A 144179-nucleotide genomic window follows, 5' to 3' on the forward strand; every position below is an offset into this window, starting at 1 on the left:
ATTTGTCAAGCTATTTTGTCAAAGCAACTGGAAAGGAAACTAAAACACCAGCTAAACCCAGGATTTCCTTGTTTCCAAGCCTCAGTCCTTGACTTAGCAGTCTATACAACTGCCTATGCTGTAGCAAGAATAATAAAAACCCAGAGACAGATATCACGGTTCAACCTGAAGATGGGAACAGCAAAGCAGCCAACCACTCGAGAGATCTTTTACGTCTACCAAATCTTCAGACTGAACGCACGAGATCCTGTCTCCATGAATCCTCAAACTTCACACTCTAGTGAGTTTCTATCTCTTCCCTTTTATATTCCTCTCCCTGCCCAGCCATATCGCTCCTGTCTCCACCTCCCTAATGCTGGGATTAAAGGCATAGGATCCTAAGTGCTAGGATCACCTTTGTGTGAGTTCTGTTTCTCTTTTAGAGTAATTCAGTCTTGTGTAGCCCAGGGTGGCCTTGAACTCACATGGATCTTCCTGCCTCTGTCTCCAGAATCTTGGCATTAAAGGTGTGTGCTACCACTCCCTTGGTCTATTTGGCTGACTAGTATGGCTGTTTTGCTCCCTGATCTTCAGGCAAGCTTTATTTATTAAAAACACAAATAATACACCACTATACTACCCTGCACAGGTATTGAAATGCTGCATTCCCTACTTTTCAACCTGCAATTCAAAACCAAATATGATTTTGTTTTATTTACCTCCTTGAATTATAAGTTTTCTTTCCCTTTCAAAATATCCATTTGCCTTGCTTCATTAAAAAAACCTCTAGTCCCTCTGAAATGCCTACCACCTGGAAGTCCCTCCATCATAGAACACCTTTTCTATATGCAACAATATAATTAAGGTACAATATCATTAAGGTCGGTAAGTTAATATGAATGCGCATGTCCCTTTGTTTTGTGAGACAGTGTCTTACATTATACTTCACATTAGCCTAGAAATGACTACGTAAGTCAAAATGGACTTGATTTTTGGAACACAAAGTGCTGTAAATGGAAATCAATTGAATGGCACAAAATATTTTGCCATAAAATCCAGTTTGTTTTAATATTTGTTTCTTAATAAACAATACTGGAATAATATCAAGTATCTTAAAACTTCAACTTAACATGGTTAATTTGTATTATATTTTTTACATTGTTACTTAGTTTTTATTCATAATCATAAACTTAACTCTGCAATCCAGCTAGGCTTGAAGGGGAATGAGGAAAATATGGAACCCAAAGAACTTCAGTGAGAGCAGAGATTACAGGGTACTGTGAGCAGATGTGGCTGGGGTGCTCTCCTGGGCTACAGAAGGAATGACCTGGCGGGTAAGAAGCCCTCAAGTCAAAAGAATTAGAGTTGTCCACAGTCGGAAATGGTGATCTTCTTGCTGGTCTTGCCATTCCTGGACCCAAAACGCTCCATGGCCTCCACAATGTTCATGCCTTCTTTCACCTTCCCTAAGACCACGTGTTTGCCATCCAGTCACTCAGTCTCGGTGGTGCAGATAAAAAACTGGGAACCGTTTGTGTTTGGTCCAGCATTTCCCATGGACAAGATGCCAGGACCTGTATGCTTCAGGATAAAGTTCTCATCCTCAAATTTTTCTCCATAGATGGATCTACCGCCAGTGCCATTATGGCATGTGAAGCCACCACCCTGGCACATGAATCCTGGAATAATCCTGTTAAAGGAAGAACCCATACATCCAAATCCTTTCTCTCCAGTGCTCAGAACATGAAAGTTTTCTGCTGTCTTTGGAACTTTGTCTGCAAAGAGCTCGAAGGAGACGCGGCCCAAGGGCTCGCCATCGGCCGCCATGTCGAAGAACACGGTGGGGCTAACTGACCATGGCTGCAGCAAGCGGCAAGAGGGGACAGCGGCATCTGCAAAGCCTTTATTATATGTTATAATTGGATTGCCTTCCTTTCATTTCCATGCCCTTCTCACCCTTGCATAGCACTGTTTTAGCAATAGTTTATTTTTATGCAATTAAAATGTAGAAATACTATAAATCTACGTGAATGTACATATGCCATTGTTAAAATGTGCACAGCTCAACTCTATATATATGAATCTAATTAGATACTTAAATATTAATTTAATCAGGAAGCAAGTTTGGGAATTCTTTTAAATGATTACATGAATAAAATCTAACTGGTAGGGTGGCATGAAGTGACCGATTGTAAAAACAGGTCAAGGGTACCACAAAATGTACAAAATAAGGGTGTTTTTTTTTTCCAATGTGGGGTCAAAGACTCAAGCAGCATCTTTCTGCTCTCTTGCAGACACTGAAGAAAATGCCAGGGCCACTCCACATAGCTAAGGCAGCATTGAAAGACACCAGGAAAGATCGAGACATAGAAAAGACAACAGGGACATACATGTATATGAAATGGCCTTGTTTAAGGGGGCTAGGAACAACTTGGGAGTCCCCTCTGTGTGTTGCTTGTATAGGTTAATGAATAAAGAAACTGCTTTGGCCTAATAGGATAGAACTTAGGTAGGCAGAGAAGACAGAACTGAATTCTGGGAGGAAGAAAGTAGAGTCAGGAGATGCCATGGACCCGCCATCAGAGACATGCTGAGACTTTGCTGGTAGGTCATGACCTTGTGGTGATATACGAATTAATAGAAATGGGTTAAATTAATATGTAAGAGTTAGCCAATAAGAAGTTAGAGCTAGCCGGGCGGTGGTGGCGCACGCCTTTAATCCCAGCACTCGGGAGGCAGAGGCAGGCGGATCTCTGTGAGTTCGAGGCCAGCCTGGTCTACAAGAGCTAGTTCCAGGACAGGAACCAAAAGCTACGGAGAAACCCTGTCTCGAAAAATAAAAAAAAAAAAGAAGTTAGAGCTAATGGGCCAAGAGTGATTTAATTAATACAATTTCTGTGTGTTTATTTTGGGGCTACTCTAGCCAGGCAGCTGGGAACAACAAGTGGCCCTCTTACATAGGAAGACTGCCCAGCTCAGCCACTGGGATAGTCTGCTCTTCCATAGAGAGCTCCTTTCCAAACCTTCAACAGAGGAGAGAAATGAGCCTACAAAAGTCCCTAAGTTTGTATCTCTTCAGGGTGTTGGCCAATACTTTTAGCTTGTTATTGTTTCTAAGAGAAACAACTTCAAATGCGTCAGAAGGGCACAGACACCAACTTGGAGGGATTTCCAGTGGTCACAGTTAAGACAATGTAAATAATAACAAGGAGAAAAGAGGATGAATCCTAACCCAAGGGCTAAAATAAAAGCCAGGACTTATAACAACTAAGCAAATGAACCTTCATTATAGTAGATCTCCAAGTATACATGTGGAATGAAGGAGGGATGGAAGTAGAGACTCGGTTTGTCAAATGGCACAAAATACCATCTTTTAGACAAGAAACTCTGTTAAAGCCTTAAATTTATAGATGAAAGTTTAATGAGAGACAAGATAATGTCAGAGTCCCCAAAGTATCTCTCTACAAGCTTCATAATAATCATAGGAGAGAAAAGAGTAAATATCAGAAATCTCCTTAACAAGTGACTGGGGTTAACACCAAGAGTAATGGAATAAATTTAACCATGGGCCTGTCAGCATGATGCATGGATTTTCATTTTTGTGGTATTTTTGCCAAAAACACTATATAACCTGAATTGAACTATGAGCAAAGATCAGAGCACAAACTGAGTGCTGTTCTTTATGAGAATTGATCAATTCTCTTCAAACATGCCAAAGTCAATGAAACCGAAAGAGTAAAATACAAACCAAGAACCAGCCTCTGTTCAAAGATTCCAGGACATATTATTAAAACACGATGTGGAAACCCGGATTGGATTCAGACTGGAAAGGGAGCAGTAAAATGGTTTATGAAGTCCTATGACTTAATAGTACTATCTTAATATCAACTTCCTAATTTTAATCGTTGTGTTACTTTGTGTTACTTTGTGTTAAGGTATAAACTGTTGCGACCTGGAAGAAGGACTTGCAGATACACTTCATATTTGTAAAACTTTTTAAGTGAGTGTGTAGTTGTGTTTAAATGAAAAGTTTTAAAGTATAAAATTATTGCTATATCCTAGAAAATTCAGAATTAATTTTAGTAGCTAAATATACCCTTTCTCCTTAGAAATTAGAAAAATATCAGTTATCACCACTGTCCATTGACCTTCATATAACTATAGTTCTTAAGTATCTCCTTTTCTCATATATTAGAAAAAAATGCCAGTTTTTATTTTCATGCAATAATAAGGTTATTTAATTTTACTGTCCAAACAATTCTAAATTTAAAATAAGGAAATGTAGAAAACACAGAAAGTACTGTCCAGAGCCCTTCATCATTAAACGTTCATGATAACAGCCAGCAGGGCAGCAGGCAGCCCGTCAGGCTCATAAATGCTCACGTATCTGTCTTGGTTAGTTTCTATTGCTACAACAAAACACCATGACCAAAAAGCAAGTTGGGGAATAAAGTTCATTGGGCGTACACTTTAGCATTGCTGTTCATCACTGAAGAAAGTTAGGACAGGAGCTCAACAGGGCAGGATCCAGGAGGCAGGAGCTGATGCAGCAGCACCCATGCAGGGTGCTGCTTACTGCAGGATCAAGGAGGCAGGAGCTGATGCAGCAGCACCCATGCAGGGTGCTGCTTACTGCAGGATCAAGGAGGCAGGAGCTGATGCAGCAGCACCCAGGGTGCTGCTTACTGACTTGCTTCCCCTGACTTGCTCAGCCTGCATTCTTATAGAACCCAGGACCTGCAGCCCAGGGATGGCACCACCTACCATGTGCTCCCTCTCCACCATTGATTATTAAGTGAGAAAATGTCTTACAGCTGGATTTCACAGAGGCGTTTCCTGGTGACTCTAGTTTCTGTCAAGTTGACACGCAAAACCTTCCAGTATAACTGGCCCCTTGTCCACTTGACACACAAATACATCACTATCAAGCCACAAAACTTCCTTTCTTATTCATCCTCAAGATCCTAAACAACTTTAAAAGCCCCACGGCCTTTATAAATTCGAACACATTAAAATTTCAATTCCTCGTTAAAAATCCAAAGTCATTTAAAGTTCAAGTCTCTCAAATGTGAGCTCCAGTAAAATACTTTCTTACTTCAAGAGAGAAAAATCAGGGCCCAGTCACAATCAAATCAAGGCAAACCAAAATTCCAACCACCCAATGCCTGAGAGCCACTCACGGTCTTCAGAACTCCTCCAAGGGGCTCGGGTCACTTCTCTGACACTGTCCTCTGCAGCACACACCGCTTGTGTTGTGGGCATCGCTGGCTCCGCTCTACTGTCGCTGCTGTTCTCGGTGGTCTTCCCATGGTACGAGCATCTCCAAAATGTGGAGCCCCTTGCTGCAACTGGGCTGCACTTTCACCAATAGCCTCTCATAGGCTCTCTTCGCAGTGCCAAGCTTCAACTTCTTCTCATGACCCCTTCAGCCCTAGGCCTTCAACTGCCATTGGGGCTGCACCTTCACCAATGACCTCTCACAGTGTCAAGCCTCAGATGTCCTCCGTGACCCCTTCATGCCTTCAGAACCAGTACCGCCTGGGTGGTGACTCTTACCCATTACCAAGTCCTTCTGCCAGCACGAGCTACAACCTTGGCTGCCTCTTGAACACGGGTTCTCTGTGCTCTCAGGAAGCACTTCCCAGATTTCACCAGTAATGCTGGTCTCTTCTTAACCACTGCTAATTTCGTAGCTCCAGATAACCAGCATCAATTGTCCTGGTAGCATAAAGGTTTCACTTCAGCTGTTCTGATATCCTGTTAATGACAGTTGATTCTTCAGCCCCAGCTAACCAGAATCGCAGCATTTTAATTCAAAATAACAAATGGCCCAAATAGAGTCTTTAAACTTCTCTCTGAAACTTTGCAAGCCAGGCCTCTGTCCTTTGCACTTCTCTCAATATTCTTATCTTCCAAATTCCCACAGAACATCCCACTGGGGTCTCAACACTCAATGACTTTCCAGCCCAAAGTTCCAAAGTCCTTTCACAATCCTTCCAAAAATGTGACCAGGTCTGTCACAGCAATACCCCACTTTTGGTATCAATTTCTGTCTTAGTTAGGGTTTCTGTTGCTTCAATGAAACACCATACCAAAAAGCAAATTGGGGAGAAAAGGGTTCATTGGGCTTACACTTTACCAGATCCTGAAGGCAGGAGCTGATGCAGGGGCCATGGAGGAGTTTTGCTTAGTGACTTGCTTCCCCTGGCTTGCTTAGCCTGCTATGTTATAAAACCAGCAGCCCAGGGATGGCACCACTTACTGTGGGCTGAGAGCTCCCATATTGATCACTAAATGAGAGAATGCCTTACAGCTAGATCTCAAGGGTATTTCCTCAGCTGAGGCTCCTTCCTCGGATGACTCTGGCTGTGTCAAGTTGACACACAAACCACCCAGTATAATATTACCGCTCTTATACTTCATAAGGTCTCTTTTCTTCAGGACTTGAAATATAATTTATATTCTCATCCTGCTGACCCCACTAGTCTAGAAAATCCTTTCTGAAATGTGATCGTGATCCCTAGCTACTCAACCCACGAGTTCTTTCTTAGACATAGCTCTCCTCACATATTGCATCTTGTAACAAGAGAGGTGGGCATCTGCTTTTATCAAAAATGAGTCAACAACTCGTGGATACTCCTTTCCACCATCCCATCCTTGTTGTGTTATTTTGAGACTAATTCAAGTCCTCATGCCATGTGTTCATAACTATTTCCTTATCTATATCTAAAGATAACATTATTATGATGCCTCTATCATTTCAATGTAAAAGGTATTACCCACTACCAAATATTCCCCCATTTGTTTAATTTTACAAAGGTGATATTTTAACCAAATAAATCCACAGATGTCACTCCACTGATACCGTCTTTAGTAAATGCCTAGCACCCAGCAAAATCCTAACCAAGTTAAGCTAAGATAGTTGCCCCCAAGTGGTCCTCTGAGCAGCACTGCAGGGCACTCAAATGCCCTCATTTTCATGTGACAGCTGCAGAGGAAATCTCTTGCTTGTCAAATAAAGTCTCTGGACCTTGAGTTCCACATCTTGGTAAGTACATGACTACCAAGTGTCCTTACAGCTTTATTATTATTATTATTATTATTATTATTATTATTATTATTATTATTGGTTTTTCGAGACAGGGTTTCTCTGAGGCTTTGGAGCCTGTCCTGGAACTAGCTCTGTAGACCAGGCTGGTTTCGAACTCACAGAGATCCGCCTGCCTCTGCCTCCCGAGTGCTGGGATTAAAGGCGTGCGCCACCATCGCCTGGCCCTTACAGCTTTACATTTCTGATATTACAACATCTTGAATAAGTCAGCAATCTTTGGGAACATCTTTTACAGTAAACCATACACAACTTGGAACTAGAATGTCTACCTGTAGTATAACATTCGACTGAAGTTTTCTTCAAACCAGAATTCTTCCAGTAGTTGCACATCTCTCCTGCCCCCCAGACTGTGACCCTGTAACAGACGAGGGTCACTGTTCACTTCTCATCGTTCTCGGTCTGTGACACCCTCTAGACTCTAGATAAATCTCATGGCATTAGAATGAAGTACATGACCTGGCGGCCTTATAATCTTAAAGCACTCATTCATTGAATGAATCTCCTGGATTGCCCAGATACAACTGGAGGTAAACTCTGACAAACAAATATAAGAAGTGGCTTACTTGTTAGTATAGAGGGGGAAATAGCAGAGCACGGTGATGTCATCTCAAACTAACCCTTTAAAGTGCTTTACAAGTTCTCAGAGAGGTTTTCAAACAATTTCAATAATCCTCTGACTTTGATTTTCTTGAGGAGGAGAAAGAATGAGACAGAGAGACAAAGATGTAAGGGGACAAATGGTATTTCCGGCCAAAATGTTGCAAGTTCAGAACCTATAGCTTCCATGGATCTACATCCTTGTATATTGATGATGGGTTCTGTTTAAGTCCTTGTTTCCAAATTCTGGCAGACATAAATGGAGGCTTTGGTAGAGCCCACTGTGGCGCAGTGTGGAAAAGTGAGATATGTATGCATGGGACTGTGCTCTGCTCATAGTCCACTCCAAAAGTGGCATTCCCTTCCTTCTGTTATGGGAAAACAATGCAGGAATAACAGAGTTAAAATTAGTTACCATCAGTGTGTTCAAGACCGGCTAGGGCCATATGTTGGTTATTTAATCAAGTAGAAGGCAGTATAAGAATCTAGCATTTGTGCTAATGAAATGGTTTATTATGTTATCCCACCAGTTTTTGCAAAGCTGCGTGGGCCTTCCTATCATAAAATAGGGTTTTTGCTTCCTGACACAAGGCTTAAGAAGGATGTTGGTCAATTAATATGTTAAACATGTACTACTTTTCTTTTTAAAATTAAAAGATTCTGCTTCTGGGAATATGGAATGGTCAAACTTTCCCCATTCCTTTAAAAAGAACTGTGAAAAATCCAGACATTATTTATGGAATGAACACAGGGGACCTCTAAAAGGTGAGGAGGCAAAGCAGACTTCTGCAGAGGATTTTTTTTTATTTATTTAAATTTATTTATTTATTAAGGATTTCTGCCTCGTCCCCGCAACCGCTTCCCATTTCCCTCCCCCTCCCCCGATCAAGTCCCCCTCCCTCATCTGCTCGAAGAGCAATCAGGGTTCCCTGACCTGTGGGAAGCCCAAGGACTGCCCACCTCTATCCTGGTCTCGTAAGGTGAGCATCCAAACTGCCTCGGCTCCCACAAAACCAGTACGTGCAGTAGGATCAAAAACCCACTGCAATTGTTCTTGAATTCTCAGTATTCCTCATTGTCCGCTATGTTCAGCGAGTCTGGATTTATCCCATGCTTTTTCAGACCTAGGCCAGCTGGCCTTGGTGAGATCCCAATAGAACATCCCCATTGTCTTAGTGTGTGGGTGCACCCCTCGTGGTCCTGAGTTCCTTGCTCGTGCTCGGTCTCCTTCTGCTCCTGATTTGGACCTTGAGATTTCTGTCTGGTGCTCCCATGTGGGTCTCTGTCTCTGTCTCCTTTCATCGCCTGATGAAGGTTAATATTCAGGAGGATGCCTATGTGTTTGTCTTTAGATTCACCTTCTTATTTAGTTTCTCTAGGAACATGAATTATAAGCTCAATGTCCTTTATTTATGGCTAGAAAGCAAATATGAGTGAGTACATCCCATGTTCCTCTTTTTGGGTCTGGCTTACCTCACTCAGGATAGTGTTTTCTATTTCCATCCATTTGTATGCAAAATTCAAGAAGTCCTTGTTTTTTACTGCTGAGTAATACTCTAATATGTATATATTCCATACTTTCTTCATCCATTCTTTTATTGAAGGGCATCTAGGTTGTTTCCAGGTTCTGGCTATTACAAACAATGCTGCCATGAACATAGTTGAGCATATACTTTTGTTGTATGATAGGGCCTCTCTTGGGTATATTCCCAAGAGTGGTATTGCTGGATCCAGGGGTAGGTTGATCCCGAATTTCCTGAGAAACCGAAACACTCTGCAGAGGATTTTGAAGTCACATTCTGTTACAAGATTCTCCTGGCAGTATCTGCCCTTACATGGTAGTTTGATGCTTCTTAGTTGTGCCTAGATAATAGACTTGGGAAATTGTTTCATGTCAGATAGCTCGGCAGGAAGGTTATTCACCCTCACAAATCCCATTTTTTGCCTCTCCTCTACTGTCTTGAACAAAATCAAAACAACTTCAAAAGTACCCAAGTGGTAGTGTTGTCATCGTCCAAATTAGCTATGAACCCCCTATGTGGCTTGATCACTGCTCTATTCTGGGGTGAGAGCTTTTGAAAACAGTCTCGAAACAATGAAAGTCCTTGCTTCTTCACGAAAATTTAGATGTTTGCAGTATATGGAAAATATGTTAAAGATTCATTACACAATTGACATTCCTACATGCAAGGAAAGGTTAATGTTGATCTAACTCTCTCTCTCTCTCTCTCTCTCTCTCTCTCTCTCTCTCTCTGTGTGTGTGTGTGTGTGTGTGTGTGTGTGTGTGTGTGTATGTGTGTTCAGAGAGAGAGAGAGAGAGAGAGAGAGAGATAAGCCATTATACATAAGTGGTTTTATTCCATAGATTAACAGAAATAAAACTTGTGGAAATCCTATTTAAAATATCGTAGGCTTTCTGCTATTTTGTTCTTAATCTTCATCTTTTTAGAAAGACTGTTATGGACACACAGCAGGCCTTGGTTGTGTCCCAGTAGGATTTCTTGTAGTTCTCTGGAATTATAGGAAATAATGAGGCTCCTGGCTGGTGTGGAGGTGGCATGCCCAGGGCATGCAGCTTAGCAGTGTGAGTTGGTGGAGGGGTAGGGAGACTGAACCAAGGGGAGGAAACACAGAGAGGAGGGAAGCAGAACAAGCTTTCCACAGACCGGAGCTGACAGCGAGGCAACTTTGAAGCATTGGTCCTTCTGCAAGAATGTGGTAGAAAGGCTATTAGGCCTCACTGTCCTCCTTTCTAAGGAACAGTGGGCAGTGTGGCTTCCAAGAAGGAAGAATGAATTCAAAGGTCCCAAGTAACCTGCTGCCTGTGCAGTCCTGTCCATATTCTTAATGTGTGCTTTGTGAATCCTGGAAACTCTCATAAACCCAGCCTGTTTCTGTCGATGCCTGTTCCTCCATGAACCTCACACTGCTTCTCCCTGTGAGTAAAGACAACCTGTTTCTTCTAGCCATATCTGTCCTTACAGGGCTGTTTCTTTCTTTCTTTTTTTTTCTTTTGGTTTCTAAAGACAGGGTTTCTCTGTAGTTTTAGAGTCTGTCCTAGAACTAGCTTTTGTAGACAGGCTGGCCTCAAACTCAGGGATTCACCTGCTTCTGCCTCCCAAGTGCTGGGATTAAAGGCATGTGGTCTTGCTGTTTCTTATAAGCCAATGCTCACACTGTAGGACTTGATGAACTTAATTAGAAAATGTGTATTTGGGAGATCATCGTGGTACTTCTCAAGTCCTTGTGCAAATCTATCCCTCTTTGACTGAGCTCTGGTGAGCTATAGTTAGCAAATAAAGACACCAGGACAATAAACATACAAATCAGTGATGTCTGTGATTTAAGTAGTGAATTCCCTCTCAGATGTGACACATTATTATGCAGTGGGCCTTGGGGGACACACTCTGCTTCCTGACTGTCCCCATGGGTAAAAGGTGTAGAGAGAAAGGAGATGAAGTTCTTCAGGAGGTTGGAGATCCAGGGGAAGTGGGAAACTGGGTCTTGGTGGCCATCACAGGCATCTGTAAGGAGTCTACCTTCATATTTCCCCACCATCATAGAAAACAATAGCATATAAGTTAGTAACCGACCCGCCAAACAGAGCTAGGTCAGAAATAGGTCCAAAATTTCAAGTCTTGATATCTCTGTGTGGTGGTTTTTAAAGAATAAGATCCCCAAAGGGAGTGGCACTATCAGGAAATGTGGCCTTGTTGGAATAGGTGTCGTTTTGTTGGAGGAAGTGTGTCACTGTGGAGGCAGGCTTTGGGGTCTCCCTTCTCAAGCTTTCCTCAGTGGAATAGTCACTTGACTTCCTGTTGCCTACCTATGAAGATGTAAGGACTCTTAGTTCCAGCATCACCTCTGCCTGCTTGCCGCCATGCTCCCAGCCATGATGATAATGAACTGAACCTCTGAAGCTGTGAGCTGCCACCACAATTAAATGTTTTCCTTTATAAGAGTTGCTGTGGTCATGCTGTCTCTTCACAGCAATAGAAACCCTAACGAAGACACTCTCAATCTAGGAAGGCATTGAAATCAGCTGAACCATGAAAATCAGCAAAGACACTGTGGTTCCAGGTAAGTTGACTAATCTGCTAGAGTCAGTAAGACATTTGACTACTGTAAGAATGCTTCCTCTGCGCTGGGCCTGGTGGTGTGCACCATTAACCCCAGCGCTCGAAAGGGAGAGGTAGGCAGATTGCCATGAGTCTAAGACAAGCCTGGTCTACATATTGAGTTTCAGGTAAGACAAAAAAAAAAAAAATGCTTCCTCCAACTGATTGTCAGGGATGTTCTGCGGTTTCTCCTATCAGGGATCCCTTTCAAAATAGAGCCATCATCACTTGAGTGCTTGGGTAAGCCATGGAAATTAGGACCATAAAAAAAGGTGACTGGAATGGACTCGCCCAGCTTCCCTTCCTCGGTTGCTATACCCCACCCCCAGCTCACTGACTTATTGATGGTCTTCACCTATTGATGAGAATTTGCCACAAGTGTATTAATAGTAGCATTATCAGGGACCATTCTCAACTGCTGGAGCATGGAACTGAGTTGCAGTCAGGGGTTTATCAGTTCAGTTCCAGCTGCTGCTCCTTAAGCTACCATTGTTGTCTCCACCCACTTCCATGTTTCTTTTATGTCTAGCTGGGTACAGCATGGTGTACTGGAGAGATCCTGGGGTCTGAGCATCCCCCAAGTTAAAACACAACTACACTTCCAGACAAGGAACGTGAATGCCTAACGAAGGAGATCTTAGGAATGGCCTTGGAGCTTGAGACCTTTCCATCCAGACATGGTGGTATGCATTTGGATTTCCACCACTTGGGAGGCTGAGGCAAAGGGATCATGAGTACACACCCAGTCTGGGTTATGAAGTCAGACCCTTTGTCCTTGGTTGTAGGTTCTTTGGTTGTGCGGTTCTTTCTTTGCCATTGGTTGTAGGACTTGAGACTTGGAAAGGAAAAGCTACTTAAAGGATGTAGCTACTGTAGTCTGCTGTGCTCTGCACTTCACAGCTGCTTCTTGTGACAGTCAGGGTCCTCCCCTCAGCTTTTATAACAGGGCAGGAGCCTAGGTTTCACATGTGTTCATATGTACACCTCTGCTGGTGCGGGAGAATTGTCTGTATTCTGTCAATCATGTTTTAAATAAACGCTGATTGGCTAGGCAGGAAGTATAGGTGGGTCAACCAGACAGGAAGTAGGAGTGGGGTGATGAGAACAGGAGTATTCTGGGAAGCCGGAAGCTCCCTCAGCAGTTCTGCCCAGATCACTGAAGAGGCAAGATGTGAGCTCCCCTGATGAGAAAGGTACCAAACCATGTGGCTAACATAGATAAGAATAATGGATTAATATAAGTGATAAGCGCTAATAAGAAGCCTAAACTAATGAGCCAATCAGTTTATAATCTTATGGAGACTTCTGTGTGATTTTCTTTGGGGCTTGCTGGCTGTGGGGAACTGGGCAGGATATAAACCCCAAAAAGCAGCCCCGTTCATGTTACACTCTGCCTTTTGTACCTGTATTTCCATGAGTTCCTTGACACACTGGCAGGCTGTTTCAACACAATCTTTGCACATTTTAGTGACTTCTGATCAAATACTATACTATTTCAACTTAAGGTTCTCAAGCCCAAGCATTCTGTAAATTTGCCATTATTATATTATAAACATAATTGCATATTTGGGATGAAAGTTGTATTTTCTGGCCTTTAAATTTTTTAATTGAATGCTTCTAATTAGTATAGACAGCTGAGTAACTTAAAATATTCAATATTATGCTAAAATTATGCTTTAAGTGCACTGTGTTTATCTAGTTTGGTTAATATTCCTAGTGGTTGTGCTATAGGCTTCAAGAGAACAGTAAGAGGCTAAGATCCCTGGAACTGAGGCTGATGAGAATGTGCCTACATTTCCACAGATTGGTCCAGATGGGGATAGATACATTTATCATCCACAGCCCGAGGTGATGGTTTAGTTTTTAGTAGGCATCTAACGGCATCTCCAATGGTTCCATTGATCTTCTGCTCACACTATCCTTAGACTATTCTTTACTTCTTAATAACAGTCCTTTTCTCCTTTCTCAGGAAGAATTGATTTTTCAGTTTAGCCCTTATGATTCACAGAAAAAAAGAATATGAAGATTGTTGCCTTTAGAAGATGAAAGATCATGAGGTGTATGTGGAATTAAAATGGATCCTTACTTTTAATATGATATTATTTCTGAAAAAAATCAATATGGGTTAAAAAGTAAAACACTCCCCCTTACAGTAGCTGCAAATGCATCTAACAATTCTAAGTCATGGAGAAATAGATCTAAGTTAACTTTATTTAAATTGAAAAAGAATAATAATAAAGGTCTTTCCAAGAGAAGGAAAGAAACATGAAACCCTTGGGGGACGCTTGCTGCTAAATATACTCATGATGGCTTGGCAGCTTATCCCCATGCCGGAGGGACAGCGATGGATACATCATAACAAAATAACAAGGGTGGTGACAGTGGCAGCAGCTAACATCCAGTGCTTTCTCAACATATACCAAGAAATGGCTTCCTTAAAGAAGCTAAGTGATAAATACCATGCTTCTCCACTTGAGATGGGACTACATAGCCAACTGAAAACAGCCTAGGTTGGAAAGGCACTAAATAAACCTCCCTACCCTACCAAACACCTGGCCTAGGCAACACAGGACATTGCACAGGAACAGTTGTTTGTCTTTGCAGCTGACTGGAAACAGCAGCTTGCTATCACTGCCTGGGACCACCAGAGCATATTACGACACATACTGCTAGCTCAGAGACAGATCAAACTTCAAAGTTAGGTTGTATACCTTCATAAGGCTGAAAACTTGTAATTTAAACCAAGGTCAATTCTGTTATCATGGCTAAATGGCCCAAGGGACAGCCAAGAAGCTGAGAGTAAAGGCGTCTAGAACTTGAAAGTACTGCAGAGTACATTAAGTGTCCAGAAGTCCAATGCCACAAGCAAAACCCAAAATTCTTTTCTGCGGGGATTGTTTTATGCCACATAGTGTTTAGAGATTGATCCATGTTTTGTGGGTGCTATTCCTGAGTTCTATTCCTTTCTACTGTCAAGTAGTATACCACAGTTGGCCATTCTCCTCTTGAATAATACCTGAGCTGTTTCCACTAGTTACCTAATATGGGTAAAGATGGTGTGAATATACTTGGTTAAGTCTTTAAGTTGACAAATGCTTTGATTTGTAATTACCTGGAAATATTTTTTTTTTGTTTTTTGAGACAGGGTTTCACTGTGGTTTTGGAGCCTGTCCTGGAACTAGCTCTTGTAGACCAGGCAGGTCTAGAACTCAGAGATCTGCCTGCCTCTGTCTCCCGAGTGCTGGGATTAAAGGCATGCGCCACCACCACTTGGCCCAGAAGTAAAAATTTTAAGACATCAGATATATTTATGTTTAATTTTATAAGGAACTTCTAAAATGTTTCAAAATTACAACTATACTTTTGCAGAGAGCATAGCCAGTGGGCTACAAGGCGCTGGGCAATGAGGATGTCCACCCATGATTTGCCTTTTGAAGATACAGTTTGTAAAAAATAAATAAATAAATAAAATAAAAAATAAAAATAAAACATTCCTTATAATATCATGCTGTTCTAAAGGTTGTGGTGATCTCATGTGAACAGATATCCCAGCAAGTAGGAATGACTGACCAGGCAGGGACTGCTGAAGAGTTTCACCAAGGAATCTTCTCCAAGCTCAACCTGCATTCTCTATTAGGTCCTTCTACTGAGGCAGGCCTGGAGGATGCCACTGTTGGAGATCCCAGAAGGTACTTGAGAACATAGGCCATATGCTAGGGATGACAGGAGGCATATGGAAACTCAGCAACAGTGTCAGATACTCAAGGACAGCTGAAGCCAGATCCACACAGTGGCCAGTCTCAAAGTCCCTGTCTCAATAGGTTTCAGCACAGACATCTTGGGAACACAGCAGGGCATCATTAAGCACCATCTCTGAAGTTCCAGGTTTCCTGTTACTCCATTGGGCATAGTTTTGTGCTTTGCTCTTAGTTCACAGTTTAGGACTGGTTCACTGGCATAGCAATGCCACCTGGGGATGTTTTCACTAGCATATCCAAGACTGCCTTAGGCTTGGCTCATATCAGACTGTCTTGTGGCTGGCCCCTATCTTGCTAGCCTTACATTATTCCAAGCCACACCAAAAAAAAAATGGCTTTCAAGTTACACAAAATGGCTTCACTCATGTTCCTAACTACTTTACATTCCCATTGACAACAAATGCAAACACTTCTGATTATGCCATATGTTCATCAATATTTGATATTTCTAGTTTGGATGGTTTTTATTTTTATTTATGTGTATCCATGTGTACATGTTATGTGTGTGCAAGTGCCCAGAGAGGCCAAAGATAACAGTCATCAGTTCCTCCAGAGCTCGAGTTACAGGCAGTTGTGAGCTGTCTGATATGAGGGCTAATAACTGAATGACCAAAGTCCTCTGGAAGAGCAGCGTGCTAGCTAGTTTTATGTCATCCAGAGAGGAGGGACCCTCAACTGAGGAAATGCCTTCATAAAATCAAGCTGTAGGCAAGACCATTGGTTATTTTCTTAATAGTGATTAACGAGGGAGAGCCCAGCCCATTGTGGGTGGTGTCATCCCTGGGCTGGTGGTCCTGTGTTCTGTAATAAAGCAAGCTGAGCAAGCCATGAGGATCAAGCAAGTAAGCAGCATCCCTCCATTGCCTTTGCATCAGCTCACGCCTCCATGTCCTGCCCTGTCAGAGTTCCTGTTCTGACTTCCCTCAGTGATGGACTATCACCTGAATCTGTTAGCAGAATTAAGTCCTTCCTGATCTCTTTTGGTCAAGATATTTCATCACAGCAAAATTTACTCTAACTAAACCAAGAAATTCCTTGTGCTTTTAACTACTGAGGCATCTCTCCATCCCCAGATATTCTAGTCTTTATAGTTTTAATCAACCTGACTACTAAAACCCATCACAATAACTCCCTATCTGCTTTCCTCCCTCAGCACTGGGAGAGGAAAAACAATGTCTCAGGTTATCTTTGGAGCTAATGGCAACATTCACCAGAACCCATTGGGTACTAGATACTGTGTTGAGCACACAATGCCTTGACTAAGAACTGTTTTATTAATGTTATTTTACAAATGAAGCTACTGAGACTTAGGTAGTAACGTCATTGAGGTCATATAAGTCTGCGAGACCACGTGTCCTTGAAGGACTCCTTCGAAATCCCCAGTCTTAGTCTCTTGCTATACCATCTCCTGAGGCTTCTTCCTGTGTTAGGTGGCTGGACAAGACAGTAGTAGGCTTGGAAGTATTGGGGATAAATTGGGTTAGGGTTAGAGTTAGGGTTAGGTTAGAATTCTAAAACATGTGCTTCAGTCAGAAAAAATATCAGTTGTTTTAGGATGGATTTTCTCAAGTTACATAGCCCCAGTTCCTTATCAGGTTCTTTGATTTTTATGCCTATGGTATAGTGCTGATACAGCCAACTACAGGAGACAGTGGCATCCAAGAGGATGCTCATCCGATTACTTCTAGATGTTCCTGGGGCAATTAGTGAAGAGAAATGATTTCTGATATTCTACTGAATCAGGTGCACTGTCATTCTTTTAAAGAGTCAGAAAACACCTACATTGTAAAGTATCATATTCATAGGTAATAGCAAAAGTGCATTCAGAAGATCAGTATTAGATCATCATGTTTGGTTTCTCATAACAGTGATACATTAATCATAGACCCCTGGTGTAGCAGGCAAGTAAAACACTACCAAAGTTTTGATGTTATTTCATCTCAAACTTGGGTGTGAACATATTATCTTTGGACCCCTGCTAACACAACTACCCATAAGCCTGTGTGCAGCATCCATCATATTAATTGCCTAAAATATAATTTCTACACAGAGAAAATCATGAAAGCCATCATAGGTGTCCAATTTCTAACTGTTTATCCTTTTGGTTTGAACAATTGATGTTCAGGCATGGTATCAAAGTAAAACTACAAATTTAAGGTTCCTAGTCTGAGGAATCCTTGTAATTCAACTCAAAATGAGGAAGCTGGGCATTAAGCACTGACTTAATTTTTTTCCCTCACTTATAAACAATGAAGCTGCTTAAAGAGGAAGCAAGCGCCACATTGAATAAAAACTGAAATCTGACTTTGTGTCCCTTAAAGAGGCCACTCGGAGTAACTGTGATTGTTTGGGGCTTCCAGTCTGGGGTTGCAGGGTTTGGGGTTGACTTTTGCTTGCATTTGTTTCCTGCTACTGCTGCTATAACTAATTACCACAAAGTCAGTGACTCAAAACAACACAAATTCTAATAGTACACTCAGGAAGTCTGAAGTTTCATTAGGTGAAAATCAAGGTGTGAGCAAGCCTGTTCCTCCGGGAGTCTCCCAAGAGGCTTCCTTCCTTTCCCATTTCCACGGGCTCTTGTCACCAAAGAGGGTACTTCTCGAACCTCTGGCTCTGTTGTAACGTCTCCTATTCTGATTCTCCTGCCTCCTCTTTCACTTACAAGTAACCGTAAGCCTACACTGGGTCCACCTTAGTTATCCAGTATAGCCTCCCATTCTAAGAACCTTTTTGACTCTTAATGGAATTCTCTATACCTTGATCAGCCATCAGAGAAGCTTCCTCCTGCAGCAGATGGGGGAAGTTACAGAGATTCATAGCCAGACATTATCAGAGAAGAATAAACCTTGAAATACTCAGCCCTAAACAACATGTCTCCATCAAATCCTTCCCCTCGGGGCTCAGGGAACCCAATGGAAGAGGAGGTGGAAAGAGTGGACTTTGCATGTATAGCATGACTTGCAGTTTGGTGGTTTTTATGGGATGCCTGAGTGAGTAAAAGAATGGGTCTCCCTTTCTTGTCCCTTTTTTTTTTAGTTCTTTTCCTTCTGTTTGTTTTGTCCAGTTCTGATGTGTTAATTTTTGTTTCAAACATCATTATTGTGTTATACTATGTCATAATACACTATAGTATATTATATTATATTATTGGAGAAAGAAGAACCTGAATAAGTGGAATCTGGTGCACAGACCTCTGTTCCAGGATCATGGGTGAGAGGGATTAAATAGACATCTGGAACATCTTTGGAGAAGTGGTTCTGCTGACCCCTGAAGAACACCTTGCAGTTGGGAAGGGAGCCAGAGATGAACCTCATTGGGCAGTCCCTGTGCCAAGAGTATGCCAAGGCAAGGGATGCCTTACTTGTCATGGAGAGGAAAGGACAAAAGTTAGGGAAAAGGGAATGTGGAGAGGGAGATTAAGTCACTGTCAGAGCAAAGCCAGTTTTGGAGGAAAAAGGTTCAATATTACTGTTCCCGGGGAAGGAACAAGCAAAATGCTACTAGACGCTTGCTCCGCATGTGGGGTCTGAAGGAGGATGGTGCTGATTCTAAATTTCTACTTGTCTAGAATGGAAAAGTCCCTCACATTTCAGAAAGTTTTGATTCTGTTTGTTGGATTAATTTTTGTCTATAAAAGTAAAAATAAACAAAATAGAGGTTAAAATAAAGCGCACAAAGATGGAAAATACACAGAGAATCTTGATACTGTATGCTATTATGCTCTCTTTGAATTATTTGAATGCTGAGAAAATAGCAACAGCTGCTAAAAGATATTTATTTATAAATGCTGCTGAACTAATCCAACATAGATATTTTGAAAACGCCTTGACTTTGAAATTTGGATCTAAGGACATGATGCTTTGGAAAGGAGTTTCTTATTTTGTTTTCACAGAGGATGAGACCCTGTTCATTTCTTCTATTCCGATTTGGTATGATGGACCACGTCCTCCTGAAGGGTTGCTGTGAACATCTTCAGAAAATTGCTTCGCTCAGATGACAACTGAGATGAAACTAGCACACAGGTTATACCATGAAAGACCTAATTAACAACGCCCCCATTCAGCAGGAAGCAGTTTGGAGAGAAAAAACTGTGCCCATGTTCCCAAATATGGTTTATAGACATTCTTTTACATTTAAAGGGGGATATGATATAGATATGAATAATTTGCATTAGTATAGATTTTGCTTTATTGATGGAGATTTAAGGTCAATTTTGTTATATGTATATGTATTTCTGATATTGATTAAGGTATTGTGATTGTGTAGTTCACTTAAAAATGTAATGTATATAGGTTGTTAATAGATAATCATAACAGTCAAGTTTATAGTCATGTTAGTTAGATTTTCTAGATATATAGATATATATTTCAGTTAGATCGGCATTCCTCATATCTTTCAAAGACTACGGAATATGCTATTAAATGTTTTAATAACTTAGGGGTTTTCATGACAATGAGACATGTCTGCTCCTGGCAGCACCAATCTACTTCAAGAAGAAGATGGGCATTGAAGAGGATCCTTATGGAGTTTGATAGCCATTTGGGCAAGAAACTGCTCTTGCCTGGACTATTGCATAAACTGGACACAGAGAACCCACAGAGACTACTGAACTTGCCTAAAGGTGAGGTGACATTTCGGGGTTCCTGATTCATGAAAGAGTCTGCAAGACATTCTTCAGGACAAGCAGATAGTGACTGCCTTTGAAATTTCCTGCTTTGTGGAAATGTCTGCTGGAAACTATGGGCCTGTAGGCCGAAGATGGATGCCCCAATGGTACAGAGGAACTTTGGGAGACTGTACAGACAGCGAGATGTCTCTGTCATTTCTAGAGTTTTAAAAGTTGCTTTTTTCTTGTTTGCTTAGGTAATATTGTATCTTTCTGGAGTCTTTGATGGAGTTAAGAATAGTTAGTTATAGTTATAGTTTTCCTTAGTTATGATAAAGATTATTGTAATTTTTACTTGGTAACTGTTTTGCTATATGTAATTTTGCTATGTTAAAGTTAAAGCCTTCCTTTTTGTTTAAACAGAAAAAGGGGAAGTGATGGAGGAAGGTCATTGGTTAAAAAAATAAACTGCTTGGCTGGCCCTCATAGGTTAGAACATAGGTGGGTGGAGTAAACAGAACAGAATGCTGGGAGGAAGAGGAAGTGAGCTCAGACTCCACAGCTCTCCTCTTGGGGGCAGACGCCTCAGAGAGACGCCATGCTCCTGGCTCCTGGGCAGACAGACGCGATTCAGCTCTGACCCAGGATGGACGTAGGCTAGAATCTTCCCGGTAAGCGCACCTTGGGGTGCAACACAGATGATTAGAGATGGGCTAAATTAATATGTGAGAATTAGCCTAGAAGAGGCTAGATAGAAATGGGCCAAGTAGTGTTTAAAAGAATACAGTGTCCGTGTAATTATTTCGAGTAAAGCTAGTCGGGCGGGCGGCCGGGTGCCGGGGACACAGCCTGCCGCTCCTATTACAACAGTTAACATTTCAAATGTGGGCTTCTATTTATTTCTTTTCCTTTCACTTTGTCTTCCAAATAATCCTTTTTTGAACGTGTGTTTTCAAGCATGTTAGTTTATGGCATCTTGGAAATTAAAACAAAACAAAAATATTGTGGTTTCTCAGCTGATTGTTTTATTTGTTTTCAGGAAGCCCTGGGCTACAGGAGAGAATGTGACTCCAAAAAGGAACATTTAGTGGAAGATCTAAGGAAAATAAAGAAGAGAAAATCAGCTATAAATACCTTCCATGCCAGTGACCCCTAAGCCAATTCACTATACTGCCTGGTCAATAAGAACCATCATGGTCCCTTTTTCTTCATGCTCCATCCCACAGCTTTGGGAGGAGAAACCTGCACACCTTCTTTCTGCAGCTCAAAGGAGACTCAATTTAAATGTGAGGTTGGAATTTTCATTATGTCAAAGAACAAGACATTTACTTGGTAATGTGCATGGTAGTTTAACATGAATAAAGAGCCTTTTTTTCATTATATAACAATAAGCAATAATTCATGGGATCGGCCCAGGTTTTCATACAAGGACAGGGAAGGAATAAGCCTCTACAGAGCCATTTAAAAAGAATAGTTGAATATTACAATAGAAATTACTTATGGTTTCATACCTCAAGCTATGATCACATGATGTAACTTGCAGAGATCAGGCAAGCCTTCTTAGAAAAGACACCAACATGATTTGAGACAGGCCTTCCCAACCTCAGGGCTATTGGTGCACTGGACTAGATAGGTCTGCTCGGTGTGGGACTTTGGTTTCCTGTCCTGTAATTAAAGGATGTTAAACAGCATCCCTCACCTCCAACCCACCCCACTCCTACCCCATCAGAATAATCAGTCCAAAAGATCTCTAGACACTGCTAACATTAATGCCTCCACTTCTTCCTGATGCCACTCACCTAATATTATACTTCCCTATCAAGATCCAAAGCCTCAGAAACCCCACCTTTTAGCACATTCATTATTTATCTTATGTTCCTTAAATTAAAAGTCCTTTGAGGAAAAATAAATTAGGCCATCACTAGTCATTGATACATTAGCATCAACAAGAATAGTTCATAGGTTTACCAGATATCTGTCTCCTACAGCCTTTCAGTTATTAATTCACTGGTCATCAAGGGCCAAAGGTCATCAGAGGAACAAAGATCTTGGGAAATCCTGGTGGTTCCTTTAGTACCAAAACATTCTTTGAGTCCATCTTCTCTCCATCCCCCAACACCAGTTCTCTTCCAGTGATCCCAATCCTCACCCATATAGGGCACTAAACTTTTCCAGTGTCATCTTGCACCTGTTTATATATATCCCACAAGCTCATCCTCCGCATTACTTTAGAACGATCTTTTCCTCAAGTCCTGAAAGATTCACCATCATGAAAAATAAAATAACCAAAGTTGTTCTCTAGACATACACCTGACACTCTATCCATTCTGAGTTATTTCTGCACCAAGACCTTGTCCTGACTGCCTCTTTCCCTTAGTCTCATCCTTTCATCTGCTGGTACACCCCATTTAACTCGCAGTCAAAACTTAGACATGACAGTCCTTGAAAACCCCTCTGTGGGTCACTAAGCAATATTGCTATTGACATTCTATTTCTATACTGAAGGCAGTAGGGCATACCCTTACAGTAGCACTTGCCTCTAGTTGTTCTGATAGTGGTTTCCTATGGTGTTTTTGTATCCATGAGCCCACAGGAGCTAAAGATGATCTTGTTTTCCTAAAAAGCTTAGGACTCATATATAGGGCCAGTTGCACTTGGGTTGGCATTCCTCCCTATCTTATCCAGCAACTCTCCAGTTTGCTTTCAGTCACTGGCCCATGAAATTCTAATTCACCCTGTTATCTTCCACTTCCAGCCTCCTTGTAGTCTCTGCGCAATGGGGAAGTGCAGGGTTTGTCTCAAGTCCTGGCAAGAGTAGTCTGTAAGGTTGGATTATATCAGCTAGCCACCTTGAATTGTTCTGAGCAGTTTGAAGTCCACAGTCAATCTTTAGGTGGTGTTCATCAGTGTGGTGGTGTTATCATAGTCCTTTTGGAATCATCACTGAGGTGCCCCATCCTCCTTTTGAAGGTTGGGAACGTCATTGTTAGGCATGGTCATGGTTCACTGCAGAAAACTGGTAGAGTCTCACCCAAAACCATGTACAGGAAGATAGATGAAGCCTTTTTCTAGAATTAGTTAATACTCTGTATGGCCATTAATATTATGACAAAAATTTATATATATATATATATATATATATATATATATATAAATTTTATAAATGTTGAAATAACCTTTATTCCTTTAAAAAGCTATTAAAAAGTCAAAATAAAACCAAAATATATGAGATTAGTGGCAATATAATTGTCCTTTAATTTTGTTTTTCTTCTGTTCTATATTAGGTAGCTCTTCTGACATGAAACAGAGATTTTGGATTTGCTTTAACAAGCATGCTTAGATTTAGAGAAGAAGAGAGCCACACTCCAACTACAAAGTCAACTTTAATTTTTAATTGGACTGAGACTACAAAAAGACCATTTGCATTATGTGTCTGTAGAGAAAAACAAAAACAAACATTTGGGAAGATTTGAAAATTTTTATCCTGTTGGAAGTGTGATATACCAATAGGCCAATTTACTCTTTTTCTTGAGACATTTTGTCTAGATGCTTTGTTCTTTTCCTTCAGATGTCTCACTTGTCCAGTGGTCTTCTGATACCTTAGCTGGATGCATTTATTCTCTTGATAAGACAAAAAGAAAACCCTTCCACAACCCTAATTTTGGGGAGGGTATGGCAAGTTATATCTGATCTGATGAAAAGCATTTCTTAGGTTTGAAGTTAGTTTAGATTGAACAGTCATGTTGTTTGATTAAATATTACTTTTTCTAACCAAGAGGTGTCTTTTGTTCAAATCTAATCTTTATCAATTTTGGTGGTATTCATACTTTTCTTCTGCTGTGGGAAAAAAGTAAAACACTTTCCCAATGTAACACATGTCCTGGTTTCCATTCTGAGATCCATACATCTGTAAAGTATGCCAGCTTTAGTTCCACAGTTTTTTCTACTATTCAATGTCTCTCCACAGCTGTTATACTTTTCTCATTAGCATTTAGTAAATTCAGAGTTAATAAAGTATTATGCAATCTATTTCTGGGGCTATTTATCATCCCTTTCTGTTGATTTAACATATCCTTTAGAGTTCAATTTGATCTATGTATAACTGCCTGCCCCGGATTGTGTGGTATACCAATAATATGCTTTATATGATAATAAGCAAAAATCTGTTTCATTTTCTTAGTCATATGCTGGATCGTTGTCTGTCTTTATTTGTACAGGTAGACCCACGATGGCCATAACTTCTAGCAAATGTGTGATTACTGAATCAGCCTTTTCTGAACACAAAGCAGTTGCCCATTGATAACTGAATATGTATCAACAGTGTGGTGTACATATTTTAGTTTTCCAAATTCTACAAAAATGAAATACATCCATCTGCCAGACGTCATTTGATTTCATTCCTTTAGGCAATAGGGAAGGCATTCTCTTTGGGTTATCTCCTGCAGGTACTGGTATTTAGTTGTATAAAGAACAAGTAGGACATTTTCTTGGCTTGTTTCCATGTGATAAAAAATGTTTTTTAAAACCTTTGCTATTGATATGATGTATTTTATAAAATTCTGAGGCTTTCAGCATATTTCAAATCAATAATTGATTGATTTCTGCGTTACCTTTTGCTAGAGGACCTGGCAAACCTGTTATGTATACAGAATTATTCCTATTCCTGATTGTATCTTGTAACTGAATAAATAATAAAGTCAATTCTGTATCATCTGGTATATATTCAGTGGTTTCAATATGCAAAACAACTCTTGCTGCATATTATGAATCAGTAACTATATTGAGAGGTTCTTAAAATCCCTTAGTACCATGAGAATAGTATATAATTCTGACTTTTGGACAATTTTTCTGATTTGTAACCTGACTTTCCCGATTTATTTGTATCAGTGCAGGCAGGAAGGTCTCCAGGAATTGGTGTTTCCTGCACAATGTGAGGAAAGATACAGCTAGTTCTCTTTATAAGTTGAATTCTCTTGCTTTTAGGATATTTTTACTTAATCTCTCCCAAAAAAATAGTGCAAGCTCTTTGTCAGGGTTTACTTTCTATTCATAATTTGCCAATTTCATCATTATTAAAAGGTACTATGATTTCTTCTTCATCTATTCCTGTTAATTGATAAAGTCTCCATTTTCCTTTTTATAATTAACTCAGAGACATTTTCCATACAAGTTTTTAATTTTTTACTCAGTTGATGTGGTAAAAATATCTATTCTAAGTAATATCTTCCCTCCACATTAAAATTCCTGTAGGAGAATGGTTGGAGGGTAATATGGCCAGAATGCAGTTAAGATTCAGATCCACACAATCCACATGTGCCTTCTCTAATTTCACCAAAACCAATTCTCTCTCAGCTTCAGCTGATAATTTCCTGGGACTATGGAAGCCCTTGTTACCATCTAAGATTTTGTTTAAAATAATAGTTCATCAGATTATATCCCAATAGTGGGTCATATATGGGAAATGTTTCCTAGTAACCTTTGAAAATCATTTAAAGTCTGGAATCAACCATTCCTAATTTTTACCTTTTGAGGTCTAATTTTTTGTAAACCTATTTTATAACCCAAATAATTAATAGAATCTCCTTTTCATATACCTTCAAGAGCAATTTGAAATCTCCAACAAATTTTTCTTTACCTCTTCAAACATTCTTTCTAAAGTATCTACGCTTGAATCCGATAGTAAAATGTCATCCATGTAGTTGTAAAATATTGATTGAGGAAATCAATTGCTTAGTGTTTCCAAAGGCAGATTAACAAAATATTGGCACAGGGGAGGGATATTTTACACTCCCTGTGGGAGAACCTTCCATTGATATCTCTTAGCGGGATTAGGATGGTTATAAGAAGGCACTGTGAAGGTCATTTTTTCTCTGTATTTTTGGTTAAATCCAGGGTGTGGTCATCATATAAAGATTGCCTTTCTATAGTTGTATAATCTCCTTTTCCAAGAAGTTGCACTTGGGAAATTTCCAAACCTCTAGCTTTTCTCCATTGTTTAATAGTTTTAGCCTCACCTAAATCAGGTACTCCATTATAATTGTGGACCAGGATCTAAAACAGCTTTAATCAAGTCTATCCAATCTTTGGGGATAATTCTACCATAAATTGAATCTGAGTTTAACATATGTTTCACAGATGGTGAATATATATCATATGAGACTATCATTTCCTTGAATTTTTTTAAATCTAACATTGCCACAGGAATCCATCCTCTATCATTGGACAATTCCTGTGAGTTTGCTGAATATATTAAGGTTGGTTGTTTGAAAACCTTAAGCTTTTTCTCTCTATTCTTATAATGCAACACTGAAATTGGTTCTCCATAGTGATATTCAAATCCAGACAGAGGAATTTAATGGAGCCCATTGGCTCAATCACCTTATTAACAGTTCTTAAAATCTGCTACTATTCTCTATTTTCCAGATTTCTTTTTAATAACAAATATAGGAGAATTCCAAGGATTGGTTGATTCTTCAATATGCTGAGCATTTAGTTGCTCCTATACCAGCTGTTCTAAGGTCTGTAGTTTCTCTGTTGTTAAAGGCCATTGCACAACCCATACAGGTTTGTATGTCAACCACTTTAAAGATAGGGCTATTGGTGACTTTGAAAAATCAGCAGTTGCTGTACCCTGTTCTTGTACAACCAGAATGATTAGTGACTGTTCTTTATAATATCTTGTAATATTTTTCCCAGAAACTATGTAAATTTATGATTTGTTTCTAAGATTGGGGGAATGTTAATCTGAGTATTCCATTGCTGTAACAAATCACATCCCCACAAATTCATTGCTATGTTAGCTCATATGGCTTTAATATTCCTCTTTGTCTTTCTAGCCTATACATCTGACCCATCTCACATTCTGTTTTACTTGAAATAAAGTTCCAATACCTAAAAGATGAATGTTTACCTCCTAAAGAAGCCAACTTGGAAGAGAAGATTCTGGTGAAATTATTGTTACATACACACCTATGTCTATCAGACCTTCGATGACAATGTCATTTATTGTATTTTTAATTTTGGCCTTTGTTCATTTATAGAAGTTTGCCAAAAATACGCCTTTTATGAATTCTCCTGAAAGTTTTGCTCTCTCTTTTATGGCTGTTCTATTCTCTACAGCAGTATGCTTTCTTAAAGTGGGCATTAGGTTCTTTAATTGCTGTAAGAAGAAATTTCCTCTTATGGTTACACGAAACAACTGAATCAGAACTGGCATAAGGGGCCTGTGAAAGGTGTTTCCCAATGACAAAAGGTTAGCTTGACTATCCTTTGTTGACCTACATTTATTAGTCCAATGCCTTCTTTTTGCCATACCTTCTGCATAATCCAGAAAGAAGGAGCATTTTGTTTGAACTTTGCTTAGAAAAAATGGTTGTTTCTAGAAACACCCTGTTTACAATCCCTTTTAACACGACGTTTTTTGACACAATTGAAACACTTGATATTTTGATTTTTCTTCAAACATCTGGAAATCACCTCTCCTATCCATACATCATCATTGTCATGAGAATCAACATTGATTGTATCTCAGATCCATTCCTCCAATGGTGCTGGCCTAGACTTTAACTACCTAATTTTCTTTTGCATTGAGAATTAGTATTTTCAAAAGTCAGAGATTCAATTATTATTTGTCTAGCTTCTAAATTTGGTATATTCTATTATATCAGTGAAAGTTTCTTTCAGGCCCTGTATGACTTTAGCAAATGACTCAATTTTCTTTACTACTTTTTCATATCTGTCCCAAGCATTCAAAGCTGCTGTATGGTGTAAAGCTATGATGTGACCATCATATAGGGATTGCCTTTCTATAGACACATAATCTCCTTCTCCAAGAAGTTGATCTTGAGAGATTTTTATACCTCTAGTCTACTCCATTGTTCAATTGTTAGACTCTTCTCTGAACCAGGCCATCCATTGTAATTGTGGATCAGACTCCAAGACTGCTGTAATCAAGTCTTTCCAATATTTAAGGATAAATCTATTGCAAGTTGATCTTGAGTTTCACATCTGCTTCATAAATCATGAATGCATACCATATGAGACTATTGCTTCCTCGAATCTCCTTAAATCTAACATTGCCACTGAAATTCAATCAGCTCTTACAGATTCTCTATCATTTGGCAATTCCTGTAAGGTTAGTGGACATAAGTTTAGTTGTCTGAAAACCTAAGGCTGATCTGGCAGTGATGGTGCATGCCTTTAACCCCAGCACTCAGGATGCAGAGATAGGCAGATCTCTGTGATGTTGGAGCTAGCCTGGGCCATGGAGCAAGTTCGGGACAAGTTCCAAAGCTACACGGAGAAACCCTGTCTCAAAAAACAAACAAATAAATAAATAAAAATTAAAAGAATAAAAACCTGAGCCTGTTCCTCTCTTACCTTATAGTGCAATGCTAAAATTGGTTCTCTATTAAATTCCTCTGTCTGGATTTTAATATCTCTGTGATCTGTTTTATTATGTTTTTCTAAGGCCTGTATCTTGGCATTCATACCAAACAACCTTTTAAGAGATAAACCAAGAATTATCAAAATGGCAACAAGGATTATCCAAATGATAATTAACAGTGTGTCAATCCTGGTTGATTATCCCTTTATTTAATTACTCCATTTTAAAATTTTCTATTAAATATTTATACAGTGACTTAACTTTCTTTATCATAATTGTATTTCCCATTTTTTAATATGGGCAAAACTCTCCCTTTTAACAAATTCCTCCCTTTAATAATTCCCCATTTTCTCACCAAATCTGCCACAAATGATAATAAAGATGTGAGGCTTACTACTGCTACGTAGAACAGTAAAAGCCTGACAGGATTTCAAGGCACCTACCTAGTTTGGCAGCAGCCAAGAAGGGAGTTCATGGAAAGTCCACCAGGAGAGAAGAAAGTAAACCTATCCAGCAGGACAGTGACTCCTACCACATGTAGCTCTGGCCTATGTTGGTAGCTGAAAAGCCACAGACAAGCGGCTTTTTGTGAATCCGTACCCCAAAAGTTGGGCACCAGATGTAGCACAGATTCTAGTTGGTCTTAATAATAAAAACCCATAGTCAGATATAGAAGTTAATGGTCAAAATTAGAGAAGCAGAGCAGCCTGTCACTAGAGACACCTTTTACCTTTACCAATACTCAGACTGAAGGGGCAATCCTGTCTTCAGACTGCAACTGTCTCCACCAAACCTCAAACTGCATTTAGCTTCTGTCTCCTCCTGCCTCATAGTCCTCTCTCCACCCAGCCATATCACTCCTGTCTCCACCTTCCAAGTGCTGGGAACAGAAGCGTGTGACTCCCAAATACTGGAAATAAGGTATGTACCACCACTTCCTGGCCTCTAGTGGCTTACCTCTACACTCTGATCTTCAGGCAAGCTTTATTTGTTAAAACATAAAGAAAATATCACTACACTTCCCTGTCATATATATCTTGCAGCAGACTTCCTGGTCCCCTGAGTCTTACAGTCTTCCACCCCCTCTTCTATAATGTTCCCTGGGCCTTCATTGTAGGGGTTGTATTGTTGATTTATCAACTGGGGTTGGGCACACCACAATTGATTGTTCTCTGCATTTTGACCAGTTGTGTTTTTCTGTAATGGTGTCCCATCTGTTGCAAAAAGAAGTTTCTTTGATGAGGTGTGAGAGCTACATTTATCTGTGGGTATAAAAGTATAGAAAAGTATAAGTGGTGTGTTGCATGGGAGAGGGGTCCCTTTGTTTGATGCAGCAGCCCTGCTAGCTTATACCCAAAATAATCACACAGAAACTGTATTCATTTAAACGCTGCCTGGCTCATTAGCTCTAACTTCTTATTGACTAACTCTTACATATTAGTTTAAACCATCTTCATTAATCTGTGTATCTCCACGTAACTGTGGCTTACCGGCAAGACTCTAACCACCGTTCATCTCAGGCAGGAAATCCATGGCATCTCTCACTCGGCCCTTCTTCCCAGCATTCAGTTCTGTTTTTCCATGCCTACCTAAGTTCTGCCCTATTAAAAGGCCAAGGCAGTTTCTTTATTCAACCAATGAAAGCAACACATAAACAGAAGGATCTCCTACACCAGTGGTATAAATTGTATCTGTGGCTATAAGCATTTAGAGTGCAATTACAAATTATGATTTTTAAGAAAGTGGCAGTATCATATTCTCTAGGATTCATAAGTTCACCAATCATAGGTAGCTGAATGGATTTACATATCAATAATGAATTCTTTCCTACTGAGCTAGCCTTAAGTCCAATTAGAAGACTGTGAGTTAGCCCCAAGATAAAAGTGCTATTGTTGCACCCTTGGGGGTATCTTGCCCTACCGAATTGTTGTGGTCCATCGAATTTACACATGGATAGGACCATTGTTTTTCTACCTGGGAAGCTTGCAAAGCACCTTCAGATACTATGAGAGTTGGTCTTCAGGAAGGAACCGTCCAGGTCAGTTGCAGCTCAATTCCTCCACCTCCTAAGTCTGGAATATGTATTGTCTTCAGCAATCAAGTTCTGGGAGACAACCAAGGGCAATGACAATTACCTGCTTTGTTTTGAGAGTGTCTTGGATACCTCTGATCAACAACTTAAAGGAGTTAATACTAGTGGTTTCATTAGATAGTGTCTGGTTCATGGGGGAATACCATCACCCCAAGTGGTATAACTCATTTAAACTCATTTAGTGTATACACATACACTAAAGTATATTATATAAGTATTTTAGGTAAACATAAGATATGTTTTCCTGAACATTCCCTGAACTTGCAGACACACAGAGGTCCCTCCCTCTGTCTTACTTTTTCTTTTTTTTTTTTTTTTTTTTTTGATTTTTCGAGACAGGGTTTCTCCGAAGCTTTTGGTTCCTGTCCTGGAACTAGCTCTTGTAGACCAGGCTGGCCTCGAACTCACAGAGATCCGCCTGCCTCTGCCTCCCGAGTGCTGGGATTAAAGGCGTGCGCCACCACCGCCCGGCTCTGTCTTACTTTTTCAAGACATCATGTACTTCTTTTTGTGCCATTGTGGATGTTTTACAGTTTTGTTACTGAAAGCCTTATACTGCTCTCCATGGTGTATAAAAGGTGAATTGTTAGCTTAATTTTCAAAACAAAACATAATTCTGATCTTTCCACTTACTGGTATGATTTAAAAAAAAAAAAAGAAGAAGAAGAAGAATCAAAACCAAAGTCAGTCATATTCTGAGAAGCCTGTTAGAATACAGAACTATTCTGGAAGCTTCTGCAGTCCAGTAATTGGGAGTAGGGATCTCTGATCCTCAATCCACTATGGCTTAGAGTCCCTGAAAAAGAACTCATTGTCCAATTTATAGGCTATCCCAAGACCAAAGGCTCAGGTGCTTCATTCTAAGCTTTTGGGCCCATCAGGCAGCGTCATGATACACAGAATTCTCTCTCAAGTTAACACCAGATGGCAACCTTCCTCTGAAACTTCCAGACTTCCCAATATTATTTAAGAGTACACAGTTTGCTTCTAGCCTTCAAACATCAATCTCTGCAAACATATAGAGTCTGGCGCTAAAGTGCACACTGATATGCCACATGTCCAAATGCTTTCACGTTACAAACCAGCCAGTGGTAGAGCATAAAATGGGTATGCTCAAAACACATTATTATTTATGACATTTTCAAATAAATTATTGACATACACATACGTATGTAAGAAAAGAGGTTGAGAAAAACATCCTTACCTCAACCCTTGGCCTCCAAATATACAGGCATGGGCAGCTGCATACATCACAGATACACAGGCATAAACACTATATAAACACTATATAAACACATAAAATATGTACTAATAGCCAGGTGTGGTGGTGCATGCCCTTATTCCCAGCAGAGATAGGCAGATCTGTGGGAGTTCAAAGCAAGCGTGGTCTACATGGTGAGTTTCATGACAGCCAAGACTACACTGTCTCAAGAAAAAAAATGTCCTATTGATTTATGTCAACAAATACACCTCCATAATTTACTAAAAAGCCACATTTAAATTTAGAATTCTTGAATTTCTCAGAGTCTTGTGCTGGAATGCAGTGGCCTGGTCCTCTCATAGTGTCATATGCACAACTGCAAAACCAAAGTGTGACCAAGCTCAGTAGATAGCTCACATTGCACCACATGTATGCCTGGGATCTGGTGCCTGCAGATACCACAAGGCCTGAGTTAGTTCTAAGACCATGCGGGTGCCGAGAACGCACCAAGCTCCTCTGGAGGAGCAGCCAGTGCTCTTAACCACTGAGATACCTCTTCAACCCCGACAGAGAGAGCTCTCTTTAGACTCACTTTGGGCTGGTGAGTTCCTCAGGATAGAGTGAAAGGTGCTGGTTAGGCAAGGCATCCCTGGATGCCAGGAGTCCAACATGTACTAGAGAGAGCTCCCGTTCCAGGTAGACAAATTCCTCCAATCAACTGTGTCTTCACACTTGTCACTTGTTAACAAAAGGCCTGAATAAGGCCCATTGAGCATGGGGTCTAAAGCAGGGGCCTCCCTTGTTTTAGCCTGGAGGCAATTCAGAAAGTAACTCCTCAGTGCACAAGAGGCACCCCAAATAAACATTCCCTACCTAAACTTTAAACCATTGAGAGTTAACAACCTTAAGAGTCACTTAGCTGATAAAGTAAACCGTTTTTGTTTTTCTAAAAGCCATAAAAAAAACTACATATGTGGCTAGAGAGATAATGGCTCAGTGGCTGGGAGTGCTTCATTCATCCAGAGGACCCGAGTTCGGTTCCCAGCACATACATCAGGCAACTCATAGCCGCCTGCAGTTTCACCTCCAGGGGACCCAATGCCCTCTTCCTCCCTTTTCAGGCACCTATACACACATGGCATGCTCACAGATACACACACATACTCACAAATAAAAACAGAATTTTAAAAAACTACCAGCACGTCTTAAAAGAAAGTGCTCCGTAAGGAAAAGTTTGAATATATTTAAAACAAACTTTTCTCTTGTAACAGAACTTCTAAAAGACTTGTTTATTTATTTTTTTTAAAGTAGTCTGTAAACCTCCAGATCGGCAAATAAGTAAAAAATATTCCAAATCTGAGTAGTATGTGTGCATATCCATATATTTATTGGTACTATAAATATATATAAATTAGAAATGAAATCAAACAAAATCACTGTTCTCAATGAGAGTAGTTCTGAAATATAACAGAAAGTACTTCTGAGAAGTTGAATAGCAGAGGAATTAAAAGGAGTAGAAGGAAGAATCTTCAAGGGCCACGCCTGGAAACCAGGCAGCACAGGGCCACACATGGGGACCTGGAAGCAGAGGGCCACACACCTGGGGATTGGGTAATGTGGGGCCCTGCCTAGAGACCCTGCGGCCCAGGGCCACGCCTGAGGATCCAGAGGACCGGGCAACACAGACACCAGAACCCAGAGCAGAGAGCCCCTACTTCCTCTACTGCCATTGAGATGAATACTTGCCCACCATCTCCACTTCCTTACACTTTAACGTCGCTGGAGAAGACTCTGAGCCTAGTTCTGTCCCCGAGAAAGAGACAAGATGTGCACTAAATTGTTTTAGAGGGAGATAAAACAAAATTTTAACAGTGCTTTCCTTTAGATAACAGCATCATGGGCAACTTTTATTTACTTTATGTACATGAAACATAATCTTTTTTAAAAAATAAACATTTTAAAACTACTTTTTCTAAATCTAAAAGAAATCTTTTCTAATAACAAAATTTGAGACATCCATATTAAAAAATATGCAAGCCTTTCTGATTTCATAAATTTGAATGGAAATTTTCTAATTATTAGATGGCCTTTTAAATTTGATATTATTTGATGGTTACTGACACCATAAACTTTTTCGAGATCTTTCTTGACTTTGACATGAGTAACTAGAGCAGTGAAGAATTGCTGTTTCAGTAAGCTACTAGCATGGGTGATGTTTCAAAGTTCTGCTGTCTGTAATTAGTTGACACTAGCCAGCACTGTTAGCAGCATCTTCCCAAGGAAAACTCTACGGTGGTGCCTGTATGCTACTTCAGATAAAAAATCATTTCACAGTTAATCTCACTTCGTGCAAACAAAATTGGCTCTTTATTAAAATAGCAACATAAATATCAATAAGCTTATTTTTATTAAAGAAAGCAGAATTAACAGGGAAAAACTCAGAACACTACTGCAAATTACACCAGTTAAAAAACAAAATAGAAACAGTTACTATAACAGTAAGGGGCCATAGAATAAAGCTGTGCCCAGAGGTAAGTTTATAATCTTATGTCCTATTATTAAATAAGAAATTAAAAAATTATCTAAGTCATCAATTACAAAGAAACACTCATAAAACAACAACTAAACTTTTAATAAGAAGAAGAAATTAGAGATAAATAATTACACTGCTATAAACAGAAAAACTAAGAGTTAATAAAATATTTAAATATTGGTTCCTTAAAAAGACTGGCAAGTCCAATAAAAGGAAAAAAATACAACTAAAGACTAAAGAGTTGGGAAATAAGAAAAACACTACAACCACAGAGACAGAGAAAAATATTTTTAATTATAAGATAAATATATGCAGAAATCTAACATATTTTTAAATTCTGTGAAAATGCATGATTTTCTTTTAAAAATATAATTTTAAAGTTGCTATTCAAGAAGTATGGTTGCCTTTAGAGGACAAAACCATAGAAATTTTCAAACTTTTCAGAGAATTATCTTTTATCTTATAAACAGTGTTATGAGGGAGTTCTTCCAAGACATCAAGGAATAGACAGTTCTATAGTATTACTAATATACCTAACACAATAGAGAAATTCACCTCCGAAGCTAAGAAAGAAGAATATAAAAATATAAGATTGCAATCTAATACTTTTCATGAATATAAATGTTTTAACCCCAATTAAAATGTAAGGAATTGAATTTAACATTGTTATACTTAAAATGGGGGAAAGTTCGCCATGATTACAGACTCTATCATATGCAGAAATAGCCCAGTGTTAAGAAATCGGTTAATAACAGTGTATTGTGGTAACAGACCACAAAATAAAACGATACGATAACCTCTGTTTGCCGAGAGTGTTTAATATAATTCAACAAGAACTTCCAAAATATGTTTGGTATATTTGAACCAAAAAAAAAAATTTCCTTTGACTGAAGGCCTGCATTTTGAGTAGAGTAGTTAACATTAAAACCTGGTAAAATACTGATGGCATTCCTAAAATGTCAGGACAAGAGCACGGCTATTACCATCGTTTATCTGATGAGGTATAAGCATAGCAAAAGAAACACAAAATTATCATTAATGATGCTTTAAATGACCAGCTATGCAGAAAGGAATCAATAAGGATTAGCGAGAGATCTGGAAAGTTATCAAACACAAAATCAATTGACCTTACAAGGAACAGCTTTCATAAAAAGCTCTTAAAAATGGGGGAGGGGGGTGATCACAGTAAAATAGCAACAAAATATAAAATAGCTAAAATGTAACAAATAAGTTTACAGCACATTAAAAAAAGAACTGAAGGACATACAGATGTCTTCAGTAACCTTGACACATGACCAGTTCCTCAGTAGATCTCTGAGTACAAGCTTTACAGCTCTTTCTCAAATAACCCACCATCTTAAAGCGATAATCCTAAAGGAAATGACAGTAGACTTTCTTTTGGACTTTACCAAAATATAACTAAAGCTAATTGAGGAGAATAAATGAAAAACCATAGCCAAAAACCAAAAATATTTTTAAAAATAAAAGTAACATTACTTCATTGTAAACACAGAATAAAGCAACTGATACCATGGCAACAGCCAAGGGACTTCAGGAACAACAAACACGTGACGTGATAAGCACAGAAACTACTCAGGTATAAGAATTTAATGTTCCAAAAATGTGAACTATTCAAAACAATAAAAAAGAATTTTCAATAAATGATGTAACAACTAAATAAATATGTAGGCCCTTACTCACACCTATACCAAAAATAAATTCCATTTAGAGAAAATATTTAAATCTAAAAAAAAATAAAAATAAAAGGAAACAAACAAATAGGCATGGAACACTGACACAGAGACAATATTTTTAAACATATCACCAAATGCAAGACTCATAAAACGTATTTATTGTCGTGAGAAACACAATGTTTCTGTATCTCATAGACATCAAGAATTAAACTGGCACATAGTGGAGAAGGGCAGAATGTCTGCAGCAAACAGAATACGCAAATGATTGGTGGTCTTAATATATAAATACCTCTTCCTAAGTCAATAGAAAGTGAATTCCCAACAGAAAAATTAGCATATGTATCCATTTATCCCTTCAACAGATAGTTACTGTGCGTCTAATATGTACCAAATGGCTATGGGCAGAGAATGCAGTGTTGAAGAATCCAGACAGCCACAGTCGCTTCCTTCATACATTCTAGTGTGGGGAGAAGGAAATCAAATAAAATAAGCAAATAAATAAGATGACAAACACAGAACTGGGAGGAAATGATTGGGAGGTCACTTTCAGTATGGTGCTCCAGACAGGTCTCTCTCTAAACTCTTGCACCCATCCTGAGGCTACGCTGTGGTGACGGAGAGGGAGGCCATGAAGGGCAGCTTAGAGAGAGTGGTATTTACCAACCCCCTGAGGTACGGAAAAGATCTCGCTTGGCCAGTTGGCCGAGCTAGCATGGCCACACATGGTAAACAGTAGGAGAACAGAAGATGTTGAAGAAATAAGAGAGGGTCGGATGGTGTAGGCTTTGTAAGCTATGGTACGGAGTTTCCATTTTATCCTATAACCAACAATTTATTCAATTGATGAAAAGCTCACTACCACCAGGCTCAAAAAGGTAGTGCGGTAGGGCAAGAAGGCTAGCTGAGAGGCCATGCAGGACTAGCCGACATAGAGGTCATGAGAAGAAAGTGCTGGCCAGGACGAAGTGATGATGGTACTGAATCCGGGAGGGGGCAGATTAAAGATGACTTTGAGTCAGGAAGGATTGTGCCACCTATAATTCCGGGCCTTCGAAGACAGAAGCAGGGAGATCATTACAAATTCAAAGCTGACCTGCTCTACACAGTGAGTTCCGGGCAAACTATGTAGAGGGATTCTTTCTCCGAAAAAAAGAAAAGGCATATTTGGGTGATAAAACTGGTGGATGAGATAGATGGTCTGCTTTGTAAGGAGCTGGTCAAAGAGAAGCAGAGGGGCCCTCCGGGTTTCTGACTAGAGAAACTGGATGAGATGTGCCATTTACTGCAACCAAACAACTGACTGAGGGGAGATGATGGTAACAAGAGAGAGGAAGAGGAGAACCTCAAGTTCCTCAGAAGCCAAGAGAGCCAGATCCACAGCGCTAAGACTTCGAAGGGACTGGCCTGCGAGCTTTTTCAGTCATAAAAGGGGAGGCCATTTCCGGCACTGTAGCAGGAAGATGCGGGTGCCTGTGTGCAACTCTTACTTCTCAGGGAAATAGGAACCAAAAGGGGCACTCTGAGGAGACACATGCACAGAAACGGTCGGTCTAGATGTGGGGGACTGAGATGATCATAGGAAAAACCACCAATTTCAGATCTGCAATAAAGTATTGAAAGGAGAACAGGTCAGTTGTTTCTTGAGATTTTCTTGCAGGAAATGATCAGTTGCACCAGTCAGGCCCGTGCAAGACAGAGGTTATCTTATGTACGGTTGCATTTTGTTTTTCTAGGAAATAACTCGGAAGAAAATGAGGTTTGAGAGTGCTGAGAGAATCGCATTTCAAGGCATGATTATAATGGACTATGGAGTCTGGGCTAGTCAAGGAAATATATCCAAGGCATGGCCTGCCCAACAGTAGAAAAAAATGAGATCAATGGACAAAAAGCTCCGGATAGGAAGAAGGTGATCAGAGAATGGAATGTCTGGTGTGTCAGTTCAGGTCCTAGCAGCAGACACCAAGACAAAGGTCACTGTGCAGCAGTTGTGTTAAGGGGACACCTGAGAAAGAAAGGAAAAGGAGGGGAAAGAGCCTTAGTGCCTTAAGGCAGAGGTCTGACTCACCTATGAAAGGCAGGGGCAAGAGGGCTATAGACTGAAGCCAGCGCTCCTAAGAAAGTTCAACCAAGAGTTGAGGGGCCCCCACCCCAAAATAGTTCACTGAGGGACCATGTATGTCCCATGAATGTCACAGCTACCTTGGCTGTGACCACTGGGAATAGCCCAGGAGAAGCATGACCTCCATGAGGGGCTCAGCCAACAAGCTTTCCCAGAGCACCTTTCCTGTGATCACCACGGGACAATATTCTAGAGAGGACCCAGTTTCTAAAGATGACAAGTAGATCCTTGGAAACACGGACAGATTCCAAAGAGAGGAAGGGTAATTGGAGCTGGAGTTACAGGGAGGGGAAAGCCTAATGTTCGAGTTCAACTAGAGTTTGTGCCTGATACAACTCTGGTTTGTTAGCCACCCCAGAGCCACGAGAATTTGGACAAACAGGAATCCTCTTGGAGATGGGAGTGGGAGGTGGAGCTTAATGAGGCCTGAAGGTGAAGAAAACGAGGCTGGCTTCGACGAGCTAATAATGAGAAGAATCTGTGTGGGAACAGGGAGTCCGTACAAGAAATACGGGAAAGGAATTGTGTGCAGCGAGAGTTTCAAAGAAGCCGGGATTTCGCAGGCGGCCTGGAGGAACGCGTGTCACGCAGCAGTCAGCGGCCCGGCGTCCCGAGGGGCAGGCAGGGGAGGCGGGCGCAGGAGCTCGGGCTGGCAACGACGCCGCCGCCGCCGGGGCGGCCGTGGACGCGGCGTCTGCAGAGGCGACCCGGGCCCTGGCCGGAGGTCCGGCGGGGCGCGCGGCCGCGGGAGCGGGAGCGCGCGGCGGCGTCACGGGGCGGCCGACTTGCCGAGGGCGCGCGCCGGGTGCTGGCGCTCCCTGGCGGCGCCGCGGAGCTTGGCGCGGCAGCTGGAGGCGGCCTGGCGCGTGGTGACGGCGCCCGCGGGCGGACGCAGGATGGCGGCGCTGCGGGGCGACGGCTTCGCCAGGCTTCGGCCCCCACGGGCGCAGCGGACCCCAGGGAGGAAAGACAAAGACACGCCGGTTAGCAACGAGCGGGAACCGCGCGGCCCGGGGCCGAGGCGCCGCGTCCCCCGCACCCACCAGGTAAAGCTGCGTGCAGGAGCCCGGCACCCACCGCACCCCGCGACGGGCAAAGGGATGCAGTCACCAAACCCTGGTGTGAGCTTGACCCAGAAATTCTTTTTTAAATGGACCCCTCAAAGAATAGCTATGAATGCAAATACAATTTCAAAGAGTGTTCAGTGCAACATCCGTAATAGAAAATGGAGAAAAGGGAGGAAGGAAAATCGGAAATTTTTCATATCCAACAATAAAGTATTATAATCTTATACTGCGAACTAACTTGCTAATAAAATAATGCTGTGAGACAATACTTAACAATACGAGAAAGTGATCAATGAAGAAATCTATTTCATTGGCATTTGTAGAGCTGGTCATATGTACCTGTGTATTCAGACAACACAAATTCATAAAATGATGAAGAAAAGCCACAATCGTGTGTTGTTGTCTTCAAGTAGTAGACTGCAGGTAGTTTTTATTTTCATTTTATTTGTAACTTCCAAAATTATACAATAAGTATATTTCACTTTTAAAATAAAAGTTAATGATTTTTAAATTTTATCCCACTTACGATTATAGAGGATAGCAAAGTGGTAGGCATAAAGAGATTTTTAAACGCTGGGTTCACGGAGATGGTTTCTCTTCTCCCTAAGCTCTGTCTTAATCACAGTACTACAGGGTAGTTTATCCTTTAAACTTTCCGCAGTTAATCAAAACCACGGTCTCTTACAGACTTACTAGACTTTTATTCTAGTCATTTCTACTTGGGAAAAAAAAAAGTTTCCTGGGCTTTTCACGGGCTAATTTCAACTTGTAATTTCCTCAGACTTCAGAACATGGTATGCCGAAAACAGAAAAACGTGTCATACTTTTGAAACAAGCATTTTAGATACTACCAGTGTTTCAGTCTCAGTAACGTTCCCGGTATCTGAAAGCATTCAATCGGAGAAAGAGTAAAATATTACATGAACTACTGGCTATCGTCCCTCGGGGAACTGTCTTGCTACGACAGGAATAATAGACGCGTGCCAGGGCTTTGCTATTAGACAATCCATTGTAACATGAGCGTCAGAACGACTTCAGACTAAAGCGGCCTCAGCGTTGTCAGATGGGTTTTATGTGGTTTTAAGCAAATCAAAGGTTGGGTGTTTATGGGAATGCGCTTTGTTGCTTAAGTTGATGACATAATTAATCATACTCCCCTGCAAGTTTCCATGCGACTTCTCTGGGACTGGTGAACCTGCCCAGGAGCCACGCCCAATAAACCTGCATATATCAGTTTTTAATCTAGTCTGATCTAGCCTTTTGCATTGGCAGAAACATATCAAAGATATATAAGATAAAATAGAATAGCTATCTAACAAGGCGAGGTAGACCCCAAAGCACTTGTGCTTGCTAGTAGTTACCATTCACCTGCTGCGTGCCAGACACTAAACTAAGCTAATAGACATTATCTCAAACTGTTTTTTATTGAAGTCAGTTTTATGAAGCTATAGTTTGAGAAATGTGCTCAGGGAGATAATCTATACCTCCTTAAGTAAAGAAATCAGGAAAGCAAAAATTGTCCGTGTGCATGACCCAATATGAGAGGACACTACAAAATCAAACTGCCTGGTCTGAGTAGCAACTGTGTTCCTAAGAGAAAGATGTCACACTAAGCTGACTCAGAGCTTATCAAGAAACTAAGCTTACACTCGCAAAGGAGAAACATAAACACCCACCCAGCCTCAAACGTTTTGACCTACAACAGTGTCCTGCCTGCAAGATGCGCTACGTGCAATGGTGGCACAAAGGTTCTGGGAAGGAGTTAACGAACCAATACCTGATTTGACATAAAGCCCACTCCATGAGATGGAACCCATACCCCAACTTGCTTCTGTGATTAAGAACCTGAGACTAGATAGCCGAGGGACGTAGGGTAAAAGAAAATACTTCTGTACTAAAACAACAAAAATGTGTAGTACTAAAATGACTCCTAATGACATTCTGCCGTACTCATAGATCAGTGTCTTGCTCATCCGTCATCAGAGAAGCTTCCTCCTGAAGCAGGAGGGAGCAAATACAGAGATACACAGCCAAACATTGTGCAGAGAATAAAACTCTGCAGCACTCAGCCCTAACTGACACGTCCCCTTCAAAACCTTCCCCTTGGGCTCAGGGAACCCTGTGCAAGAAGAGCTGGAAAGAGCCAGAGGAGATGGAGGACACCAAGGAACCAGGTTCTCTAATCAACAGGATGGATGCACATGTGCGTTCACAGAGACAGAGGCAGCGTGCACAGGGCCTGCATGGGTCAGGATGAACGCACATGTGAGTTCACAGAGACAGAGGCAGCGTGCACAGGGTCTGCAGGGGTCAGGATGGATGCACATGTGAGTTCACAGAGACAGAGGCAGCGTGCACAGGGCCTGCAGGGGTCAGGATGGACGCACATGTGAGTTCACAGAGACAGAGGCAGCGTGCACAGGGCCTGCATGGGTCAGGATGGACGCACATGTGAGTTCACAGAGGCAGCGTGCACAGGGCCTGCAGGGGTCTACACCAGATGGGGTCCTAGAACTGAAAGAAGTGGGCACATACACCATCCATAACCCAGAAGCAAACTTCAACTGATAACCAGTTGCATATGAAAACTTAGTTTTTTCCAAGAAGTCTCACTGGGGAAACAAATCACAAGGGTAGGCTGCATGCCCAGCAGTAGATGGCCAACAAATTCAGTATCTTTGGAGGGTCCCTCAATGTCATGGCAGAGCTTTCTCTTTTCAGTTTTATCTTTTTGTTTTGTTTTTTGTTTTTTTTTGATCAATAGGTCATAATATATATATATATATATATATATATATATATATATATATTAGCTTCCAGATTTGTGTTTTCTTGGGACTGAGTACATAAATAAGAGGGTCTCTGTGTCTGAGTCTATTTCTTGTGCCTTTTCTTGAGCTCTTTTCCTTCTGTCTCTTTCTTCTGACCTTATTTATTCATTTGTTTTGGTTTGTCAAGACAGGGTTCCTCTGTAGCTTTGGAGTCTGTCCTGGAACTAGCACTTGTAGGCCAGGCTGGCCTCAAACTCACAGAGATCCACCTGCCTCTGCCTCCTGAGTGCTAGAATTCACTGCCTGGCTCATGTTTGTTTTATCTTATTTTATTATATCTTGTTTTGTTATTATCCCTTATAAGCCTATTTGTTTTTCAGTAAGAAACAGAGAGGGGGTGGATCTGGATGGGGGAGGAGTTGGGCGGCGGGGGCGGGGAGGACTGGTAGGAATAGAGAAACCATAATCACAATATATTATATGAAATATCTGTTTCCAGTAAAATAAAAATATAAAAAGAAAAAAAAGAAACCGATTATAATTTGCTTTCCCGATACTTCCTAGTGTAAACTGAAGAACTGGCACGGTGGCATCCGCACACCAGGACCGGTGAGGCTGGGAGCAGTAATCTGGTACTAAGTCCTCTAGCATCAGTCACTCTGTAGATGAGCCAGAAAACAGTGGCTCGTGGAGACTGAGTATGGATGCCCAGAACCCATGCAAAAGTCAGGGCATCTAGAATGCCAGCCATGGGGGGTTGGAAACAGAACAGTCCCGGGAGCTCACCAGCCAGCCAGCCCAGTCAATGATGAACTCAGGGCGTTCATTCACGGAGGAAGCAATGGAAAAACAGGCAGTGCCAACCTGCAGCCTGCACATACGCACCCACATGAACGTGTCCACACAAGTGCATACATGTGCCGTCCACACACAGACAGCTTGGTGGTGACAGCAGTGTTGCTTCTCACTGGCCCTAAGATTAACTATTTGCACATTACCATACATATTTTTATATAAATTTAAAAGCAAATTAATTTTCTGAAAACTTCCCACCATTTCCTTCTTAGATTTTGGCTTTGTTGTTACTTTGTTTTATACTGGGGACTGAACCAAGAGCTTCACTTACATTAAGCAAGTGCTCTATCACTAAGCTACATCCTCAGCCTTCTGCCTTTTTTTTTTCCTTTTTTAAACAGAAAAGTAAATATTCAAATTTCTATTTTTGGTAACGAGCAGTAATAACTGCTGTATGAATTTCTCTAAATATTTTAACATCAGCATGATTCATTATAAAATAAATCAACAACCATGATTTCTTTCTCTCTAAAAGAAATGTGAACAGTACATTATATTAAAACAAAGATGATTCAATAGAATAGAAATAACTCATTAAAGTCTATTCACTTGGGTTAGCAAAAACCAGTTGCCTAAGTGATACGTAAGTGGAAAGTTCATGGACCAAAAAATAAAAATACCTGGATTCTACAATTTCCAGATATACTTTTGAACACGCCTTTAAAAAAGATACCACAACTGTGAATGATATGTACCATTTGCATTAGGATGATATATACATGTGTATGGTAGCACATGCATGAGACAGTTCGTAAAAGCCCAAGACCCTGGTAACTGCCTACCTCTGGGGAAGGAAAAATACGAGAATGGCTGTGGTAGAGAGAAAACTTATCTTCTCGGCACCCTTTCTGCGGTGTGCTCTTTCAGATATACACAGGACCTAACAAACCAAGCCTTACAAGACGGCTCCTTTCTGTTCTTCAGTAACTACACACGGCCTGGGCAATCAATTTTCTCCATTTTAAAATGAAGTTACACTAAGTCTTTACATCTCCATCTACATTTAACAGAATTATGGTTAAACAAGTGCATATAAAATGCCAGCTGGCAAAAGCAAACCGTAAGCCTTACTTTGTGGCAGCTTACATCATGTAATTATTTACACTCTGCCCGCAGTCTCCATGAAGGCTGTACAAACAGCAGAGTACTCAAGAGTCTGGAAGAAAATTCAGATTTGCAAACTTGACAGTGTTTCCCTTCTTTCTACTCTCTACCAAGTGCACATCTAAACTATAGCCTCCAATATACACATCTCAATAATGAAGAAATAATAGATGCACATACTTGGTAGACTTTTATGATACTTTAAAAATAAACCTTAAAATAAGAAGATGCTGAAGCTCACCCTTTTATTTTCATACCCCAAGAATCTCCCAAAACCATTTATAATCTTCTTAAACCAAGATATGACAGAAGAGATAGCAAGCATAGACGGGTGTAAAGACAGAAGCAGGAAGAGCAGTGCATAGGAAGGCACTATGAAGAGACCAACACGCAGCGGCTTCCTTGCAAAGCAAAGAGAATGAGAACAGGTCTGGTGGTTGTTCATTTATAACCATGTATACCATGGCCTTAACTGATGGATAGTCTCGGCCTCCAAGGGCTGCATGAATATGAATGCAATAGCACAAAGAGGAGAAGTGAAGCTAGGAAGGCAGATGATTTACAGAAGACAAGCTTTGGAGTGTGTGTGGCCAGCAAAGGGCTGGTGGCACCACAGGCAGTGTGAGGAAGTCACCAGCAGGAAGCTCTTCTATTGTGATGCTGGTGACTGAAGCAGTAGGAAGGTGACGATTCAGCTTCTCATGGCCTGCTTCTAAGAAGTAAGTTCATTAAAAATGTCCAAAATTATTTCTTCAAATTTTCTTTAGATAATGAATAGCCCCAACTAGGGGCTGAAGAAACGGCTCGGTGAGTAAGAGCACTTGCTGCTCTTCCCAGAGGATGAGTTCGGGTCCCAGTGCTGCACACAATTGCTCACAGCCACCTGTATCCCCGGCTTGAGGCGACTCAACACCCATTAAGCAGCCTCTGCAGGTATATACACGTCTGTTTACATATAAACATATACACATAAATACAAATAAGATCATCTTTTTAAAGAAACTGACTGAGTAGTCTCAACTATAAGTCAGCATGCACCTAGATCCAACTCGTTAGTAGGGCAGAACCCAAGACATGAGGAAACTGAACTTACGCAGAATGCCTGGCAGCCCTTCCCAGGGTTTTCTTGTAGGTACCTCATATTATTTCCTCTCATAACCTTCATACTCAGAAATCAGCTCCACCCAAACAACACAAAACCAGGAAACCGAGAGGTGCCAGTTTTCCATTAAAATTACGCACTGGACCTGCTGAATGAAATAACTCTGGGTTTTTACTACATGAGAAAAGAAAGTCATCTAAATTAAAACAACTACAACAAATAAACCTTCTATTTTTGTAACCTACTAATCTTAAAAAAGTAAAGAAAGAAACAAAGTATAGGCAAAATACACAGTACACATGGATGGTGCTCACTGTTGGAGGGACCAAGAGTGCGTGTGTTGTTACCGATTACACACTGAAGTGTGCTGTTACTGATACACACTGAAGTGTGCTGTTACTGATACACACTTAAGTGTGCTATTCCCAATTACACACTGAAGTGTGCTGTTACCGATTACACACTGAAGTGTGCTGTTACTGATACACACTGAAGTGTGCTGTTCCCAATTACACACTGAAGTGTGCTGTTACTGATACACACTGAAGTGTGCTGTTAGTGATTACACACTGATAAACCTTGCAAAAAATTTCCAAACAAAATTTCTCTCTAGAATATTGGCATATAGGCAAGAAACAAACAACACATATAAAAATGCCGTGAAACAAGCGAGGTCAGGAAATGTGCTCTGAGCTTCCTCTCTATGGTTTTCGTTACTCTTTGAACACCTGAGCATACTATTATATTTATAATCGTCTCATCATCATACTCCAGTGCTTTGCTGGAGCAGGGGATGGTATAGGGAAGCCTGCTTTAAGGGACAGGGTCAGTGTTCACAAAATTAAAATTAAATGTGTAAAACTCTAGTAAAAGGTTATAGCTATAATACAGATCAGTGCTACAGCAGTCTGCTTTGTGCTATTGATGGGGTATCAGGCCTTTATGCTAATATTCAGTGATTAATTCAAAGTTAAAACATAAAAGAAACCATTTTCAAGGCATAAGAACAGAAAATTATAAGCCCCTACCCGCATTTTTTTTGTAGATCTTATAGCTTTACTCTGTCTTTTTAAAATTTATATCTGTTAGCATTCTATTGTTAAGCCTAAGTTTTAGGGTCACAACTCACCCATAAAACTTACTCTACTGAAACTTCATACACACAGTCTCCTGGGAATCCTTCCCTTTAAAATCGGATGTTTAAAGTGAGTCCCCAAAAGCGGATAGCCCAGTAGGTGTCCTGTGTTAGATGAGTGGAGTTCGGGACAGGGGCTGTGACTTCTGAAAAGCCATCCACTGTCCCTTCCTGAGGACCTGAGCCGAGGGTAAACAAGTTCCTTCACGTCTTGGGACAAAACTACCCATCTGAACTGTTGTACTGTTCAGATCCAAGACCAAGGCAAGTTTTATTGCTAGGTCCTCCCTTGAGAAAGGTGAAGCAAGGAAAGCATAGTGAAGTCCAAAGGAATGGATACGACAATGCATGCCCTGTGTTCTAACATCTGAGAACTCATCAGCCCAAAAGGTGCAGCTCTGGAAATAAAACTTGCATATTTCAATGTTCAGTCTTTAAATATATAGCATCTTTTTTCGCTTATACTCTGGCTATGGATACTAATTAGTTAATCATATGGATTTTACCCTACTTTAAAGTATGTACATATGGTGCGTGTTGAACATGAGAGTGTAGGAGCATGTGCCCAGGTCTCTTCCTCTGCTTCTGTCCAGAAGCCTGCAATTTCAGCGAGGCTGGCTAGCAGCTACTAGAACCGATCCAGCCATCTCCACCTCACAATACTGGGGTTACAGGTACATCCAGCTACTCCTGGCTTGTTCAGCATGGGTACGTGGGATCCAGATTTAGGTCCCTGTGCCATGCCCATACTTTATGTTGCCTAAACTGAATCGCAGGCCATTTCTGTCTGGTGAGAGACATAGAGACTGTTCATGGAAAACACCTACAGTGCAAAATTGTGGGATTCAACAACAGCAACAAAAATCTATTCATTCCAAGAACTTTAACATACTGTTTTATTTTAAAAATAAAATATTTCTCTTTAAATTTTAAAAATAAAATTTTCTCTTTAAAGGGGTGGTCTTTTAAAGTAAGTATCAGAGATTTACTTCAAAAGCTCTCTGAATAAGACACATCAATTAACCTACATTTCCTCACACTACTACAACTTATGTACCAATTCTGAGGTAATATCAATGCACTGTTATATAAAGCAGACATAGAGATACCTGGTTCTCATCAGACACCATTTCTCAAATGAACCACTAAAATAGAAACATAGAAGCTAGGTGTCGTCTAATTACCAAATAAACCAAAAGAATGTAAGAGGTAGCAGATACACTGACTCTATTATTCTATCTGGTAATTTCTTCAAAGCCTACGGCTTCCACATCTTCATGAACATTAACAGACCCTAAATGTCTACCTTGGACAGTCTCTCCTGACCACTAACCCAGATGTTCTGGGGAAGAACCTCAAACTCAACACATCAAAAAGTTAACCCATTCTCTCTCCACCTCCTGAATTCCCTACTTTAGAGAATTCTGCCCAACCAGAATGCCTGAAACTGGAAACCATCAGGGTTCATTTCTTATCTCCATTGTCTAGCAAATTCCACCCCTGAAATTGTGCTGGCTGCCATCTATCTAAATTCTGCCATTTACATGAATTTAAGTTCCATCACGTTTACGGGGCTGAAGCTGGTTCATGATTGATTTTCTCACCACCCACATCTTTTCGCTCCACTCCCCATCTCTCCTGAGTGCTATGAGAAGACCCAATTTAAAATCTTTCAATGGCTACTCCTAATCTTGAAAACATAATTCCAAGTACTTACTGGGTCTATAACATCTTAATTTGGCCACTGTCTCGTCTCACATTCCTCCACTAATCTAAGTGTAGCTTCTAGTCTCTTCATCTAAATCTGGCTGAATTCAGGAATTAGGAGTGACTTTGCCAACCCCAGTGTGCCTTGAGATTACACCTCTGTGTCCTCACAGTTCACTCCTCTCTCACAGTACCTGGAAGGAGCCCTAGCAAAGCTCTGTGTCCCAAGCACAAAAAGCTGAGCTCGCGATGTTTTCAGAATGGATGATACAGAACAGCGAAAGCTGTAGAATACAGTCCATGAAATTCTTTGGCTTTGATAACAACTGCTAAGGAGGAGAGGCCATATTAAGCAAGGCACATACCTATACCAGCATGTGAAAGACTCAGGCAGGAGGATCTGAGTTCAAGTCCTGCCTAGGCTACATAGTATGGTCGACACCAGTCTGAGCTATAACAAGATCCTGTCTAAAAATCAAAACAAAAAAATGTAATTCACTTATTACTGTAATACTACCTTCACTTGATATTTTAAAGTTTCTTTCATCTTTTACTCATTAAGGTTTAAACAAATTTTTAAGCTCTAAAAGGGAAATAAATACCAAACTCCAGACACAACTTGTCTGACAAGTAATCAGCCCTTCCATTGCCGTGAAGCCAGCGTGCTCATCAGTCAGGAATCTGGGTTACCTGGGCCTAGCAAACAACTGCTCCACTGCGTGCCTGCAATCAGCAGCAGGGAAACAACTTCCTGCACCCCACCCACTACATGCAGTCATAGTGGTGACCTTCTGGTCCTTTATCATAGCCCCCAAACGAAACTAATTTTCTTTTTGTGCTTCCAAGTTCTTCTCATGTGTTCTATATGTGTTCTAAATTATCTTTGTTGATGAGAATTTAAAAGATCCCAGCCAGGCCTTGTAGTGGTGTACACCTGGATTCTTAGCACTCCCCAGTTTCCCAGCACTCAGGTGGAGGCTCGCAAAGTTTTGTGAGTTCAAGGCTAACCTGGGTTACAGAATGAGTTCCAGGACAGCCAGGACTACACAGAGAAACCCTGTCTCAAAACAAAAAACAAAAGAGGAATTTAAAAGAACCCAATTTCATAGGAGTTGATGTTGGGAAGCTAAAAGGGTCTGGGCTGATGATTAATAACAGAAGGTTTACAAGCAACATCTTTTTTTCTTCTCTTTTGGTTTTGTTTGTTTATTTGTTTGTTTGTTTTTTGTTTTTCAACAGGGTTTCTCTGTGTAGCTCTGGCTGTGCTGGAACTTGCTCTATAGACCAGGCTGGCCTCTTAACTCACAGAGATCCACCTGCCTCTGCCTCCTGGGATTAAATCTCTGCTGGGATTAAAGGTGTGCGTCACCACCACCCAGCTTCAACATTTTTAAAAACACAACAGGCATATTAATCCAAAAATTAAAGTCAGAGTGCCAATGACAACACAAATAGAAAATTTCAAACCTGGCCTCGTATGATGGATCACAATCAAACTGTAACTACATTAAAAATACTAAGCAAATAACTTCAGGTTATATGTACAGTGTCTATAAAACCCAAATAAATTTCATTTTTGATGTCAGATCCCATTGTTAAGGCATCCTATTGTTTAATATGCAATCATCCAAAATCCAGAAGCATCCCAAATCTGAGATACTTCTGGTCCCATGCATTTGAGACAAGACTTGTGCATACCATCAGCTGTCACCACCAGAAACTACGGTATATAAACAAGGAGAAAGGCCAGGGTATATGTTATTTTCAGTTTCAGTTTTTCATAGGAAATTCAGATTCATATCCTGGTTAAACAACCACCCACTAACATAACCCAAGAAACTGGCTTTACAGAATTCCTTGAAATACCAAACTCCTCTTGTACTTTGAAAATAAGATATGTATTCACAGTATTATAAGCATTCTATAGTGTAAGATAGGGCAAATGGTGATTTGTGTTTTTATATAAACTCCTTTACACGAGATGAATAACCTCCCTCTACAGAGGTTGAGGTCAACCAAGAAGGATGCCAGTCTCTAAAGCAGCAGTTCTCACGACCCTTTCAGAAGGATCACCTAAGACCATTGGAAAACGCAAATATTACATAACAACTCATAAGAGTACCAAATTAAGAAGTTATGAAACAATTTTATGGTTGGGGTCACCACAACATAAGGAACTGTATTAAAGGGTTGCAGCATTAGGAAGGTTGAAAACCCCTGGTCTAAAGAGTTCCATCCACAATGACTCTTTGTTGGAAAAAATACATTCTAAATCACAAGGTCCCACTAGCACAAATTTGTGAGATTTTTTTTAACAACATGGCAAGAATCATCCAATAGTGAAATATTATTCATACTACTCAACCAAAATATGAGAAAACAGTTTCACAGACTGTTAATGGTGTCGTGCAATCTGAGTATGAAAATGTATGTAGAATCTAAATTAAGTCATAAAGATACAACTTAGCAATGCCTCTCTCAATAATAAATGGTCATGGGATATTTCTGGAGCAGTTTTGCAGATCACTAAACTGACTGTCTCCATCCAAAACTTACTTCCTGCACAAATACTACCTGTTGGTCACATATTGTGTAGCAGATGCTGTACTGGGCACCTAAGACATGGGACAAATGGATGTGGCCCCCTTATTAAATGGCCTTTTCAGTAGTTAGGGAGACCTCACCACACACGTAAGTATAAAGCACTACAGTAATTGCTATAAAGGAAAAATTAGAAAATGGGATTGATACACTGAAGGGACATCTACTATGACAGGGACGGCAAGTCCTCAAAGAGGAGATGGGGAGGTAATACAAGGCCGCAGTGTCTTGTAGAAAGCGTGTGGCTCAGAGCTTCCTACTTTAGAAAACCTCTGGCTCCAGGCTGAGGTGGCCACCATGTAAGCACAAAACAGTCCGTTAAAGCAGTTCCGTCACCTTAGTCATTATGCTAGTGCATGAAGGTGACCCAGATCAGGAAAGGACAGAGGTCAGGAAAGGAAGGGCAGAACCGGATGGTAAGGGGGTAGAGCAGGTGGAGAACTGAAATGCTAGTCTGCAGGTAGGAAGAGGTCAGGCAACTCATTTCTAAGGTGAATAATCAGGAAGGATATCTTTGTAACAAAGGATATAAAAGTAATAAAGCTTTAAAGGGACGATAATTCAAACTTTATATGATTAAGAAATATAATATGAAAATATCCTTTAGAATGCACAGCCCAAATCAAAGCCATGAAAAAGTCTACATTTAAACTTGTGAATAACAAGATGGTGTCATTTTTTGGCCCCTAAAATGCTTGGCACAAAGTGCCACTCAAGTGTACCGAGAAGAATAGAGGAGGAACTGGAGAGATGGCTCTGTGGTTAAGAGCACTGATTGCTCTTCCAGGGGGCCCGGGTCTGATTCCCAGCTAACAATTGTTAGCTTTAGTTTCAAGGGATCCAAGACCCTCTTCTGACCTCTGGAGCTACCAGGCATGGACATGGTACACAAACATACTTACAGAAAAAACACCCATATACATTTTATAAAAATAAATAAATCTAGGAAACTAATTTTTAGTAAAAGTCCACATAGATTTAATCATTGAAGTGAACGCATGCATTCACTGACACTGATTTACTCTGTATGTTCTAAGCTTCACCTACTCGCAATGATCCTGGAGGAACACAGCTTATAAAGAAGTGCACCTCTGAAAAGGCCACCATTCAGTCCTTTTCACCGTTAGTCCTAGAACCTGAGGGAGAGCTGCTGTCATCAGAAATAACAAACTAAATGGATTATCTCCTAAGATGCTAAATAAATTGAAGGTACACCTGTGTGCCCTGTGTGAGTTCTTTGACCTTAGGGAGTACAGAATTCCTATACAGACACGAGTATTCCAAGCCCCATCTTCAAAAGTGCCTATCCCAGAAAGAGTTCTGGAGAAAATGCACAGGAAGCGTATCTAATGACCTGCTACCTTCCTGGGTTTCCTCAGAAACGAGAATTACCTGAATGAAACAAAGGTGACTCTAGAGCTGCCTTGGCTGGGTCATGACCTATGGTTAGGAAAGGGTCCATATTATATCAGAAAGGGCAGCATTAAGCCAAGCTCTACAAGACAGTAAAGAGTTTAGGATCCTGTAATACTCTTGTCCTAACTTACCACAGGGCAGGGAACCCTGACTGCTCTTTGGACTGGAGAGGGAGGGGGAGAGGAGTGGGGGGAGGGGGAAAAGGTTGGGAGGAGGGGGAAAAGGGTGGGAGGAGGGGGAGGGAAATGGGAGGCTGGGAGGAGGTGGAAACTTGTTTTTTTTTTTTCTCCTTTTCTCAATAAAAAAAAAATGGAAAAAAAATACTCTTGTCCTAAGTTCTCATCCACCCACTTTTTAAAGCACTGCCATGTCCCAACTACTGTGTTAAACATGGAAGTGTACATCTAACTTACATCAGTCTTTTCAGTGGATAGACAATAAACAAATCAATCCATAATATAAGCTGATTACAAACTCTATATTAGAGGACACTAGGAAAAGAAGAGGATACTGGACTTCAGGGAGAGACATTTTATTGAGAAGCGACATTTAAGCTGATACTTAAAGGATAAGTAAGTTAGTCAAGCAGTGGACAGACATACAGCACAGAGGAACCTTTGCTTTAGAAAATCAGCTCTGGCAACAGCACAGAAGTGAGACAAGAGGTTGGCTAAAAGACTATTACTAAAGAGAATGTAAGAGACAAGGTCTGCACTACACTAATGGGAGAGCTAGCAGGAGTCAAATGGGTTCTTTTTGTTTTTTCGAGACAGGGTTTCTCCGTGGTTTTGGAGCCTGTCCTGGAACTAGCTCTTGTACACCAGGCTGGCCTCGAACTCACAGAGATCCAACTGCCTCTGCCTCCCGAGTGCTGGGATTAAAGGCGTGCGCCAGGAGTCAAATGTGAAGCTTTCGGGAATAGGAGAAAGAGACACGGATCAGTGATGGCATCAAGAGTGTAAGGAAGAAATGTCCAAATACTTTCCAGGATTCTGATTAGCCAGGTAACAGGAAGAGCAGATATAAAAACTATTCAACAGAGACGGTAAGTTTCATTTATTGCAAGAGTGAGCTGTATTTTATAAAACTCAATAGGTATAAATTATCAAAAAAAATTATTAAAAGCATCCTCACAGTTTGCAATTAATTACAAGATCAGCAGTCAATGTGGCCCTTCTCTATGTTTGTACTTGTGATCATTACTTAATAGCAATGGCATAAACTGGGAGATGCACACAAAGAATGTAGGTGGAAGTCCAGTAGCAGACCTGACAGCAACTCAAGGTTAGAAGATTGTGAATTAGATGGTGGCGTGAAAGCCAAGATAGACTGTGGACTACCGGTAAACCAGAAGTTAATGATGTCCTGTTCCTCTCTTCCTTCAACCATCTCAACACCTGTTATGTGCCAGGTACAGCACAAAACATTGGCCACACAAAGACAAGGCAATATTGTCTGTAAATATATTCATACACCCACAGCCTGATGTTTATCAAGAAAAAGGAGTGGGAATGTCGAGTGGAGAAAGGAAGGGACAAAGAAAGGAAAGGCGGGACCAAGGGACGAAGTGAGATCATAACTTAGAAAGATATATTGTTGAATAAGATAACAGTCAAGAACCAAACTAACTCCTGAGTAAATTGGAAGCATGAAGACTTTAGGGGAGGGTTGAAGGGGGAGGGGAGATGCAGGGAGGGGAGCAGAGAGAAATGTAGAGCTCAATAAAAGTCAATAAAAAAAGAACCAAATTAACAAATGGTTCTGCCAAATATGTCATCAAATTCCAGCACTCCACCACACTCCACCCCGTAAAATAATGGTTTGCTCTAACCTAACAAACTGCTTTGTATCTTAGCTTTACCACAGATATTACCTCTGACTTTTCACAGTTAAGAGTAATGCCCCCTCAAAAGGCAACGAACAACAAACGGCCAGGGAAGATAACACAGAAACTGGTGCTAGAGAGCACTTCAGCAGATAGCAACTTCAGGGGCACGACAAGAGTCACAACTGTTCCTGCCGATTAAATGAGGCAAAGAAAACCAAGTATACTAAATGCAATATAATGTCAAGTCTTTAGATATACTGTATCATTAATTTATAAAATTCCTACATCAGACCTATGTAGAAGATAGTTTCTAATATTTTTGTTTTATAAATAACATAAATGCTGCTATAGGAAACACAAGTGCTCTTTTTCCATAAAAATACCAGGATTTCCGTGACACTACAAAGTCAAAGATGGAAATGCATCAAACACTTTAGAAGGAACTGCCAGTGTTGATCAAAGGACCATCTTCTACATTTTCTTAGTATGGCTAGGACTATTAATGTAACAGTCAAGGACATGGGCTGCCCTTAAACTAATTAGTCTTTACAAACATTACAATTCTTATTATAGTCTAGCACAATGCCCTCAGCAAAAGCTTCCTTCTGTTGGGCTCAGGACCATGCTCCTGACTTGTCCAAAATGATCACATGGCAAGACCAGCAGAGAAAAATCTGTCCAAAGAATACTACATTATAGACTAGCTAGCAGCCTATGAAGAACCCTAACATTACAACAATTTGCTAACTATACCCAATTTAACTAATCACACTTTCCCTTAAAAGCCTGACAAGCTACAAGCTAAAAGGTGCAGAAGGGGCAGTAAGCAGACATAATAGGTAGCTACAACTATATTGAGGAGACAGAGAGTGAGATAAGTGTTTTAAGTGAGGCTTAGAAGGGCTACAAGAGGAGAAGCAACACCCAGTCGCTAGGTTGCACTCATTTTCCCCATTCTCGTCTCACCTACCTAATGGAGATCTACTGGAGGCAATTTGACTGGATTTCCACCAGGTCCGGTCACTTCCTTCTCCCTTATACTCCCCACATAAAACTTTCAGAAGAACCTCCTCTCCTTACTAGATGCAAGTCAAACAAAATTATGTGCTTGCAACTAAAAAGGAAGGAAAGAGCCTGACTTTAACGAGTGCACACGCACTTGCACACCAGCCCTTAGACAATGGCATGCTGGACGGTAGCTGGCCATCCACGCCTTCTGATTCCCACACCTACTTGCAGCATCTGTAGTTGAGATACTGTTACTGACCCCTATTACTAGTCTCAGATCTCAAAAAGAATGCTAAACCTTAAAAACTAACAACAGAGAGCTGAGGAAAAGGTAAAGCGTCTGCTGTGCAAGCATGAAGACCTGACTTCAGATCCCAGCACGCACCTCCATAAAGTCAGGCAGGACAGCCCGTGTTTGGAACAGGGCAGGAATGTGGGGAAACAGGTAGAATCCCCTAAGCTTGCCAGATTCAGTGAGAGGCCCTGTCTAAAAACAGTCATGGAAGACACCTGCTATCAACCTCAGGCCTGCATATGTACGTGCACAAACAGACACACCAGCACGCACACGTGCACACACACAAAAGATAAAACCTCTTCGTTATAAATTCTACACTTCAATATTAACAAGAAAGAAACCATCTCCTTTAAAAGCTCCCTGCTGTGTGCACAGTGCATGTGTGAAGACTGTGCTAAGTGAACTGGCTTTCTTAGAATCCCACTGAATAAGCACAGGTTAGTCAAGGCAGTCGAGCACAGAAACGATAACTGGAAGATATGAAGATATCCTGTGGAAAGTGAGACCTACTGGCCTACCTCATACCCTGGACCCTGTCACGCAATGGATCATGCTCAGGTATTCTCATGTCCACAGATACCCAGTAGGCAGCATGCCATGGAACTCAATATATTTAATAAACAAAAACTATGAAAATAACTCTCCTACAGAAACTTCTATTTCCCTAACTACCTCTATGTAAAAAAATTAGAGGACGCTCCTTTCCCTAACCATCCCCACCTCACCCTGCAATCCAGTTACCTGTGCACATCGTGCCTACTGCTTCAGTTCTTTTTCCCTTAGAGATACTCCTTCCTTTCTTATTCCCATTCATAATCGAAGTTACCAGTCACAACTAGCACACACTTTGAGTTCAAGACTAAGGCACCTTAATACTGAACAAGAATCTCAATTATTTCTAAAAGACATTTGCAGAGCTGAGAATGTCTGGCTAAATGATACAGTTCTATTGCTCAGAGCTAATTTATTTTCAGTATATTTCCAGATAGAAAGTAACCAAGTTCCATATTCAAAACCCCAATTATAATGAAAACTACATGCACTTTAAAGTTCATTCTTACATAATATCTCATCTGAACATAACATTATTAGATACTCTGAAAGCATTGACAGATTATATGAACACTCAAGGTAGAAGGCTGGTTATTAGTGCTAAGCATCCAAAACAGGGCTTTTGTATTTTGAGAGGTGGCTAATTTAACCATATCATTCTGTACTTAAACATTATTTCATTTGCCATAAATATTCCTCACATACTAGACACAAGTTTTGATACCAGCATTTGAGTACCAGAATCGTCCATGAAGGGCTGTAATCTCAGCACTCAGGAGGCTGAGGAGGAGAAGATTCAGGCCAGCCTAAGATACAGAGTGAGACCCTATCTCAAAACAGAAAGGGCTAAAAAGAAAGTTCAGTGGCAGAACACCTATGTCACATTAAGGCCCTGGGCTCAATTCCCAGCACCACTACAAAAATAACAAAAACAGCCATATTTCTTAAGTTTAAGATCAAAGATCACCCAGGTCCACAGAGGTGCAAATTGTAACAAGGAAAGCTCCAATGTCAGAAACAAGATCAAGCTGGTCAGGTTTGTGAGTAAGTTCTTTGAGCAGGTCACTTTAACGGCAGAGCCTTAACTGAAGTTTGCAGGGCTGCCATCAATGACTGCCACTGGGTGGGCTTGTTCCTTATCTCCTCATAGCCGTAACCAGGCATTGCTGACTCAGACAGTGTGCCCTGAAAACTATTCCTTCAGTAAGTGAATGACTTCTTTCAAACAGTACAAAACATCTATAAGGCTTTGTTTTTTAAAATCCAACAATTTAGCTAATATTTGTTCCCAGTCAGTATTTTGCACATGATCAGAAATACGTGTGACAGAACGGATGGCAATGAGATGTTTGAAACAGATGGATGGCTACAGGGTAAGGCCAGAAAAACAAAGCTTGGTTTATAATGAACATGCTTTTTTAATACTCCCTAACATCTTTTCAAGAGACATGAAAAAAACTGTAAGAAAGATAAGCTCCTAATATCTGATTATTCAGTACAAACGCAACAGATGTGGTGTGTAACAAAGTTCTCTTCCAATGCATAAGTTCCCATCTAAACTTAATTTAGTAGTAATGATAAAGTTCCAAGCTGACTCTGCCTTTCAAGCCTTTTCTAGAAATAACATCTAACACCTATAGTAACATGCCAGGCACCGTTCTCAGAATTTTGCATGTAGTTTCCATCTCCTCTGAAAAACTCATCCAGTAAAGCACACCAGTGCTGTTTTATAGGTGAAATGACAAAGGCAGAGGACATCAGAGTAGATCTAAAAAGGCCACAAGGGAAAGAATTTGTGGATCCAAAATGCTACCAACTAGTCTAGCTCCGGTTTATTGCCATAAGCTACCAGAAGATAACCATGTATTGAATCGCTCTGTATTTGGTAAGATGTACAGATATTAAGGTTGTGTTGACTAATGGTGTACACTATTTCCTAGTGGCTATGGGGCATAAATATGTTACTGAACTTCTCCAAGCTTCAGTTTTCTTTCTGTATAATGGGGAATAATGAAGAAACAGGTCTTATGTCATAGGTCTATTAGTAGTTTAGAGACATTACACATGTAAAGTGTCAGCCAAGTGTGTGGTACACAAGTATGACATAAATATTAGTTATCAGTAAGACTTATCTTCATTCTCAGAAACTCTTCATAGAGGTAGTATTTTCTAAAGCAAAACTCACCAATATTGAGATAATGAAGAGAGCTAGATGCAGACATGGTAACACACACCTCAACTCCCAGCACTAGGAGGCTAAGGTAGAGAGTTGTGAATGTGAGGCCAGCACCAGTTACAAGGTAAAAACCAAAAATGTGTTAGGTATTGCAGGAACTTGAACAAATCAGGCCTGTGACATCAAAAATATACAGTCAAACCAACTATTTGCAGAACAGACACAAATACCAAATACTCTCTCTGGGCTTTTTCCTTAACCAGATGCACCTATGATTTGAAGTTCTCCTTTGCTTCTGAAGGTCTGGTATCAAAAACAGGTAGAGAAGGCTGAAGACACTCCTCCTCCCAAATTCAGTGTGAAACACTGACGCTTCAGAAGAAAATGAACTGCATGCTCTTATCCTTACCTCCCCCAAAATGGTTTAGCTATCTGGGACTAATGATCTCCTTTAATCAAACCCAAGGGGAAAAGCAAGGTAAAAGCTAAAAGTTCAGAGAAAGAGATAAAGACGCAAATTAGAGAGGAAAGATGAATCAGGATGGGAAAATATTGATTAGTCAGTTTAAGAAGACGTGTTTTCATTGTGCATCTTAGCATGCGCTTCAGAAACCAATCAACTGCCTGCTTCTAAGATTGCCTATCCTACATATTTAGCGCACAAAACCAGAGTGCAGAGAAAAGCACAGAGCACAAGAGGGCTTTTGTCTAAGAGCAGAGACAACATTATACTATGTATCCTACAGCTTAGCTTAGGATCAACTCTCAGAACCAAGGCTAAATCATAAACCTGATAAACTATGGATTCCATTAGAGAAATAACTTCCACAACTCCAAAAGAAAAGGATCTGAAGTACTCCTGCGGGCCACAGTAAGAAACCTAGGGACCTAATTTCTAACTCCTAGGGACATTTCAATGTCGTTGTCAGTAGTGATGCTATCTGAAGATCATTTGCAGTGTCACAACAGGGAATGATACTGTCCGTTTCCATACATATCTGCCATAGACCTAGAGGATAGCTCCGTGTTCTCACAACATAGTCACAGCAAACTGCACAGCCCTCCACGGCTGCATCCTGCCTACAAAGCAATATAATAAATAATTTTTTAAAAAATGTGGAAGTACTTTCAGCAGTAAAAAGTAGCCTGTGCAAACCAAAAGCTCAGTTCATACAAACAAAACTATATTAAAAATTAATAATTTATGTTTTCCAGGGGGTTCTTCTTGAAGAACAACAAATCCACCTGTCAGTCTGTCCATTCCGATGAACGCCTGCCTATTGTCAGCCAGACCTCATCCAGTTCTCACTGCACTGTCCAATCCAAACAAGGTGAAGTATAACTGTGTGACTGTTTCTGTTCTTGCCCACCCTCAAGGAGAGAAGGTGTCTTTAGGAAGGAAGATAAACTCTTGAGAAAAATTCCTTTAAATTATCATAAAAAGAGATCTGGTTTTTTCCTAAAATCTTGATCACAAAAAATGGACAAGAATTCATCATTTTCAATTTTACAGTAAGAATCAAATGTTATCTAAAGCGGTCATTTAAATTTCCCCTGCCTCTGTTTCCTAACTGCTGGGTTATAGACATGCGCCATCTGGTTTAGAAAAAACTCTTGATCAAATAGCAGCTAAAGTAAATATAATTTTATAACCAGAGACAGGTCTAAATATAAATGACCAGTTTTGGATGACTACTAACTCACTTCAAAGTGCACTAACAAAGTCATATCAACATTTGTTCGTCCAGACTATGCAGAAAGGCTTTGGACACGATAAATCCAAAAGGTAGATGCACAGGTCAAAAAGGAACAGGAAAAACAAATACTTCCAAATACCTTATTTGATCTAAACTGGCCCCAGTTTAGCCTGTTGTCTACAATTACAAAACGCCCCCACCGAGGTCCTCCCACTTTAGGCAAGGTTTTTCCATAATGGCCTGAGGAATTCTGTGGAAGGCACATGTGTTTTCTTCTTCTAAGGTCTTCTTCTGTGGCACAAGAACTATTAAGGGGGAAACATACTTTGAACAGGGGGTCATAAGTAAAGAACTTCCAGTGTGTCTTCCCTCCTCCAACATCAAGCTATTTTTCTTTCCTTCCTACAATAATTACAAGTAAAACAGGCTAGAAAAGGTCAACAGAGTATGTATTGTGTGTAGGAATGCACAAAAAATAACACCTTGCAAATGTCAAAAATACAGGTTTAATAATGTGCAACTAATGAAGATGGTTTATAAATTAAATGCCACCTACTACACATTTGGTCCCTAAATATATTATGCTATTAGTCATTAAAGTTAGACCTCTAAGTACAAATTTTCCATCTGTGAAAAAGTTATCCGCTTTTAAATTAAAGAGAAATCATTACGTCTTAAAATAAAACTATCAGGATATAATTCAAGTGTAGCTGCTCATCGTCTCTGAGTAGGTTTGATAATCAAACATTTAAGTTTCAACCAATGTACCCATGTCGAAGCACATTTAGCTGAAATAACTTTTCGTCTGGTTTATTTTCATCACATATAGTACATTTTCCAACAAAAACATGTACATTCAATATAGAACATTTCCAGCAACAATTACAGTCTTTCTAGTTTCCTTTCACAGTATATTTTAGTGCAGAGCACTGAGAAGGGTAATGTTCTGCTAACTATAGAAGCATTTTATTATGACCTTCTAGATCTTTGACATTTAAAAATTTATACAAAAAGTATACAGATGGACAGGGTCCATTCTAAGTACAGCTGTGAACCTACATAAAAACACGGTATATTTTCTGCAGTACCTTTTAAAATAATTTGACACAAATTACTAAAAAATAAAATATTCCCTAAAATTACAAAATATTGATACACAAAAACCTGCCCAAAATTTCCTAAAGATAGATGTGTTTCTTTTTTCCTAAAATCTTGATTACAAAAGATGGACAAGAATTCATTATTTTCAATTTTACAGTAGGAATCAAATATTACCTAAAGTGGTCATTTAAAATTTTTCCTTGGGAGAAAAAAATTAGGAAGGACACCCCTATCTTCCTTTTACAGCAACATTTAAAGAACTAAACTAGAAACATAAGAAGTGGTTGCACATGGATTGTCTGCATCTATAAAATATCAGTAAGCTATTTATTACCTTCATATAAACATTAGTAAATGTGTTCTTTAAAAAAATAGGAACTGAGAAATAAGATAGCATCTACCATTAAAGTGCTTTATATAAAATTTAAGGAAAAATAGGGGAATGTTTCATTTTCATAAAAACTTCTGATGTTTTTACAAATGATAAATGTAATAATGATCTATGCATAAAATGAACTGGAACTTTCTTTGTAGTATATATTTTAGAATAAAACTTTCAAACATTTAAGTGCTAAAGAAAAACTCAAATATAAATGATGCAAAATAATTATAAATATTCAGTAGGCTACTAAATATTCATAATATATTGATACTAATTTGTCTTTTGATCCCAACATACTTTCTACAAAAATCATATTTACCTATATAATCTAGATAAAATTTGCATGTAAAGTGAAATAAACCACTAGAAATACAAAGTTTCAATTAAAAACTATTATTTTCTTCAGGTTGTTGATCACTTTAATCAACAAATTTGGAAAGCAAAATTCCCAACATTTTTGTAGAAATTGTAGACCATATGTACAAGGTCTATGAAGACAAAATATAATATCACAGCTACTCAAAAGTGCTGGAATGGGCATTGCCTTTAGAAACTGGTTAGATGGTTATTGTTTTAGTCAGAAATCAGCAGTTACAGTTGAAAATTTATGAAAATGTTCTTTTTTCGTCATAGTACCATGTGAAGACGTTTAGTGGTTCTAACAACTTAAAGTCTTTCCACAAAAATGAACTCCAAACCTTTTCGTACATCACTTGAAGTTATCTGAGGAGAAATAGGAATAAATGAACACTTTTGAGTTTACCAATAAAACCTTGGTCTTAAAATTGCACAACAGTAAAATGACTTCTAAAGGATGGTTTTACCTCAAGTTTCCACACAAAGACAATGTGACAATCAAACCACATAGCATGCTAATCAGCACTCAACTAAGGCCTTTGCATTAGAGCCCGTATCTCAAGCTTATTTAATACTAAGTGCATAGACGTCTAATTGCGAGGGCAAAGGCTGCTAGCAAACTTTAAAAATACTGACTTACGAAAACAAGTACTGGGAGTCTACTTCTTATCTTACACTGCATCTTAAAATATTTAATTGTTCCAATACTTTCTTTAAAAAGTAGAATTGTTCTTTCTTCCAAATAGGGATTTTGCTTTCCTTTTGGTCACAACCTCTCTTTCTCTCTCTCTCTCTCTCTCTCTCTCTTTCTCTCTCTCTCTCTCATACACACACACACACACCACACACATCACTTCTGAATAATACTAACTACGTTGAAATGGTCACTTACAAGTTTATTAAACAGAAAGGGAAACAAGAGTATACGTATCTAAGGAAAAAAATCTATCCCCTATAGATCAAACCTTCCAAACTCCCTAACATATACTCCCAAGGAGAAGAAACAATTCACTGTGTTTACTAACTTTCCCCGTCCCCGGGAAGCGGTGGGCTAAAAGTAAATAGCCAGTATTAATCCTTCTATATTCCAACTGGGGGTTTCTTCTCTAAGTGCTACACTTTATTTAACCTACAAATTTTTACAATAATTACAGTGCCTTAAAATGTTTTTTCTATAATTATCTCCTTCATAAACTCATTCTGATCTATTTAACTTTCCTGCAATGCATTAGGATTAGTAGATTGAATAAAATTAATAGACTGAGTCAAATTAAACCTGTGCAAGTTAGTTAAACACCAGATTTCTATGTAAACATAGACCAAAATAAATGTATGTATTTTACAACATTAAAACAAAAGCACTGGCCCATGTCATCTACCTGCAGCTACAGTGCATTGTCCTGTGGGAGGCATGTCCTGAAATTAGCTTTTGTTCCCATGCTACTGGAATAAAGGTCACTGGGAGAGAAAAGCAATAACCATCCATCCCTCTTGCAGTTCCTACTGCTCTATGATTTATGAAAGAAAATATGTTAAAATGGAACCAGCTATAAATTATGGCCAAATGATTTTTTTTTTAGTTCGATGAGGGGGAGGGGGGAACAAAACTCTGTAACTGTTCCTCACCAGACAAGAGCCTTAGATCTTGTACTTCGGCCTTTGGTTTTGTTTCCTTCAGGTGAATTGGTAGCATTTGCCTTATGAGTTTTCTTATGATGTTCAAGATAAGTCTTTTTGGCAAATGCCTTTCCACATTTATTGCATCTGTGAAGAGAAAAGTTTTTTGTGACTTTCACTTCAATACCGACGTCAGCTACTTCATACTTTTTACTAGGAGAATTGGAAGTGCCATCATGTTTGGAATCATTATGTCTCGCTTCATCCCTTGAAGGGCCTCTTTTTGCCACTTTGTTTAGAACAAAATCAATAGGCTTTTTTATAGCTCTGATCTCTAAGCTGGCTGTTATCTTCCCAAGGTAGCGAGATGACTTTTTATGAACCACAGTTATATGTCTTATCACATCACGTTTCCGACGAGTTTCGTAAGTGCAGAGAGGACACTTGTAGAATTTAACATAAATGTTATTCCCATCTGTGTGCAGCTCAATGTGTTTAGTCAAGTTCTGCTTGGAAGTAAACTGGCGTTTACAGAGTTTACAGTAAAGTTGCTTAAAGTCAAAGCCAGCTGAAAGTTTTGGCTTCCTGGCTTTTGGCTGACCACCTGCAGCCGAAGGACTAGCTGGTTTAGGGCTTTCAGAGTCCTGTTTAACTTTATTTTTCTGTGTTGTTGGTGTGTTCTTCTTCTCATTTGAATGATTTGTTCCCTTTAATCCATTCTGTGGAGAATGGCTAATAGAAGAAGGTGAAGATCCTGCAGTGTCTGCTGGTTCAACTTTAACTTTTATTTCTGAACTGCTGGCAGTATTATTCGACCCTTTGTCTCTTTTAGAATTTGCTCCAGAAAGAGTTATCTTGTGGACAATTTGCATATGTCTCTTCAGCATTATCTGTGAACTGTATTTCCTCTTGCAAAGGAGGCATTTGCATGTAGTTAAATTGTACTCAGCCTTTGAAGACTTTTGTTTTCGAGTTTTAAAAGATTTTTTAGGAGAAGCGGAATCCAAGAACAAAGGTTGCCCAGGCTTTGTTGCTATATCAGGAGTAATTGAGTCCCTCCTCAGTCCTCTATGAACTTCATCAAAATGCCTCCTTACGTTCGCTTTTGTAGCAAAGGATTTACAACAAACTGGACAACTCCTACTTAAGGAGACCAGAACACTCTTACTGCGTCCTTTCAAAGACTGGTTTGGAGTCTTCCGCGTCTCAATGTACTTTTTTAGTTCTTCCATCTTTTTCTTGTGTACTTTTCGAATGTGACGACGGACACCTCGTCTAGAATTGAATTCTTTCCTACAAAGACAACATATCAACTGGTGACCAAGGTCAGAACTATCAGACATTTCCAAGTCAGCCTGTGATTCCTGGGGCTGCTCCTCAGAGGGAGGCACAGCTTCATCTACAACAGTCTCTTCAGGAGGAGGCTCCATGACTTCCAGCACGTCAGCATCTGTGTCCGGGACAGCTTTCGGCTGTTCTGTGCTTGTCTCCTGTATCTGGACTTCAGTCTGCTCAGGTGTACTGCTTGATTCTGTGACTTCAGCAGGATTATCAGTTCTTGAAATATATTGAAACACTGCATTCTGATTGGTTTCTATGGGTTCTAGCTTAATAATATACTCTCTCTTGTCCACTCTTGGATATATGGCTTCTAGGAGATCATTTATGGCTTGGCTTTGCTTATCATTTACATCAGGAAGGTCTGTAAAAGGAAAAAAACAACTGTTTTTAAGCTGAAATAATTAACTTGTTCTAACCCTTGAATATTTTAAAATATATAACGAAGTTTATGTTTTAGTAGTGCATGTATCTTTTTACAGCACTTTTTTTCAGCATTTTATGAATATAAAATCTAGTTATTAACTAAATTAAAACTTTGCTTTAATTTACCATCAGATGAGGAAAGTAAATCTGAAGAGCTCCTTCTAAGTTCCCTTATTATAAAATACATAAGCATATGATGGTAAGTCCTAAACGATAAAAATACTATTATTTATTTTTAGTCTGAAAATTTTAGAGTACCAAAGACAACTCAAGTTCTTACAACCCAGGATGGATATAATATCAGGAAGGATATGATATATATAAATGATTTTTAATGTGATATAATAGTATTTTAGCTAATATAAGTCTAATAAACAATGTAACTTAATTCTACTGAGACACTTGGAACATCTCATAGAAATAAAAAAATGTCTGCAAGTCAACATAAATGGTGTAAGGCTAAAGAGAAAAAAAAGCAGTCTTAAGCAATTTTCTCAACATGACAAAACTTTACTGAAAAAACTGGTTAAAAACTATTAGTTTACAAATAAATCTAGTTTTACTTATTTGTACAATAACTACCCCCTCTACAGGCAACCAAAAGGTCTGCTGCAACAAAGCAGGCTGGCATCAGTTATATTTCCACATATAATTCTAAAATCTAGTTACAAATACTGAATCTAATAACTATTTAGAAATCACAACACAATCCATTATAGTTCTAATCCTCTTTCCCTTCTCCCTCATTTTTCATGGGTGGAGTATGTTTACATATGTGGGTGCTTGTGTGGGGATGTATGTGTATACGTATGCTATGGAGGCCCGAGGCTAATGCTGGGAGTCAGCCTCCATCACTCTCACCTTTTCCATTCAGGCAGCTTCTCTGAAGCAAACCTAGAACTCCCTAATGTGTCTTGCTAGTCTGCTTGCTTTAGGGATTCCCGTTTCCACTTTCTGAGGCTGGAGTTATAGACAGGCTACCATGCCCACCCTGTATGCATGTGGGTTCTGGAGACATGAACTCTGATCCTCAAGTGTGACAAGAGCCATTTTCCCAGCCTTTTTTCCTTTTGTAAATAGTAAAGCTTTACTATTATTATGTACCTTCATAAAAGTACATGCAGAACTGCCAAGAAGAATGCACAATAATCTGGCAGATCCATCTATCACTTGCACTACATAAAAACCTCTACAATCTAAATACAATGAAGAACACGAAGAATAAAATACTACTTTAATTAAAATGTTAGATTTTTAACTGATGCCTCTAAACTACTTTTTAATTTATAGCTCAATAATAAAAAGTCCAATAAGCTCAAATACAAGCACATAAATTGTCTGAAACAATAAAACATGACCAGGCGGTGGTGGCCTATACCATTAATCCCAGCACTTGAGAGGCAGAGGCTGGTGGATATCTGTGCTTGAGGCCAGCCTGGTCTACAGAGCAAATTCCAAGAAAGTCAGGACTACACAAAGTAATCCTGTCTTGAAACACCAAAAAAGAAAAAAGAAGAAAGAAAAACATTTAAACATGAAAGTGTTATTATTTTTAGTCTCAAAGTTTTAGACTGGCAAAACCAATCCAAGTTCCCATAACCCAGAATGAATAAAACATCATTAAGAATTATCTTATGAATGTCCATAAGTATAACTATATTCTTCATGTAAAAAATTCTAGACAAATATGAAATATTTATTTTATCTATCCCCTATAATATACTTAACATAATTTGATAATAATTAAAGAAATATTTTGCTCTTCAGTTTTTGCATTCTATCTCCCTACCAAAAACTTTTTTAAAAATTGAGTTTGAAAATGCAAAAAGATCTACAAAATATCTATGGTATCAGGGTACTAAAATAAGTGTCTCATTTTTTAAGTCCCCAAGTTTAAATCCCTGAACAAGAAATAATGAAGTTACCTTGTATTATTATGTTTTAAAGAACTTATATTAATTCTTTAAAGCAAGAAAATAATAATACTATATATGTTTATTATTTACTCATACAAAAAAGTACATAAATTCAGACATTTAGTGTCACAAAGACTATTAGCATGCTACTTGCCTTAATCACAAGCAGTACTGATGCTGTTAGTCTACACTCTAACACTATGTGACATCTAAACACATTCTGCTAAGAACAAATCTGATCTTCAAATTAAGATCCAGAAAACACTAGAAAAATTGATAAATATTTTAATTGTTCTCTGCCATTCCCAAAATATCAAGTAATTTACTTATTCTTTGCTAATTATTGGATGCATTCTCATTTACTTAAAGAGAATCTAAGTAAGTGATCAATCATATTTAGCAATAAGTGGTCAAATTGAAAGAAATATACTATGAAATTGCTTCCTTAAAGACAGCATTAATATTGTAACTTTCAAATACTAACTAAACTATATGAACTGCGTAAATATTCAAAACCAATCCTCATTACTTCAATACAAATAAATACATTCACAGATTAAAACTCATAAATTAGGAAAATCCAAGTGGAAAGCACTGATATCAAAGTACTATCCAGGAAACTGAATATAACAATGTCAAGTGTTTCATTTTATTCTCCATCACTAAATTATCTATAACTGATATCAATACCACTTTAAAATAACATAGAAGCAGTAAAAAAAAACACTTAACTCTAAAATGTATAACAATAATTGACTAGAACTTACTGTCATCCATTTGGAGACTTGGTGGGCAGTAAAATTTCTTATGGGTAATTAAATTTGGTAATCCTCTAAAGAGACTACGGCATAATTTACATTCAAAAATAGTATCCACATCTTTTAACAAAATATGTTTAAGCTGTTTGGTTCCTGGAAGGAAAAGAAATATATAAAAGTTAACTCTGACCTGCACTTTTCAATCAAATGCCAACTGTTGATAATCCAAAAACAGTTACTCTGAAAACAAAATACAGAGACAATGTCAATTTCTACCACAGAGTGTTTATTAACTAAGTAAACTAAGCAAATATTTTATGATTTGGCAAGTTAAGACAGACAAAAATGATGTCCTTTTTCTATCAGTAGCCAATCAATTCACAGACAAACTCTAAGGCAGTGGTTTTGACATCCGAGAAAGCATTCAAGTGAGTTGAGAATAAAGGTATACATGACTCTTCCCTAGAGAGCCTGAGTTGGTAGGTCTAGGATAGGAGGGGGAATGCTTCCCATCACTCCTGCAAACTTTCTGCTGGTTCTGCCAGCTCTTTTCTAAATATGGAAGTGAAAAATAAGAGGTTTGGATTTTCGTTTTGAACATATTTCCCAATCCATTAAAGGTCTAAATTCTTTTTTTAAAAAAAAACAACTTTATTTAACTTCATTTCATGCACAATGGTACAACGATGTCAGATTCTCTTGAACTGGAGCTACAGACAGCTGTGAGCTGCCATGTGGGTGCTGGGAATTGAACCCGGGTCCTCTGGAGGAGCAGTCAGTGCTCTTAACCACTGAGCCATCTCTCCAGCCCCCCAAGGTCTAAATTCTTATCCCAGGATTATTTATGAACAGCCTTTTAAAATTCAGTTTATATTACTTCAGGCTCTGGGCCAACTTGGAGTTATGCTATTTTGTGATAAAGCAAAATTTTGCTCAGGCTTTTGATAGCACCATCAATTTAAATATCTCAAGCCTTTATTCATGAGAACTTGCTGAAGGATGATCCTTCTGTAAGTGCTGTGAATATGTATTATGTTAATTGGTTAGCAAAAAAGCTGTTTGGCCTATAGCAAGGCAGGATAAAGTTAGGTGGGACAATCAAACTGAGGACTGGGATGAAGAAGGGCAGAGTTGACAGAAACTTGAGTTAGCTGCCCAAGAAGCAAGATAGCAGAGGACGGGTAAAGCCATAGGTCACATGGCAATACACAGAAATGGATTAATTGAAAAGTAAGAGCTAGTTAATAATAAGTCTGAGCTATTATATTGGCTGAGCGTTTTGTAATTATTATAAACTTTGGTGTGTTTGTTTGGGACCAAGTGGTCAGGACAGAAAAATTACACCTCCATTTACAAGAACTCTTACCCCAATTCCAATTACTTATCAATATAATTACTATAATCCAGTATCTGTCTTATCCATTGATTAAAAATCCTTAAAGTAGCCAAAACCAAGCTTACCATATTTATAATCACAAGGTGTTCAATTCTAGTCATAAAGAAATGCTACTGATCTAGGACTACTAAGCATTTTGGTGGGAGATAAAAAGGCAGAATAATTGGCAAAAATCATCAAATCTTTAAAGCATCCACAAGGAACAAAGCACAAACAAGACTTTTTGTTGTTACCTCCTACAGGTCTTTGCTATAGTAACTTACTAATTAATATAAATACCTTAATTATGTTACTTTCATTGACAAGGTATCCTAAATAATACCGTTAAGAAAACATAAGTACTGAATATTCTGTCATTTAACATGCATTTTTTACTGTCTATAAAGCTCTGGTACTACAGATACAAACAGAGTGAAATTAAAACTGTAGGGTCTACCACACCCAAACATTAGATGGAGCTGAGAGAACCCCTCGAAAGAGGAGGAAGCATTGTAGGAACCAGAGGTGTGGAGACACCAGGAGAACATGGCCTACAGAATCAACTAAGCAGGGTTCACGGACTCACAGAGACTGAAATGACAATCACAGATCCTGTATGGGTTTACAATAGGTCTTCTGCATACACGCTGTGGTTGTTTAATTTCTAACAATTGGAGTGGGATGTCTCGGACTCTTTTGCCTGGGACCCTTTCCATCCTCCTGGGTTGCCTCACCCAATCTTGATGTAGGGGTTTGTGCCTAGTCTGACTGCATTTTGCTATACCATGTTAAGTTGATATCACTGGGAAGCCTGCTCTTTTCTGAAGGGAAACAGAGGACCCAGGCAGTGGATCTGGATGAGAGGGAAGTGAGGGGGGAGAAATAGGAGGAGAGGAGGAAGGGGAGGCTACGGTCTAGATGTATTGTATGAAGGAAGAATAAATAAAAAAAAAAAACTGTAGCGGCTATAAAAGGTCATTGTTTCTAACCCAATCTTTAATAATATATTTTTAATTTACTATTAACTTTTGAGAGTATATTTTATCATCATTTTAAAAGTAGGCCATCCCTCAAAATTCTATTGCAAAATATTGCTTGACAGTTTATTAGAACATTACTAAGTGTTTAGAGATAACAAATCTTATCTTATCTAGTTATATTATCTTAAAGAACTATATAATATCTGCATTTTTTTGTTTAACCACCTTGTATCATACTGAAGCAAACCAAAACTAGTCATTTCACATTACAAAAGAATTTCATGACAGACAGCTCTCTTTGATTCCTAGCTAGCCCCAGAGTGATTAACAAACTAAGTGAGGTGAAACAGGTATTGAAATACGTGGGTTAAGCCTCTATAACAGGTACATATTTAGTTTCACAAAATGTAGCTGAATATAAGCGTAGTGGGAAGAAAAAAGTGAAAATTTTACACACTGATTCTAAATTAAAAGATGCACTATACCCAAAACGGAAATTGAATCTTGCCTTTAAAAATGGCCAACAGAGCTGAGCAGTGGGGGCCATGCCTTTAATCCCAGCACTTGGGAGACAGGGACAGGAGATCTCTGTCAGTTCAAAGATAGTCTGGTCTACAGCTAGGACTGTTACACAGAGAATCCCTGTCTAAATCAATCAATCAATAAAAATAAATAAATCAAAAAAGAGTCACCAGAGCCCACTGTGGTGAATACACCAGCAGAGGGATATACTGTGGAGGCAGAAGCAAGAGGATTATGACCAAGGCCAGTGTAAGCTGTACCTTTGAGGCTCGAGAGATGGCTCAGCAGTTAAAAGAACCTACTGCACTTGCAGACCTGGGTTCGATTCCCACCACCCATGTAGAAGCTCACAACCACCCACATATTTGGTTCCAAGGGATCCAACAACCTCTTTGGCTTCTATGGGTGCCAGGCATGCACATGGTACACAAACATTCGTGCACACAAAACACCTGTACACAAAAAATACAAATAAATAAATCTTCCTAAAAAGTAGTCAGAACACTGAGGGAAAACAGCTGAAGAAAAACAAGAAATCTATTTAACTAAAATTCAACTAAAGGGGTTAGAAAGATGGTTCAGTGGCTAAGAGCATGTTGTGCTCTTGCAGAGGACCCAAGTTTGGTTCTTAGCACCCTCATCTCAGCTCATAGCTGCTTACAACTCCAGTTCCAGAAGGTTCCAACATCTCTGACCTATGCAGGTACCTACACTCATTTGTATACTCCCTCACACATACACACACATATATACATACAGACGTGATTTAAAAAATAAAAAATTAAGAATTTTTTAAAATTCAACTTTAAATTTAAATAAGCAAATAGCAACAATTTAAAGTATTACCAATCTTATATAAACATGGTTATAATTAATAAAAACAGTGAAGTGTAAAAGTAAAAACTTAAACTAGGTAACCAGTTTGTTCACTGGGATCTTTCCATCATATCAATCAAAGAAAAAGAAAGATATCATTTCTTAATTAACTCTAGTTACACAGTTATATTCAATAGCAAGTATATTACTTATACCCAAAAGGCATCAAAAAAGGTATCTCCTCTAACCTATCATTTATATAAAAACACTTTCCTCAAAATGCAAATGCAAACACAAACACACACACACACACACACACACCAGTTACTGTTGACTCAGGCACACCAATTTCTTTTGGGTCAGAAATACAACAAATGTTCTCTTGCTCCTCTGTCCTTTGTATGCCATCGCCCATGTTATTCTTACTATAACATATCCTTCCCTAGCTGACTCACTTTGATCCAGGGAAGAGGTCTCTTCTGCCAGGATGCCTTCTCTGACATTCCTATTAAGACGCTACCATGTGCAGTCAGTGCCCCAGCTTCCCCCGCTATTTCACACTCAGTTACTGTTCTATGTATCTATTATGCTAAGATACCTAAGAGAAAAGTTATCTGTGATGCTCACCACGGTACTCCTATTCTCAGGACAATGCCTAATGACTTTCATTAACAACTTTCTATATATTTATGAATATCATTGTTTTTAATCTATGTGTACTTGACTTGATAATCAAAAATGGTTTCTAATTCCACATACAAGACATTTTACAAACATGAAAAGTAAGATGTGTCTTGTTGCATAAACAGATATTAAAAGATTTCCTCTAGTTTTCGCCATCATTTAGGGTGTTATATGTGTTATACTTTTCCAAGAACAGAAAGAATTTATTCAAAATGAGCTACCATTTTTCTGATTGCTTTGTCACAATAAACACAGCCTCTGTCATACTACAGCTCCTCCTCACCTGAGACAAAGGCGTGGTCATCTAGACAGAACATAAAATTTGTCTCACTCTGAATTCTGAGAAACAATCATGCTGATTTTCTCCAAACCATTCCTTTAACAAAAAATTGCTCTCTTTTTACTTAGGTTCTTAAATCACCTGAGAAGTCACTGCTAATTGCTTAATAGATCATCAACCAGGATCTTAAAAAAAAAAACAACAACAACAAACAAAACAAAACACCATAGGGTAAGATTTTTGTTAATGGAATAATGGCACATACAATAATAAATTTATAAGAAGGATAAAATTGCTTTAAGACTATGCCTACTTGATGAATCTTTCACTTTACCCTAATAAACACTTAATGGAGCTTTTATTAAATATCATACAATATTATTCAATTCATAGAAACATATAAGAGAAGGATGTGGTTCCAAGATATTGACAGCTTCAGACTAGAAGAACTTTCTGCTTTCTAGAAACATAATCCTAGAGGACGTACTTGGAAGAGGCATGCTAAAAATAATAAACCCAAAAGATATCTAGTCCCGTTTAAATTTCCTATAATTGCTAACAATCAGAAAAATTCCCTCAGAGGCTGCAGAGATAGTTTCAGGCTTGAGAGCACTTGCAGCTCTTCAAATGACTACTTCCAGTGCCTAGAATCCATGTCAGGTGGCTCACAACAGCCTCTAATTCCAGCTCCAGGGGATCTAATGCCCTCTTCTGACTGCCTCAGACACTGCACACTGCATTCATATACATGTATATCCATGTATGTATACACACAGAGACACAAAATAATTAAAGAAAGATTCCCCTCAAAGAACAGAGCAGTCTCTGTTATATCTCTCACAGACCTTACTTCCATGCCAAGCTTATCTAGAATTAAAAGTAAGAATCATAATTCAGTCATGGTTTACACTAACTACAATGAAAGTTACTTCAATCAGAAAAAAAGTAACTTCAAGATGGTAAAATCTAGGAAGACAACCACAAGAGTCATTACACAAAATAGTTATTATTTTTCACCAGCATACTTCAAATTAACAATTTATTCTTTCCTGGGAAGGAGAGGATGAAGTTCCTTGTGTATAGTTGTATAGCATATTACATATGTATAGAACCTTTTCTCTAAAATTATATATATTATAATTTAACATTTGAATTTTAATATGTCAATTTCATATTAAAGATTAGTTTTAAATGATGGACGCCTTCCCTCATTTTCCTGTTTTAGCTTTAGGGCATTCTAAAGTTTCTTTGCCTCTGTAAAATGACTAAGAGACTCATATTCTCAAATAAATCAATGTAATAAATACCTAACAGATATTTAGTAAACCTCTAAAGTTATTGTGTGGTTTTTCTTCTAAATTGTGTTTTGAAGAAAGTGAGAAAGGAGGAAGATCAACTAAAAGTGTTAAGGAAAGGGAGGAAAGCCTGAGGACATCACATCCCAGGTGTGATCCTGCAGGAATCTACTTGGGCATGAAGGAAGACTCCAGGGAAGCACAGGGCATGGCGGAGGTAATACCAGAAGCCGGTACTGGGAGCAAACATCAGGTTTCAAGTCATCCATCAGGGCTCAGTGCAGAAAATCTATAGCCACATCTAACTCTACAGTAATTTCAACAAACAAATCTACCCACAAAGCAAAACTACACAAGAATGTATGTCCACTACCATTTCTACTGGGAGGAAACAAAGAATATATTTATGCATGGATAAAAGGAAGAGGACACACTATGCAGCAGTTGTCACTTGTGCAAAGAGTTAGGAGAAGCTTACTTTTTGCTCTATAAACTGTTATATCCACAATGTCATTTCTCCCCCGCCCAAAAAAAATCTACTTAAATTGTTTTACAAATCAAGCAATTAGAAATAAATAACAGAGGTAAGAAAGAATTTTTAACTTAAAGCCAGGAAAATAGTGCAAAGCCAACACAAACACTTAACTCTAAGACAGTAAGAATGGGTTAAAACTGTCCTGCAGTCAATGTAGCACACTTGAGCTGGTGAAATGAGTCAACTTCTCCTCCAGACACAGAGGCCTTTATGGGTTTCCAGCTTGGGTAGGAATTAGTATCGGCTTGCAGACAGTCCAGTGTAGGAGGAAGAAAGTAAGAAACTCAAAGATGGCACAGCAGTTGAAGACAAGTATCTGACTTGAAGTTGAAGGCAGATCCTACAGAACTGCAATCCATCTGACTGCCTCCGTCATTTACTAAGCAGACCCACGGACTTCACAGTTGTACTGTCAAGCACCAATCAGATACACAGCGCTACCAGGATAGTTTGCTCAATGCAAAGTGTGTGACCCAGATACAGTGGAAAGAGGCTGGAAAGGGATGAGTCACTGAGGGTGTGCTTATAGAAGACTGGGTCAGGGAGGAACTCAATCTCACGTTAGAATGGACGTTAAACCCCAAGTCATGTGGCCCATTTTACCTTACCCTTTACCACCTTTGGACTACAAAGAGCTACTTCAGTAGACTTTAGATTGGCTATATATGTAAGAGATTATTGTCTTGAGGAAATTCAAATTTCTGATTCATGGGACACAATAACCAAAAATTAATTTCTATGAACAAATACACATTTCTAAATCATCTCTAATTTAAATTATAGTATTTTCATAATTTTTCTATATTAAAAAATAACAAGGCTGGTGTGTTGGGGATATTTTTTAAAAGAGACTTCTGGATAGTTTTATGTTAACTTTATGTTTATATCAAGTTAGAGTCATTTGGAAAAAGAAAACTTCAACTGAAAAAAATACCCCCACTGGATTGGTCTGTAGGCCTGTCTGTGGGGCACTGTCTTGATTGGTGATTGATGCAAAAGGGCTCAGCCTGCTGTAGGTAGTGCCATCCCTCAGCAGAGGTGGGCCTGGGTGCTGTAAGAAAGAAGCTGAGTAAGCCATGAGGAGCAAGCCAGTAAGCAGCACCCCTCCATGACCTCTGAATCGGCTTCTGTCCCCAGGTTCCTGCTCTGACTCCTTTCAATGAAGGACTGTGATGTGAAAGTATAAGATGAAATAAACCCTTTTCTGACCAAGTTGCTTTTGGTCATGGTATTTTATCACAGCTATAAAATCCCTAACTAAAACAAGCACATTTCAACAGATAAACAGCTGTGGGATGACACCAATTCAGATTACCTATCTCCCTGCCCCATTCTTTAGCCAAGAACTAGCAAACACAGAGACTCAATGACTACAGTGCAGTAAGAAAACTCTCACTTCATATTTAAATATTTTCCTTGTGTAGTGGTTTAGATGAGAATGGCTCAAGTAGGTTCATATACTTGGATGCTTAGTCACTAACTGAAAGGATTAGAAGGATTAGGAGGTGTCCTCTTGGAGAAAATGTGGCCATGTTGAAAAAACGTTGTTGCTGGGGGTAGACTTTGAAGTTTCAAAAGCCCAACTCAGGTCCAGTGTATGTGTCTCTCTTTGTCTTTCTGTCTGTCGGTATGTCTGTCTCTCTGCCTGTGGACCAGGGTGTGCCTCTCAGCTACTGCTCCAGTGCCATGCATAGTTCAATGCTCTCTGCCACGATGACAATGAACCAAACCTCTGAAACTGTAAGTGAGCCCTGATAAAGTCTTTCTTTTCTAAGAGTTGCCATGGTCATGATGTCTCTTTATAGCAACAGAATGCCTTCCAAAATTTAAACACACACACACACTATATATATCTCCTTCTAAAAAGAATTTTATAAGATAAATCATTTATGAAGCACTCAATTTCAACTTAATAAAATAATATGGTAATAAACTATGGTAGTAAAAGATAACCTTAACTCTAAATTATGGATTTTTAAAAAAAAAAACAAGTTATACTACTTAATGGAAAAAACCATTATTCTCATTTTCATTACAAAGAGCAAAAGAATATTTATCTTTGTTGCTAAAACAAACAAAAATGAATTGTTATTCTCTTATGTAAGAAATATAAACCACTCCTAACAAGTTAAAGTTGTATATTCATCATAGGCAACTTTGATTTACAGATAATCCTGTTAATCAAGGTTGGGTATCAAAAGTAAAAACAATAAATATTCAAAATCAGGTAGACACTAGCATAAAGATAGGCATATAACAGCCATTATAATACTTAAGACAACAGACATAAAAGCCATGTCTGAGTCTACAAATGGGTCTCAGAGATAGAGAAAAAAATTAATCTGAGGATACTCTACTTCTTTGAATCATAAAGTAAAGCAATCACCTGTGAACATTAGAAGAGGGTGTTGGGTCGCCTGGAGCTGGAATTACAGGCAGCTGTAATCTGCTATGTGGATGCAGAGAACTGACCTCGGGTTAGAAGCACTCTGCATCACTGAAACAACTCTCCCACCCCTCACCTGTACTACTTTAAAACAAGGAATTCAAAAACCTTCATTCACACAGTTACACCATAATCATGCTTTCCTTTGAACCTCAAAAAAAATTTTCCATTAAGACAGTAGCTTTAAAATAATGATGAGATTCAAATATCCATAGATTGGGTGCCAATTCATTGTATTCATCTGCTTATTGATATTTGACTGAACAGAGATGTCAGAACATAAATTTACGAAAAAATTATAATGGAGCTGTAAGAATCATAGCAGCCTATGACCTCAATGATAATACAGAAGTCCTCACTTCTCAATGGCTTATATGTAATGAGTAACAGCTATTTTAAAGCATTGACCTATAACTGCACAAATATAACATGGCCAATTCCTATAATACTCTACAATAAACAAGCTTGGGTTTGGACAAGTAAGTGATCAGCTCAGAGGTTTACATCACCCACTGCTCTTCCAGAGAATCCAGGTTTAAATCCCAAGCACCCACATGGCAGCTCATAACTGTTTATAACTACACTCCAAGGAATCCAATGCCCTCTTCTGGCTTCTATGGGCATCAGGCACACATGTGGTACACAGACATACAGGCAGTCAAAACATTCATACATGTAAAGTAAAATTTAAAAAAAAAGAAACAAAAGCTTATTAAATGTATCTGAAGATATCAGGGATAGAATATGTCTTTTTTTCTTTTCTATCCTGTGCTCAACTAAAGATACTGAAAACTTCAGAGTTTAGCAGGAGGTAAGCCCCACAAACCAGAAATAATAAGAAATTACTCTAGAATGATATTCCACATATCTTAATATAATTTACACCCAACCTTATAAGAACCAGAATAACTGACTGCCTTAAGAAGTAACAGCATTTTTCTTAAAATATACCAGATTCCTCTAAACTATAGTAAAAAATTTTAATTACTATTTAGTAGGTAGTATTGAAAAATAATTTCCAGACCAGGCCAATGTTTATTCATTCATCTGAAAAATATGACAACTCAAAGTATACTATAAAGAAAATCAATAGGCAGGCCTTCTAGATAGTTTTTAATTACTGTGTGATGTCTGAAAAAAAATAACTAAAATGTTCATACCTGATCGAAAGCACTCAATTATTTGCTGAATACCAGATTTGGATGTCTGTAGTGGTTGCTGTAATAAAGGTGGATCTCCAGGCTCCAGGATATAAACTACATGGAAGACAAACACACACCCAATCCACAAAAAAAAAAAAAAAAAAAAAATTAAAAAGGTTATTTAAATCACTTCCTAATGAATCAAACAATAGTTTGTCACAATCATGTTAATATCGAAAATACATCATATATATTCATATATATAAAATTTACCATCATCTTTATAAGACAAATGAAGCAATGGAAGGAAAACCTCAATCATTCTCAATATTGAAGACTCAATCAAGACTATTTATTAGGTCTAACAGCAAATGCTTACTGCTTTGGCATCATTCAGTATCTATTGTTTGCCTTTTTATTCCCCTTAGAAAAGACCTTCATTTAACAAAAACCCTTAAGGCTATGGTGGCTTACCATATCCAGTAAATCCTTCCAAAAGCCTTAAAAAATCACCTGATTAAGCAACCTGGACAATATTGAAACCCACCTGCCTAAGAAAGCAATAGACAAGTATACAATTAGAGGCATATAAGACTTTCATTGAAGTACTCTGTAGCACTGTATTCAACTGAGAAATGTAGTACAAATTCTAATTGTTATTAATAAAAACCCAGAGTCAGATATTAAGGGGTGAAAGCTGAGAGATCAGAGAAGCAGTGCAGCCAATCACTAGAGACTGTACCTCTACCGAATCCTCAGACCAAAAGGGCAATCCTGTCCTCAGACTGCATCCTCAGACTACAACTGTCTCCACCAAACCTCAGACTGCACTGAGCTCCTGTCTCCTCCTGCCTCATATTCCTCCTCCGCCCAGCCATTTCACTCCTGTCTCCACCTCTATAGTGCTGGGATTAAAGGCGCGAGATCCCAAGTGCTGGGATCCAATCTCGTGTAGCCCAGGGTGGCCTTGAACTCACAGAGATCTGTCAGCCTCTGTCTCCTGAATGATGGAATTAAATGTGTGTGCCACCACTGCCTGGCCTCTAGTGGCTTAACTCTACACTCTAGTCTTCAGGCAACCTTTATTTGTTAAAACACAAACAAAATATTACTACAGAGAGACTTCAAATTTCAAAGTCTCTTTACAGGGACCAAACTAAAAGCTATGAAGATGCCACATAACAGCTGAAAAGCACCAGCCAGTCCACTGTACTGACAACGCAGGATGTCAGTATTGTTAAATAATAAAAACAGGGTATAGACTATGACCTATTTACATTAGTACATATTTATGCAGATGCAGAAATACATAAATGTAGTTGCTATAGGTATGAGTCTAGATAAGAGAAAGCTACCTTGGAAAGACACCCGAGTTTAGCAAAGGCTCTGTCGGGGTGGGTCAGAGGATGATGCTCACTTTCCGCCTCATAGTCCTATTACTTCAGAGCACACAAGTCAGGCGTTTACAAGTGAAGTAAGTAACTTTCCCATCTGAAAACTAAAAATTTTCACTTCCGTATCTAGTAGTCATTATTGCCTACTCCCCTTTGCAAAATTCTCTGATGAGTAGAAAACTGAGATCATGTGACACAGTAGCTGACAAGGACACCTGTTTCTATCGCTGTCAGACAGCAGGCTGTAGTGAAGAAAAACTGGCCATTCAGTTTTCATAATGTCCTACCCACTAATAACAAAATGTCCACCATAACCCAAGGACCATTCCCTCAGTGTGAGTGGGATCCAAGTTCCCTTCAGCTGGATGTGTGCTGCTACTGCTTTGCACCTTAGACCTGGAGAGCAACCCCATTTTTAATACAGAGTAGCTGAGGTTACAGGGTTATGCTTACAGATGCAGCCTTAGACTCTCTTTCATATTTCAAGTACACAAGTAAGAGGAACCCCGTCTCAGGACTACATCATTTCACCAACTTTAGGTACATAAAAAGAATAGACACAGACAACTAACTCAGTTTGAGAACACTGACAATAACTGCAGTGATAAAGAATTTAAGACTCCAGAAGATACTCCTGCATATTAATTGTGTATAACTGAGGTATAATTAAAACAACTAAATACTCTGGTCTCTTCTCCTCTTCTCTAACATGGTGCTAACAAAATTATCAGAAAAAGGAACTTTGTAATTATTAAATAAGATATAGCAAAGTAATTAGAACCCACCCTGGGATATAGCAGCACCCGCATTATCACATACAAACAACTGCTTTCCTTGCATCAGAAACAATCTTCTCACAAAACCTAAGTCAAACCAGTCTTTAAGAGAACCAACAGCAGAGGTTCGTTAGCAGTCCGTTAGTGCTGAGTTAGGTAGAGGGATCTCTTTCCAGTAGTTGTGGATGGCAGCAATTGATAACTAGAAGACATAATGAGCTACAAAGAGAAAATCTACCAACTGTAGAGAACTAAGGTCTGGCTTTATAAGGGGCAAGAAGCAGAGAATTAAAGAATAGAAAAAAAATAAATAACAGAAACAGTAAAAGAGCTCTGGGGAGAAACAGACTTTGTCAGTTCCTCATTTGGGAGTATGCTCCAGAAGCTCTCTGTAATACACCACTTCCACTGCCATGTGACAATACTTAGCTTCAGAGTTAGAGCAAAGTTCTTACCAACCACCCTCAGGACACTTCCACTAGAGCACATACACACCCTGAGACAATATTCTAAGTAAGCCTGATGTCTTGGCTCTGCACGGACACATTTATTTAGTAGACTTTGAAGTGTAGCTCCCACTGTTAAAACAGACTTTTTCATTTAAAATGTATTTGCAAATGGATATGTATGTGTATACATATTGATATATGTATATATATATATCAATATGTATACACACACATATAGCATAGTTACATATATGTGTGTATACATATTGATATATTTATACATATATCATTATGTACACACACATACAAATATGTAACTTTCTAAAATGTTCTCTTATATATCCTGTTGTCTGTTCCAAGATCAGATGATGAGACCCACCCAGGTCATAAACATGTAAAAAAATTATCTCCCTCAACAAAAATCACACAAACCCTCAGAACATTTTGCTTTACACTCTTCCAAGAGCGCATATCTGTTTTTGTAGTTCTCTCCGGCCTTAAAACAGCTCCTTAAAGATCTTTCTGATGATGATATCTAGGATTTGCTTACCAAAAACGAGAAGTTGGGGGAGTAGCTGGAGAGTAGCAAAGGGGATTGTAGGGAGGTAAAGACAGCAGAAAAGATTTTCCATGTACTGATAAATGACTAACTGCATAGTGGCTACATCAGAGTCCTTCTACCACTGTACTTTTAACTTCTGAAAACTTCTATTAAAAAAATGTCTAAGAATATGCATATCCTGACAAACTTCTAATGCCACCTCTCACTATAAACTGACCCATTCCAACAAAGCATATGGTCTCTGCAGGAGCATTCTCATCTAAGGTTGCGCTCTCTGCTCCTACTCCAAATGAAGGCAGCCCACTCCTGAAAGCCCATTAGGGATGTCTCAACCATCACATGAGCATCCTCCACCTGAGGACATCTTGATCACTGCCATGTGATACTTCCTTCAGACCTGGAAACCTCCTCTTCACTCGGCACACACCTTCCTTGAAATACTGACAATGAACTAACCTAAAAATCAGCAAATGCCTAGCTTTCCACTGAAATAAACATCCCAAAGTATTTAGTTCTACCTCAGGAAGCAATATTAATAAGCAGTAACTTTTAGTTATTTTGATTAATGATATTTTAAAGGCATTACACCTTTTAAATACTTGATTACCAATGTGTACTGTAAGTCATGTTCAGGATTACCTTATTTATTTGTTTCCATCTATCTCTTCCCACTCAAAAGCTATCTGAAGAAAGAACTGTCTTTCTCACAGTTTATACCCCATTGCCTTGGGTACTACCTGGCACCTAAGGCATGCTCAGCAATGACTTGCTAAAGAAATGAATGAGCAAACTAGTAAGCGCTATTCAGCTCCATACTATGCAATACAGCTTCACCTCAGATAAACAAGATGTGCAGCATGCAAGGGCACTGAAGTCAGCCGGGTCAGGAGCGGGATAAAAACAAGGTCCCATCCTGGAGGCACCTGTTTTATTAGGTTATTACTGTTGTAAACACAACAGACAGAAGGCTGGAGCCAAATGGTTATTGTCATGTTCAGCAACATTTTCTTTTTAATTTACTGTTTTTTAATGATCTTTTCTCATTTTACATACCTATCCCAGTTCCCACTCCCACCCCTCTTCCCACTCTCCCCACTTTCTCCCCATCTTATACCCCGCCCACTCTTGAGAAAGAGTAAGGCAACTAAGTCTGACATCACTTTGAGGCAGGCCCAAGGCCTTCTCCCCTATATTTAGGATGAGCAAGGTGTCCCTCCAAAGAGAATGGGCTCCAAAAAGCCACTTCATGCACTAGGGATAAATCCTGGTCCTACCGCCAGTGTCCCCACAGACTGCCCCATCCACACAACTGTCGCCCACATTCAGAGGGCCTAGTTTGGTCCTATGCAGGTCCTGTGTTCCCTCCCCCACCCCACACCCATCAGTCCGGGGTCAGCGAGCTCTCACTAGCTCAGGTCAGCTGCTTTGGTGGGTATCACCATCAAGGTCCTGACCCTTTCAGCAACGTTTTCTTAACAGGAGTTTCTTCCCCTTTACTACCACCATTTTCCCCTTCTCAAAAAATTATTTAAAATAAACTTATGATAAAAATCTAAATACATAAATGTAATTAAAATATTTCAATTAAAAACAAGCCAAAGTAGAAAAAAGCATGCCAACCCTGGTAACTTTGAAGTAAAAAGTGGTAAACAGTTGTCTTTGAACTGGAATAGAATAGCCTTTATTTGTAGTGACAGTATGTTTTCCATGATGCCCTTTTAAGGGCAAAGTTCTAGAACCATCAATAGCTTACAAGTACAATGTCTATCAAATTAAAATTCACAAATGTTCTTCATGAGTCAAAAGTTTAACATCATAAATTTAACCAAATCGCTCCAACTTAAATACCTTAAATATGCTTAAGTACTCCAAGGAATTTACAATACAATAAATTCTATCCAAAACATTTTAAGATGTTTTTAAATGTAAAAAAAACCCGGTTTCCCTACAAGTGCAATCAACCTTCTTGATCCAAACTAAACTTTTGAAGGGATGGGTGGAGGCATCATGCTATGGTTTTAAAAAAAAAAAAAAAAAAACTCCATGGGAAACTTATTTTAGTGATAAGCAATTTTCATGAAGATGAGTGCTGGTATTCAACCAGCTATCTATCTTTGCCTTTTTCTTCCGTTTTAAACATTCGGAGCGTGGACTAAACCACTAACTGAAGCCTGAAAAAGGAAAAGCAGCTGACTGGTCTTGTGGAAATGATTGAAGGTGACACTTGCAGCAAGGGAGATCTCTAGTCTGTCCAGGCTTTTAGCATTACAAGTGGATGTATGCTGGGGAGACAGACCCCCCACCCACCCACCCTCGAGTTAGTAAGGAAACGCTTCTTAGAGACAGCTCTGAAGGGGAGAGCAAAGACACCAGGCAGGAAAACGGACTTACCTGGTTCGCAGCATCCGTGATGATGGTGGTCAGTTTGACAGTATTTGTCCCTCAAAGGCATTTTTAATGGGTGCGATCTATTTTCTTTTCACTGTGAGAAGCTCTTCATCGCGGCTTGGCTGCGGACAGAAGCACAAACCCGTCACTGTCCCTGAACTTCCTGGGGAGGCTGTGGCTACAAGCACCATAGACCATCAACACCATGCGCCCTCAGCTCTCCCACCCCAAGGCCCGCACCTTCCGCTCGGCCACGAAACCGACGCCCGCCCGGCCTCCAGCCCCAAGTCCCCCCGCACAGGTTCATCGCCCTACCCGGAAACGCAGCGTCCGGCGCGCAGCGCAGCACAGCACAGCGCAGCGCACAGCCAAGGCCTGGCCGGCTGCGCAGGCGGCTGCGGCCTCGCCGGCCGGGGCGGGCTGACGGACGAGCGAGCGAGCGGGCGAGCGCGCGGAGAGCAGGGCGCGACGAGGCCCTGGCGCGGCCGAGGAGAAGCTCGCGCCCTCCCGCCACGCACGTGCGTCGCGGGGGTCTCCCTGGCGCAGGTCGGGTCCGCGCCGCCAAGTGCGCCCAACTTACTCAACTCCCGGAACAGGCGGGCGGGCGAGCGGGCCGCGGCACCAGCCGGGCGCACGACGCGGCGGAGGGCCCCACCTGGCGCAGCCCCGGCGCACGGCGCGGAACCGAACGGGACTGCGGCCCGGCGCGCTCCCCAAAGAGTCCCCGGCGGCGCGGACGCGGAAGCGCCACAGCTCACCACGTCCCCGGGCCGCGGTGGCGGCTTAAGGCGGCCCTCCTCGGCGCTCCGGGCCGGCGAGCTGGCGGGCGCGCGGGCGCAGGCAGTTGACAGGAGGAACCGCCGGGCGCAGCAGCCGAAGGAGCTGGAACCGGAGCGGGCAGGACCGAGGCGCCCCTCGCCAGGGCAACGGCCGCGCCGAGCCCGGGCTCCCCCTCAGCGTCGCTCCACCTGCAACGGTCCCCCGGGCTTTGGAGAGGGGCGGGGAGCTGCGCGGGGCCCCCACCTGGGGCCTGGCGGGTAGCAGATGCTTCGGGAAACTTTCGGGAAGTCAGTCCCGCTCTCTCTCGGCCGTCCCCCCTCCCCGGTCAGCCCGAGCGACCGCCGTGGAGAGGGTAGGAAGAGGGAAGCAGACAAGTCTCCGGCTGCGACAGGGAGCGACTGACTGACCCCGGACGGAGATGGGGCGAGGGCAGGAAGTGACAAGCTCACGGAGTGGGTGGGGGGAGTGTGGCCGGCACGCCCGGCAGCGCGGCGCGCATGCGCTGGCCGGGCAGCCCCGGTGGGGAGGCGACGCGCGGGGCCGGCCTCGGGGGGAGACCGCGGGGCCGGCGGCGCCGAGGTGGATGGCGGGCCTCGCCGGCGCGCGCCCGTGCGTCCTCCCGCCGACCCGGCGGCTGCGGAGCCCCGGCCCCGGCTCCGGGCCGCGTGCGCGTCCTCCTCCGGGCGCGCGCCGCTCGCTCGCTAGCTTGCCCGGGCACCAAACTGTTGCTCGCGCGCTGCGCTTCGGCCCGCCAGAACCAGGCAAGATTGGAAAGGCGACGGAGAGAAAGTAGGGTAGACTCGGTCCAGAAAGGCTGGCAGGTGTTGGCTAGCCAGCAGTTGTCTGTGGTGCCTTCTAGAACTTGGGAGACCAGAGTCGTCTTCGGGCTCTGAGGAGGAAAACGATTGGGCGGAGATGGGTACCCCTGCAGCGTTCTGATGGTGCCAACAAGAAAGTGAAGTTGGTTCACATGGCTAGCATGCACTCTCCTTTAGCCCCAGCATCCTGCTTGGAAAAATCCCCGAAGATCGAAGATGACCATGACTGTCTTCTGTCAAATCTGCAACCCTCCGGCTGCTTCTCATGGCGAGTAGCTGCTGTGGCCACCTTGTTCCCAACCCTTGCCCTTGCCAACTTCAAGTATGTCTCAGCTATTGGTCAGGATAGTTTGAGAGCGCCCCTTTGCCGTTATTTATCTTAAGATTAATGAAAACCACAATTATCTAACTTGAGCTTCCAGTTTGCGAGCTTCTCTATGTGTTTGGGATTTTGGTTTTTTGGGATGGTCTTGCTAAGTCACTCAGGCTGCCTGGAATTCCCTTGAGTAATCCAGGTTGACCTTCACCTCAGGAGTCTCCTGCCTTTGCACTGTGCTTCTCAAAGCCCGGGTTATAGGCTAGCCCCCATTCTCAGATCTGTGCTTGTGAAGAAAATCGCCAAAATCCATTTTGAAAATCCCCACCAAAGTTTGTAAACAAATGGAGTTTGTAGGCAAACAGTAGGACTGTTAAATAGACCTCTTGCATAGGTAAGTCCTGGCCAATTGGAGCAGAATAGAATAGAAAAATGATCTGCAGCTACATAGTATATATTCCGATCTTGTCTTCTGCCCCACAATCAAGAAACGATGCAGATTCTAGGTCAATATGCTACTTCTATGTGATGGTGTTATGCAACCACTAAAAACCATATTGGGGTGGGAAGATGACATTGTCAGTAAAGTGCAAGCAAGCAAGAAAACCTGAGTTTGATCTCAGAACCCATGTTAGAAAAAATACAAGGGTGGAGAGCGGATATGGAAGGACTGGAAAATGTGGGGGATCGGGATGCGTAATGTGAAATTCACAAAGAGTCAATAAAAAATGATGTAGGGGAAAATACTAAGTTCGTGGTGGCAGTGCACCTGCAGTCCCATGCTAAGGAGACCAATAGAATCCCGAGGCTTGCTGACCAGTTGGCCTGACCAAACCGATGAGGTCCAGGCTCAGTACGAGACCCAAGAGCAATTGAATACATACAATATGGACCTTTATCCTGTTCACACACAATCTGTATATCCATATATGCACAAAAATTTTCTTCTGTAATATTAGCTGTATGAAACATACTTTAACCAAAGTGTATTTTTGAAATGTAATAGATGTTCTAGATGCTTTTGTCTGAATGAAGCATATATGATTTAATAAGAGTTAATAGTCAATAGGAAAACTTTCTTCCAGTGTTCCGTAAATAGTTAAAATTCCACTCTTAAATGGCTATAATTATGTGAAATGGAATAAAACAGTAAAGCACAAAAATATACATACCATTCAAAATGCAGCGAAAATACTGAGAGACAACACTGTCAACCTTGGAGATAGTGTATGGTAAAATTTGAAATAAAATACTGTTGTTTCAAAGGACATTTTTCCTAATTTTGCATGATTATATTCATCCCATGTATAGAGATAAATACTAAACTTTTTATAAGCCAGGGAAGTATTATGTATGGGAATTTAAGTGCTTGCAAGGTATTAGTTTTAAACCGTGTTTTGTGGAGGCTGGAGAGATGGCTCACTACTACAGAGCACCTGTCGCTCTTGCAGAGGATCCGGGTTTGGTCCCCAGCACCCTCGTGTTCTCACAACTGTAACTCCAGGGCCAGATGACTGTAAGTGCAGTGGTACAAATAACTGGCCGTTACTAGAAGGGCCACAGAATTGCTAAGAGAAAATTTTTTTAAAAATCTGGAAAGTACAGACAAAATTGAGATGTGAGTAAAACAGATACTCAACACTAAGTCACAGAATTTTAAAGATGAAAATAAGCCATGGGAAATACCTAGTAAACCTTCCTTTGTACCCGGGAAAACAGAAAACCCAAAAATAACAAGTGACCAGTAATAACTGCTTTCCAGACCTAGGAGGCTCCTCCCTACTATAATGACAGGAGTAATATCTAAGATGCGTTTACTTTTTAAAATGTTTTCATTTCAAGTACTGACCCTTTTAATTCCATCAGCAAACCAATGACGTTTCCCTTGTCTTCCATTCTACAGCGAAACAGAAAAATTTGCAGCTGACAGGCAGTTGAGCCAACATCTGAAACAATTTGACATAGGAACTCAGAATTTAGCCTCTAGTTCTGTACTGATTCACTGTATCATAGCTGTTTGGGGTCAATCACATGGTATGTGAAAGATCATCTTTCACATACCTGCCAGCTGGGAAGAGAGGTCTGATATGTCAAGATACTGTGAAAACACTGGCATAGTGATCCCAGGAGACAAAGGTAGAAGAGTTGAAGGCCATTCTTGTCCACATAGCAATTTGATACCGGCCTGAGCTACATGAGACCCTGTATCAATAAAACAAAACTAGTTTGTACATATATGAAGTCAAATGGAGCTGCTAACTCACAAGAACTTCACTGAAATTGCATGGTGCTCTAAAACTTAAATTTTAGATACCAAGAATTATCACCCTACCTTTACAGAGCATGTTCACAAACCATCCCAGGTATGAATGTGAACTATACCCCACAGGTCCAGATGTTGAACATTTTCTCTCAAGTTGGTGACCCTGTTTTGGGAGGCATAAAAACTTGGGGATTCAAGACCTGTCTGGAGGAAGATCTTTGGGGGCATGACAGTGAAGGTTCTATCTGGTCTCAAGTCCATTTCTCAGTTTGTCCTTCCTGCCTACCATGAGATGAACGATTCTGCCATGTGATTTTGCTACTGTGATGTTTTGAGTCTCAGAGCCAATGAAGCCAGGAAGTGTGAACTAAGACCTCTGAAAACCTACTGTTTGCTATATCAGGTATTTGGTCACAGCAATGAATGGTCTAGACAATAAATTATTACAGCCTCAATTTTTTTGAGACAGAATCTCACTGGCTCAAACTAGTACTCCTTAAAAGTCGAGAAATCCATCCTATAGAGTAACCCAACTTCTATTTTTTATTGATTTTTTTATTGAGCTATACACGTTTCTCTGCTCCCCTCCCTGCCTCTCCCCTCCCCACTTCAAGCCTCCCCCAAGGTTCCCATGCTCCCAATTTACTCAGGAGATCTTGTTTTTTTCAACTTCCCATGTAGATTAGACCTATGTAAGTCTCTCTCAGTGTCCTCATTATTGTCTGAGTTCTCTATGATTGTGGTTTGTAGGCTGGCTTTCTTGCTTTATGTTTAAAAACCACCTATGAGTGAGTACATGTGATAATTGTCTTTCTGTGTCTGGGTTACCTCACTTAAAATAATGTTTTCTAGTTCCATCCATTTTCCTGCAAAATTCAAGATGTCATTATTTTTTCTGCTGTGTAGTACTCCATTGTGTAAATGTACATTTTCCTTATCCATTCTTCAGTCTAGGGGCAGTTAGGCTGTTTCCAGGTTCTGGCTATGACAAACAATGCTGCTATGAACATAGTTAAGCACATGTCCTTGTGGCACAATTGAGCATCCTTTGGATGTATACCCAACAGTGGTATTTCTGAGTCTTGAGGAAGGTTGTTTCCTAATTTCCTGAGAAATCGCCACACTGACATCCAGAGGGGTTGTACCAGCTTGCATTCCCACCAGCAATACAGAAGTGTTCCCTTTTCCCCACAACCTCTCCAGCATAAGTTGTCATCAGTGTTTTTGATCTTGTCTATTCTTACAGGTGTAAGATGGAATCTCAGAGTTGTTTTGATTTGCATTTCTCTGATGACTAAGGATGTTGAACATTTCCAAGACCCAACTTATATTTTATGATTTAAAGTTACTCTTATCCTCAGTGTTAGAGGCTGAGGCACATTCACACATGTAATTACTGCATACCAAGCCGCCACTGGCGCATCAAGCCATTGTATATGCTCTCAATTTGTAGAGCAGTAATTTGGGTTAGCCTTGTCTGAGTCACCAAGCCTCATCTGGAAGCTTGACCGAGTGTGTCATCTAGCTGGCTGTTAGTGCTGTCTGGTGACTGGAATCCCCACAGTGGAGCCTTTCATCCTCAAGGTGAGTAGCTTGGACTTCCTCATGCAGTAGCAGCATGCCAGGCCAGTCCAGTGAGAGCTGTAGGACCTCAGGAGATACGAAATATCATATCCACCACAAGCTTTTAGTCAAAAGCCCAGCATCCTCCAGCGCATTCCCACAAGCAATGTGTAAGGTTCCTGTTTCCCACATCCTCGACGGCATTTGCTCTTATTTTTAATGATACTCATTCTGATGGGTGAGAGAAAACCTTAGTGGTTTGTATTTGTATTTCCATGGTGACTGGATGTTTAGCATTCGTGTATGGATTGGCCATCTTATCTGTATTCTGAGAAGTCTATTCATTCTGTTTGTCAATTCATTAACTGGCTTATTTGAGTTTGGGCTTTTGGGGTTTGGTTGGCCGGTTGTTGTTTGTATATTCTAAACTTTAGTCCCTGTCCGATGTGTAGCGGGAAAAGATTTTTCTTCAGTTCCACAGCTGTGTCTTCACGCTGTTCATTGTTTCCTTTGTTATACAGAGCTTTTTTAATGCAATTCTATTGTAATTATTTCCTCAAGTAGTTTGATAGTTTCAGGTTTCTTATTCTTTCATTTACTTTTGTACATAATGAGAAATATGAATTTAGTTTCATTCTTATATACATGGATTCCAGTTTCCCAGGACCATCTATTAAAATCACTATGGAAATTCCACAAAAACTAAATATTGAACTATCTTGGGATCCACCTATACTACTCCTAGAAATATATTCAAAGGAATCTAAGCATATTATAGAGACATCTGTTCATCACGTTTCTCGTGATACTGTGCATTGTGGCTAAGTTATGGAATCAGCCTAGATGTCCAACAGATGGATGAAGAAAATGTACATATTGCAATGGGAATGTGTTTTAGCTGTAAAGGATGAAATGGCAGTTGTAGACTAGACTGGAACTGGGGATCATTACATGAAACAGCTGGCACATGTTTTCTCATGTGTAGAATATAGATATAAATACATGCACACATAGGGATAGGTATGGAGAGAGGGGGGATAAAAATGAAATCTGAAAGGAAGGGGGCTACATAGTGAGAGGATAAGATAGGATATGTGACCCAAAAGCCAAACAGGGAAATATGATGAGCTAGGCAGTAGGGATGAACCAGAATAGAATTTAATAATATATATATTTATGATATGCCATAGTGAAACATGTTTCTATGACAACTTAAAAAGTTTACAGAATATTAAATGCACATCCTCCAGGTAATGACTCTCACACCACTGTGATCCTTATCTGCCACCTGAGGACCCCAGGTAGTCACCCCCACCTCTGTTGCAAGTCTACCCACACATACCTCCCCTGGGTAATACCACTCACTCCCACTTGGAGCCTAGCCCCTGACACCTAAGGACCACCTGTAAAACACTGTGAACCTTCTACAGACTTCTGAGGATCGGCAACAGAAATCTTCTACACCTTCAGAAGGTTTGCTCTTGTGCTCTCAAGTCCACCTGACCCTAGCTGAGCAAGGACCACTTCTGATACCATATTTGCACATCTTTGGCCCCAAGACTGAACTCAACCACCACTCAGCTGTCCTGTTGCCTGACAAGTTGTCCTAACAGGCAAAATATCAATCCAACAAAGATAGAACAGACAAAAACCACAACCAGTGACCTAACTCCAGATGCCTAAGTCTCAGCACAAAACACAATGCGAATAACTAAGGTGTCATGTCTGCTCTTAAATAAATAGTACTCCATAGTAATGTCCCTAAGCAAAGCAAACTTCATGACTCACAAGACACTGATTTCAAAATGCAATTATAAATGTATTCAGAGGCTGAAGTGGACACAAAAGTTAGGAAAATGAAATATAAATATAAATAAAGTGCAAACTAAAAACTGGAAAAAATCAGTAAGTCAAATGAAAAGCTCAGTGGAGAAATTCACCATCAGAGTGATCCAGGTGGTCGGCAGAATATCAGGACTTGAAGAAAGAAGAAAAAGTAGAGGACCTGGATCACTCATTCAAAGAAAATGTAAATTTTTTTTAAAAAAATGAATGGAACATGCAGAAACCCTGGGATACTACTTTAAAAACTAACTAACTAACTATATGTATATATGGAGAAGAAACCCAGATTAGGTCAAAGGCACAAAATATTTTCAACAAAGTCATAGAAGAGAAGTTCCTGAGTTCTAAAGAGATGCATGTCAATATTCAAAAAGTATATTTTACACCAAATAAAAACTCCATGTGTAAAATACTTGAAGAATTAAGTGTACAAAATAAAAAGATAATCAAACCACAAGAGCTAAAGACCAAGTCACATGTAAAGGAAAACCCATCAATAGAACAGCTGGGTTTTTTATTTTATTTTTTTAAAAGAAAGCAAACTATCTTCTTTCATTTTACATACCAATCCCAGTTCCCACTCCCTCCCCTCCTCCCAGTCCCTCCACCTCCCCCTATCCACTCCACAGAGAGGGTAAGGTGCATTGCTTGAGGAAGTACTAAGTCCGTCCCTACTATATCTAGGCTAAGCAAGGTATCCACCAAAAGAGAATAGATTCCAAAACGCCAGTACAAGCAGTAAAGATAAATGCTGGTGGCATACAACTGTCAACCACATTCACAGGGTCTAGTTTAGTCCTGTGCTGGTTCCTTCCTGTCCAGCTTCCATTAGCTCAGGTGTCCCCATCATCCTTTTAACATCTTTGATCATATTCTCACTCCTTCCACTCTTGAACTGGACTTTGGGAGTTCAGTCCAGTGATCCACTGGGGTCTCTGCCTCTGTTTCCATCAATTTCTGGATAAGGTTCTATGGTGACATTTAATATAGTCATCAGTCTGACTACAGAACAAGGCCAGTTCAAGCACCCTCTGCAGTACTGTTTAGAGTCTTAGCTGGGGTCATCATTGTGGATCCCAGGAAATTTCTCTAGGTCCAGGTTTCTTGCTAGCTTCATATTGACTCTTTCAATCAAAATATCTCTTTCCTTGCTCTTATCTCTGTCCTCCCATCTTGACTATCATGTTCCCTCGAGGTCTCCTGCCTTCCCTTCTCCTCTCCTCCTCCCCTTCTGTCCTCCCTTCTCTCCCCATTCCCATGCTCCCAATTTTGTCAGGAGATCTTGTCTATTTCCCCTTCCCAGGGGGGATCTATATATGTTTTTCTTAGGGTTCTCCTTGTTACTTAGCTTCTCTAGGGTCGTAGACAATAGGCTCATTATTCTTTTGTTGTACCTAGTATCCACTTATGAAAGAGTACATACCATGTTCATCTCTCTGGGTCTGGGTTACCTCACTCAGGATGGTGTTTTCTAGTTTCACCTATTTGCATGCAAAATTCAAGATGTAATTTTTTTTTACTGCTAAGTAGTACTTTAATGTATAAATGAGCTACATTTTCTTTATCCATTCTTCAGCTGAGGGGCATCTAGGTTATTTCCAGGTTCTGACTATTACAAATAATGCTGTTATGAACATAGTTGAACAAACGTCCTTGTAGTGCGATTGAGCACCCTTTGGGTATACGCCCAAGAGTGGTATTGCTGATTCCTGAGGCAGGTTGATTCCCAAATTTCTAAGAAAACACAATACTGATTTCCAGAGTGGTTTGTACAAGTCTGCATTCCCACCAGCAATAGAGGAGTGTTTCCCTTACTCCATATCCTCTCCAGCATAAATTATCATTGGTGGTTTTATTCTTAGCCATTCTGACCGGTGTAAGGTGGTATCTCAGAGTTGTTTTGATTTGCATTCCCCTGATCACTAAGGATGTTGAACATTTCTTTAAGTGTCTTTTGGCCATTTGAGATTCTTCTGTTGAGAATTCTCTGTTTAGATCAGTACCCCCGTTTTTTAATTGAATTATTTGGAATTTTGATGTCTAATTTCTTGAGTTCTTTATATATTTCAGAGATCGGTCCTCTGTTTGATGTGGGGTTGGTGAAGATCTTTTGCTATTCATTAGGCTGCCTTTTTGTCTTATTGACTGTGTCCTTTGCTTTATAGACGCTTCTCAGTTTTAGGAGGTCCCATTTATTAATTGTTGCTCTCAGTGTCTGTGCTACTGGTGTTATAGTTAGGAAGTGGTCTCCTATGCCAATGCATTAAAGGCTACTTCCCACTTTCTCTTCAGTAAGGTTCAGTGTGGATTTATATTGGATTTATATTGAGGATGTTGACCCATTTAAACTTGAGTTGGGGGTAGATATGGATCTATTTTTATTCTTCTACATGTTGACGTCCAGTTATGCCAGCACCATTTGTTGAAGATGCTTTTATTTCCATTACAGAGGGACCCAGCCAATCACCTTGCTTGTAGGGCAGAGTCCCCCGAGTATATTTTTTACTTATAAAGATTACGGGCATGCTCCCCGCCTTCCCTTCTGCTTTCCTGTTCTCCGCTGGAACTTCTGGTTCTGTAAGTCTATTTCCCAATTACAGCTGTATATATTATTACAATTTCTGTCTGACTTTATTTAAACCGCCACATTCCATTGTATAATTTTAGCTTCTTTGTCAAAAATCAGGTGTTCACTGGTGTGTGGGTTAATATCTGGGTCTTCTATTTGATTCCATTGGTCAACTTCTCTGTTTTTATACCTATACCAATGTTTTCATTACTGTAGCTCTGTAATAGAGCTTAATGTTAGGGATGATGATGCCTCTGGAAGGAAGCTCCTTTATTGTATGGGATTGTTTTGGCTATCCTGGGTTTTTTTTTTCTATATGAAGTTGAGTATTGTTCTTTCAAGGTCTGTGAAGAATTATGTTGGGATTTTGATGTGGACTGCAATGAATCTATAGTTTGCTTTTGGTAGGATTGCCATTTTTATTATATGGATCCTACCTATCCAAGAAAATAGGAGATATTTCCATTTTCTGGTATCTTCTTCAATTTCTTTCTTCAAAGACTTAAAGTTCTTGCCAAACAGGTCTTTTACTTCTTTGGTTAGTGTTATCCCAAGATATTTTATGTTATTTGTCACTATTGTGAAAGGTGATGTTTCCTTGATTTCTTTCTCAGCTTCTTTATCATTTGTATATAGGGGAGGGCTTACTGATTTTTTTGAGTTGATTTTGTATCCTGCCATGTTACTGAAGGTACTTATCAGCTGTAGAAGTCCCATGGTAGAGTTTTGGTGTCACTTATATATATTATCATATCATGTGCAAATAACAAAAATTTGACCTCTTCCTTTCCAATTTGACTCCCCTTGATCTCGTTTTGCTGTTTAATTGCTATAGCCTGAACTTCAATAACTATGCCGAAGAGATATGGAGAGAGTGGTCAGCCTTGTCTTCTTCCTCTGTGTATATATTATGACTTCCAGTTTGGTGATTTTATGGAATTTCTGAGCGTTTGTGAGTGGGCCTTTGAGTATATATCTGTTTCTTGGGTCTTTTCTTCAATTCTTTTCCTTCTTTTTGTTTTTGTCCTATTGCAGTGTGTCCGTTTTTATTTTATCTTATTACATGTTATTTTGTTATTATCCTTAGAAACTTATTTGTTTCTAATGAGAGACATAAGAGGGTGAAAGGAGATGGGGAGTAACTGGGAATATAGAAGAAAGGAAACCGTAAGCAGGATATTTTCTGTGAGAAAAAACATCCATTTTCAATGGAATAAATAAATACATACATACATACATACACTTTGAGATTTCATTTAACCCCAGTCAGGATATCTAAAATTAAAAGAAGAAAATGACAACAAAGCTACTATCAATAGAGAAAGGGGTGCTATACACTGTTGGTGGGAGTTTAAATTGTTGCCGCAGCTATAGAATGCAATGTGGTTGTTCCTCAAAAAGCAGGAAAATCTACCAAATGATTCCGCTCAAACACTCTTGCATATATACCCAAAGGACTCTAATTCCTACTACAGAGACAGTTGTTCGTCCATGTTCATTGTTGCTCTATTCGCAGTAGCCAGGCAATGGAAAGAGCCTCAGTATCCATCAACTTAGGAGTGCATACAAAAGTGGGCATATTGACACAGTGGAATGTTACTTAGCTGTTAAGAAACGTGAAATGTGCTGGTAAATTTAGAGCTAGACATAATTCTTAGTGGAATAACCCAGACCAGAAGGACAAATACGTTCCCTCTCTTATGTGTATACCCACTTTAAATCTTTAGATGTATATGTTTGAATTGGAGTACCCATAGGATTCAGGAAAATAGGGAGCATTGAGATGGTCTAAGGGAGGGGAGATAGAACACAAGAGGAAATACGTAGAGTGGGGGATGGGAGTACAGGGAAAAGGAAGGAATATGAGAAACGGTAGCTAACACTAAAGACCTTTGAAATACCGTATAGAATTCCACTACTGTAGAGGATTCCTAAAATAGAAACATATACGTAGATGAAAAGAATTTTTTTCAGATGCTTCTTTGAGAGAGAGAGAGAGAGAGAGAGAGAGAGAGAGAGAGAATGAGCACATGGTGAGTTTTCTACATAGTGAGTTTGAAGCCAACCTAGGCAGCATGAGACTCTGTCTCAATGAATCTAACAAAATCTACCAGGGACCGGACAGATGGCTCAGTGGTTAAGAGCACTGGATGCTCTTCCAGAGGACCCAGCTTTGGTTCCCAGCATCTATATGGTGGCTCAAAAGTGTTGATAACCCCAGTTCCAAAGGATCGAGCATTGTCTTCCAGCTTCCAGGCACTGCATTCACATATATACATGCAGGCAAAATACCCATGCAGCAAAACAAAAATAAATAAATCTTTACCCCCCAAAAAAGAATTTAAATGGCATTACACTATAACAAAGAGCATAATAACCCTCCTAGATACTGTAAGTTATCAAATTAAAAGTTCAGTGCCAGCAATGAGTTACTTCTTTTGTAGTTGTTGGTCTGAGGGGTCTATAACTCATGCATTAAGGGTCATTGTTCTTGGTTGCCCTCCAGAATTTGACAGTAAGGCCACGTTGCTGAAGATGCCACATACTTGAGTCACACAGCATGGAGAAATCAAGCTGGTACTGGCCTAGAAGCTTTATTTCTGCTAATAGCTCTCAGTGGCAGAAGATGTTGTGCATGTTACCAGGGGAGAAAAGGAATCATTGCTCTTATATGTTTGTCAACTGTGAAAGCTAAGCAACAACTTCCCTGGCAAAAGAGTCCCTCGAATGCAATAGTGGCATGAATGCCCTAGGCACAACTAGCTGCTTTCAGATAGAACTGAAGGCCCACTCCACAGAACAGTAGTTACTCCTGGTTCTGTCAGTGGGGACAAGAACCTGTAACTAGGTGAGCTACATTCCCAAAGGGAGAACCTGCTGCTTTTATCCTGCTAAGTGGACACAGTCTTGAACCAACTTCTAAGGTTTATTATATCCATAAATTCATGTACCTCTCAACCTCATCAGAGAAGCTTCTTTTTGCAGTGGAGAGCAGTTGACATGGAATCCCAGACAGGTCAACATGCAGAGAATAAGATACTGTGGAATGTGTAGCCATAAATGGGACACCATACCATCTCTACCCAAGGCTCAGAGATTATTACAGAAAAGGAGAATCAAAAATCATAATGGACAGAGGAACAGATGACTACAGCAGAACAGTATTTTCTGGACCCAGCAGGGCTGTTGCACAGATGAACTAGGATGATTGTGACGATCTGCACAAGATTGGGCAAACCAAAACCCCAGCAGAGGATAGGGCTCATGAAGTCCCACATCCTAGCTGAAGAGCTATTGGCAGTTGATGGCTTCTGGACAAGGGAGAGAAGCTTTTCTTCCAGAATAGGACCCCTGAGAAGCTACCCATGGTCCAGCCGATGGCCGTACATCCCTATACATACTGGCAGCATTAAGTCTACTTAGTGCATTCTGAAAATATATACATCAAATTAGTAGGGAAATCGTGGTTGGGAGTTGAGAGGAGGCAAAGGGGAGAGAATAGAGAATACACTTGATCAAAATGCATTATATTCATGTAAGAAACTCACAAAATTGAAAATTGTTATAGTGGAATTTTTCATTAGTACCTCTATTATAATCTAATCATAATAATAGCAAATTCATCACTAAATTCAGACAATATATTTTTCTCCCTGAACCCTCATAAAGATACTGAGTTACATAGTATCCACTTACAAATAAGGAAACACCATGTCTGAGCTAGCATTAAATCCCAAATTTAGAGGTTGTACTTCAAGTTACCTGTAATCTGATGGTTCCTAAAATTTTAGCTACCACTCAGACTTGCTGTTGGAACCAATGAGCTGTGTTTCTAACTACCCACGAAAAAGTCGATGTGAACTTCCCCAGGCATCTCAAAATAAACACTACCAAAACTAAGTTTACCCTCTCACCAGACCTGTTCTTCCCCTTCCATGGTTTAATAACAGCATTGCTATCCACTCAGCCGCGGCAAGGCAGAATTCTGACTCCAGGAAACATCGAAAGCTGTAAAGCAACAAAAATTACTGGTACAAGATCTCTCTCCTACTAACCCCTGACATCTCACCTACCAAGCTCTTGGTTATAAAAATAAAATTTTCTGCCCAAATATGCACCGTCATTTTTTTTACCCAAAACTTCACTTCTAGGCCACTGAAATAATCACCACTTTGGTCCTGCTTACCACCAATCACTTTAATATTCTTCCACCATTCGACACACACAGTTACGGCCCAAGGAACTCTAATGATACTACCCGAATTTTTTTTTTTTTTGAGAGGATCTCACAATATATCCCAGACTGGCCTTCAACTCACAATCCTCTTGCCTTGGGCTCCCAAGTATAATTATGCCTGGCTTCAAAGTCCCTCTTGACTGCCAACTACACACATATTTAAGATAGATACTGACAAGAAGCACTAGTTTAAAATACTGATTGTTTTGGAGGCAGTAAAACTTGGGAGTTCTATCTCCAAGGTTTTGTTTTATTTCTGGTTTTGGTTTCAGTTTTCAATCCTAAGCAGGCGAAAACTTTCCTCAAGGTTCAGTGACCTCCGCTAATTTTAGGGTTATGAAAATCAGTTGATAAAGAAAACCCCCACAGAGCTGGACCACAGTGCACACTATATGATGCTGTACCTTGTACTCCCGCAACTGCACATGCTCTGTCCTCCAAACACAGTGAATTTCTCATCCTTTGGAGAACTTGAAGCAAAGAGTAGGAGAGGAATGTAGGACACAGAACTTCAGAGGAAGAAACAGGACAGAGGTATTAGCTGTGTGAGTGTTTCTGATCACATTCTACCAAGGTGTGCACACTTAAACAGGAAATAAGTGGACCCTCATGGGACTGAAAAGCTGCAGGCAAAGAACACCATCGTTCAAACAAAATGGTAGGCTACAGAATGAAAAAAAGATTTTTTTACTAACTACCAATCTGATAGAGGGCTAATATCCAAAATATATAAAGAACTCAAAAAAAAAAACAGACATTAAGAAAACAGACAACCCAATTTAAAAAAAATAAGGCACAGATCTAAATACAATTCTCAAAGGGGGAAATACAAATGAATGAAAAGTACTTAAAGAAATGTTTCATATCCATAGTCATTCGGGAAATGCAAATCAAAACTACTCCAAGATTTCATCTTAGACTAGTCAGGATAACCAAGATCAATAACACAAATTACAGCTCATGCTAGAGGCTCTGGAGTAAGGGAATTCTCATCCATTGCTGTTAGGAGTGCAACCTGTACAGTCACTGCTGAAGTCAATGTGGCAGTTCCACAGGAAACTAAGAAAAAAAACCTACCTAAAAATTCAGCTATACCACTCTGGCTTATGCCCAAAGAACACTTTGTCCTACCACAGAGACATTTGCTTAACCATGTTCATTGCTGCTCTGTTCATAACAGCCAGAAAGAGGAAACAACCTAGATACCCATCAATAGATGAATAATAAAGAAAAATGGTACATTTAAAAAGTAGAGCATTACTGGTCTGTTGAAAAAAGGTGGTATGGTGGTGCACACCTTTAGTCCCAGCACTCAGGAGGCAGAGGCAGGTGGGTCTCCGTGAGTTCGAGGCCAGCCTGGTCTACAAAGCGAGTTGTTCCAGGACAACCAGAGCTACACAGAGAAACCTTGGCTTGAAGAACAAAAAGAAAAAAAAAGAGGAGGAGAACAAGTGTCAAGTGTAGTGGTATATTATTTGTATTTTGATAAATAAATCTTGCCTGAAAACCAGGGGCAAAGATAAAACCCCTAGAGGTCAGGCAATGGTGACATACACCTTTAATCCCTGGATTTGGGAGACAGAGTCAGCTGGATCTCTGTGAGTTCAAGGCCACCCTTGGGCTATACAAGATCAATGCAGAAACAAATCCAGGTGGTGGCAGCCTACACTTTTAATCCCAGTCCTAGGGAGTCACATGCCTTTAATCCCAGCACTAGAGGGAATTTGCCCGATTTTGGTAGAGGTAAGACGTCTCTAGTGGCTCGACTTTGTTCATCTGGTTTTCAGGCTGAACCCCAATTTCTGCCTCTGGGTTTTTATTATCCATGCTATGAACAATAAATAGAACTAGAAAAAAATTATCCTGAATGAGATAACCCAGACCTAAAAGGACAAATATGGTATATATTTGCTTATATGCAGATGTTAGCTATTAAAGTCTTCAGTAAATGAGTTATAATCCATATAGCCACAGAGGTTAAGTATAGAGTAAGAGAATATGGGGGAGGCATGGAGCTCCCAAGAAAGGGGAAATCAAATAGAAAGTTATGGGTGGACTGGGGTAGGAACAAGAGAATCAAACTGGAAGGAGGGGCAGAGAGGCAAGGGAGGAAACACAAGAAGGGACAGCTAAAACTAAGGGCCATTTTCTTGGGTTCACCTTCTTACTTAGCTTCTTTAGGTTCACCAATTGTAGACTCCATGACCCTTATTTATGGCTAGAAACCAATTATGAGTGAGTACATCCCATGTTCATCTTTTGGGGTCTGGGTTACCTCACTCAGGATAGTGTTTTCTATTTCCATCCATTTGCATGCAAAATTTGAGAAGTCATTGTTTTTTATCACAGCGTAGTACTTGATCCTACTTCATGTTCTGGCTTTGTGGGAGCCTAGCCAGCTTGGATGTTCACCTTCCTAGACATGGACGGAGGGGGGAGGACCTTGGACTTTCCACAGGACTGCTCTTTGGACTGGAGAGGGAGGGGGAGAGGAGTGGGGGGAGGGGGAGAAGGGTGGGAGGAGGGGGAGGGAAATGGGAGGCTGGGAGGAGACGGAAACCTTTTTTTCCTTTTCTCAATTAAAAAAAAAAAACTAAGGGCCATTGGAGGGGTTATATGGAAATCTAATACAGTAGAGTCTTTCCAAAATATACACATGTATGAAGGTGATCTAAATGACATTGCCAAATAATGGGCCAGAACCCCAACTGGAAATCTCTCACCACCAAATGAAGCTTCCAGTGCTGGGAATGGGTTACATCTACTCAAGTTGTAGGCCAAAGGGTTCCCATGGAAACCCCAAATGATCCAGGCTATTGCCAGCGCTATTGGTTGCTCTCCACAGGTTTACAGTAAGGCCTGAAAACAACACCCACCCAACCCACTGAGCACAAAGAAGTAGAGCTCACGCCTACCTAGAGCCTTCACCCCTATGTCCTAGTGTTCATGCTAAGGCAAGGCCCTCAGCATGCAACTAAAGGAGAAAGGAAAACACCAGCCCAGCTACAAACCCTCCAATTTACAATGATGACTTGCCTTGAAATTTTGCTATTGTAATAGGAGCCCAAGGCTTATGAGAGTGCCGCTGTCTGATTGAATTTAAGACCCACTAAGGTGGAACCCATCCATAACACTGCTAAGGTGGCTAAGAATCTGAGAGCAGATAGGCCAGGGACCTGGGAGAACAAAGACTACTGTTCTCCTAAAGAAATGTAGCCATGAAATGACTACAAATGACAGTCTACTATACTCATAGATCGGTGCCTTGATCAGCCATCATCAACAAAGCTTCCTCCTTCAGTAGATGGGAACAAATACAGAGACCCACTGCCAGACAATGTGCAGGGTGAGTCACACTCAGTCCCAAATGAGCTATCTCCATCAAATGCCTCCCCTCAAGTCTCAAACTACTAAAGAGGAGGCAGAAAGAGTGTAAGAGTCAGAGGGGACGGAGGATACCGAGGAAGCAAGGCCTTCTAAGCACAGCAGGACCAATGTACATGCGAACTCACAGAGACTTAGGCAGCATGCACGGGGCTTTCAAGAGTTTATGCCAGATGGGTCCTAGTACTGAGAGGGGACACAAGCCCACATCCCTAATCCAGAGATATCTCCAATTTAAAAAATAAAACATTGGGTTTCTTCAACAGAGTCTCACTGTATGCAAACCACTTTTAAGGCCAGGTTCCATGCCCAGCAGTAAATGCCAGCACAAAAGGAGCCCATATAACATCTCTGGTGTGCTTTGTCTCTTGATGTTTTGTCAGGACATGTTTATTTTTACCTTGCAGATCTTTTGCATATATATTTTGAGTTCCAGTTCTGCGTTTTTCTGGGATTTCTGTGTGTACAAAAATGTGCCTATGTGTTTCTTGTTTTTTTTCCTTTGGCTTTTTCCCTGTTTGTTTGTTCATTTGCCCTATTCTGTTTTTCTTTTATCTTTTATTTTATTATTATTCTTTAGATACCTGTTTATTTTCTAGTGAGAGAAAGAAAGGGTATGGATTAGGATGGGAATGGAGGTAGGTAGAATCTTGGGGGATTTGGGTGAGGTGAAACCATAATCAGAATAAATTTCATTTTTTAAAAAAAACTATTTTCAATGAAAGCAAAGTAGAAGCTTTAGAAGGTTGGACCTCGCTGACGGAAACCAGTGGCTGGGAGCGTACTTTTGAGGACTGTAATTGGTTCCTTTTTCTCTTCCATGAGATAAATATTCTCACTGCCACAGTGTTCTGTCTCAGCATCCCTGGGGCCAAGGGCTATGATCTGTCAACCACAGTGACAATAGAGTCCTCGCTACACACCTCCCACTGAGCCTTCAAACACAAAGCTCTCCCCCAGTCCTGTCAAATAGGCCGCATTCCATCACTTTTTTCCAAGAGTCTTTACTGAGAGAAGGATGTCATTTGCTCTTATGTAGCAGCATGACCAACAAATTTAGAAAACTTAACATTGATGTAGAGCTGTTATTCCACCTACGGTCTGTATCATAACTATGATAATGCCTCATCATTTTCCAGGCTTTGCTGTCATCCCTGTAGTTCTCTTGATGGAAGGCCCAATGTGGACATCTTGTCATTGCATCTAATGTCCTTTAACCCATAACAGTTCTTTGGCCTTTCTTGGCCTTCATGACATTTGAAAGAAACTTTTGAAGCAAACTGTCTTATAGAATGAGTCACTTTGGATTGATCTGATGGTTCTTCATGACTAGATTGAGTTCATGCACTTTTTAAAAAGTGGAAGATAGATCTTTCTCAGGTTGTCCCATGTGAGAACAACATGGTATCTATTTGATATTAATCTTGATCACTGGCTCTAAGAGAGTGGTTCTCAACTTTTCTAATGCTGCAACCCTTTAATACAGTTCCTCTTGTTGTGGTGACCCCCAACCACAAAATTATTTTGTTACTACTTCATAACTGTAATTTTGCTACTGTTATGAATCATAATGTAAATATCTGATATTCAGTATATCAAATATGCAACCCCAGTAGGGGTCATGTGTTGTGGAATATTCCTTTACACTGGGTGAAGATATGTCACTGTGATTGGTTTAAACAGAAATCTAAATGGCCAATAGCTAGGCAGGATTTTCAGGGCAGAGAGAACGCTGGGAAAAAGAAGGTGGAGTTGCCAGCTGGAGGGAGAAGATACATAGAGAGGACAGAGTAAAGGCAATCAAACCACATGAAAGAACATAGATTAAAATATATGGGTTAGACTTGTTCCTAACTAGGTCTTATAACTTGTCGGTCAGCACCAAATCATCCAGTGACCGCTGAGGGCAGCAGGGGTGGTGGGGGTGGCAGCACCACTGTCCCACTACTCTCTGGCACCTGGTAGAGAATGCCTCCATGTAGTACCCAGCTTTCTAAAGTTAATGCCTTTGCCTGGAACAAATTGCTTAGATAGTCAGTGATTTTTTTTTTATGATCTTATTCTTGGAAACGCTGTCAAAGCTCTGGATAACCAGGTTTCATTTATGCAACAGGAACAAAGTCGCTCAGAAATGAACCAAGTACTGTAAGATGTTCAAAAATCCCCCACAACATTGGTTCTCTTTTCCTATTCTCATGTTAGACTAAGAACTATCTAACGCTGTAGCTGAGGAGAGAAAACGCATCTTGGAAGCCTTCAAATCTCGCTCTTCCTCATTTAAGACACACAACCCAGCCAGAGACACAAAGAACAGTGGTGCATATGTAGGCTGTATCTAATACGTAAGATGCAGGAACATACTTGGTTAAACTTGGATGCTCTATCTGAAAATATGAGAAGCCTATCTTGCTTAGCCTTTGTTCTAGCTGGTTCTTAGGATTTTGTTCAAAGACAAAGAAGAAATCCTATCTTCTGGGAAGTAAAGGAGAGCCAGCAATCTACCACCTGCTAATTCATCCCCAAATTCCCTTTGTGCTAATAAGAGACAGAAAAAAATCAAAAAAAAATACAAAGAGGTGACAAGAGGAAAAGAAACTGACTAAGACATAATGAGTCATTTTTATGCCAGACGGCAGGCTGGAGAGGTGAGATTCAGAACCTACTTGCAAGCAAACGGAAAACCATTGCCCAGGCTTTATTTCAACTTTTGTATGACCTCTGAGCATGTGAGAAACAGAAATGTGTACTCTCTTCCATAGTTTGCTCCGAGCTCTAGCAAAGCATCATTTTCCCCAACCTGAACTACTCTCACTCTGAGACTTCTATGAGTCAAAGTCAGAGATTGGTAGGAATTGTCATTGCACTGTGAGGGAAAGAGAAATTGGACACTCATGGCAGACCCACAATAGTTACACACAACACAAACCACGCCCAAATTCCCACAACTGCCTGGGTGCCATACACTTTTTAAAAGGTATAAACAGGAACACAGTTCCCAGAGGGAGCTCTGAAAAAGGAAGACTGGAAACCACGCTCTACTTGCAACATAAAAATGGGAAGATGTTATTAACTTCAAATACACATGGGGGTGTTGGATGGAAAAGGGAAACGGGTATATTTTTAAAACATAGTCTTGCTGTAGTGTGAGAAGCTTAGAAAGATAAAGTTCAGGAAAATAATCACTGAACCAAACTGAAATAAAATTGAGTGGACTTTCGTGGGAGGTAGTAAGTTCCCCTCTACTTGAAATTTTGGACTATGCCCTTGACAAACTATTGTAAAGATTACATGGGAGGTTGTGGTGGAGGGAGAATAACTTGAAGTTTGTCTAACCCTGGAATTATGTAAAACTGGAAGAGGTACACTGATACCAAATCTTAATCCAAATTTCAAGACTCTGTACTCAAAAGTAGAAATACAGTGAATGTGAACAATCTTGTCTCACACAAACTGTGCAATCAGAAGTGAGATTTATACTTTCCTCCCCTTTCTAGTTCAAAGTTGTATATTTTTTCCTTGCTGGTCTCTTCTGTAAACTGAGACACACACCAATAATTTCACCTATTGATAGGATCAGGCATTGTTATTGTATTGTCTATGACTATCAAACATGCCATTTAAGCATCATCATTTTTTGGGTTACTTACTTATTGAGCACCTGCTATATTCCAGTCATAGGACTACACATTCCATGAAGGATGGGGGCTCCACCTCCCGGAATTTATATTCTGTGTCAAATAGATTCTTGCTGTCTGCAATTCTTGTTGTTACTCCATACGTTATATTGAGGCTGCTGTTTTCATGCATGCATTTGTGCTTTTGTTTTCTTACTTTCTGATTAGAAGGACCAAAGTAATTTGTTTATAATCAGAAAAAGCAACAACCTTCCATGCAATTCAGTCAAAAAATGATAGTGATCGCCTTAGAAGAATCCAATTCACAGGCTTTGAGAAACCGTATTCATTTAGAACAAAAATATGTTACACTTACATTTCTGAAATCAAATGAATATGTGTGTCATTCTTTTCTATGCTTAATATATACCATTAACTTCATTCATTAAAAGAATACAATTGTTTAAATGACTAAATGTCATTATGAAAGCTTTTGGCAATGTCAGACTGGCAGAGAAAGTCTAGACGAGGAATAGAAACATGTGTGGGTATTGTGTCTCCTTCTTACATACTCCAATAGCTTGATTTACTGAAAAACTAAACTTGTAGTTGAGCTGGAAGTTTAGCAGTAGGACTAAGTTAAGACCTAGAAAACTCTTCAAGATTACGTTATATTATTGGTTGACTGACACTATCAAAGTTAATGTACTAAAGAGTCTAAAGAAGACCGGGATGTTGATCAGTGGAAGAGCATTGCAAGGTCCTGGGTTCAATCCCCAGCAGAGATGGAGGAGCGATGGCAAGATGGTGGTGGTGGGCAGAGTTGAGTGGCGGGTGCTTTGTGAGAGAGAGCTTAGGCAAGCATTCCTGCATTCTTCCTGGGATCCATTCAGAATCACCCTGAGGTAAAAATGACCCTTTCACTCATTCTCCTGATTACCACTTCACATGCAACCACTCACTGCTTGGTACACAGGAAACAGTGGGTGGGTGGTTTTGATGAACAAATGAACAGGCACTGTTGGAAATGAACTGAATTGGCATTGCCAGGACAAAAGACCACCCTCTTCTTTCCTGAACTCACCTAACAGATCACTACAGAGCCCGAAGTACTGGATGTTAGATATTGTAATGTATCTAGGGATCATCAAACCAATGTCAATACTAGCCGTCAAGGAGTTTGGAGTCTAACTGAAGAGAGATATTAATTCAAACAATGCCATTAACATGTTAAGTGGTATGATAAAAGATAGAGGAGCGGGGTAGGGGAAGTGAAGTGGAAGCCCTGCATCTGGGCTAAGTTTAAGATAGGGAGTGGGTTATGCCAGCCACACCCAGTGACAGATAGGGACTAAGGGATGTTGGGGGAACCTAACAGCCAGGTCCACTCTGATATGTTAAATGGGCACCACAGTTAGCCATTTGTCCCAGGTTTGAGACCTTACAAAGATCAAAATAGTAGCAGCAGAGTGAGTAGCAAGAAACACACACACACACACACACCACTCTTCATTCAAAAGTGTGCCCTAGATGTAGCATCATTTTGTTATGTGCCTTTATGTTCACATATACATATCTCTTCTTCATTGCCGTATCATTGGTGTACTATTAAGGTCACCTTTTGAGGTGAACAATCTAGTGGGCTTTATTACATTTACTAAACTGTGTGACCATCCATAGCCTAATTGCAGAAACTTCCAACTATCCCCCAAAGAAACCCATAACTTTTAGCAGTCCCTCTCCCTCTCATCCTTCAGGAGGAGAAAATCTGAAACTAACCTGTTTTTGCCTTCCACTTTGCATTGCCCTGGAATTACATAAAAATCATAGATACCTTCCCTCATTTTTTACTTGCATTTCTATATTTTTCATTAAGTTAATTCCTTGACGATTCTGTGCATGTATATAACTCACCCTGGTTACTCTTTACCTCACATTTTCATGTCTCTCCCTCCCGTTCCTACCCACCCCCACTCTACCCTACCTGTCCCTTTTCCAGGTGGGTGACCTTTAGTGTTATTGTATGGCCATTGGTCTAAACAGAGCCATATAGAATCACTGGATTAAGACTACCCATTGGAGCCAGTGAGGTCTCCAGTTGGTAAACAACTGAAGGCAATAACTTGTCCTCTTCTTGAAATAGTTCAACTGTGGGGTTGGCCCCTAAATCAGTCCTCCATGTTTGGCTGACGTTAATGGACCCACTCTGGTGGAGGTTCAGAGCAAGCAGCCATGGTAGTTGATAGTTCATTAGTGCAATGGCTGTGTATGTCCAGAAGATGGCATCTCACTACCCTTCTGGCTCTTCATCTTTCCACCACCTCTTCTGCAGTGTTCTCTGAACCCTGAATGAGATGGTTTTGTTTCTGGCTTCTTCAACTCAGTATAATGTTTTCAAGGTTCATGCAGACTACAACATATATGTTATGTCTGTTGAGTGACATACTATTTTATGGTTTGAATATAGACCATATTTATTTATCTTTTGTTGGACATTTGGGTTGTTTCCAATTACAGACTACTATAGATAATGTTGGCATGAACCTTTATGTGCGAATTTCTTTTAGAATATATAGTTTAATCTTTCTTAAGTATATCCCAAGGAGTAGAAACCTGGGTCAGCTAATATTCTACTACTGTTCACTATTAACATATGTGGGAGGTGAACTTCTAACCTGTCCTTCATTGTGCCCAGAAACTGGCAAGGAAGGATGAAGGTTCAATGCCTGTGGTCATCACTCAGCCCCTCCTGAGTTTACTGGTCCACTGATCACACACCCCATACAGCAATTTTCCCACACTGTACACTGCAGCTGACAACACTAAACTCGGCATCCACAACACGTAAGAACTGAGAGAATCAGGTTGTGAATTGCATCTCTTTTTGATTGACCATACAGCACTACCCTTGTGGTAGGTGTGGTACTGTCCTGCCCTGAAGCTTCCTCTCTGTGTCTACACAGTAAATCAAGGAATCATTCATCCATGTTGGGGGCTCCTTCCCCTTAATCTAATTCATGTGTATATAATGGGTGAAAGCAAAGAGAAGGCCAGCATCTCTCATCTCTCCTGCGGGGTTTTAAAACTTTAGAATAAAGACAACTTGTTCAAAACTTTTCAGATCCTACTTTCTGTCCTCATCTCTTTGCTCCATCAAAATGGATAGATTTCTCTTTTCCAGTTTTCTTACCACTTGGCAATTCTCACTATGGAAAGTTCTGAAATGGTGGGAGCAGCTGTGGTTTGTCAGCGTTCATTTGACCAGGAGGAGTAATATGAGATGGCTCTCTTTGCTTGGACCATTCCTTGCAATATTCTGCTCTGACTTTTTAGTAACAGCTTTATTGACATCCAGGTCACATACCATGAAATCCGCCTATTTAAAGAATTATTCAAGAGCTTTTACTTTTGCATTTTATGCAGATTTTTATTAGATGTACATTGGCTTTAATGTAGCTATTACAATTCTCCCAAAAGTGGCAACAGATTTTCAACATTAAAATGCCTTAAGTAGACAGTCCTGATGTCTACATCTTTAATCCTAAGCAAAGGCCAGCAGACCTTTGTGAGTTTGAGGTCAACCTGGTCAACATAATGAGTCAGAACATCCAGAGCTACATAATGAGAACCTGTCTCCAAAATAAAAGCCTTTAGGGTTTTTTTTTCTCGTTGTTATTTGTGATGTTGTATTTTATTGAGTATTTGTCTTAGCTGGGTTTTCTATTACTATGAAGAGACACCATGATTATGGCAGCTCCTATAAAGGACACATTTCATTGGGTCTGGCTTACAAGTTCAGAGATTCAATCCATTATCATCATGGCAGGAAGCACAGTGACACACAGGCAGATACAGTGCTGGAGAAGGGGCAGAGAGTTCTACATCTGGATCTGCAGGCAACAGTAAGAGAAAGATACACTGGACCGGGCTAGACTATTTGTAACTTCAAAGCCCAACCCCCAGGACACTTCCTCCAACAAGGCCACACCTCCTCATAGTTCCACTCCCTTTGAGCCAATGGGGGCCATTTTCATTCAGACCACCACAGTATTCCATGTATTAATTTACTTATTTGTTTGTTTGGTGATGGTGCACATGTGCCGTGGTACCTATGTGGAGGTCAGAAGAGACCCTGCAGGAGCTGGTTCTCTCCTTCCATCATGTAGATCCTAGGGATTTAACTCAGATCATCAGGCTTGGCAGCCAGTGCCCTTACCACCAAGCTAACTCTCCAGCTCTTTTCCAGTTTCCTTAAAAAATACATTATCAATAGTCATCTCACTATGCAATATAACAGCATAACCTTTTGTTCCCAACCATAACTATATCACTATATAAATCTTTCCTCATCTCTCCCTACCCTCAAAGGCTTTTAGTATATTCAGATTTGCACAACCATTACCAATCCTAGAACATTTAAGAAGAAGCCCTGTACCATCCACTCCCCATTTATCCTCACCTCCCTATCCTCAGGCAATCAAAAGTCTGTTTTCTGTAGCTGTGGATTTGCCTGTCATGTGCATTTCACATAAATGGAATCATCCAATGTGTGTCTGACTTTTTTCGTTTAACACAATACTGTGAGGGTTCATCTATGTAGTATCATGTGGAAGGACTTCATCTTATGTCTGAATAATATACAATTTTACTGGTATGCCTCTAAGTTTATCCCCACTGACAGACACTTAGGTTGTTTCCATTTTGAGGAATTATGAGTCAAGTTGCTATTGAGCATTAGTATAGAAGTTTTGTGTGGGAAAATAGTCTTGGTTTTCCTGGATATATATCTAGAAGTGTGATTTGGGGGGTCACATAGTAACTCTACAGTTAAGATTTTTGGGGGAAATTACTATTTAAAGTTACTGTACCATTTTACAATCCTGACAGAAGTATATGAAGGTTTCAATTCTTAAAGCCAATACTTGTTAATGTCTTGCCATTTGTATATCATTTTGTTGTTGCTGTGGTGGTGGTAGTGGTGGTGAGCGTGCTTATGTATGTGCATGGTGTGTGTGTGTGTGTGTGTGTGTGTGTGTGTGTGTAAGAGAAAGAGAGAGAGAGAGAAGGTTGGCTCCAGGTACCTTGCTCAGTTCATCTTACTTGCTGAGGCAGTGTTTATTTCAGAATGCAAAGCTTACCCATTCATTTAGTCTAGCTATCCAGTTTGCCCAGGAGATCCCCTACCTCTGACTCCCAAGTGCTGGAATTACAGGCAGGCCATCACACCCCGAGATGGCATTGATATCAGTCTGGGGAATCTAAACTATGTCCTCCGAGGACAGACATAGCATGACATTGTCCTGAGCCATCTTCCCAGCCTCCCATTTGTGTATACATTGTTGGAGCATTAGAATGGCTGACTCGGAAATACACCATTAACTTTCCTACAGATAAAGATGCTCCTTACTCTTGTCTAAGCCTAGCATGTAGCATCAGTCAACATAGAATGATAAAGAATGTGTGCATGGCTACCTATGCAACGAAGTCGAGGGATGCACCTACCATGTGAACAGCATCAGTTACACCTTGTTTTATTTGGAAGAACTTAGGAGCATCACATTGCCAGTGACAGACAAGATGCCCTCATTGTATTTGAATTGCTAGGGCAGCATTCTTTATCAGTCTGCACTTGTCCCCATGACGTGTAAATATGTCCCTGACAGAAGTCAAGACTCCTAACCGACTCAGAAACACGGACATCTCATCAGATGCTAACACTAAGCCATTACTAAAATACTCACTCGTTTCCAACTAAAATATTTTAATGTTGCTTAATGTTGTATAAGATTAAGTGCCTGGAGTTGTAAAAGTTACATTTTAAAATTACATAATTTTAATGGTCTATTGTTTTGTATTTCAGTCCTGTCCCCAGAAACCTCAAATAATCCCCTTGGTTCCACCTTCTGATACTGTTTTACTTTTCAACCTGCCTTCCTTTTAGCCTAGTCGAGGATTTGATATCGAAAATCTTTTCCGATACCAAAAACTGGACATACTGGGATTTTAAGAGAAGAGATGCATCTTCTGCATCTGATATTTTATCACATTTTTCCAGTGTCATAATAAGAGACCTTAGCTTTATATATATATATATATATATGTATGTATGTATATATATATGTATGTATATATATATATATATATCTAGAGGGGGGGAGCTCATTTGTACGAATCCTGTACTTCCTCCTTTTCCCCTCTCAGCTACCTGATCCAGGTTTCAATTACGGTTATTTCCTCTTTCTCGACACATTCAAATGAGTGTGATCTATTATTGCACATCCTAATTCTAGCTTGTATTTTTATTTCCACCCATACTTCTCCTCTTTCATCTTCCCGTACTTCTTAAACAAAGCAATTTCTTCTTTTGAATTCAAGTTTTCCGCATGCAAGATGGCCACAACTGACTCCTTCGCCACATGCTCTGGTGTGGACATACGAGGCATTTACACTTGAAAGACTCATGATTTTATAGCATATTACTTTCTTCCTGGGTCTCTTTTTTTATTGCGTTTAGGTTGTTGTATTGGTTTGGGGAATTATACGTGGAGATAATTTGTATTATCCATGGCTTTAATTTGAGGGTAATAAAAGATTCTTCATAGTACATTTGTGATAGACCTAGGCCAGCAGGTCTGAGAGGGTAAGAGCCACTGGTCTGTCTGCTTCACATTTTCCTCACCTTCTCTGTGCTGTGGCAGGGTTCATGGTCTCAGGTGGGTGGGCTGGGTTCCCAATATGTTAATGGTGCATATCAAGACATATGTTGAAATATATGACTTCAATGAGGGTTGGGGGAGGAATTTTATATGCTCAGGGATCATTTTGAAAAAAAAAAAAGAGGGATGATGGGATAATAGATTTGTAATTGTGAGTTACTGTTTTTAGACAAATACATTGGTATAGATTCTTGTATATTGATACAAAGTTAAATTATATTGACTATTGTACGCATGCATGTTTCTACCTCTGTTTAAAACATTTTTTTATGTATTGACATATATTGTATTGATATATATATATATATATATATATATATATTGTATATATTTACCATATTGCAGTGTACATTTCTACCTCTGATTAAGATACTTATATAATGATTGTGTATTGATATATATTTACCTACTGCAATGTTTATTTGTACATTGTTTATATTTGGAGGTCATTGTCCTCATTTGTTTCACAGTCGTTTATTGTCTTAGTCTTTAAGTTAGATAGATATTGAGAATTATATAGACTAATAGTCATCTAAGTTTGTCATTTATAATAGACTAATCAGGTTCTTTAGATATATAGAGATTATACTCAGTATAGATAGATAATCTTCAACTTCTTCAAAGAGCTGTAGAAAATGGCCTTTAATCTAACTCAGAGTTTTGTGGTAGTGAGACACAATTGCTCCTGGCAACACCACTCTATTCCCGAGAGAATGTTGAGCACCAAAGACACTCCACCTGGAGCCTTTCTTTTTGGCAGAACTGGCGTTTGGGCAAAGAAATGCCCATACCTCAACAACTGACAAAGATACAGAGCATGCATCAATGGATAAAACAGGACTGTCATATCCTGCCAAGACAGGGTAAGATAGTTTTGAAAAGTTGCTTGCCTTAGAAAATGGTATGTCAGTTATGTTAGGCCTTAGCCAAAGTTGGTTGCTTCAACGCTGCTAATGTGACTTTGGGTGATTGCCCAGGTAGCTAGTTGTCTCTGTAATTTGTTGCATGTTTTGGAAGTTGTTTTACTGAACTTCCTAATTACCCAGGTAACATTATTTCCCTTCTCAGATCTTCGATGGGGTTGAAGACTATATAAATGTAGTTACTTTCTCTCATGACTTGGCCAAGTTATTTATTATACAAGACCTAAGCTAGTTAGAATAGGATATTTGTACTTATTGTGTATAATTTCATAGTAGGTTTAGAACTCTCTTATTTAAACAAAAGGGGGAGGTGTTGCGGGAGGTCCTCCCACTCCTCCAGCCTATCACCGCTGAGGTACCAGCCCACTGGGGCGTGGTTTCTCTCCCTTTAAAAAAGCGGCCACTTCCCTCTTCTCTCTCTCTTCACTTCCTGCTCCGCCTGCGACTAGACTCCTTTCCTGGTTGCGAAGAGGGCTGTTGCCTGGGACAGTGATCTGTAAGTTTTTTCCCCTTTAAATAAATACCACCCTAATAATCATAACCCCGAATTGGTGTGGCATTGTTTGTGACTTACGCCTTCAGTGGAGGAATGGACTTGCTAGTGAGCTCCATGGCTTAATGGAATCATGGCTTTGGTCCCCGTGTGCTACGCCCCTGTGTGCGCATGTCTCCCAGCTCCCCTTTGTATCAAGACACTTTATGATCTCACCTTCAGTCTATAATTGTGCCGTAATGACCTTATTTCTAAATCAAGTCACATTCTGAGGACTGGGGATTAGGGCCTGAAAATACGAAGCTTGAGGAAGGGAAGACATCAATCCGTATAACACATTCCCTTTTGCTATAGCAGCAATGTGGACTGCCTGGGAAGTCATGGCTGTGAGTGAAGGAAGGTGAACCAGTGGTCTCGAGCAGCATAACAGCAGCCTTTACTTTTCGTCCCCAGTCCTTGCATTTACCTAGTGAAGGAAAGGACTTGATCCGCATGTTTGTGAAAACAATATAATACCACTTGAAACTGAATTACTTGTGAACAAACTGGCAGAATTACCAACCAAACTATATCTTCAAAATAGTATTGTCTTTTAAAAATTTAGGCATCCTGAATTTCTTTAATAGTTACATGATATATTTTAAAATAGTTAGAAGAGTTCAAAATTCCTATCACATGAAATGATTAATGAGTAGAGTTGGAAATACTTAGTGTCCCAATTGGACTAACACAGATAGTATCTAACAACTATATATGTATGTACTGAATTACCATAATGCACCACATAAAACTAAAACTAAAAAATATAAAGTATACTGTTACTTTTAACACATAAGTAATATGTCTATAATTTGCAAAGTCTGTCTATAAGTGTACCACATTCATGCCTGGTACTTGAAAAGGCCAAAAGAGGACATTGGATCTCCTAGAACTAGAGGTAGAGATGATTATGAACCAGCATGTGAGTTCTGGGAACCAAATCCAAGGCCTCTTCAAGAGCATCAAGTACTCTAAATATCTAAGCCATCTCTCCAGCCCCTGTTCTTTTGGTTTAGAGCATGTAAGCATTGCCACAATGCACCTCCACCACTTTCCTCTGGGCTATGAATTTTCAAAGTCAAGTTCAACGGAATCAAAGTTGTAAAATAAAGGAGAATTGCCTCCTGGCTGCCCCATTCCCTTCCTGTCCTGCTCTATCCGCTTGCATAGCATGCTTAACGCCTAGTCCTGTGCTCTGTCTGCCCTTCCTAGCCATACCTTGAGCTCTCTAACTTACCTTTATAGCCTTGATGTGTGGCCCTACCTGCCTCTACTGCTTGGGAGTTCACATAGGAAGTCGGTCAGTTCTATATTTCTCTGGTATTAATTTGAGTCTTTAAGATGTTTTAATTGTGAGTAATAAAACTAGCTAAATGACCCATGCTAATGTGAAGTACAAGACAAAGAAAGAAGGTACCCAGGATCCTTATAAACCATCCAGGAAAATATCTGTTGGGGACAAAAAAAGAAAGAGAGAAACAAGTTTGGGGGTATGGTGGTTTGGAAGAAAAGGGAGTGAAACTATTAGGACACTTGGCCTTGTTGGAGGGAGTGTGTCACTGTGGGCATGGGTTTTGATGTCTCTTTTGCTCAAACTTCACTCAATATGATACTTAGACCATTTTCTATTGCCTACAAGATGTAGAACTCTCAGCTACTTCTCCAATGCCATGTCTGCCTGGATGCTGCCATGATGATCATAAACCTCTGAATGCCACCTCAATTAAATATTCTCCTTTATAAGAGCTTCCATGGCCATTGTGTCTCTTCACAGCAATAGAAATTCTAGTGAAGACCAGGGGAGGGGGTGTCTTATACTTTGGCTGTCTAATCAAGTCTAACTGCTTTTGTTGGAACTTTTAGGAAAGGCCAACTAAATGAAGCACTGAGCCCAGGGTCTAAAGCAAATGTAGATCCCCATATCCAGCATTCTACCTCATAGGAGACAGGCAACCCCGGGTCCCCATGCCCAGCATTCTACCTCATAGGAGACAGGCAACCCCGGGTCCCCATACCCAGCATTCTAACTCATAGGAAACAGTCAACCCCAGACCCCCATACCCAGCATTCTAATTCATAGAAGACAGGCTAGCCTGGCTCCCCATACCCAGCATTCTACCTCATAGGAGACAGGCTACCCCAGATCCCCATACTCAGCATTCTAACTCATAGGAAACAGGCTATTGCCCCAAAGGATTGTAAACTCCTTGATAAGCTCAGTGACTTGTCTTTTCCCCCTGACAAATGCACCATGGTGCTCTAATTCTAAAATAGACATGGCTGTTATGTCTTGTCTTGAGACAATATGGAGCATATATCAGTCTCTGGTCCTTCTTGTACCTAACCCAGAACCCTTAATTGGGGCAGAAGGGGGCAGCAATGATATTTCCCATCTCCTGAAGCAGCCTGGTTGCCAACCCAGGCGGACAGTGGCAATGGTTTTTTGTAGAGGCAAGGTAGACTGACCCAGAAGACAGTGATAGTGGTCATTTGTGGAAGCAAGGTGGACCCAGGACACAAAGACACAGAGAGATGCAAAACCTGATAAGGGATGTCAGAGAGACAAAGGGAAGACAGCTTCATGTGCCGACACTCTACAGCTCCAAGACATTGTTCCACCAAACTTACAGCAGCCACAGAACATTAAACCCCAAACATAGAGGTCCTGTAGAGGAGGGAGCAATATTTCATCTATGTAGATATATTTACAGTGTTTCTTTAACCACTTGGCATTTGGAATGACAATTAAACACCCTGCAAAAAGCATAAGGTCTGAATGAGAAAGCCCACATTGGCTCCGAATTTCAGGCTTACTAACTGAATGATGCTGTCATTAAATTTTTCAAAATCTGCTGCTATCAATAGGACAGTCTCACACTAGGGATATACTACAAGGGTTAAAGTAAGCAAGAGTGGTGTGCCAGAACCCAGGACTTATCTAAGATTCCAGCCACCTTGTTTTCTAGTGCAGGGTTACAGCAGGTCCCCTTTCCCACGCACAGATAGGTGGAGCCACATGACCAAGTTCTTTTCCAGGAAATGTAAGTAGATGTGACATCTGCCACTTTTAGGCCAGGTCCAGAAGAGTCTCCTACAGCCCTTTCTCTGCACATGGACTGGCTACAGATGATAAAGAGAGCCTGGAACAGAAAATCTAGAAACATGGGAGCCACGATGCATAAATTGAAGTCGGGGGATCTCTCGTTTAGATTAGAAAGATCTTAAAACTTCATTTGACAGCCTCTACTTAAAATTCACCATTTTCTACCATTATCAAGACAGACACCCAAGGCCATATATGAACAGAAATCAAGTTTTCACTAAGAAAAATCACCAATATAGTCATATTTTATTATACCTATTACAGATACATATCTCAAAATACAGTGTATTCTGACCAGTTCTTGGTATTACAATACCTATTAGACTATTGCTAGTTCTTAATACTTAATCAACTAGTAGAAAGTACATATTATTGTACATAAAATACTTCTTTTAATACTTTAATAACAAAATTTCAGATTTTCATTATATAACCTCACATATATTTTTGTGCATTTGTAAATGTTATTCAAAGAAGAAAGTCTGGCAGTTCACGAGAGCTACTGAAGTGGCCCATGAAAGGCACAATGAACTTTCGAAACCCTGATGGTTTCACTAAGATGTATACTACCATAGAAAGGCAAATCTACAGAGACAGACTTGGGAACAGAGAGGGGAGATTACTACAGGAGATGCAGAGTGCCTTTTGGAGCAGTAAACTCATTTTGTATCTCAAATGTGAGTGGTTTCACAAGAGTCTATATTTTTTCAAAACTCTGATCTTTAGACTTAAAAGGGAATTATTTTCCTATATAAAAATTTCAACCAAGTAAATATGACTTTAAAAAGACTGCTATGGGAAAGCAAGGAGTGCCGAGTGACAAAAATAAAGTAAATGTCATAATGATGATGACATAAAGGAGAACCATGCACTGACCTGTACAGTGGCTCAGAGCTATTGTTTATGATAGAGATGCAACTATCACTGTGCTTCTATGGCCACTCTATAGGGAGCCGCTGCCTCAGGCCTTCCTACTCAATCCCCACTGCAATTGCCTTGGGGAAACAGTGTGAAGGAGTCATGAGTAAAGGACTTAAGACAGTAAACACACCCCACAGATGACTGGGGGATCTTGTGCGAGACGGTTTGTTTGTTTCCCGGCCACACAAACTGCCAAAATAATCACTCAGAAACCATATTATTTGCATTACTGTTTTTCCAATAGCTTAAGAGTATTTCTATCTAACTCATATCCTAAACTAACCCATCTCCATTAATCTGTGTATGGCTGTGGCTTACCAGGTAAAGTTCTGCCTGGCGCCTATATCTGGGGCAGGGCTACATGGCTCTCCTCAACTCCACCTTCTTTCTCCCAGCATTCAGTTTAGTTTTCCCCTCCTAGCTCTACTCTGCCCTATCAGGCCAAGCCAGTTTCTTTATTAACCAATGGTATTCACAGCATACAGAGGGGAATCCCACATCAGTACCTAAGCCAGTATCCACACTCCACAGATGACTAAGGGACCTAAGATAGTATCCACACTCCACAGATGAATCAGAGCACAAACCACCTCATTAGATCATCCCATCACTACCATCAAACCCAACGCTACAATCACCAACAACAACCAATCACAGTTCATAGCTACCACACCCACAGTCACCACCACCATTACTGTTGTTCCATCAGCACCACAAACTCCACCATCAGCAAATCCACTGCCAATATAACCAACTTCACCACCACCATTCTGTAGCAACCTTGCCACAGCCACCACCACCATCACCAATCTTCAGCAACCCCACCACTGCTCGTACCACTAACACCAACTTCTATTACCACCATAACTGCTATCCATATCACCACCATCACTACCAGCACCACCTAACTAGAGTCAAAGGCTTTTCCAGTCATGTATAGTGCAGGAGCAGAGATTTTGGTTAAGTATGAGTTTAACATTTAAAAATTAATACTATTGAATATTTATTCCTATCCCAAGCTGGTAGGAAATAGTATTAAGTTTTGCCACTTGGCTGAGAGACTCATCTAATAACTTGTGTAGCTTCAGAGCTATGAGGATTAGACCCCATACACAGGAGCCTATTATGCCAAGCAGAGTATAATTTGAGAACAATAGAACCACTTCATGTTTATAACCACAGCAATTTGAGACTTTTTGACAGAGTGAACAATAACTAGAAAATTCCCTGAACACCAAGTCCATCCCAAGCCCTAAGCTTGGCATGATCTTCCTCACACCTAGCAATGTGTTACCTTGACCCAAGATAAGTAGACCCATTCTTCTAACTCCAATGGCAGAGTTACTGGCTTACCAATAGACTATGTCCACATACGTCTTAACAAGTGCGTTCCCTGGCCTGGCAATCACTGAGTCCTTATGCATTAAGATCACGAGGCAGAAACAAGAAGTCCAGTGAATCACAGAGCACTGCCAGACAACAGCTCACCAGGGCATTAACATGCTGGTTAGTGGGTGTCCGCAGCAGGAAGCATGGAATGCAAAGACCGTTTCTTGTCACTAATGCCCTTGGTTGTAACTGCACAGTATGCACTTCCAGTCCGGAGGCACATCAGAACCAAAAGCTAAGTCACAACCAACTGCTTCCTGTGGGTTTTGGTGACTACAAAATTTGGGGGCAAGGGTGTTTGTTTACCTGCTGCTCCTTCCACTCTTTTGCTTTTGTATAGCCAGGAGTTCAACATAAAGTGATTTGCCAAGATAGAAACTGAAAACAAAAGCTAAAGCTAAAGTCATCAAACCCAGAGCAGGGAAGAGGTGAGGACTGCATCTTGGTCATTGTTGCAAGCTGCTCTGCCCCCTCATCTGAGGGTTATATTCCCAGTACCTAAGAGTGTGATTCAATTCGGGGAGAGTTTGTAAAAGGTAGATTAACTTAAATGAAGTTACTTATGTGCATGTGTTCAGGGCTGACCACTTAGTATTGGATAACCAAGTGGTGTGCTTTTCCCAGCGACAAACATTTATTTCTCCTGCTCTCAGTGTTCTTTAGCTGCCTGTAGTACCTGGTAGAGGACTGAGGCCTCGTGGGCTTTCCTCTGTCCCCGTTAGCATGTCCTTCCTAAAGGAAGGAGAAATTGACACAAGGAAAAATACACGCAAAAGTAGTTATATGAAGATATAGGGGTGGGAAGGGAGCTAAAGCAGAGGCCCCAGACAAAGCACACCTTTGACACTTTGGTTTCACGTAGAACTCCCAGAAATGTGAGCCAATGTGTTTCTGTGGTTTGGGCCACCCAGCACAGCCCTGACAAACTGACAGGGCCATCGCTACTTTTCAACAATCTCTTTAACATCCAATTGCACAATTGCATTATTTAGAGCGGAAGTATACGAGCATGCCTTCTTCAGTCCAGCCCGTCCTTTGGTTTGTAGTAATGAGAACTAGTCGTACCGAGTAGCACAGACACTGCGAGAACTCAGACTTAGACTTATGTCCTCCCCATTCTGGACGCGTTGTCATCCCCACAAACACCAAATCCTGGTCTCCAAGATAAGTTCTGCTCGATACCAAACTATTGATCTCTTAATCATTGTCATGGAAGGACTTCGGAAGTTTGCCTAAAATTAGCAACTGAGACACGACCGACTACAGCTAGAAAGGAAGTCCCCTGACTCCGAAACTCAAATCCCACCCCAAGTATTGTCAAAAACATCTGATATACCAGTTTTTACAGTTGCCAGCTGGTATATACTTACCTAGCTAAGCTCTGCGACTCACTGAGCCTGCCTCCTGTTCTGTACTACTTGAAGGCTAACGTGAGCAACCACTATAGGCACTAACCAGAAATGAGCTTTTGATCAAACAAATGTATAATTATAAATTATGGTGCTGTCTTATGGTCTTAGGGTTTTGTTTTGTTTATGTTTATGTTTTCTGTGGAGATTTTTGGGGGGAGTTATGCTTATTTCATTCTCTGTGTAGCCCTGGCTGTCCTAGAACTCAGGACTAGGTAGACCGGGCTGGCCTCCAACTCAGAGATCCACCTGCCTCTGCTCCCTGAGTGCTGGGATTAAAGGTGTGCACCACCACACTCTGGCCCAGTTTGGGATTTCTATTGTTGTAATAAACACCGCAGTCAAGAGCAACGTAAAGAGGAGAGGATTTAACCTCACTCTTCCAGTCCACAGTCTGAGGGAAGCTGGGGCAGGAACTCAAAGCTGCAGGAACCTGAGGCGAGAGCTGCTGCAGAGGCCATGGAGGAACTTGCTCACCACAGCTTCCTCAGCCGCTTTCTTATACATCCAGGATCACCTGCCCAGGAGTGAAGTCACCCACAGTGATCTGGGCCTTCCCACATCAATTAAGAAAATGTCCCCACAGGCCAAAGTATTTTCTTAAGTTTTTATTGAAAACAGATTTTTCGATGTATTCTGACAGATTAAATACAGTGTATACATATATTGTAGAATATATTCTGATTGTAGTTCCTCTCCCTCAACTCCTCCTCACCCCATCCACCCCCCCCCATTAGAAGACAAACAGGCTCTGCATCCTGGGACTGGGGGCAGAAGCCAGCTCCAGGCTGGCCCGGCAGGTGCTACTACCATGAGCAGGTATATGGTGGCCCACACTGCCACCTGGGGCCATGATGTCTGGCCTGTGCTGCTGCCCAGGGCCATGTCTAGGTCTATCCTTCTGCAGCTAGTGTCTGTGTTGAAGTCCATGGCCCATGTTACCAGAGAAGGTGATAGGGATGCCCATGGTCAGGGCTACCACCTGAGGCCACGTTGATGTTCAAGAGCCATGCTGCCACCAGAACCACACTAAAATGAGTAGCCTGCACTGCCACCCAAAGCCATGGTGACAACAAGCCCCAAACCCGAGGACCATGTCTAGTTTTGTGGCCCTACCACAGCTGGGGTCTGTGTTGATGTCCGTGGGATCATGTTACCACGGAGGCCATGGGAGAGCTGGCCGCAATGGCCTGGGCACCAGCTGGACACCTCGGCAGAAGAACATCATCCCCCGGCTGGTCCCAATGCCATGAATCACAGAAAAAAAATTCATGCTTTTAAAGTGAGGTTAAGGAGCTGGAGAGATGGCTCAGTGGTTAAGAGCATTGCCTGCGCTTCCAAAGGTCCTGAGTTCAATTCCCAGCAACCACATGGTAGCTCATAACCATCTGTAATGAGGTCTGGTACCCTCTTCTGGCCTGCAGACATACATACAGATAGACTATTGTATGCATAATAAATAAATAAATAAATAAATATTAAAAATAAATAAATAGAGGTTAAATAAGCATATATGTTGTATCAAATTCAATAGAATGTCACCATCTCTCGATTGCTATAGCAGGATCCAGCAACAGGGAAAAGATTGTGCTTTCAGAACATTTACACAGAAAGCATTTTAAACAAACAGGACTGAACGAAGCTATTTTTCCCATTGGCTTTCTCTCTTGCCATCTGATAGGTGGGAAACGAACTGATTTATGACATGGGAAACAGATGGGAGCTGTCCCAGAGGGGTCCAGACGCATTCTTCTCACTGAAGCGGAGCTCTTCTAAACGCTGCGACACTTCCGGCTCTGAAGAATGTTCTGGAATCTGCGGAGAAACTCCTTCCGTAACACACTGAATCACCTGCCATGCCTGATGGCCCTCCATGCCACGGGCAGCTCTTCTGTGGTTGATTGGCAGTTATGTTGTAATAATAATAATAAAAAAAAAAGAAGGATTTGTATTTTAGCCGTTCTCTTTGCCGTAACTGGGGGCAGGTTTTTACTTTCTTCACTTCAACTCTTTCAAATGTGTTTTCTTTAACATCAAGCTACTGTTTTCATTTTTAAAATGGTCTTCATTTAGATTCCCTTTAGGTACTTCCTGTGGGTTTTACGAGTCTCCATCCTTTGCGGTGCTGTACCTATTAACTTTGAAAGCAGCGAAACATGGTCTTTATGGGGTTGACTTGTACCAATCTAGTGAGCTCCGAGAGAGCCTGGCATTCTATTTCTCTACAATTTCCTACCCAGAAAATGAATCTGTATGCGCGTTTGCTAGACTAACATTTGAAATCCTGAATATAGTCATTTTTTCCCTTGTGCTCATTTTTGTCATTTCCCAAATACTGAGCTATTGTCGTCCCCCTATGATTTAGTGAAGCACTATACAGAAGGAGTCAAAGGCCCATGCAGCAGCCCTGCGTTCTGCTGCTTACTGATTCTATGAATCACTTAACTTCTTTGAACTCCAATTTCCTCAGCTGTAAATGGGAGAAACTTTAACCACAGTCCCAGAGGTTACAAAAATAACAACGTTGCAGTAAAATAACAGAGTGATTTTTTTTCCTTCACTGTTTTCTGCCCTCACACCAGGTAGCATGGAGTAAGCAAGAGAAACAGGAAAGGGGGCAACTGAAAGGGGAAAAAAATCTGTTTTCAGAATAGAGCTTAAAATTTGAGCTAGCCACATTCTTATTTCCACACTCACACCCCAGGTTTCCCTAGCCACAGCTTCTTCAGTTTGTAGCCTTTTGGGGGGTGCTTTGCCTGGGATGTTTTCAACTAGGCCTGAAAAGAGTTCTGTATTCAGAGTTTCTTGCTGGGATAGAGGTAGTGGTAAAAATCTAAAGGTTGGTGTAAGGAAGCATAGGGCTGGGGAGCTGGCTCAGTGAGTTAATAATAGCCTTCCAGCCAAGTTGCCCTGCTGAGCTCAATACCTGGAACCTGCATGGTAGCAGAGAAAGAGAGAAGCGACTCCTACAAGTTGTCCTCTGACCTTTAGAAGTAAATGCACATGACCCAATATACATACACATATATAGATATGCAAACACACACAGATATACACAAACACGATAGATAGATAGATGATGACAGAGAGAGATAGAAAGATAGATGATAGTTAGATGATAAATAGATGATAGATAGATAGATAGATAGATAGATAGATAGATAGATAGATAGATAGATGATAGATAGATGATAGATATATGAAAGATGATAGATAGATAGATAGATAGATAGATAGATGATAGATGGATAGATGATAGGTAGATAGATAATAGATAGATATAAATGATAGATAGATAGATGATAGATAGATATATAGATAGATGATAGATAGATAGATAGATAGATAGATAATAGATATATGATGATGATGAAAATAATAGATAGATGATAGATAGATAGATAGATAGATGAGAGATAGATAATGATGATGAAGATAGATAGATGATAAATAGATAGATAGATAATGATGATGAAGATAGATAGATAGATAGATAGGATGAAGATAGATAGATGATAGATAGATAGATATGATGATATAGATAGATAGATAGATAGATAGATAGATAATGGAGACATAGAAAGATAGATGATAGATAGATGGATAAATAGATAGATATAGATAGATGATAGAGACATAGATAGATAGATAGATAGATAGATGATAGATAGATAGATAGATAGATAGATAGATAGATAGATAGATATTTCAAAAACATAGCCAGACTGGCAGCACCACCGTCTGTTCTGTCTAGTTCTCCAGAAGTCAGTGGCATGTTCTTTCCTCAAGGTAGGTTGGGATAGACAGGAACTCTGAGAGAAGGATAGAATAGATGAGTGGCCTTATAAATGATCAGATAGAAACAGGGTCACTTAGTCACATAGAAGGTAAAGACACAGGGACTTTATGGAATGTGTGAATGGCGGGGTCCCAGAACAGCTTCGAAGACTTCCACATGTCTGATAAGAATACATATCAGAGCACTCTGAATCTTGGAGTAAGTGGAGAAACAGAGCAAACGCAGTAGTCCTAAGCCACTAACAGAAATTTGAGATGAATGTAACAATGTCAGGTAAAGTTGTGGCTAAGTAGCCCAGGGAGGGATGCAGTTCAGTTGCTGTGCCAATAACTGAAGATCTACCTGGGGCTGGAGAGATGGCTCAACAAGCAAGTGTGCCTGCTGCTCTTGCAAAAGCCCACGGTTTGGATCTCAGCACAAACCATCATCTATAACTGTAGTTTCAAGGGATCTGACTCCCTCTTCAGATCTTCACAGGCACACGCGCAGTGCATACACATACAAGCCAGCCACCCTCAAACACAAATCTTGAAAGCATGTGCCCATTGAAGATATTTGAGTTGCTTCCCAGTCCCTTAAAAAGATCTGCCTGGTGCTTCGCATAATGTATTATCATATGCTAACTGACTGTAAATAACGGTGGTTGAAAACATGGAATTCCATCCAAAGTGTGGACGGCTTCCTTGCAGCTAACATAGGAATGCGAACTTCTCACGGCATGCAGTTCGTCTGTCTCTTCGCTCTTTCACACTTTCAAATACGTAGACGATGAACTTCGATCACAACCCCCATTGTCCTCATCCCTTTCCCACTCCAGCTGAACCCTTTCTTCTTCCCCCAAAGCTGCCACTCCCACTTTCATGCCTTCTTTTGTGGCCGTCCACTACATTTAATTAGGGTTCCTTGGTTAATCTGGAATGTCAACTTAATAGATTCAGAATCACCATGGAAACAGAGTTCAGGCCACATCTGTGAGGGATTGTCTAGATTAGGATAATTGAGGTGAAAGGACCTCCCCCAAATGCGGGAAGTACCATTCCATGGTCTGGGGTGGCAGGCTAAATGAAAAGGGGAAACTGAGCTGAGCACAAGCCTCTCTCTCTCTCTTCCCCTCTCCCTCTCTCTCTCTGCCTCTTGAGTGTGGGCACAATGTAAATATTGCCCATTCCTTGCCACCTTACATTCCCTGCCTTCATGGATCACATCCTCTACAACTGCAAGCTGGAGAAAACCCTTTTCTGCTCAGGTTGCTTGTACTAAATATGTCGTTGGAGCAAGGAGGTCAAGAGACTCACACAGATGCTAGCAAATTCACTCTGAGACATGGTCCCTTAATTGTCTACTTATATACAAAAGATAATTGTTTTATAAGGATGTTGCGATGGAGAACCAGGCTAATGTTAAAACAACACTGAAATACCTAATTTTGAAATGTTTTTCCAGGACAGTGTGTGTGTGTGTTTGCACATGCATGCACGTATGTGTGCATGCATGTTTGTGTGCATGTGAGTGCTTGTGTGTGCATGCATATGTGTGCGTGTGTGTGTGTGTGTGTGTGTGTGTGTTGTGAACATTTCTCTCCTTAAGGAAAATGGTAATACCCACTATGGTAGCACAAGAGACATAAAAGACATTTTTACTTTAGCTTTGCACAGTGACAGTATCATAGCCAATGCCATTTATCTGAGGCAGAATTGAAATTGCTTTAAGTAAGTCAAAAGTTCTTATTATCATCTACTCCAACTGCAAAACTTGAAGTCATATGATGGAGGAAGGTCATTGGTTAAGTAATAAAGAAACTGCTTGGCCTCATAGGTTAAAACATAGGTGGGAGGAGTAAACAGAACAGAATGGTGGGAGGAAGAGTGATGGAAGAAGGTCATTGGCTAATAAAGGAACTGCCTTGGCCCATTTTATTGGTTAGAAGATAGATGGGAGGAGTAAACAGAACAGAACGCTGAGAGGAAGAGGAAGTGAGCTCAGACTCCACAGCTCTCCTCTCGGGAGCAGACGCCTCAGAGAGACACCATGCTCCCAGCTCCCAGGCAGACGCACATGATGAAGCTCCGACCCAGGATGGACATAGGCTAGAATCTTCCCGGTAAGCGCACCTAGGGGCGCTACACAGATGATTAGAAATTGGCTAAATTAATATGTGAGAATTAGCCTAGAAGAGGCTAGATAGAAATGAGCCAAGCAGTGATTAAATGAATACAGTTTGTGTGTTGTTATTTCGGGTAAAGCTAGAGCTAGCCGCATGGGCGGCCGGGTGCCAGGGACGCAGCCCCGCTGCCCTTATTACTACAGAAGAGTAAGTGAGCTCAGAGACGCCATGCTCCCCTCTCCCGGGCAGATGCTATAGCTCTGTGCTCTGAGGCAGACGCAATTCAGCTCCGACCCAGGATGGACGTAGGCTAGAATCTTCCCAGTAAGCGCACCTTGGGGTGCTATACACATGATTGGAAATGGGCTAGTCCAGGTACGAGAGTTAGCCGAGAAGAGGCTAGATATAATGGACCAAGCAGTGTTTAAAAGAATGCAGTGTCCATGTAATTATTTCAGGGCATAAGCTAGCAGGCGGCCGGGGTGCTGGGGACGCAGCCCCGCCGCTCCTATTACAACAGTCATAGACTCAATGCCTATTCTTTGATTGATCCCACCAACAGCAACCCAAATATTCACTTATGAACTCAAGGGACATTCATTGAGCACTTACTTACAGGTTTATCATAAAGATATTATTCTTATCCTCAATATAAAATCCATTACAGAATTCTGTTCAATTTTAAAAGGTAAATTGCAATTATTCATTGAAAAAATAATTTTACTTTGTGTGTGTACATATGGTGTACTGTGTGATTGTGGGTACATATGTGCCATGGCATGCATGGATGTCTGAGGATGATTTTCAGGAGTGAGTTCTTTCTTTCCACTGTGGGTTCCAGGAACTGAACTCACGTCCCCAGGCCTGCACATCAAGTCACTTTACCTGCTAAGCCATCTCTCAGGCATCTGTAATCATTCATTTAAAGTTATGCTATAATCCATGCATCATAGATGTCATTTGATCATGGAGAAGAATGATTCTGCACATCTGCCAGGTTTAGTTTAAAATACAATTCATAATCCTATACTTAAACCTTCCTGAAACCTTCAAACTTTAAAAACTTACCTTTAAAACTGTGGGACTTTAAAAAGAGATGAAAAGTATAACCAAGAAAAAACATACTTACTAGGCTGTAAGTGGCAATGTTTCAATATTAACTTCAACTGAAATAAAACCAGTATCCTCGAAGAGAACGTTTGCCACTGATCAGCTCTCATTCCATGGAAATAAGCCATTAAAGAAAAATTGAAGGGTAATTAATGCCTTAAATAAGTAAAGAAGTACTTATCCCACTCTGGGTAATCAAGGTTTAACTGGGACGTCCAAGATGCACATGAACCTCTTCTGTGCACTCATCTGTCATTGTAGCCTTCCTAGAACAGACACTGCCATAATGCTCAGCCAGCTTGTGCACTGACCCATGCTTACACCCTCCCACCTGCACCCTGCAGAAGTGTAGATCGGGCATTAAAGAATCATCAGCACCAAGGTTATCAACATCCCATCCAGGACGCAGAGTTGATTGGGAAACACATAGGGAGTACCTATGTAATACCACACCACATGAAACACTGTCAACGAGCTTACAACAGGAGGAAGCAAACCATAGTGAGCCCTCCATGATACCTAAAACACCAAAGCCAAAGTTTGTCACAACAAAGTAAAATATGCCAGCAGAGACACCTGAACTCATGGGCAAATATCCACACTGACTTCAGGCATTCACTTAAATGCATTCATCAAAAAACAATATAAGATTAAAATTTTGATGTAGCATGTCATAAATCACGATACGTGATGGCCATTAGATCCAGAGAGGGGAGAGTCGGCAACCTGTGAACTCTACGCCTATGAGCAGGGTTCTAACCAGGATGCTTTATGTCACATGTTTGTTTTGGTTTAAAGACTATAGAAGGAAGGGCTGAAGAGGACTCTGCTCATACAGAGGTCCCAGGTTCAGTTCCCAGCAGCCACATGGCAGTTCACAAACATCTATAACTCCAGTTCCAGAGGATTCAGTCACATGGGTACCAGGCATATCCATTGTACACATAGATAAATGCTGGCAATACACATAAAATAAAATAAATCTAAAAATTTAAAGAATGTGGAAATACAATACCAAAAAAATAATCCAAAATTTAAACAAAGATTGGATCATAAATATTCTAATACATATTTTAACACGAATAACTGGAAACATTCTAAAAACATTCTTAAAAAGAAATTTTGATATAATAATATGGGAAAATATATGTGGCCATTGAAGGAGTTACTTACAAATTATAACTTAATATTATATTTAGAAGAAAATAATAATTCTCATGTATCAGTTAAACAGGTCTATAAATATCTCAAATTTGAGTCTTAAGTATACACTAAGCCAGACAGTGGTGGCACACACCTTTAAACCCAGCACTTAGGAGGCAGAGGCAAGCAGATATCTGAGTTTGAGGTCAGCCTGGTCTAAAAAGAGAGTTCCAGGACAGCTAGGACACAGAGAAACCCTATCTCAAAAAAGACAAGGGAACAAAAACAAAGAGGAGAAGGAGGAGAAAGAAGAGGTGGAGAAAGAGGTGGAGGAGGTGGAGGAGGAGGAGAAGGAGAAGAAGAACAAGAACAAGAAGAAGAACAAGCAAACACTAGGGTCTGGCCAATGGCTCAGCAGGTAAAAGCACTTGCCACCAACATCTGGTTGCCTAAATTCAATCTGAAAGAGAACTGACTACCAAAAGTTGTCTATCACATGGGGGTTGTGGCATTCACATACACATACACACATACAAACACACACACACACAATGTAACACTATTAATAATAAAGAAATTGCACTATTATACAAAATGTTTACCCCGAAATTGCTAAATAAGGGAAGTTATGCCCTTAGAGTATCCTGTTAGTAGGAAACAAAAGGGAGTTCATCTTATTTTTATTTAGCTTATTTTTTTTCACAACTTCATACACATGTATAATGTTCTTTAATCATAACCCCTTCTCTTTCTATCCCCATCCCCACCAATCAAACTGTGTATTCTCCCCAAGTCCTGACTTTCATGTCTTGTTGTGTACAAGACCCATTGCGCTTAACTAGGGTTTTCCCTATGGGCACGAGTGAGGAATTCTTTACTTCTTCAAGAACAATTACAGAATAATTGCAGCTAATAAATGTAGACAAAACAGAACAAGACAAACTGCCCTCTTCATCAAGTGTGGAGGAACTGGATATTCAGGACTAAGATTTCACCAGTTACCTTGCTCATCACAAAAGGAAAACAACGAAGGATGTGCCTGCTTCACCTTACCCGTAGACGCAAGGGTTATCAATTCTAGTGAACAATCTGTTAACATGTCCTGCCTAACATGGACCAGTAGGAGGTACTCAGCATCGCCTACAAACATCCCTCCCCAACACATCACCCTAATATAATGAAGGTAGTACAGCTAACTAACTCCCACTTCACAGAAAATTCGAGAAACTGACTTGGTCAATGACACTTTGTAAACATAATCACCTAACAGACCATGGAACATTCTATAAGGCTAGTCTTTTCAAAAAACAATGTTTTGAAAAGAGTCTAAAGAAATGTAATCACCCAACAATCATCCTTCATTGTATCTTTATTTTTAAAAACATACCTGTTTTGGGGGCTGGCCACTTTTGTGGTAAAGATAGCTGTCACCAAGCCTGACAACCTAAGCTGAATCTCTGGGATTCACATGGAGAACAGAGAACACCACTCCTGAAAGTTGTCTTCTGGCCTCCACACAAGTGTTCTGGCATGTGTGACCCCCCACACATGTGAACACAATATAGATAAAATATTATTAAAAGGGTTTTTAATTAACTGTGTTTAAAAGATACTTTAAATAAGACTGAAACATTTTAAATATAATCTGCATTTTTGTTATATAGAGGAATGATTAATTTTATGATAATTTTTTGTTTCCAAAATTAAATAGCTTGATTTAATTTCCCAAAAGACATAGGGAGAGGCAGTTGAAGAGATGGATCAAAGATTAAGACCACTTGCTGTTCTTTCTGAAGACTGGTATTCAGTTCCACACACACACACATATAACTCACAACTCTCTATGTTGTAGGATAATGCTTTTGTACATTTTAAGATTTGTCACTCACATTGGTTTAATAAAACACTGATTGGCCAGTAGCCAGGCAGGAAGTATAGGTAGGCCAACCAGACTAGAATTCTGGGAAGAGGGAAAGCAGAGATGCAGCTGTCAGCCAGATGCAAAGGAGACAAGATGAGAAGGCCTCACTGAGAAAAGATTCCAAGACACATAGCTAAACTTAGATAAAAATTATGAGCTAATTTAAGTTGTAAGAGCTAGTTAGTAATAAACCTGAGCTAATAGGCCAAACAGTTTATAATTAATTATAAGCTCTGTATGTTTCTTTGGGACTGAATAGCTGTGTGACCAGGAGGGACAGAAACATTTGTCTACAAATGGTGCCCAAACATTTGGCAGGAATTTCCACATAAAGCCCAGGAAAATTAAAAAAAAAAAAAGGATTCTAGATAGACAAGAACAGAGTGAAGATCAGATTCTTGGTAACCATCTTTTCTCTGGTAGACTCTGTTTGCTGGTGGTGAGCAGCAGTGTCGCTTCTTTAAGAGAGGCTTCCTGACTTGGCATTAGTGGCAAAAACCTCACATCTCTTTTAAGACACTCTGCCATCAAACACTTAAATGGTGTCTATGAGCTGTTGGCATCAGGATTTTTGGTGGTGGCATGAATGTAGAAACTTCACAGAGTTGTAGCAATAAACATGGCTTCTGACAGTACCTCTACCATGAAGCTAGAATGTCAAAAAGCTAAGGAATGAGATAGAGTCAGACACCAAAGCCACAACTTTAATCCTAGACATGCTGCTAGTCAGATTAAAGACTCATGTGTTCAAAAAAAAAAGATAAATATATACAGTTAGGACAGATTCAGAATTTAAAAACCAAACCTCTAGATGGTTTACAGTGTGTTTAAAAATATACATAGGCTTGAGAAAGAAAAGAAAAATAATAAAGAAAGTTTTTTTTTTAAAAAAAAAAAGGAATAGAATAATTGGGTATAATGGTGCATGCCTTTAATCTCAGCACTTGGGAGACAGAAGCAGACAGATCTCTTTGTGTTTGAGGCCAGGCTGATGTACAGAGTGAGTTCCAGGACAGCCAAAGATACATGAGGAAAACGTGTCTCAAAGGACAAAAATTAAAAAACAAAAATAATAGAGTAAGAAAAAGCCGCATAAACATAGAAAATACAGAGTCTGGTTACTGTTTGTTATTGTGTTGTCTTTGAATTGTTTGCTGAGAAAGGACCAACAGCTGCTGGAAGACATTTGATTATAAATGCTGCTGGATTAATCCAACCTCTATATTTTGAAAATGCCTTGACTTCAAAATTTAAGTCAAAAGATATGTTACTGTGGAGAACAGATTTTGCTTTTGTTTCCACAGGAAATGAGAGGCTTTGGATTCATTTTTGGATTAAAAAAAAAAAGGTTTGATTGAGGAAGACCAATCCCCCCAAAAAAAATCTCCAATGAGAACAGATAGCCCAGCTAATCCAACAGAGCACCTCTGTTGCAGTTTCTTCTGAGTTCTGCATCCAGAACAGTTTCAGGACTACTGGCTGAGATGATCCAGTCTCATAGAACACTCCAAGCAGGACATTACTATAATCCTAAATTTTATTTGAGTCCCCATAAGATTATCAGTGCTGCCTGCACTCCCCAGGCAGCAAGAAGTACCCTAGAAAACATTCCCAAAAAATGAGTTATCGATGTTTATCTTTTTTTTAATGTCTTGGTTACAAGTTGTCATATATAATGGTCAGGAAAAAGCTAAACAAAGGAAGTTAGCTTTAGGGTCTTGTTTTGAAAAAAAAGGAAGAAATGCTATGGGATAACGCTTTTGTACACTGTACAGATTTGTTTAATAAAACAGTGATTGATCAGCAGTCAGGCAGGAAGTATAGGTGGGGCAACTGGACTAGGAGAATTCTGAGAAGAGGAAAGGCAGATACATAGTCACCAGCCAGACACAGAGGAAGCAAGATGAGAATGTGTCACTGAGAAAGGGTACCAAGCCACATGGCTAACCATATATAAGAATTATGGGCTAATTCAAGTTGTAAGAGCTAGTTCATAATAAGCCTGAGCTAATAGGCCAAACAGTTTATAATTAATATAAGCCTCTGTGGGTTTCTTTGGGATTGAACAGCTGTGGGACCATGATGTAGGAGGGTCATCTGTCTATGTGTTACTTTCATTGGTTAATAAAGAGAGTGCCTTAGCCTTTTAATAGGGCAGAAAATTAGGTGGGCAGAGTAGACAGAACAGAATGCTGGGAATAAGGCAATGAGCCAGACACCATAGCTGGCACCATAGCTCTCCTCTCTGAGATGGATGCAGGCTAGAATCTTCCCGGTAAGCCATCACTTTGTGGTGCTACACAGATTATTAGAACAAGGGTTAAAGCAAGATATGAGAATTAGCCAATAAGAGACTACAGATAACGGGCCAGGCAGTGTTTAAATGAATATAGTTTCGGTGTAATTATTTTAGGTAAAGCTAGACAGTGGCCGGGAGCCAGGCGGCAGGAAGCAGGACAGAAACTTCTGTCTACATATCTGCATGCCCTCTTCAGGTCTCTCTGGTACCAAGCACAGATGTTGTGCATATTCATTCATGCAGGCAAAGCACTCATATGCATAAAATAAATAAATAAATAAATAAATAAATAAATAAATAAATATTTAAAGAACAGAAAGGATGAGCAATGGAATTGCAGTGAGTTTCAGAGGCACTGGGACAGACAAGGCTGCACAGCTCCCACACCTTGCATCCCTGACAGTGCACACACACTCTATGCATACAAAGTGTCTGTTGTTAAAAGATTGAAAACAGCATACAAAAAAAAGACTAAATGTACCCAATATTTCAATAGTTAATTTCAACATAATTATAAGAAATTTACCTCTTGATACTAAAAAAAAAAAATATTCTGTCTTAAAATACTATTCCTTGTGGCAAACTACTACCATCATTTCAACTTGTTTATGCAGGGGGGCTTTAATGAAGTTACATTTTTGATAACTCATAGCTTTCCACTAATAAATATCATCAGTATAAGATAAAATTCTACAATAAATTCCAGGATGCTAAATATAATATAAAGCTATTATACTTTTTAGAAGTCTTATTTAAGTTACAGCAACACACAAGCTCATGTTTAATTTTAAAAAAAAATTAAGTATATATGAAGAAAGGCAAATAATTTGTTTTGGTAGACACTGAAACCAAGAATAAGGACTCTTCATATTATATCATTTATGCCCCAGCAAAGGAGCCATCCAAATTTTAAAAAATGAAGAAGCCAAAGGAGCTGAGGAAATGCTTGTGTGGGCAAAATGCTTCCTGTACATACATGAGGATCCCCAACACTCATGTGAGAACTGGGCCTGAAGGCTCAAGTATGTAACCCCAGTACTGGGGTGACACAGCTAGATGGATTCTGGGGTGCAGGCTAACCAGTCTATATCGGAAAGCAGCAGTCAGTCTAGCTGGAACCAGAGGCTTTAGGCTTATTGAGATACCCAGCCTCCAAAACTAAGATGAAGAACAAGAGAAAGATGTTAGATGCTGATCTTGCTCCTCCACACCTGCTCACACACCTGCATTCCCACACAGACATTCACACTACACACATACACACACACACATATACGCGCCCGCGCGCATGGGGGGAGAGGGGGGGGGGTTGGTTTTCACAGAAAAACACAAAATTTTTATGATTAGAATTATATTCAGAGCCGGGTGGTAGTGGCACACACCTTTAATCCCAGCACTCGGCAGGAAGAAGAAGAAGAAGAAGAAGAAGAAGAAGAAGAAGAAGAAGAAGAAGAAGAAGAAGAAGAAGAATTATATTCAAAAGAGCAAATAAAAAGAAGAGTGGGCTTTGATAGACCTGTATATGAACAAAGAAAGTGTCTTAAGTCTGCACATTGAAAGCCATTGTAATCTAGGCTGCTGTTGCACAAGATTGCATTCCCACCAGCAATGGATGAGTGTACCCCTTTCTCCACAACCTCTCCAGCAAAGGCTATCATTGGTGTTTTTTATTTTAGCCATTCTGACAGGTGTAAGACGGTATCTTAAAGTTGTCTTGATTTGCATTTCCCTGATCGCTAAGGAAGTTGAGCATGACCTTAAGTGTATTTTGGCCATTTGAACTTCTTCTGTTGAGAATTCTCTGTTCAGCTCAGTGCCCCATTTTATAATTGGGTTGATTAGCCTTTTGTGGTCTAGTTTCTTGAGTTCTTTATATATTTTGGAGATTAGACCTTTGTCAGTTGTGGGGTTGGTGAAGATCTTCTCCCAGTCAGTGGGTTGCCTTTTTGTCTTAGTGACAGTGTCCTTTGCTTTACAGAAGCTTCTCAGTCTTAGGAGGTCTCATTTATTCAATGAGGTCCTTAATGTCTGTGCTGCTGGGGTTATACGTAGGAAGTGGTCTCCTGTGCCCATGTGTTGTAGAGTACTTCCCACTATCTCTTCTATCAGGTTCAGTGTGTTCAGGCTGATATTGAGGTCTTTAATCCATTTGGACTTGAGTTTTGTGCATGGTGATAGATATGGATCTATTTTCATTCTTCTACAGATTGACATCCAGTTTTGCCAGCACAATTTGTTGAAGATGCTCTCTTTTTTCCATTGTATACTTTTAGCTCCTTTATCAAAAATCAGGTGTTCATAGGTTTGTGTGTTAAAGTCAGGGTCTTCTATTCGATTCCATTGGTTGACTTCTCTGTTTTTATGCCAATACCAAGCTGTTTTCAATACTGTATCTCTGTAATAGAGTTTGAAGTCAGGGATGGTAATGCCTCCAGACAATCCTTTATTGTATAAGATTGTTTTGACTATCCTGGGTTTTTTTGTTTTTCCATATAAAGTTGATTATTGTCTTCTCCAGATCTGTGAAGAATTTTGATGGGATTTTGATGGGGATTGCATTGAATCTATAGTTTGCAAGAGGAAGCTCAAGGTTCATTAAGTCACATTTCAAAAAATATCTTGGCACACCAATGGGATGCTACAAAGACAGGCTTGCCCAGACACAAACTGCACATGTGGTACACTTGTAATCAGGACTATTTTTAAATCTGGAGAAGATGAAATCCAATGTCCCTAGAGGAATTCCTCCTTGCATAGTTTCTCAATAATAGAGAAGCCTGAGAAGCAACAGAGGACAAGGAGGGGAGCAGAGGAGAAAGACTGGGAGACTGCGGAGTGATAAGGAGAAGCAAGTCTGACTCGTTCCTAGTGATGTAAATGATAAGCAGGTCAACTGATTTGGACTGGATAGGAAAGCAGCGATGACCTTTCCTCCCTGCCTGCTGAGAGCTCTGGAACATTCCACTGGAGCCCACAGAAACCTGTCAGCAGGGAATCTGGCAGACTATCAAAGGAGCCTTCAGAGCCTCATTTAGCACACATGTGTGTACACACACATGAGTGCATGTGAGCACACATGCACACACACACTCACAGAGAGAGGGAGAGCAAGAAATCAAATACACATCCAAAACCTGCTGGGATGAAAGAACCAAGACATAAAGTCACAAAATTGGTATTAATGTCAAGAAGAAAGGGAAAGGGGACAGCCTTTAGCCTAGAGCTAAGAGTAAGGGATTAAGTAAATTAAGAACCTAAAGCTTGCAGAGAAAGTCATTTAAAGGATGTCACTAGAATATCTCTTACTGCTTGACTATACATGTACTGCATGACTTAATAGTTATAGTGCTTCCGTCCTAGTGATACACACAGGTAATGTTCTTCCCCCATTTGACAGGGAGAAGTTGAAGCTACTAAAGGCCTTAAGACACAGAACAGAACATCAGTGCCCAAATGTCACTGCAGGGGAGAATCATCAGGGCCAGGAAGACAGTTCTACGTATAGGAGTGCTTGTCACCAGGCCCCCATGGGTGCCACCATCTTCCCTACAGTACCGTACACCACAAACCTGGTCTTCCTTCCGCTGACTTGTATACCTGTGTCCCCGAGGTTTCAGCATCACAGTGCCTCCTATATGAGTTCCCAGCTGACTGGTGCTCAGTCTCCCAGACAGAAACAGAACGTAAAGGATACCTTTCCACTTCCACTAACGGGTGCTTTCTGATTGTAGCCAGGAAAGCGGTGGAGGCTCCTGTGGAGCAGGTGCCATTGACCCTCCATCCTTCCTCCCACCACTTCCTGACTAATGGTCCAGGCCTAGCAAGCCTCCTACCTCACCAGCTATCTTCTGTCTGAGCTTCTCTGCTCAGGTGTCTATCTTCCACATGGAGCAGGTGTCTTCACAACTCTCCACTGACCCCTCCTCCGGTCTAGAAGGAAAGGAAAGATGTGTTCCTCCTCCTCTCTACACCTCCCAGAAGTCTTTGTGCACCTGTCATTTATTCTGCGCTAACTACTCGTAGCCATTTTTAAATGCACATATGAGCTGATAAGCCAAATAATGATACCATTACCATTCAATAGGTACATATGGAACACATGGACATGTGGACAAAAATCTAGGAAATGACTAGAGCTGTTGATCAGCGGTGGGGCACCTGCCCATTATGTGCAAGGTCCTAGTTTCATCTCCAGCATGAAACAAAAAAAAACCTAGGGAGCACATACATTCATTTGGCAATGCTTTTTACTTTTGATGGATTGTGTTGTATTTGGAGTTAGGGTAGAGACTTTGCAAAACTTATGTGCTCATACGTTACTTGCACAAATAAAAATAATTCATAGTCTTTAGAACAGTTGGGTAATGTTTTAGACAAACAATGAACTATATTATCATATGTCAGCCAAAAGTCTAAGTTCATTTCAGTAAAACTCTTGCCCAGAACTTTTCTAACCTTGTTATTCCTTAGGCAACAAACACAGTGGTCTGTACTGGATGTGAGAGCGGGAAGCAATGGTCAATAAACAATAAAGCTACTAAACTAATTGAAATCACCCTGGAGACAGCTGTGAATATAAGATCAAGCTGGGGAGGCCATTATTAACTTGCAAGAGAAGCAGGAGTCCTGAGAGAATCACAGGTGTCTGCTCCTGTTGTTGTCACCTCCTACTCCATCTCCTGCTTCCTTGTCTATTGGGTGATGAGGATTGCAATGTGTTTATCCCATTTGGTAACAGTGGGATCATTGGTGCTATTGTATGAATGTGTTCCTCAAAATTCATATGCTGAATCACTAATTCTAAGGATAATAGCAGAAGGTGGGTACTTTGGGAGTTTACAATGGTAGAATCCTTTAAGTGGTATTAATGCAACTATCAGAGAGAGATACAGTTGTATCTGTCTATCGTCTGTCTTGCTCTCTCGCTCACACTCTGAAGGTATCTCTCTCTATAAGCCAGGAGAAATCCCTTCACCAAGAACCCAATGGTGGAGGCCTCAGTTTCCAAAACTGTGATAAACAGCTGTTTGTTGATCGAGGCAGCCTGTGGTATCCTTGCTAGTTTCCCAAACTGACTGGAGCACTGTGTGGTCCTGGATCCAGCAGGTTCAGTAAACAGTAAGGACAGGAAGTAGGAGAATGGAGAATGGATATTGAGTGTGGAAAGTGAAGACAAGCACGGATCCATAAAGCCCACTGGTGACAGCCAGGGCAGACACAGAAGCAGCCGTGGTGATACAGAAGACTTTGTACAACTTTTCAACCCACAGGTGCTGACAGGTGTTTAAATTCCAGTGGTAAGGATTCTGTTGAGAGGGAGAGGCTGAGCACTGGCCAGCAGCAGCATCCCTCTGTGAGACACACTCCGCTGCATCCCTCTGTGAGACACACTCTGCTTCATCCCTCTGTGAGAGTCATCCCTCTGTGAGACGCACTCCGCTGCATCTCTCTGTGAGACACACTCTGCTGCATCCCTATGTGAGACACACTCCTCTGCATCCCTATGTGAGACACACTCCTCTGCATCCCTATGTGAGACACACTCCTCTGCATCCCTCTGTGAGATACATTCCTCTGCATCCCTCTGTGAGACACACTTCTCTGCATCCCTCTGTGAGATGCAGTCCTCTGCATCCCTCTGTGAGACACACTCTGCAGTCCGCTGCATCCCTCTGTGAACACACTCTGCTGCATCCCTCTGTGGGACACACTCCAAAGGATCACAGTTGTCTTCCTTCTCAAGAAGTCCGGAGAACTACCCTCTGTTCTTCCTCCCTGACTTACAAGTGTTTAGTGAAGCTGCCCATCCCTGTCTGGAAATCTGCCCTTAGGTTTCTGAGATTTTTCTTCCTGGTTTCTTTGCCAGCTTCTGTTCCACTGCCTGATAATGCTTATGAAAACAGAAGCCAGCATTTTGCTGTTTACAAGAAACACACCTCACCCTCAAAGACAAACACTACCTCAGAGTAAAGGGTTGGGAAAAGGTTTTCCAATCAAACGGACCTAAGAAACAAGCCTGTGTGGCTATCCTAATATCTAACAAAATCAATCAGAAGAGATGGAGAAGGACACTTTATACTCATAACAGGAACAATACATCAAGATGAAGTCTCAATCCTGAATATCTGTGCCCCTAATAGAAAAGCGCCCACATATGTAAAATGAAACCTTTATGTTTCTTACTCAAAGAAACTCTCTTTTCAAAGCTTGCTAATTCTATAAACAAACAGCCTTCTCCCAGAAACCCAGAATGGATCATGCATGGACAGGGATGCGCTGACTTCTGCAGTTCTCGTCATGGTCATGGTCTCCTCTGTTCCTGCTGCAAAGGCCGCTTGCTGGGTTGTTTCCATTCTCCCACCTTCGCTGACTGCTCTGCTCTTTGGAGCTATGTTAAGCATCTTTCTGTCCTTTATTTAAATGAGTGGTGCTTAAAATCATTGGGTTTGCTTAGATCAAACTCGCTGGAGCAAATATAAATGATCTGGCGCAAAGGAAGTAGCTCCAATATTATTACATCAATGACCTTTCACCCTCTGACTGTGGATAAAATGAGGACCAATAAACAATTTGGTTGTTTTCATTATGTCACAGAAAAATCCCACATTCTTCAGCATGGTGTCTAAGGCTCCTGAGAGCTGATACTACCTATTTCAGCCAGCTTTTTCTTGTTTCTCTAGAACACCAGTTCCCTTCTTTCTGAAAGCTGTCTCTTTCTGCTAAACATGATGTACAGATTCCCAAGTCTTTGTATTTGTTGGACTTCACTGTGTTTCTCTCCCCCTGGAAAGCAGACAATTTCCTTTCCTTGTACCCTCTCTGTTTTAGTGTTTCCACTGCTGTGAAGAGACACCATGACCATGGCAACTCTTACAAAGGAAAACATTTAATTATGGTTCAGAAGTTCAGGCCATTATCATGGCAGGACACGGTAGCATGCAGGCAGACATGGTGCTGGAGAGGTAGCCGCTATATGTGGATATGCACACAGTACTAGTAGACTGAATCACTGGGCGGGGTTTGAGCCTATGAGACCTCAAAGCCCACTTCCAAAGTGATACACCTCCTCCAACAAGACCATACCTATTCCAGAAGGCCACTCTTCCCATTAGTGCCACTCCCTTTGGGGACTATTTTCTTTCAAACCACCACACACTCCCATCCCCATTTTGTCAAATTACATGCAACCTGGCAAACGGCTACATTGGAAAGGTATGAAATTATCCCCCAAAGCCCTGTGGTTGAACACAGGATGTAATGAACAGCGGGATGTAGTGTATTTCTATGTCCTGGCATTAGAGTCATTTTTTTTTTGAGACAAGGTTTCTCTGTGTAACAGCCCTAGTTGTCCTGAAACTGGCTCTGTAGACCTGGGTGGCCTTGAACTCTGCCTCCCAAGGGCTGGGATTAAAGGCGTGTGCCACCACTGCCCAACTTTGTTGTTGTTGTTGTTGCTGTTGTTGTTGTTGTTGTTGTTGTTCGAGACAAGATTTCTCTGTAGCTTTGGAGCCTGTCCTGAAACGAGCTCTTGTATACCAGGTTGGCCTCGAACTCACAGAAATCTGCCTGCCTCGGCCTCCCGAGTGCTGGGATTAAAGGCGTGCGCCATCACCGCCCGGCTAATTATGCTTCTATCATATTGTACATATCATATGTGTGGATTAAATGTATCCATGATTAACTCTGAGTCACCATGTATCATTGTCATATGTGTTTGTTTATTTGTTTTGGCTTCAGTTTTTCAAGACGGCTTCTCTGTGTAACAACCCAGGCTGTCCTGGAACTCGATTTATAGATTAGGCTGACTTCAAACTCACAGAGATTCGGCTACCTCTGCCTCCCGAGTGTTGGGATTAAAAGGCGTGCACCACGACTGCTTTGACCCTGGTTTACTAGTTTTAGTTTTTATTTCTCAAATCAATAACTGGATGTGGTAAAGTTATAGAAGCAGATATAACCAAAGCCAAGATGAACAGAACAGTCAAATGTGTACATCAGTAGGTAACAATCAAAATCAGCACAGTAACCACTACTTTTCCCAATGACAGTTGTCTTAAACAGCAACAATTATGAGGAACAAACAACAAATATTTACTATTTGAACTAACTCAGATTTGAGTATTTTTTTAATTGAACTTGCTATAATTAGCTTATCATTCCTCCCAGGAAACCTGAATTAGTGAATTCTAAAGATGCAGGTGTCTTTCACAACTGCGTCATGCACCATAAATGGGTTTCCTAACAAAAGGACAAAACTCTTACTAAATAGGTACTAGCTCAAAAAATTGAACTCTACTTTCTTCCAAAAAGAAAGACAGCTCACAAAGGAGAAAGAAAACCATTGCTAGCAACTTTCAAAGAATTGAAAGTAAAAATGAGACGTCACGGAGCTAACCACATGAACTTTCTGGTGTAGCAAATGAGACACACACAGTGAGCGCCGTCCTCATTTCTGGTTTCCTTACACAATCACTACAGCAAGGCCAAGACCAGCAAGATGCTTCCAAACCCTTCTAACAGACGTAAGCTTAGTTCAACCTGACAAGAAAACTATTTGTCATTTGTAATTGTCCATGGTCTTATAGCCATCTAAATTTAAATTTTTACCTATTATGTAACAGGCCAAATGACTATGTCGCCGGTTATTTAATTGCTTCCCTATTATCAAATATTGAATTTTTATCCATAAAGCTTAATAGCATAAATAACACAACACATTTTTTCATAAAGTTTGGCAACATCTCTGATTTTCTTCAGATAAATTCTTAGACGACCTTAGCAAGGTGGCCCAAGATTGTAATACTGGTATTCAGGAGCGGGTACAGAAGGACTAGAAGTTCAAGGCCAGAATCGGCAAGTATGAGGGCATCCTGACCTCCATAGAAAGTCTCTGTCTCCAAACAAGCAAAGAATTAGTGTGGGCAACTGTACTAGGTCAAGACATAGAAGAGTGCTTTCAAATTCTACTCTTAATAAAGTCTATCTGGATAGTAGTTCTTTCAAGACAAAGAGACATTCTCTTAGGGTGTGTTCATTTGCTTCACTTAATGCTACAACCCAGGCACCTAGTCCCTGGCATATAAAGGAACCTTTAATAAGCATTTGCAGAATGAACAATTGAATAACATGTGAATACATCAATACCTGCCCCTTATAAACTTCTGGAAAAGCCTCACCCCTAACCCTGTCTTATTAAGGAAGGCTGGAAGTTCCTTATTACTTGACAAGAATCTATTGAGTACAAAAGTAAAATTTGCACAGGACACCCAGTCATTCTCTTTGAGGTTCAAGAGACAGAACTTCAGCAGCAGTTTGGTGACGAGGACCCTCAAGGTGACTGCTCTAATCTGTCCTCAATGTCCCCAGTTTGTTTCAGAGATTCAATGCAATCCCAGTAACCAACCTAGAGATACTTTGTGTAGAAAGTCACATATTACACAGTAAAACTACCGTAACCAAGACAGAATGGAAGTAACTAACAATAGACTTAAGTCAGGGAAGCAGAATGGAGACTCCAGAAATAGACACAAACACATATGGCCCATTGATTTTCATCAGAGGTGCCAAGATGATTAAATATGGAAATGTTGACCTTTACAAGTGGTGCGGTAAAATTGAATATCCATATGGAAAATAAAAATGAACTTCCACCCTATGTCACAGCAGATATATATATCATATATATATATATATATATATATATATATACAAAAATGAATGTTAGATGGATTAGAAACCTAAATATAAAGCTGAAACTATGCAGTTTCTACAAAAAAGCAGAGAAGTCTGACTGACCTTCAGAAAAAAAAACTTTTAGTAAGACACAAAAACATAATTTTTTAAAAAAAAAAGCATATGATTTTCTAAAATAATTTAAAAATCACTGATGGAAACATAAAAAATAAATCACCAACTCAAAAAATATTCAAAATACTTAAGTATGATAAGAAGATATGTCTAGAATAAATATAGCTCATAAAAAAGTGACAAGATGAACAATCTAATTCTCAAAATGACCAAAAGATACAAACAGAAATACTCAGGATGAAATGACTTAAAGATTTTCCGCTCACTTCTCAGTTGGTAAATCACAAGCTATTACTGCACAAGCCCTAGAAAGGCCCGAGTTACAGACTGATAACCACCGGGACAGTACTAGTTACAGACTGGTAACCACTGGGACACTACTAGTTACAAACTGACAACCACCGAGACAGTACTAGTTACAGACTGATAACCACCAGAACAAAACTAGTTACAGACTGTTAACCACCGGGACAGTACTAGTTACAGACTGATAACCACCCGAACAAAACTAGTTACAGACTGATAACCACCAGAACAACACTAGTTACAGACTGATAACTACCGGGACAGAACTGGGAAGACTACAGTTTTCATAGTTGTCTAGTAAGAAATCAAACTGAGCCGGGCGGTGGTGGCGCACGCCTTTAATCCCAGCACTTGGGAGGCAGAGGCAGGCGGATCTCTGTGAGTTCGAGACCAGCCTGGTCTACAAGAGCTAGTTCCAGGACAGGCTCCAAAACCACAGAGAAACCCTGACTCAAAAAAACAAAAAAAAAAAAAAAGAAAGAAAGAAATCAAACTGATTCTGCGAATACAAAAAACAAACCGCCACTTCTTTATATCAAACATATTTACCACATGGCATAGCACCTGTTTTCCCTCTTGTTACTTGCTCACAAGATGTGAAAGCAAAATCAACAGAAAGACGTATTCTTAAATGTACAAAATACATTGGTAGAAGCCCTAAACTGTAAGCAACCCAAATATTCATCAACTATAATGGGTGAGAGTTGTGCTATATCCGTACAAAGGAACAGCAGTGTTAAAGGGCAAATAAAACACCTAGTAGTGCAAGCAATAAAAAGCAAAACATTTCATTAAGTTAAATGGAAAAGGCCAGATAGCTCATCTACTCAGTAGCATGTGTGAGGCCCTGGGTCTGATCTTCATCACCTAAGGGAGGGGGACAGGGAGTAAGCTAGCCCAAAAGACTCCGAAGGTATGAAATACTACAAAAGTATATTGTAATAGGAAATGCAGTGGTTATTACCATAGACCAAGCTGTAGAGTATTAGTGGGGACATATGGAGACTTTTTATAAGATTATTCTATAGCTTGATTGTGGTGGATTTTACATAATTACATATCTTTTTCAAAAGCCGTTGATTTGTCTCCTTAAAACGGGTGAGTTTTATTGCATGCAATTCAAACCTCATGAAGTTTGAACACCTCTTCACAATATTGCCTTCTTTCACATTATAAAAAGTAGGAGCCAAAAATGGTAGCTGAATGCTGATATTTTAATGTAGACAGGGGAATGCCTTCATAAAGATGGGGCAGATATTGAAAGCAATTTCCCCTCAGTGAAGAAGTACAAGGTTTTCTTCTCCAGAGAGTAGTGCTCAAATTGGTCTTATTTAATGCTAATATAAAGAGGCGAGCGCACAGAAGGCTTGGTTTGTAGGTGAGCCTTAAAGCTCTTCCGACACTGTGTGTCAAGTGAATGAAGATGAATTGCTGGATGGTTTTACACTGTGTGACTACGGATAGCTAATGCATTCTCAGAAAGGCAATTCTTGCTTACATCAGTAATAGTCTTGGGGCCAAGTTATTTTCTTAGGATACTTAATATGCCTCTAAAATTATTGATAACTGCTATAGATGTGGACGTTGGCTTGTGATAAAGATTTTAGAAATAAATGTAGTACTGACAGATGAAGCCACATGGTATCTGAAGTTTGTTTTGAAGTTGTGCATTGGAGCAGTAGTAGAAAGAGCTGGGTTATGAATACAACACAACTGAACATGGAATGATGATTGCTGAGGCTGAGTGATGAGAACTAACTTCTCAATTTTCTCTGTTTTATGTATGTTTGAACATATCTACAATACATACTACTACTGGGTGTCCTTCTAAATCTTATGAGAAGAACTTTTCATCTAAGTATGACCTAAAGTCATCCTAAACGTCGCTGCACAGCCTACAAGAAAGTGAAAGGGACTTGAAGAACTGTTTCTCAAAGTGCCACAATCAACATAAGGACATGGGGTATGTTCGCCAGCCTTGCTCATCCACTCCAACTCAAGGGTTTCTCTTGAGGATTTGATCTCATTGGGTGAAAAGTTTAGCAGAGGTGATGTGCAAAGTTAAATGGATGCAGTTTTGAGGTTGTAAATTAATTTGGATCTTTGCTACTTGAGCTAGGACCCCCTGACAGAAACAGGGGCTTTAAGGGACCATGTTGAATGCCTCCAGAGTGCTATGGGACAATGGTCTTGTACCCTGTAAAAATTTATCACTTGTATTGGCTTAATAAAACACTGATTGACCAGTAGCCAGG

The 144179-nt window shown here is 40.3% G+C and overlaps 1 protein-coding gene across 6 annotated transcripts; it reads right to left on the reverse strand.

Annotated features, from left to right (window-relative positions):
- Positions 1-34211: 34211 nt before the first annotated feature.
- Positions 34212-84214, reverse strand: Znf800 (zinc finger protein 800). 6 transcript variants are annotated; one of them, XM_041675462.1, is made up of 6 exons: positions 83812-84214; positions 83057-83175; positions 77503-77598; positions 67419-67562; positions 62981-64673; positions 34212-39126 (listed from the first exon to the last, which is right to left on the reverse strand). In XM_041675462.1, the coding sequence occupies exons 2-6, from the start codon at positions 83115-83117 to the stop codon at positions 38967-38969; spliced, it is 2154 nt and encodes a 717-aa protein (XP_041531396.1). In that variant the 5' UTR covers positions 83118-83175; positions 83812-84214; the 3' UTR covers positions 34212-38966. The 6 variants fall into 6 exon arrangements, with proteins under 6 accessions (XP_041531396.1, XP_041531394.1, XP_041531395.1 ...); XM_041675460.1 differs by having other exon boundaries at positions 83634-84214; XM_041675461.1 differs by having other exon boundaries at positions 83369-84214.
- Between the last annotated feature and the right edge of the window lie 59965 nt (positions 84215-144179).

The sequence above is a fragment of the Microtus oregoni genome, unplaced genomic scaffold (genome assembly GCF_018167655.1).
Source record: "Microtus oregoni isolate MIOR12 unplaced genomic scaffold, Mior012 000026F_ref0000081, whole genome shotgun sequence".
Taxonomy (NCBI): domain Eukaryota; kingdom Metazoa; phylum Chordata; class Mammalia; order Rodentia; family Cricetidae; genus Microtus; species Microtus oregoni.

What these genes read in the sequence shown, in the direction of transcription:
- Znf800 (XM_041675462.1), bottom strand. Translation starts at nt 83,117, where the DNA reads ATGCCTTTGAGGGACAAATACTGTCAAACTGACCACCATCATCACGGA. An exon ending in AATTGAGTGCTTTCGATCAG is followed by an intron (nt 67,563 to 77,502) that starts GTATGAACATTT and finishes TTTTCCTTCCAG; the next exon opens with GAACCAAACAGCTTAAACAT. An exon ending in AAGTCTCCAAATGGATGACA is followed by an intron (nt 64,674 to 67,418) that starts GTAAGTTCTAGT and finishes TTCCTTTTACAG; the next exon opens with ACCTTCCTGATGTAAATGAT.